This window comes from Telmatherina bonti, assembly GCF_933228915.1.
Source record: "Telmatherina bonti genome assembly, chromosome: 12".
Taxonomy (NCBI): domain Eukaryota; kingdom Metazoa; phylum Chordata; class Actinopteri; order Atheriniformes; family Telmatherinidae; genus Telmatherina; species Telmatherina bonti.
The window spans coordinates 14920308-15063621 of NC_136610.1; the positions used below are offsets into that span (position 1 = coordinate 14920308).

The 143314-nt window shown below is 37.2% G+C and overlaps 3 protein-coding genes across 3 annotated transcripts in view; all 3 read right to left on the reverse strand.

Moving 5' to 3' along the window:
* prom1a (prominin 1a) overlaps positions 1-2977 on the reverse strand; it is a gene marked incomplete at both ends in the record, with an annotated part of 72362 nt that extends 69385 nt beyond the window's left edge. Inside the window, one exon of the mRNA XM_079250618.1 lies at positions 2749-2977. Within this exon, the coding sequence (XP_079106744.1) occupies positions 2749-2977 (229 nt within the window). The remainder of the gene's footprint in view (positions 1-2748) is intronic.
* A 2762-nt stretch (positions 2978-5739) lies between these two features.
* Positions 5740-28834, reverse strand: tapt1a (transmembrane anterior posterior transformation 1a; the record flags this gene model as incomplete). Its single annotated transcript, XM_079249926.1, has 15 exons — positions 5740-8293; positions 11800-11969; positions 13876-13952; positions 14109-14177; positions 14282-14341; positions 14416-14525; positions 15970-16050; positions 17502-17571; positions 17918-18015; positions 18413-18548; positions 19189-19351; positions 22247-22279; positions 23523-23641; positions 27032-27162; positions 28645-28834. 15 exons carry the CDS (start codon positions 28832-28834, stop codon positions 7983-7985), a joined length of 1818 nt encoding a protein of 605 aa, XP_079106052.1. The 3' UTR covers positions 5740-7982.
* A 3746-nt stretch (positions 28835-32580) lies between these two features.
* ldb2a (LIM domain binding 2a) lies at positions 32581-121548 on the reverse strand (the record flags this gene model as incomplete). The annotated part of the gene is made up of 8 exons (XM_079250054.1): positions 32581-32811; positions 39790-39926; positions 42556-42679; positions 47618-47701; positions 51730-51852; positions 59552-59724; positions 96618-96720; positions 121417-121548. 8 exons carry the CDS (start codon positions 121546-121548, stop codon positions 32581-32583), a joined length of 1107 nt encoding a protein of 368 aa, XP_079106180.1.
* Positions 121549-143314: the final 21766 nt, after the last annotated feature.

Sequence of the window (143314 nt, forward strand, 5' to 3'; positions counted from 1 at the left end):
CTGTGACCTAGTCTGTTGTCGGTTCCACGTTGGTCTTTTTATATCCAAACCACATCAATCCACAGAAATTTCCCTCTTTTAGGAACAAGCTCATCAGTTTTGGTTGGCTGGTCATCTTTAAGTGAATTATCCTGCTCTGAAACACGTCTTCTATAGTCTTTCTCAATGTTTGTTTATATATTACAGTGTGCATGCCGTAAAGCGCATCTTGAGATAAAATACTGCAGTAAAGCACCTTATTGTGGCATAAACGATAGAGCCTCATATGAAACTACATTTTCAATCGTCCAAACGATATATACCGTTATATCGCCCGGCCCTACTAGAGAATAACATTTATTTAAAATGAAGAGCTTATCCTTTTAGAAAAAGTTCTCAAATGAGCTAAGAAATTAAGATTTCTTTTTTTTTTAAATCAAAAATTAAACATGTATAACTTTCAGTGTTCCATAGTTCCTGGCAATCCGTCTAGGCTCATTTCACTCAGTACTTACAAGTATTTTACTTATTGAGTGTCTCTCATTTTCTGACCTGGAGTTTTTACTTCTTAACTGCTGTATATGACTTCTCAGTGTTTTCTATATGAAGATGGGAGAAAGATGCTTTAATTTACATTAAAATTTAAAGATATTACCTCTTTAATTACTTTTGTATTATATGGATAGGTATTTCAGACTAACAAGGCTGAATGCGGTCTTCTATGTTCCAGTTCCTCAGAAAATCATCAAGTTTTAGGACTTCTTTGAACACATTTTAATATCTGCTTTAACTAAAAAGGCATCTTGTTTCAAAATTATTTGAATTATCAGTCAGTATTTTTGTTGCTAAATTGTTTGGTTTTCTTGTATAAAATATTCTCAGCGTGCTCGAATGGCAGCTACTGATCAACAGATGGAGGGTGATAAAATGTTTCAGCTTGGCCCCACTTATCTCCTACATCCAAACATGCTGTTATGGTTCCACTTTTATATAGACTTATAATCAACTCAAACTCATAAGCATTGGTTTCTAGTCATTTGTTTAATGAAACTGAACAAACCATCTTGGAAAAACTGTTGGAGTAAACTTCAGGAGAGCTCATCATGTTAGTGGGCAGCAATCAGATCGTGACTGCACTAAACCAGCTTAATTATATTTTCACACACTCTCTCTGGCAGAACACAACAAATGGACCAAACCAAGGGAAATCCATATTTTTGTTTTTGCATTTAATGGACGGCAGCAAACTACAACAAGTACTCACAGGACTGCAAATCTCTGAGCAAGAGACGCAATTTAAAGCCAGACAAAAACATGAGCATATCTTATTAGGCCGTTCTTTTAGTGAATCATTTGTTTAACGTCTTCTTGGAGAGGGCAAATGCTGTTTCCTAGCAAGGGCTGATGGGACCGAACACCCACATCCAGCTAGGCTAAAAAGAGCTGTACTGTGACATCTGTATCACCTCCAGTCACAAACAAAAACCGCTAGAGTGGAAACGACAGCATGTGCAGATCTTCTTCCGGTCAAGTCTTATGCAGCAGTATCTGACTCTCAGTAAAGTGCTCAGACAAATCCCATCGACAGACATGCTTTAAAAATGACAAGATGTTAGTATCCAGCAAGCCAAACAAAGATCCAAACAGCCCTAACAGATTCTGGATTAAAGTGGCCATGCTGCTTAAACCCCTGCTTCTCCTGGTTCAACCCCCCCACATTTATCTTTATTTATTTTGACTTTTTCATTTTAAAAGCTCTTTTATCTGATAAACTGGAACAAACAACAACAACAAAAAAGAACAAACAAGCTTCCACGTGAAGTCCAGTCTTGCAAAGTATCATTTAATAGCTTCACCCATGAATGAAATAAACTTCATTAAGTAGTGATATGTCTGCTCCTGGGTATTAGACAAGGAACCCCCAAATGCTGGTGACAAACTGGAAACTAAAGGGCCAACAACATATGGCGCAGGGGCTTATGGGATTACTCAATTAACAAGGTGACTCCAAGAACTACTAATCTCCAAAACGTTCCGATGGAGTAGCTGGACACAGACCGACCCTGGGAGGAGAGTTCAATCTTATGAAGATCTACAACCCAATTAAACACACTCCTGCATGTGTGTGTGTGTGTGTGTGTGTGTGTGTGTTCAAACATTTCTCAAAGAAGAGCCACTATAAAGGTTTCTGAAAGTGGGTTCAACAAGAAACAGTGACATGTGGTGCATTTTGAGCAAACCAGCAACTGACAGACAGCTAGTATCAGCAAGAGGTGCGTAAATGTGTAATCATGCCAACACAAAGTGCGGTGCAGGTGTGGACGCCACCTCACGGCTCTGATCAGAGAGGCGCGCGGCGTGGATGAACGTGACGCACAAATCCGCAGGAGAACGGGTTACTTTCCACGAAGTGAGACAAGACATCTGGTCAAACAAACGCCATTCGTTCCGAATTATTCACAAAACTAATGTTATGGGTTGTACATAACTGCAAATTATGTTTCCTGCCATGAAAAGCAACATTTTAACGTAAAAGCTTAGGTTGTTTGATCAATTCCACAAAGCAAGCTGAGTGCTTCTTATGCCAAATCAATCACTAAAATAGAAGGAAAAAAGGTTTTAGAAAATATGACACGCAGATGATTTCTGTAAAAACCATCTCCCACTGGACTGGGTTAAATGTTCCGTTGTGATGTCTGTTCCTGCCACATTCTGCAGGGATTTCATGCCGTCTATCTGATAAGCTCTACAGAGAGGACGCTGCCTTACCGTGGGGGAAAGCGTTGGGCTGCACCGCGTGTAGAAAAGCGTGCACCAGGTGAAACAGAATCCCTATGGGTCCAGGTTCGTAATGGGCCAGTGTCTCGTAAACTCCCGCAGGCACATAGCCGAAATCCAACTTTCCCGGGGGTGGGAGTCTCCGCGGCTCGGTCTCTTGCTGGAGTTCGCCAGACGTCGATAGCACCGTCAGCAGCAGCAGGATTCCAGCCTTCCACATCGTGACCAAAACCCCACACCTGTCTTCAAACTACTCGGCTACTCAAAGACCCAACAAACTAGACGCCGACCCCCCGGACTCTTATATTTTCTATAAAATGAGATGAGAGACACAGAGAGGGAAGGGCTGAGAAAGTCTTCCAGAGGATGGAGCGCAGCTTTTTAAGTGCTGCTGCCCGCGCAGCGACTCATTCTGAGCATCGTTCCCGCGGTTTGAGGCTCCTTGGCGGACGCAAACCGGTCGATCTTCTCCAACGTCTTCCTGTCTTGGATGCGTTCAGTCCCACCGAGATGATGAGCGTGCCTGTCGGTTCCACTCTACTCCGTGCGTACGGCGATGCGATGCGCTGCGCTGCGTCACGGGAGCGGGCAAAGGTGCGCGCCGCCGACAGCTCTGTACAGCGTCCTGGGAGAAGCGCGCCTCCTGCTGGCGAGAAGAGGAAGGACCGCAGCAACATCTTTTTATACTGATCCAGGTTTATGATGCAACAATTTAAAACCATTTTTTGTAACTTTAAATAAGCTCCAACAGACTTTTCAAGTGTATGTTTACTTTTTTCTCTCAATAGTTTCAGTTTAATAAGTAATTTGCTTCTGAATTAATGTCTAAGTGGATATGGATCAAACTTACACGTTGACAAAAGGAGGGTTTTGGACATTTCTTTATATCTCATATCTCCATTTTCAATATGTTTTGTGTCTCCAAAACCACCCAACCTTTAAACCTACGTTCCACCCAGCAGAGACAAAGGACATTTGCAGTGCAGCCTAGGTAGGTGGTGTGATTGGCGAAGCAGCGATCAGGTGGGCCCTGCTCATGTCTTTTAGCACAATAACATCCTTGTCCTTTCTGTGGAGCACATGGGGCCCTGGCTCCTGGGAAAAGCAAAGACTTCTGTTTAGAAACCTTTGATCGTTGATGTTGAGCACCTCTCCAACATTCATATGCAGTCATTTAACCGAAAGAGGAGCAGACAGGGTTTAGTATTTATAAATATATTCCTGGCTGGGCTGAAATCTTCCCTGAACTTTCTTCCATCACACCATGCTGATGTGCTGGCCAATTATTACTACACCAGTTGTCCTTTCTTCAGACAACATACTGGTAGCTGTGACAAGGGTGAAGCTCGTCTCGGATCTCGTATAAGGAGCTTCTCCCTCTCAGAATGTCTGCTGTAGATTTATTCTGCATGACCTCCGCTCCCAGATACTATGCAGCTTGGCATCAGGACAGATGAGGTCGCAGGTAATGTAAACCTCTACTTGCAAGAAGTAGTCATTTAACAATAACAGAAAAAGAGACATGACCTTCCCATTAGTCAGTGAGAGCAGTCATTTTTTTCATGAGCAGAAATTTCATGCAGTAATTTATTAAAAGTTTTGGCACCACAGCTAAATTTCAGGATCTGATCATTTTGAATAATTTTTAACTGTATGAATTAAATAGCAAGAAAAAGATATTTTTTTGTCATTTCTTTGTTTTGAAATGAAAATAACTTGAAATAAAATAATTTTTTTGTGAAAGTACTACAACAGTCAAATGAAATTCTGTCTACTATACAGAGCTTTCATTTCTGTGTGTGTTTTCCTCAGCAAATAGTTTGGGATGTTCAGTGGTGTTCCAGCTGAACCCAACTCAAGGTTTACTTTCTCTTTTAATCCACTCTTAATGAATCATCCAGCCTGAAGTTAAAAAACGATCATGCCATCAACGGGTCAAACAAATGAATTTTGATGTTTCCTTCATATGTAGACAATGAGATATTTTTTTAAAGTACTTTTGAATATTTATCAAAAATTAATTAATTAAAAAAAATTATCAAAATATTACCTGGAAAAGACTGAAATGTGGGATTTTGATTTTTTTTTTTCCCCACTTGGAGTGTGAACTATTTTTTACCTATAAAAGGTAAAAGACATTTTGTCTATGCAAATAGACTTAGTTTTGTAATTTCACATTTCCAGTGATTTAAAACATAAAATTGCTATTTGGACTAAATTGAAATATTTAGTCCATGTAATACATGTAATACCTTAATAAAATATGTTATCAAAGGAAAACAAAGGAATTAACTTAAAGGTTTGATAAATACAAAATAGGACATTATTCGAGGCTCCTAATTTATGTTTTCATATAAAATCAGCTTTAAAACTGAGAAAATACAGCATTATAACATTATGAAAGACTTTTTAAATCCTAAATTTAAAAGAGCCCTTAGTGATGTTTGTTCATATGATAAATTTTACATCTTTTTTTTGGCCAATTTGGTCCAGACTCAGACACTCAAACTGTCCCTCATGTGACTGTGTTTTTACTTTACATGGGGCCATTTACTATGGAAAACACTTTTTTCCTCTAGAAATATTTTGTTTTTAATTTTAGCAACCAGATTTAAATTATTAGACAAGTTTTTAGTAAACCCAGTGTTACAGAAATCCTGTCTTCACAAGTTTTTCTTGGTCACCCTTGTTTAAGCCGACTGAAGTGATCTGATTGAGGTTTTTCCTCTGATAAACTCCGACAGTCTGAAATCGGACACAATCTCAGGTCAACCAGTTCGGATCACAGCACCAAATTGTTCAAAAGAATGAGGCTGTAGATAATTTTACCACTGAGAGTTACCATGAACAATGTGACACATTTACAAAACAAATTTTTATTATTCCAAAGGTGCAATTTCATACAATATCAAGGTAGCAATTAAACATGGATTAAACTGATGAAACAAAGCAGACAGTGTACTTAAATATCATCATCTCTGCTATCTCTGTTTAACTTAGCTAGACCATGTACTGGTTTGGCTGCTCTCCACTGCAGACTCGTGTACAGCGGAGACTTTGAACCAGAAAAAAACCTCAAAAGTCCCACCAGCAGAGTGGAGGCATGAGATAGAACCAAACAACAGACTGAGGAGTCTGATTTTATGGGGAAAAATATTATACAACTTTAAGCTCCAAAAATAGAACCATCTTCTTTATCACAATTGAGGACAATTGAAATAATATAAAGAACCCTGCTCTCCAAAACAGAATCAGACAGAAGCTGATGTGTAAACACTCAAATTAAAACTTTTCAAAGCAAAATTAAATAGATTACTATATAAAATACCTTCTTTTATCATATACTGACTGATGCAGACTGAAATGACAGAACTTGTTTCAGTTTTATGAGCATTTCGTTCTTGCGAAGCTCATCGTGAGGAATATAATTTTCAACAAATTCACTTTGTAAAGAGTGCAGAAACCAAAAAATTTATTTCACATAAATAGATTGATTTCAGACCAACAAAATGAGTTCCGATTCAAATACAAGATATGGCAAGGCTGTCACTCATAAACCTATGATGACGTTAAAACTACGATATCCTTACAGTCAGTTACATACAAACGGAAGCTAAATGACACAACTACTGTTATAGGTTAAAGTTTCTCACCTTTGTAAAAGTAAACTTTTTTCCACATAAGTTCATAAGGTAGGTCAACAATGTAAGTCTTAAAACAGACATGCAGAGAAGACATTTTGTTGTAAAAGTATTGCTTCTGTCACCCTAAGATGTAAACATAAGAGCATTGGTTGAGTTGAATAGGAACATGACCGTACTTCAAGACATCCTGGTCCATTTGTGCAAACATTCCAAACCAAAAGTAATGAAGTATGAATTACCATTACTCTGATAAAATGAGACTTCTTATATCCCCAAGGAATACTTTCAGTCATTTCAGAGATTAAAACACAAGAAACGCTCTTTGACATTATTTGTTTAAAAAAAAAAAACAAACGTACCGAAAGCAAAAAGGGAAATTTAGATGATTTGCAGACTAAATCAACTTCTTTTCTCTTCTTCATGTCTGGCTGTGGAAGCAGGTAGCAGAAGCAGCTGATTTAGTGTCGGCAGGACTCAGCCTCCTAATGAGGGGTCAGCATGCTGCTGAAGGTGCATCCTGCATCTAATGACTATCTTTTAGCTGCTTACACATAAAGCTCTTCTTAAGGCTAGAAGTTAAAAGTAGTTTTTAAGTCATGTTTATAAAACCTCCATTATAATGGAGCACAAAACGACTTCAAAGCTCAAGCTAGTTCCGCTGAGGTATAGACTGTAGTCACAAGAACTGATGCGACGTCCAGCAACTCGAATGCTAAGTGTGTATAGATATTTGATTTAATACCCCATAAAATTAACCAGCATCTGATTGAAACTCTAAAAAATGATTTTTTTCTTGTAGTGTTACTCAGTTTAGTTCTATCTCCCAAGTGTAAATTATTCACACCAATGAAATAATATCAATTAAAAACAAATCTGCTTTTAAAACACATCATATTTGACAAATGAGGCCCTGACTGTGATGTTAGAAAGCACCTCTCTCTCAGTTCTTTTAAACAAAATCAGTGTTTGAACTGGTTAGTTTTGGAAACGGGATTTGACAATTATCAATCTTTAAAATGAGGTGCGAACACTTGTTTTACTGAAGGAAAATGAAAAGAATTTCAGCGTTCAGTTTGTTTTTCTGACTGCAGGATGTTAATTCTCTTTCTGGTCCCATTGTTGCTCGTATAGGAAGTGCTTCCGTGCTGTCACACTTAGACACACACAAGAATTCTCACCCCTTATTAACAAAGTCTTAAACACACACACACACACACACACACACACACACACACACACACACACACACACACACACACACACACACACACACACACACACACACACACACACACACACACTCTGCAGTTCATCCCAAGAACTTGACTGCCACACACACACTTTCAGCCTCCTGCTGTTAATCAAGGAGCTGAAGCCTTTGTTAAACTTCTGGACCAGGTGTCAGCCTCAGCAGGACAGTCTGACACCGTGTCCTCCTAGACAATAATTTACTGTGTATCTCCACTGACTTTAATAAATACTCAGCTTTGTGTTGCTGTTGGCTGAAAGGGCCCGGTCAGGGAGCCTGGGTTCGTCATCTTTCCTGAGTGGTTACCTGTTAAGATCGGCGCCTGCTGCTGGTCAATCGATTCTGTTTCCACAGATCGTGAAGCGGTCAATCTCCAGCAGGTCTTTTTTAGGAGTTCTGTGCTTCGTTTCTGAGTCCTCATTGGCTTCTTCCTCCTCTTCTTTTGAGACAGATGGTGCAGGTGGGTCCAGCTCAACTGCAGGAGGTTGAGTAGGAGGACAGCTGGTTGGTATAGCAGGGGGGGCATCAGTTAGTGGCAGAGGAAACAAATTAGTCCTGGGTGTTGGTTGAGTGGTCACAGAGGATGAAAAGGAGGGCGGATGCTTGGAGGGAGCGGCAGGAGTGTGCTCCATCTTGGATTCACCTGTGAAGAACAAGGGAAACCCATTTATTGACAAAACATGCTGATGAATGTACTTTCCAGCTCTCTCCTTTCAAGAATATTGTTAATGTACTTAAATGTTCTCCTTGCTGCAGCAGCCTCACTCCTTCATCTGGGTCAAGTTGGGATGAAAAAACATTTTTCAGCTATACTGTGAGAGTTTCTTTATGTCTGTGGCACTATAGCCAAAAGATGAGTAGCGTAGCATAAAGACCAGCAGCAGTGAAAACAGCTAGCAAATAGTTAATACATGGTTCTTGTTACCAGGAAACCAATGATAATTCCTAAAAATTTCTGCACTTGGTCACAAAACAATGAAAAGTGTATAGTTAAGATGAATAAGCAGCAGCATGCTGAGCAGTGAGTTTCAGAGGTGTGTGTACATGTTTTGTTAATTCATTTATTTATTTACTGACCGCAAACTGCTACCTGGCTAATTGTGTAACTACATATTTATTATTCAGTTATATTAGGCTTCTTCAAAAATCTAATCATGGCTTTAATGTAAACAGGGTTGTGTGTACAATGCAGTGAGACCTAGTGACTGGTTACAATCTCGCACCAAAAACCTCCAAACAGAAACTAAATATTCCACCTTTCTGTCTTTCTTATTTTTAAATGAACAGCAGATGTTCACATGCAGAGTTATTGGATTTGTCTCTGGGGGAAGGTGAGGAGGGCAGCCTGCAATATTTTACATATAAATTGTTCAGTATAAGGTAATTAAAATACAGTCTTTGAAGAGAAAATAACAACATAATGACAAGCTTTCATAGCTGAAGCTGTTCCTTATATTTCACAAGCTGGAGCCAACAAATATGACACATTTTTAATTATTTATAATATGTAACAGAACTTATCTTTATCTCCATCTCTTCTAAAAGGTATATTTCATATCCTTGGACTTCTTACAAACTCAAGATAGAAGATCCTGTTTGGAAAACCATGATAACCAAGCAATTACCCTTGGGTCACAAGGCTTCCACTTGCCAATATTCAGCCATGTAATATGTGTTTCAGTACAAAACTTGAAGCGAAAGTTCACCTTTACTTTCTGGTGCAGATTTGCTCGCACTGGTCATTCTAAGTCATTAGGAAAGCACAAGAGAAGACCGAAGGTTGGAATATTGTATGAAAAATATTAAACAATTAAAATGTAGTGTGGGAGGAATGTTAATGATAACGCATCAGTGAAAATTAGAAGTGAAACTGTTCTGACTTGAATGAAAGGAGTGAATCAACCTGTCAGGTCCATAAGTAGGCTGACCAACATGAGCTTCCATGTAGCATAGAAGAAAAGTAATGAAACCCATCTAGAAAGTGGGGAACCAACATAAACTACACAACAGTGCAAACACAAACCACTGTGTTATGTTACAATACTGCAAAGAAGACAGTAACATTGGAAGACTGACGCAAACAGAATAATTCATCTTATAAGGCGGAACTGGGCAAATCAGCATTGGAAAATAAAGCATTGACCACTGCCTTCACCCCAGGAGGTCTGACTACTGCAAAAGTCCAGCTTTTACTGTAGACAGTGCTCAACACACTGTACAATCCATCAGCATGTAGTTTGTGTCAAGATTGTTGTATGTGTTGGAATTACAAATTGCAAATCACTTTAAATGAAATCAACAATACTTTGAAAGCATAGACACAATGCAGAACTTCTATCTGAATAATTTCATGTTGAATCAGAATGACCTACACATCAGTGCTCAGGTCACTAATGAATGGATGAGTTGCACAACATATGAAAACAAGGTGAATTAACGGTTGAGGGACTAGCAGAAGGAGATGCAGAACTCAAGTAGTGTTCATAAAGTAAAAAGAGCCACTGCTGAACTCACAGAAACTCAGCTGCATATTTCTTTTCTGAATTTAGAACACGCTTTGATTTCAGTTTAACTTATAAAAGAAAAATATTTCACTCCGTCTCAGCATCCAACAGCAGCTAGACAAAGAAAAGTGAAAAATATATAGTAAAACTGTAAAGCAGATACTTTACATTTTTGTAAAGTAATGAAAAGTACACAGTGAGTTTGAAGCTTGTCAGTACTGCTGCCTTCATAAAACTATGTCTGGGTTTTACCATTTACATAAGAGGAAATACTCTTACTATCCCATTATCAGTCAATCAATCCCTCATGACAGTTCCCTAAAGTCAGAAAAAATGCTGGTAAATATCTTGTTTATTCAAAGTCGTCAAATCAAATGATTCATTGATTATCTGGCTGTTGCTAAATGTTGCAGCTACATTCGCAGCAGTTATTTTATAGAGGGTTTTATGCAACAGAAAATGTTTAGGTGCTGTTATTTGACTTGCATATGTGACTGCGGACCCACGTTCTCCTTCTCAGGAGATCTGCAAGCTTAAAGAAAAGTTAACCACCATATGGCTTGACGTGGCTGATGTCGAACTGTTCATTCTCCATCTCTGCCTTCTGGACAAAACACGGCGTGTAAACAGATGGCAGGACTCGATGTTATGTGAGTCCAGGCTATTGTAAATACAAGCACGTGCAAATGAACATAAATGTTTAGTGAATTCCGTAGATCAGCGTGTAAAAGAAGGTGCAGAAGACTATGAGGGACGCACCAGGTTAGCTATCATAAAATCTATATGCGGATACACCAGGGCTTCAGCCATGATGTTTCATGAAACATAAATACTGGATTGAACTTGATGTTTGAAGAAACAGCCAAGCATCAGGATTTTGTCACTTTAAAGCTGCTCACTTCGAGCAGCAGATGGTTCTGCAGAACATGAGAAAATGTCTACGGGGATTAGTTACCGATGACACAAACATAATTCTGCCTTTCAGATCTGACTTGTGTGTTACTGCAGGTACAAACTTTCTGTTCCAACTTTACAAGACACGAATGCTAATGAGGAAATTCATGTGTAAATACTGCATGTGAAGACTGACTCATAAGTCTTGTAGATTATATTCAATATTTATGGTCAAAATTCACAACAGAAGCCAGTGACCCACTTTTTACTCAAAGATTAATATGAACAGCTTTGCAAACCATGTCCATCAAAATATCTCTAAGAAAAGGGATTTGTTTAAAACTTTGTAAGAGGTGAAGGATCAAATTAGATGCAGTCTTGATCTTTGGAAGAAAGATGAATGCATGTTAACATTTTATGCTAGAAGCAAAACTCCAACCTGCTGACATACTTTTCTGGATGGAAGACGGAGCTACGTGCTTAAAATGTAATTTCAGCTGTAAGATAAATTGGTAAAAAATGTTTTTAACAGAAACATAAGACTCGTATTTTTTGGGGGGGGAGGGGGGGGGGGGTGAACAGTGAATCAAGTTTAAGCATCATTTGATGCTTCTGCACAAAATGTCCCAATTTTTTTTAATACAAAGTATTTAAACTAAAAGCAACACTCATTCTGGAAAAATCCAACAAAAACAAACTTGGCTTTAATCATAAGTACACTCGCCGAGCAAAACAACTGGGTCTGGATTACCTGATGGTGTGGTACATCTTGCTGGTTCAGGTTTGCTGGGGCTCTTTGCAGCGGACGATGCAGCAGTTGAGGGTTTCTCAAACAGTTTGTCCTCCATGTTTGCTCTTTTGACGTAAACACACGACTTCCCCAGCAGCACAATACTGTTCAACACTTTCAGTGTTACAAGCCTACAAAAAAAAAGTGCAGTAGTGAAGGAAAGAAAGACCAATATCTTTCTTTTGTCATGTACAAACTGTGGCAGAATTAGAAGCAATTTCTTTGAATCAAAAATTGCTTTTTTTTTTTTTTTTTTTTTTTTAATCTTTAGTTAGATAAAAATTATTTGTGCAAAACAATTAAAATTAGCTAAAACTGTTACTGTCTCACAGTAGCACATGAAACAAATGCTGAATCCTTCCGATGAGACTTAAGAATCCAGCATGCATGAGTGAAAAGCAAACAGTTTGAACCAGAAGGAGACTGAGATTCAAATCAGTGTCAATCATGGGCACTTTGAGAGTTGCTATGGTTACCAGCATCCCTTGCACTGAGACAAAGCAGAAGTAGCTTGTACCACACACTGACTGTAGGCATTTAACATTTTGAGGGACCATTTCTTACTTTTGAATAAAATGTTTCATTCTTATCTTGCAGGTTAAAATTTAATATATGCTGTTCAACAACGAAACGCTTTTACATTTTTTTTTACCACCTGCCTATAGTGAAAAAGGCCCTCCTATGCTACCAGGAGTTCTGGGCAGTCAAAGGTCCTGCACAAAGGTCATCTGAGGGTGTCTTTAGAGTGTCAAGACTTAGGGACAGTGTGGACTGTGGTAAAATTTGTCTATGGGATTGGGGTTGTGTCTGACAGAGGCCACCATATGCCAGATTGGTATCAGGAGAGTTTGGGGCCACGTGACAATAATCATCATGTTTATTGAGCAGTTGTTAAAGTTTTTGCAGGGCCCAATACGGTCCTGCAGGCAATGGCTGCTATTGTAGTGCTATGTGAATGGATGAAGGGTAACTGGTTAGGTCTGGTGCTACATAACCTTTATGTGGATTCTAGGAACCAAATTTTAACAACAGGATAATAATATTAGGAGTGTTACACAATAAACAGTTGTAATGTTTTGGATGTTCATTATTAGAATAAAAGAGCTTTAAAAAAAAAAAAAAAAAAAAAAAAAACCCTAACAATTTCCTCTGCATTTTATTATTATGTGCTGTGATGTAATGAAGATAATGCTGTTCTCGCTTAAGGTGGGCCAAGGTGCTAATGAATTCCTTGTTCCACCTGTTTTCAGTCGCCTGTATTTCAACACCCATCACTCACATGAGGATGTTGATGCGCACTGTCCTTCTGTGTTTGTGGGCATTTCTGTAATGGCAACATACTGACAGTGTGACGAGTGGGAAATGGACACATTTGGGTCTGTGGACCACAGCTCACTGTGACAGGGAGTTCAGAACTGGGACTGTGTCAGCTGAATTTTTGCCAAGGCATAGTGGTATGTTCAAGCCAGGGCTATTTTTAAATCAGGGGATAGGGAAGGGCAGAGATGGCACTAGTGATGACAACACTGTATTCTTCACCCTGAAGGGAATTCTTCAATGGTACAAGCCCAGTGGGATCTGGAAAAATAGACTGAACGTAGCTATCGGCAGCACAACACAAGGAGAATAGGAGGACACAGTGTTAATGCTTATGTAAGTGTGTCTTGATTTGAATGTGCATTTAAGACACTGCCTGCACGCATTAGCTTGATTTCATGGGACTAAGAGAGCATGACTTCATCTTAAATGTAGGTGAAAATTTATCCACTATAACTGGAAGAACATGCAGAAAAAGAGATATCTCTCCATTCATCAAAGTAAAAGAAATTAAATTTCAATTGAAAAGCCTTTCAGCTACTTTCACAGTGAGATTAAAATAACTGCAACATTTATATAATAAATATTAATAATAAAAAAAATACTTTTAAAGTAATGGAATAGATCTGTGAAGTTTAGGAGGTGTCAGCATGGATGGTGGAAAGGCCATCTGATGTAAAATTCAACTAAAATATAAATCATACAAAGCAACAGGCTTACCCAAGGTAAAAGACGAACACACACATGTATGACAGGGCTCCCTGCACCTTCACCGAGCTCATTACCACCCGGATTAGCTGTCAAATTAAAAAATGGAAAATGAACAGTTATTCATTTTCCAATAAACATATTGCATTACTGTTTTATAGGTATGGATTTTAAAAATCATTTGGATATTTCTGGTCAGTCTCCTTGCATTTAGTTACTGGACAGCAACAACTGCAATATCTTACCAGAACAGCTAACGGCAGAGGGATGAAGCCCATCCTCCGGGCTACGGAGTCACTGTAGTCTGTGTAAGCCTACACAACGACACACAACCTAAACTTGCAGCTAAAACTGAATATATAAACCGCTACAAGTTTGTGAATGGTGTTTAACAAAAACAAAAGTGATAATTGCTTACATTTTTCTGTCGACTGCTGACAAGATCAAAAGCCAGACTGGCTCTGTATTCACTATACACCTAGAAGACAGAATTATAATTAGTGTGTGCTAACGGTAGATGGAGACTTCAGCAGCAGCATGTCTGACTCTTACATCTGCAGGGATGTCATTGAACTTAGTAATGAAAGCATGTTTAATGATATCAACCGCTACTTCAGAGGTGACAACCATGAAAACGTCGGGGAACAACACCCACAGGTGGTCTGAAAGGGGAAAAGACATCATGTGTTATGGTACAATTTGCTGAAAGAACTTATAACAAACGTACCGCACCACACACACAAGTTATCATTGTCACTAGGGCTGCCAACATTAGCTGATTAGTCACTATTTCTCTCAAAACTGCTGCTCTACTATTTGCTGCCTTGTCTGCCTTTCTGTTCTTGAGGCACACGCGCAGCTGGGGATCAGCTGTGATGTCACAGGAAAAAATAAGCCTAAATCACAGCCAGCAACGGACCTCAAGAGTTGGAGAGCATATCATGAAATCATCAGGAGAAGCATGCACAATGCAAAATCTGCAAAGTAGAGCGTAGCTTCCGTGGCTTTCTGACAGTGATGCAGAAGCATGTTAGAAGGATGCATGTGGTTACTGATTAAATATTCTGGTGAAGTGGAACAGTCGCCTCTGTAAGCTAATTGGCTAACAGTAGCTAGCTGCGCTAATATTTTCAACAGAGAGCTACTTGTCAGCTAACATTTGTGATGGCAATTTCATTGCCCTTGGCACACAGATGCAATGTGTTTGCTGCTATGCTATAAACAATGTCATGTTTAAATAGGAAATGTGATTATGCTAATGTCACAGTGTTAAAAAAATATGTTACTTTGCAATAGACAACTTTGTTACTAAGCCAACAACAAGTATACTTTGAAAAAACAAATATTTTGACTGAATCCATCCTGATCAAGGTTTCAAAGAGAAATTTACATGTGATCTAATTTGTCAACTAATCTCAAAAATAATCATTTGTTGCAGCTCTACTTGCCACAAAAATTTCATTTAAATTTGAGCTTCAGCTAAACAGTATCGACTACTCTAGTGATTATGATTTCAACAGACTGGAATAATTGTGCAGCTTATCAAATATCTTATAATGGTGGGGGAAGAAAGCCTGTTGATAAGTCCAATCATATGCATAAAATTTATTGAATAAAATGTGTTTAGTAGTGTAAACAGGTTTCTTTCTACTCCAGTGTTCCAACATGGTTGTTAAGTAAACTATTTGTAAAGGAAGGCAACAGCTGTGCTGATACACACCAGAGTTAAGATTGTAGCTGACAGGCCACATCTGTTGTCAACTGTCTTTAAGGCTGGCAGAAGAAGCTGACTGTTTTCAGAGGGCTGTCATACAAAAACACCCAACTCTGCTGTCAGACTGACTGAGATTTACATAGGGGGGGGGGAAATCCCTAAGGCGTTGCACTGGGTCAACTGGAGCAGTAAGAAAGGAACTGATCAGCATATCTGGTAGAATATTTTTCTTAAAAGCACTGCAGGCACTGAACATTGTGCTGATTTTGAAAAATAGTTTTAATTTTCATTATAATTCATGATCAACAAACATGGAAAAGCACACTGTCAATATTTACTTGAATTTTGAAATGTGCCTTTCATGCGAGTCTGAAGGAAATACAGATGATTACCTGGGTTCCACGAGAACTGCTCCATATTCCTGAGACAAACAATGAGCAGGAGAACATAGCTGGTGAACCGTTCTTTGATATCTGCAGGATTATATGGACAAACAAATACACCATGACATGGTCTGCAAATGAACCATGCTGCAAGTCCTGCATAAATAACAATAGGTGCATTTCTTTCCTCATAAAATGTATTATCTGAAGCATGTCTCTTTCAAATTTTAAAAGAAGTAAAATGACATTCAAGCTGTTAAGAAACCTGGAAGAGAAAATGTAATCAATAAAGCAGCTCAACTTATAATCAAACTGAATTCATGGTGATGTTTGTTTAGTGATGTAGTGTATTTGTTGGCTACAATACCTATTAAAGGTATGTCATGAGTCATGTCTGTTGATTTTATCACAGATATGTTTTTGGAAAAGTATTATAAATAGATGAAAACTATTTTGTTATAATACATGTGTTATAGTAATCAATTGGGCTGTAAGACTGGCAAGCCCATTGAGATGTTTGAGTGTCTGAAGGCAGCTCTACGGGAACCTAGAGCTGTAGCAGTAGTCTTCCTTTCTTACTTTTGCTCACTGATATTGTGAAAGACAATGTTCTCTTAGCTATGATCTGTGAAGTGTACTTCTTCAGCTCAGTGATTGTTCTTTCAGACTGTTTCGCCAAAGGGAAACTTCCATGTCTCATAGTCTCGATAGGTGTCCAAATACAACCCTCACTGGGACCCATTTTCCACTCAAATGACTTCACTACTTTACAGATGATACCCAACTGCACACTTTATCCTGCTTGATAACCATATGCTCTCAGCACCAATCTCAGCCTTTTTTTTTTTTTTTTTTTTTTTTAATCTATATGAATCCAATTTTTGGGAAAACTATGACACTCAATTTACTGCAGTGTTTCCATCACTTCTATACAAATATAATATATTGCAACTTGTTTTTCAGTTTCTACCTTTTGTTTTGTTTTCTTACAACCAGAGCTTATAGGTGGATGCAGGTGGGAATGGGCTAAAAACAAAAGCAGGCAATATGCATTGATCATGAAAGCAGTAGCAGCAGTAGTGGCGGTTTAAATAGACTAACTGGATTGGATGGGTGTGATTGATATGTAGCATGAATGTTTAAGGCAGATCACATGGGATCCAGCACATCAGCTCAGGTTGTCTGCTTGAACTAGCTCACAGATGCTGCTTCACTGATGCTTAAAGGTTTTCCTGTTACACTCCACTGCCACTCAGAGTACAAAGTACTCTTATTTGTCCATCCAACTAACCAGAGTAGTTGTTCCAGAGATTTCATACAGCACACCAGAAAAACAAACAACCAACGTGGAACAATAAGGGTATATTCAAACTTTACAAAAAAATTTAGTATTTTCTCTGTTGTCACTTTTGTTAATCTTTGTGTAATATTTTTTATAAATGACTATGCTATGATATTCAGGAAGACTGAAAAAAAGAACATTAATTTACTGTAGTAACATATTAAAAATGGCTTTTTGAAGGGGAGTTAAACGACCTTACCACTGTTGGACATCTGGAATAAGTTGTTCTTCTCAAATTTCTTGAACACGCTTCCTTTGATCTCCACAAACTGTATTTTACAGAATTAGAGGGAAAAAGGCAGTTGTAATTCCTGAAACATTTTATTTATATACATATATACATATATATATATATATATATATATATATATATATATATATATATATATATACATATATACATATATATATATACATATATATATATATATATATATGTGTGTGTGTGTGTGTGTATAAAGTAAGTGCCAAGGGAATGTTGTATGTCAATGGACAATTCCGGGGGACATAAAAACAAGTGTGTGCGTGTTTGAGTGTGTGAGAGTGTGTGTGTGTGTGTGTGTGTGTGTGTGTGTGTGTGTGTGTGTGTGTGTGTGTGTGTGTGTGTATACTGACATTATTCGACATCATGATGGTAAGCAGAGACTTGTTGTGTGAGTTGAAGGCAACATTAAGAGTTGAGGCTTGGACCATGATGAGGATGCTGTGAAGGACTGAGGAACAAATTACTCAGGAAAACTGCTTTAAAAAACAACTTAATCCCTGAACTTAATTCCCATCTTAATTTAAAATATCAAAGAAACATATTACCTCTGAAAAAGTCAGGGATGAACACATTTGATATAATAATTTCAAGATATTCTAATTGTTTGCAATGTACGGTGGACTCATTTAAAATGGTAAATCTCAGCAGTGTTTCTAAATACCATCACTGGACTCCAGACATTTGAATATGAAATTGGTACATTCATGAAATACCAGTTTTTAAATTTTACTCTTTTTCAGTACACTTGCCTTAGCCAAAAGCAAAAAGCAGAAAAGCTTATTTCCAAATGTTGTTTAACTTTATAAAACATTAATGCTTATATAAAGTTTGACTAAGAAGGATACAGACATAAAAGACTGCCATGAAAAAGTGAGGAATGACTCCTATATTGTCTCTTTTGCGTTCCTTTGGTTCTGTGGCTGTCCAATACAGAGCATCAAGGATGTCTTGACCAAAGGACGAGAAGAGGCGATCTGCAACCTTACAGACAAAAGGGGGATGACAAGTTAATGATGACCTTTTCAGACATGCGGTATGTCAAATTAATTATTTAAAACCTGGAATATATGTTGAAGCAATACCATTCAACCATTCATATATCATAAACAACTACAGTGTGTCTACAATACAACAACTAAACATTTTTACACCTATCCTTTCCCCAAGATTTACACCATTTCATTCTGTTAATATTTCAGAACTAAAGGAGAAAAATGCAGAATAAGGTTTCTCCATTAAATCAATCAAAAAGGTATCCTTAGTTTTTCAGGCTCAACTAGAACTTACATGTTTTTTTTTAAAACATGCACTACACAACTCACCCCTAAAGTAGCATTATATCTTAACTAGAATGAACAAACACAACTCTTCATATAAATCACGGGCATCACAAAATGTGTTGTAATGAAATGGTCTGTTAACCCAAAGAAGGAAACCAGGTGTTTTATGTATCCTTTGGTGCAAGTGTGTGTTTGTATTAGTATAAACTACAATATCACAATATAATAGAATAACAATTGTTAAGTAATAAAATTGTAAAAATGTACAACTCCATCAAATGTACATTTGGATTTGGTGTGTGAAGGCTTGAGGACAAGTTTATCAGATTAGTCTAGAATACCTCCAACATGTTGTAGATGATGTACAGTTTGATGACGGACTGTCCTCTGATCAGATGATACATCATGGAGTAATCCACATAATGCATCATGGAGAAGCACAACACCAGGATAAGGCCCTTCAGCATGTCACATACCTGCGCTGGCTGCAGCAGCCGCGACCCACTGGCACACACATACAAAGAAACAGATCAACCTATAATATCTGTACTAATGATTGATGAGACAAACGATTATTGCATTTCTAAATGCTTGAATACATGCTGAGACACGCTGAGACACAGGGTGCTATCTTGAAGTACTCAACATGCACATGGGTAAACAACAATATGTGACTTACACAAAGACATGTCCCACCAAAAAAATAAATAAATAAATAAAACCTTTTTGGCTTAGTATGAGCATGAATGCATTAACAAGCATTTGCAGCATCATCACATCCACACATTATCCTCCATGCTTGACATTATTAATGCTGTGTTTCTCTGGTAGACAGTACAGCCAGAGAAGCAGGATGAGTCAAGTCACAAAAATAGCAGATTTCTACCAGACCAGCATCAAATATTACTGCTTGTTGTTCGAGCTACAGAAGATCTGATATTCATCCCATGAGAGAAAAAGCAAGAGAAAACACGTGGCAAGAAAAAAATTATTTCAGTTAAAAATCAAAAATAATAGAAAAGGGTATCAAGAGGAGATAACACAAAAGTAGGCTACACCATGAAATATTAAAGATATTATCTACTTTATGCCACGTTTATCTTTAAGATTTTTCTTATAAATATATGCCCCTTTTTCCCCCAGATGTACTGCTCTGCATGAACATCAATGATGTTCCCACTTATCCAAGTAGACAACAGTGTACCAACAACAGTAATGGAAATGTTTTAGCTATCAAATTTGTTTAAAATGTGTTCAGTATCTAAAATAGAAAACACCCAGGCATCATATGTGATGAACTATAGCAACAGCACAGCATTTATTTTAAAGGGAACTAAGGAGGGTCAAACATGTGAAGCTTTCATGATTAATAGCTGTGGTTAGAAGTGGCAGCTTTGGGCCACGTTATGAGAAGAGCTGACAAATCCATAGGACTGGTTATTTAGTTCATAATATGACACACACAAGTTGGGAGAGCTGAAGAGAGCTTAATTCTAACACTTCCTGCATATTTTCCATGTCGAATGTGTGACTACTTGAAATGAGTGCAAGCATGCTCAATGACTGCAGTAAAATGAATTTCTCCCTTCGAATCACACAGGCTGCTTCTGAAACAAACCTAAACGGAAAATAATGCATTTCCCAAGGAAAGAGCAGATTCTTATCAAGTCTAGCAACTGGCTACTACAAAAGACTATTTTCAGTCACAAAACTTGCACTTTATAGTGCATAGGTTGAACATCATTTTGCAAACACCATCCTACAACTTTTCACTAAAATGAATATACAGTAGATCACAAAACTTGACAGTTTCACCATTAAACAGCTATGAACCACTACAGTCAAAATAATTACCTTCGTCAACTTGAGAGGCAGTTGATTAATTTGAAAGAAAGAAATAGGGAAAAAGTTTCAGATTGGTGAGACTGAGGATGTTAAGTGATCATCATAAGAGCCATCTCCAGGCTGTGGGAAGAAAAAGGGCCAATATATGCACCAGTATCCTCTGAATCAATGCACAACTGAGCAGTAAGCAGTGAATGGAAGGCATTGAATGAACATCTGGCCTTTTTCTTTCATGATATAAAAGACTGAAATTCAAACCTAACTTCCATAAAGGCAATTAACTTAATGTTTTCTTTCATTGCTATTCAAATCAGTCGGATTAAATTGTGCAAAACAGCAAACGTATTTCTGTTGTGATGGCAATTTGTCATGGTTTGGTTTTCTGAGGCTATGGCTCCATCCAGTGGTCATATGTGGATTCATAAGCCACATGAAAATTTGTTACAAAATGAACAAGGCTTCAAAACTGGTATGCAGTCCTTGTTTCGAAAAATAATTTTCCTTCCATTTTATGCAGGTTTTTTAATTAACTAATTTATTTTTCATAATTATTAATTTAATTTAAAAAAAGTACTTCAGCTCATTTTTTTTGTTTGATTTTCCATTAAAAAAAAGTTTAAATTAAGTTTATACATAAAATACTGTACAACAGGGCACATGTATCATGGTCATGACTTATAATTTTTTTTTATGTTTTATTAATTCTTTTGTTCATGTACCTGAGCATTTAGACCACAAAAGACAGAAAACACTTGTGTATCTTCCTAAAGCACAGAGGAATGCCATACTCAAGTTTGAATAAAAAAAATACGCCTCTCCCATATACTTTCATGCATGTAGGTATATTTTTGTATGATATATAGTATCCACACAGAGAAACTGTCCCATTTTACTATGAATACATAACCTGCTAAAGCTGCTATGACTGGTGGGGAAATCAACACAAAGCAGTTCTATCTTTCTCCATGACACACACAAATATTCTGTGTGAGTGCAGTCAGCTGTGGTGCATTCCAAATAGCAATCACTGTGTCCAATTCACACCTTATCAGGATCAAACACCCATCTCAAAAGCCAGAGCTAGAAAAAAAATGAAAAAGGGAGCAAAATTCAAAGCCTTATTAGAGAAGCTGGCTTGTCGGTAGCAAACAAGTACTTTGCCTCTGTAGAGCAGTTGGGGATGCATTAACAGGAAAGGTGTACTAAATACATTTTTTTTTAAACTTCCACAGACTGCTCCACAAAGCAATGCAGTAGCCAGCCTCCCATCTTAAGGCTGTGCAGCTATATCACTGACAAACTAAATGGCAATAGGAATGACAAAGCATGATCAGCATATCTTGACTGGAGTGGTTTGAAAAATGAAATTCCTGTGGGAACAAGATGACGGTTTTGCCTTGGAGACTGGAACATGATGTGTGGCACCAAGCTGCACATTAACAGACAAGATGGAAATGAATGGAGACTGGTGAAATAGTTGGGGTGGGATTGGGGGGAGGCACTTTGAGATAGTGGTAATATTTACAAATCTCTGATGGGCCCATGAGAGCATACCTGCTTCTTCTGCAGTATGGACATGTGCGCGTTCTGCAAGGGGGGAGGAAGGTAAGGGAAAAGTCAGGGCATGTGGGAAGAGAGGAGACTGAGCAACCTTTAGGGAATATTATGGTTCACAAAACACACCTCTGTATTATTTGTTGGAATATTTATTATAAAAATCACCAACAAAATTTTCTTTAAGATTGGTTTGTTTGACTTTGAACTTTTAAAATGAAATATAATTACTAATAAACTGTGTTTTGTTTTTTGTTTTTTTTTTAATCTCCTTGATTTCAGAAAGAATAAGAAATCTGGAATCAGTTTCAAATTCACATTGAGATATAAATAAATAAATATTTTTCCCATGTCTATAAGTTTTCACAATGCAGATAGAAAGACAATTGCATTAGGAGGTCAATCTCGACTAAACAAACCCTTACAGTTAAATACAAATACTTTTGCTTTTTATATGTCCCCCACACAACAAGCACAAAAACCAGTAATGTTTTTTTTTTTGAGTGTGGAGGTGGGGGGTGGGGTTAAAATAAGTGACAATGCTTTAGGAAAGGAAGCAGTGACATTTGTCAAGATGTTTTCACACAAGGTACAGTTCATTATTGCACCTGCAGTTTTTAATCGAGCTGAGTAAAAGAAAAAAATTAATAACCAAAGTTGGAGTCACTGAACTTAAAAACAAGTCTGCAAAGTGGGATGGCAGGCCTTTGTTAAAAGAAATTAATGCCCAACTAATGTAGAACAAAACAATGACACTTCTATTCTATTTTATTTATATATATATATATATATATATATATATATATATATATATATATATATATATATATATATATATATATATATATATATATATATATGTGTGTATGTATGTATATATATATATATATGTATTCACACACACACATAAAATCACATATGTACTTATTTAAACTTTAGTTAGATGCACAAAATCCGGTACATTCAGCCAAGCAATCATTAATTAATCAACTAGTTCATTAATCTTGCTCTTAATCATTTGAATATATCTTTTGATTTTATTGCGACTGCCATTTGCGTTGACCTTTATACTTTTTTTTTTTTTTTTTACACCATCTGTAATGTTTTTTCCATGTTTCATGTAAAGTACTTTGAATAGTTTTGTACATGAAAGGTGCTATACAAATAAACTTGCATTACATTGTATTTCTATTCAACTTTGTATTGTCATTTAACAGACCCTAAAAATATCATTTAACAGAAAATCCATTATGAGAATGTCTGTTTAAGCTCTGACCTGAAGCCACAGCATGGCAGAGTGAGGAGGCGGAGAAGGGCCAGGAGCACCCTGAGGGGCAGCAGAGTGAACACATAGAGGAAGGCATCCGCACACAGGAAGAAGCCAAAGATCATCAGCTAGAACAAACGACAAAAAAAAACAAAAAACTCAATTGCCACTGTGAACATACACTCCGTTTGGGTTCAGGGTAGCAGCCGCAGACACACTGTCCATCTTTAAGATTAGTTAGGGGCGGTCTAGCCATCTTTTATATTGCCATAAGCTTAGCCTGCTGAAGGACGTCCCATGATGCACTGACCACTTTCTTTTCATCTCTCTGCTCCTTATCATTCATGTATTTGACAGTATTACCATCATTAACTTATTTCTCCTCTTTCTGTAGGTCTTTGTGGATAAAGCTGCAGTGCAGGTTGGTTTCTCTTTCCTGTCCTCTCCAACCCAACCAGTCCAGGGAGATGACCGCCCTCCCCAAGCCGGGCTCTGCCAGAGGTTTTTCCTTCCTGTTAAAAAGGAATTTCTTCCTTTTACACTGTCGCCTCATGCATGATCAGGATGGGGGATTGTGACTTTGGGGGGAAAAGTCAAAATTCGATGCAACCCGTTGGTTTTCCTTAAGTGGGCCATTTATTATGAATTGACTCAAACTGATGTGTCTGTAAAGTGGCCTGAGATGACATTGTTGTGAAGTGGCGCTATACAAGTAAAGATGAAATTAATTAAAATCTGGTTCATGAGTATTTTAATGTTCTGTACATTTGTTTCTTGAAGTGCAAAATACTTTAAAAATGTGTTTTATGTGTGACGGCCCCACGACTTTGTCTTGAGTGTTTGTAGATACTTTCTAATAAGTGACATGATCCACACTGCGGTCCAGTTTTCCCTTCCACCCTTTAAGAGGTTTCACCAGCCTGAGCTCTGTGTGTCTCCCAGGCTTGTGCTGAGCAATCACCTGGGTTCTGTACAAGCATGGCACCTTGTTTTGTTCTGGTTTGGTATACATTCCCACACATGCATGCACCACCTACATTACCAACATAGCCTTTGGCACATTTTACTTACAGTTCCTGAATAAAGTCTATTTTTGTATTAAACCTCTTTGTGCCTGCCTCCATTTTCGTAGCAGTCTTTAAGCTGGGCTGTAACATATTAAATAAACATTTGTTTTCAAACTTTAAATGCATTTCTGTAATATAATTCTGTTTTCAAATTTGTTCATGTGTTTTTAAATATGTAAATGTGTTTGGAACTTTTCAGTCACTGTAATAAAGGGCTCAAGATAAACAGTGAGAGGAAAGATAGAGACAGGAAAACATGCCAATGTGAGGTTTTTTTTTTGTTTTTTTTTTAAAACTGAACAGAAAAAATAAACCTAATAGAGGGGTGGCCAACTCTGGTCCTCAAGAGATGCAATCCTCTAAGTATTAGGGGTTTCCCAGTTGCAACACACCTGACATACATCAGACCTTATTAACAGACTGGCGCAGAGCTTGACATCAAACTCTGCACAAGTCCGCTAATTAATCACAGATTTAAATCAGGTGTGTTGTAGCAGGGAAACTCCCAACACTTGCAGGGCTGCAGCTTGCCAACCGTGAGCTAGTATTTTGGTTTTTTTAATAAAATATTTTTTTTATTGAGGGATATCGCAAAATCCAACAATTACAGAAAAAGGCACCCATTGCATTAGTTTTATGTGTCAACGGTGCCATCTGATGGCTAACATAAAAGATTCATAAAAGCACTTTAGATCTAAAATAAAACTACTAAATATAAACAAAGAAGAGTGAAATCACTTTTAAATGAGGGTGGAGTGGGTAATTTGAAATAACAAAAATTAATTTTCATGATAGATTAATCTTTCCATTTTTTTTATTGCTAAATAATTATTTTGTGATTATAATGTTTATACATTTGTTATATCAAGTCTGACAATCTGTTCAGACTGCATGGTTATTTCCTATAATTGCAATTATATTATCAGGAGTTAAAGCAAAGTATTTTCCCCTATACCTGAACTTTTGTACAGGATTTCAACACAAAACTTATTCAAAACTATTTGTCTTTTTTAAATTAAAAGTCACTGTTTTAGAGCAAATGATATGCCTTAGTGGTACCTGTCAGTCAGAAGAAATAAGCAAAGCTATCTAAAACCGTAATACAAAGAAATGCCAGTAGGTGGCTAAATTACTTTATCTGTGTGTAATAATCTTAAACATAATAGGTTTAAAATAAACCAGCATAAAGTAAGAATTATATGCATTTTCAGAAATGAAATATAGGTTTCACAAATTAGAAAATGTACCTTAACAAATCTACATGCTCTTTAGAATAATTCAGTCCTTTTTTGAACATATAAAGTTGTCCAGTTTTTGAGCAAGACCTGGTCTAATCTGGTCAATCTCCGCCAAAAAGCAGTGGTCTATCGCAAATATGAAGCTAACTTCAGTGACACCAGGCTGAGGTCTCTGAGCATTTATTCCATCTACACTCAAAACCTCATTAAAAGGTTAATTAATTTTCTCAGAACTAAAAAAAAAAAAAAAGAACTCATGATTCGCTATAACTCAGTTGTAAATGAGTTTTAAAATTTACTAAAATGATTTTAAACTATAATTAAAGATATTAATACATTAATTTTTTCTTATTTATTGTATTATTAGTAACTCTTATTAGGATTTTACGTATAAAATACAGAACAATCAAATATACATCTAAATAATCCCTGGCTACCTTTATAAGTGTTTTCCCCTTAGTCTGTATATATAAGATGGGAGGAGCCTCTGTGACGTCACCCTTAGGTTTCTGAAGAGCTGAATTGAAGATCTTTGGGTGGTTCCTACCATCGCCATCTTGGCAGCGTCCGCCCAGGGCAGACAGAGCGCCCCCCCCCCCACGTACACACCCAAAAGCATGCCCCCCCCAATACATGCTCCCACTCAATACACCCTCACACTCCTCATCACGCACCCCCAACTCAGTCTCCATTCACACACTCCCCCTTTACACACACCCCACTTCCACTCATCCACTCCTCCCTATACCCCCACACCCCAACCCACTCCTTCACCTCCACTCATACACTGCCTTTTATACATGCCCACACCTCCCATTCCATCCCTCCACCTCTACACACACACACACACACACATTCCCCATCAGACACCCCCTACCCTACCCCCACTTACATAACCCCCTTTTATTTACACAAACACCCCATCACATACTCCACTCTAAACACATACACACCCCTAGCCTCCCTTCCACACGGCCTCACACTCCTCCTTACACACAAATACATTCCATCACACTCCCCTTGAGGTGTTCTTCTCATTCCAGTGGAAGATAAGTCAATGTGATGATCAGTTTAGTGAGATCATGAGATTTTTGTGAGTTTCCCTTTGGATCAGTTCCAGGCTAACTATAGGGGTACAGGAAGATTGAAGAAAAAAAAAAAAAAAAAAGGAAAAAACATGAGGAAAGAGTTCAGCACAACTACACTACGTTACCTTCTCCAGCTCCTTGGGAATACGCATGCATGTGTAAACTCTCTCCCTGCGCTCAGTGTACTTTGCTTCATTGTGTTCCAGGAAGTAACCTCTGGTGAGTTCTGTACAGATGAAGCGTGCCAGTGATGGATCTGGAACAATAGAAGAGTCACAGTGTTAGCACAAAGCCATTATCTGAAACAACTGTTGCTGTCAAAACAAGGAGAATACAATATTATGAGTTTTACAGTGGCGTGAAAGAGGAGGAACATTCTGGGTTATAAAACTAAATAGTAATCCTTTAAAAGCCAAACGTGCTTATTCAAGTTCTCTGAGATATTTTGTCTGGGAACATCATTATGTTCATGGTTAGAAGAGTACAGTCTGTTCTAAAAACCTGTTGAGCATAGTAACTCTAGAGTTGCAACAATTTTTTTAAAATTGCAAATGGTCATAATATAATATAGGGCTGTAAATAAATAACAAAAAAGAAAAACAGAATGAAAGAGTTTACTTTGAATGCCAGTGTAAGGAAAGATTTGTTCACCTCATGCTTCACAAACCGAGGAGAAATGATTGTCTTGTGACCCACATTGTGACATTGCCTTTACTTGGCAAGGCTTTGCTTTTTATGTCTTGAATACATACACAACTGAATCACATCATCAGAATCTGGAGGGTAACAATGGTATGTAACATCAGACTTGCACAGCATATTGTTTAAGTATCGTGACTGCAGTGTGTCTGTGTGTATGTGCATAGTCACACCGCAGGTCCTGCAATGTAGGACGCAAAATAACTCATGTTCTCATTAATTTCAAGGTTACCTGACACACTGGTTTGTTTATTACCAATGACAATATACAAACATTTACAATAAAATCATATTCACGTTTGCACATAGCAGAAACCAAACACTTACTCAGAACCTAGCACAATAGAAGCAAGCTGAAAGGATAATAAGAATAACTCAAATACGGACAACAACCAGACTTGTGGCAGTCACAAAAACGTAAGATCAGTTCAGGCTCATTGACAACAAGATAGCAGGAGTGTAGCATAACTTAACCTGCTATTTAAGTCATCAGTTTGAAATTCTTACATTTTTTTTTTCCATATCACAGGGTTAGAATAGATCACAAAATTCCTTTTTTTTACCATACTGATCGTCCCTACCATGGGCTGATTAATGGACAACCGGCTAAACTGTGTGGCTGAATGTTGTATCACTAAACTTGAAGCACACATAGAAGCCAGTGTAAGGCTAAATGTGAACTAAAGTTTGACATGATCACATTGATAACATGGGAATCTCTCAGCTTGAAACGATGAAAAGCTCAGCTGTGTCAGCCTTTTATTAACGTGGTAATTAGCATCGCTCAGTTAATTCATAGCTACTTCACAAAGCTAACGCTGACTGTAAACAAGATCAGCACAGCTGTAAAGATACACAGACGGAACTCATTTTAGCGGATAATTTAACTTGAAGACAACTTATCTTGATATAGAAATAAATATAAAGTCTACAAAGCGACTAAGTCAAGGACAGAGGTCAAGATAAATAGTTTAAAGCCATGAAGACGTCTAAGGTTGTAGCTGTAGGTTAACGTCAGTTGGGGAGACCCAACGGTTACCTGCAGACAGATCCCGCTGCTCTCTCCTGACAGCAGTTATATCGTAAAACCCCAGTGTCTCTGGCGACTCCGGAGTTATTCCGAGCTTATGCGACCGGTGCAAATCACCCCAAGGTGTTTTAAATCTTTTCTTTAGCACGATTTCAGCTTCTTTCTCTTCTGAGAGGTTGCTCCCCGACAAGTCCGCCATCTTTACTGTGGTCAGCGCTTGCGTCGCGCCGTCGCCCTGTGTTACGTCATCGCAGCGCAGAAACAAATATTCAGTGGCCAATGAGGCACGTCCATAGACCATGTTTCAAAAGAAAAAAATAAAGAAAAAAATAAAACAAAAACGGGACAATGCTATTATCATACTGAATATCTGATGATTCTGATATATAAAATAGTTTAAATTGAATAAATTTAAAATGTAAAAGGACATTTAGAGTTGTCCTTTAAGAAAACCACAAATGTAAAACATATTTCTCAACTACACTATTTTATTTATTCTATTAGAAAGTATGATAATGCCAATAAATTAACTAAAGTATATTTAAGCGTTAAAACAATGGGGTTTTTCCCCCCCCACGCTGATATATATGATTGCAGTAACAACAATTTCCCACGTGATGTCGCCAGAGTTCCATCAAATAATCCTGTATTTAAAATCTACCCAACAACAGTGCTGGGGCCTCTTCCCACTTCCCATGTGTATAGATACAGTACAGTCTACAGTCAATGTTTAACAGTGTATAGATTTTATTTATCTCAATTATTCACGCCACTCAGGTACTGCTTGAAACGTTGTTTTTTTTTTTTTTTTTTTTTAACACAAGCTACCCACAGACAATTGATCTTAGAATCTACTAAATCTAACTTAAATGTTTAATGTTCAAATGAATAAAGATTCACCTGTAAAGAACCAATCCATGAAAACTTGCTCTGACATTTGGCTGCTTTTCCAGTTGGTATCAATTACACTAACCTTATTCAGACAACATTCTGTAATACAGTGTATGTAGAAAATGATTTATAAAAAAATGAGAAAATGATTAGGATATGATACATTTTGATCAAGCATCTGTTTCTAAAGATATATCTTAATGCAGAAACATAATCCATTTTCCAAAATGATTCTGATCTATAAAAGTTGGTTGAAATTTTTGGGGGGATTTTAACTTGGTGTGAATGTAAGTGCACAAAAAGTACTAAACTTCACTGATTTCCATATAAGACAAAAACTATCTCTTCATTTTCAGCACATTTTTTTCTGGCATGATCATTAAGTGTTATAGAAAAAAAAAACAGCAGTTATTGTAAAGCATTATGAAAAAAAGATGACCTATTTTCTGACATTAAATCCTATTACATGCAAAAGGAATGTGAACAAATATATATAGATTTCCTCTTTTATTGACACAAATCAAAAAGAGAGATGGGTGAAAACGTAAAAATCCAGAAGCACAGTTTCTCTCAGAATTAATAAAGGTTATTTCAATCTACATTAGCAACTGGGAGCATAACAAATATTTCTGAAATTTGCTACTAAAGACAAGATTTTTCACCTCAGGGATGGAAAAAGTCTCATACGGTTAAAAAAAAAAAGAGATCTTCACTTTGCACAACATTATCTGGTCAACTTCATCAACTGCCAAATGAAACACTGTAAAACTGGTCAAAATATAAGCTCCCTAACGGGAGAGACACTGACTGTATGTTATTATAATTTAGATAATTAGGGGCAGCTGTAGCTCAGGAGGAAGACCAGTTGTCCTTCAACTGGTAAGTTGGGGGATCAATTCCAGGATTCCCCTGAAATGCTGAAGTGTCCTAGGGCAAGACACTGAACCCCAAACTGCCCCCCGATGTGCCTATCAGGGTATGAGTGTGTTGAGTGAGTGTGTGTGTGAATGGGTGAATGTGACAAGTAGTGTAAAGCGCTTTGAGTGGTCTGTATGACTAGAAAAGCACTATAGAAGTACAAGTCCATTTAGATATTTTTCTGTTTAATAGTTAGAGTTGATGTATTAATAAAAGTAAATGTAGCCAAAAATCAAACAAACAAAAAAAAAGATGCTGACTACACACACACACACATACACATCATATGCGTAATCAAGTCAAATGCAGCTCATTTGTAAGCACGGTTTATTGGCACACATAATGGTAAAGCATACATACCAGACATCAGATATGACACTGAACACCTTTTCTATATAATGTACAAATGGTGTCTAATAATACTAAGCTCAAACATATTTAAAAATGTGTTAGCTTCCTTACAAATGCACAAATAAATAACCATTAGTTCCAATTGTATAAAGATATCTGTCATTGTCTTCTTGCTCATTTTTAAACAAAAGTTCAACAAAACAGATCAGGGATATACTGGAGTATCAGGTCAATTAAAGATTAAAGAACATTTGCGAACACAAACACTGGGAACTTAAAACATTTCTGTGGGGTGGATAGGATTTTTCTTTTCATTTGTAAAATTTAAATTTGGTCTATGCCCACAATTTATCACAGAATACACAGTAAAAATGATCATTGGATCATGTGGCTGTTTATTACGTCTGTGGCTTTGGTTCTGCATTCGCTAGAGTGGACCGGAAACATTAAAAGGTTGGTTTTAAAAGAAGCTAACCAGTTTCCATCCAAACCACCCAACAGAAATCTGAACCTCTGGTACAAAACAAAACAGCTGCCATATCCAAACTGCTTTCAGTGGCTGATTTACAGTGGACAAAATAGATTCCACTTCTATTTACAGAGCTACAAACCTTGTTACAGTGTTCCCAAACTGATGAACACAAGAAAGAGAATCTGATTGATGTGTTTTAAAAAAGCACATATATCAAACAAAATAAAATTCCTATAAAATCATGCAGGAAACAGCTTTAGTATCAGTTTGGGAGTAGGTCGTTAAAGGGAAAGAAGTCCAGGAGGAGTAAAGAAAGAAAAAAAAAAGTAATAACGAGCATCAACGCATGTCGGCAAAGTTCACATACTGATCGGCAAAATTACAATGTGACTGCAAAAGACGAACACAATCGAACTGGTTTGCATGAAATCACAATCTGTGACGACCACAGTAATGTGGAAAAACAATCCTAAGACACAATTTTCCTTCATTCAAAAAGCATCCATATCGGTAGAGAAATTTTTATTTCCTTTTAATTGGAAATTGATAATAAACAGCGAGAGCAAAAATAAAACCCAACAGCTGACTGAATTTGTAATAAAAATGCAATTGCCTCGATGTTTCATTTGTCTCCAATGTGGTAGGATGCTTCCATGGACTCTGCTGGCTGTTAAAAACCCCCTTTCTCTTCATGAGCTTTCTATTTCAGAGACATTTGCTTGTTGTTTTTACTCTTCTTCTTTCCTTCCCACCGTCTACTGTCAGCGAGATGACTTGTGACCCGCAGGTCAACTAATCACAGCTGTGGTATCCCACCAGAAGAGCTGTTTGTTTCTGAAGGTCCAAAGAGAAGAATTTGATCAGAAAATTTCCCATTGCATTCTTGGAAAGGAAAGAAAAAAAAGGACCAAAAAAAAAAACCAAAAAACAAAAGACCCCAAAACAAAGCCAAAAAGCTCCCGCCCGCATTGTTATTTTTACATTACAGCTGCACACGCGTCGTATGCATTTCTTGTCTGTGGATATTGCTGAACAGTGCAGCCCATTCTCAGTGTTCTCTTAGGTGTCACAATGATTCAGAGAAGAAGAAAATATCCCAGTCAGACGCAGTTTGGCTGGACATGCCGATGGTGAGTTTGCAGACGAGGATTCTGATTCAGTACATTATGAGGTGTAGAAGCACTGTCCTCAGGGAAATGGTGGTTATGGTTGGGGGGGGGGGGGGGGGGGGGGTTTAAAAGTCCAGTCCACATGGAGCTGAGTATCTGTTGTTTTCTTCTTCTTTTAATTTATTTATTCATTTATTTTTTGTTCTACTGAGAGGGTTGAGGTGCTGTGCTCTCCGGCTTGGTATCCTGGGCAGCGGGGGGTTTGCTGCTCCAGGGGGTGTTGTTTCCCAGAGCCGGGGAGCTGTTGAAGTCATCCTCGTCATCCAGACCGTTAGTGGCATCATACTGCGTGTTCTCCAGACGGGTGATGAGACGCTCATCCTCATCCCCAAACTCACCGCCCATTAAGGTCGGCTCACCCACGACCATCACGTCCTGCAGGAGAAGAGAGACAGAGAGTAAAAGCACTGAAAACAACCAAATAAAATGTTTCAAACTGTTCTCAGAGCTGCATTACTTGGTATTTTTTTATTCACATAAATCTCGTGCCATCTGAATCTTTACTGTCTTTTAGTCCCATATTATCTTCTTGTAATGTGTGTGTTTTTTTATCACTGTGCCATGTTTGATTTCTTTAAAACTGCTTATGTAATCTCATTCAGAAATTTTACACAAGCAACTATCACATGTTTGATTTTGTACAGGACCGGCTGTATGCAGCCTTGGGGTGATTCAACGTTTTTATGCCAGAAGAAGGGTGGAATCACCCAGAATAAATAAATGCATACCCTTTTCAACTAATCCTTAGACCAAGCCACCATCTGAATATTAAATAACCAAGGATTCAACCGACATAACCCCATCGTAACATTTGCATTACATCAAATAAATCATCATGTATGTTGTCTGCTTCTCTTGATAAGAATTTAATCAGCCACTTTTTAAACTACGACACTATGAGGTCATAAAGACAAACATTTACAGAGACTCTTCACAGGTCATATGGTGAGTCATATCATGTTTTCCATCTGGAGGAGGAGCACCCATTTGACTCTCTAATGGGAGGTTTGTATTTTCCTGCCTCTATGCAGACCCCCTGCTTGCAATGGAATGACAGCATGTGTGTGTGTGTATGTGTTTCAGTGTGGATAGGACAAATGCGGCTCTTTCTGGTGAACTCAAACGCATGGTCAACCCCTCCTTGAATCTCTCTGTGCAAATGAAAGCTTCCCGTACCAAGTGGATTCCCCCAGTGCTCTGTAGCCTTCTCACCCCAATCAATAGTCATCATGTAAGACATATTTCACAGAGATGGCCCTCTCACAGCAGGTCATGGACGGGAAGGAGAGAGATTTATCCATTATCTACTGATATCTGTGACTTGTGCGATGTGAAGAAATCATGATAGAGACGGATACCCCTTTAAAAGTGTATGGCGTTTAGTCACTTTTTTTTTATATTTCTACACGGAAATGATCACTGGAGTATTATTTGTAGATTCCAACTCCAATCAATAACCTCTGAATCATTGCTATGTTTCTTTGTGGATCTTTACTATCTCATTCTTCGTTCCCGGCGAGCATCAGCGCCACCCATCGTAACCTAGGAAGAAGCCGTTCAGTTAAATGGAGCGCACGCTTCACTGGTCATGTGTGTCAACGCTGCCTGGCTCGGGAGATCTCGCCCTCCTCAGCCATCTCCTCTTAAATGAACACACAAAAACAGGCACATGCAACCGGCACACAAGCCCAGATAAGCCTACAGTACAATCACACCCTCACACACGATCACAAAAAAACCTGAAAACAAACACAAGACAAAAGAACTTGAATGCAGATAAACCCTGCAAGCCTCACAACAAACTCGTGCTGCAGTGATGTAATAAACCAACATCACACAACATACAAACAAAACTATGCAACTGGGCACAATCCAAACTCTCCAGTGCACACGTTTTGATGGGAATCACCAATAAGAAGTAGTTCAAACCTTCTTCCACCCCCCCCCCCACACCACTTCTGCGCCCCACTACGCCTTAATCAGGCTAATTAATTTAGGTGAGCTTTCCCACTAAATGACAATGTTGCCACTGATTTGTCAATTTGCATAGCTAATTAAGTCATTAGCTAAAAATGTAGTGATTGCCAACAAAGCTTGCATTCACCATCTGTTCCTGCGAGGAGGCCTGTCAACCTACCTCTGGCCAATTTTAGGTACCCCCCCCGTTTCTTCCCACCTGAAGAAAACCCCTCCAATGATAACAGCTGGTGGCTAGTCTGAGACTGGGGGAGTGCTAATTGTGAGCTAATTAATACTGGCTACTTGTCTACTCATCTCGTTAAGAGTTAGCTTTTGCACTACCTGAGTGAGGATTTGAATGGACCAACGCAACGCTGAATGCCTCCCTGCTCCCTTGATTCACTGAGTGGTGTCATTAACATATTTTCACAGAGATTAGCAGAGAGGATCGTGGGGGGACATATTTGCTCCGCAGGGCTCCAAAACAACAAGTGGCGTTTTAGTGGGATGGGGAGATGACACAGGTGTCTCACAATGCAGGTGAAAACAGACGAGTACAACAGTTTTATTAATGTCTATGTGAGCTTGTTTAATAACTGAATGTCCATTTCCCAGTCGTGACACATTCACCACTGACATTAATCTGGTATAACTAGAAATAAAATGGATGCAGAATCTTTTATTCTTTGTTTTTCATGAAACAAATTTGGTACCTGACAATTTTTAAAATAGTTTAAAAAAAAAACATCACTATCATTGCAATGCTGTCATGAAGCTGCTATTTTAATTTTATTTTTCACAACTATCAGTTTTTATGCTCATTTAAAGATAGTATAACGAAGGGCTGAAACACTTAGCTTTCCAGTATATTCAGATGAGGACACAGAAATCCCTACAAAGGCTAACATAATTATATTGGGTCACTAGCGGTAGATAGCAATGTTTATGCAACAATTACTAACTGAAAACACTGTGACTCAAAGCGAAGCTAGCATAGCATAAAGAAAGTGGTGTGCAGGCAGTAGTGTTGTGGTTTCTGGCACATGCTCTTACATTAAGTAAAAGTGGGCAGGCACAAAGAAAGCTATGATGCTATCGTTCCTGCAAAACCTACCTGCAGTTTGAACACATAAATACATCAACTTCACATGAGATAAAGTTAAAAAAAAACTCTCATTTTTTCTGACTAAATACACTAATTGCATTGTATGACAGATCCAAGACAGAGTAATAAATTTGTTCAGCCAGTTGTTTGTTTTATGGCACAGGACTTTTAGGTGTTTCAAAATTCTTCAGACTTTTACAGAAGCTAAGATGGTTGAATTTGGTCCTAGAGTTGTGGAGTTTTTGCTGACTAAATTTCACATTTTTCAATGGCAGATTGAAAAGACCAAAACCAACAACGTGCTGTTCCATTTCTCAGTAATTCTCAGAGTAAACAGAGCGTTTGCTGGGAGTTATTTTCTGTAACAGATTGATACACACTTGGTGTTCTTGAGAGAAAATATTGACATCTGTGAGTTAACTGAACTGAAAGAATCATTTAACAGGTTGTGGCTTTGGACCAATACTTGTCATTTGTTCTAACTTAGAGCTGTGATTATCATTCGTGAAACATGCTATTTTCTGCCACAAGGCATTCACGCCTGAGTCACAACTGCAGATTTGAGCAACATTTATTTAGTAAGTTTTGCTTCAGACTATGACCTTATAAACTGTCAGCCTGTTTGTATGCAGTGAAGGTTTTTATGATTCAACACATGATAGTTTGCATTCCAATCTTGTACTCTGGAGATTAAACAAACAAAAAAAAAACCTAAAGTCTGACCTGCTTGAAGAGGCAAATGTTGACCACTAGAGGTCACTGTTGCTCATTATATAAACTCCCACACAACCATCTTCCTTCCCCCATGCCTCCTCTTTTCCAGCCGTTGGTAACCCCCCCTTCCCGTTGCGAGGGTCCACTCCTTATTGTTATTGGGCTCACGTAGGCTTGTGTTCAGCCACAAACGAACAACTTCTCAGACAAAGACAGCAGGCGTGCAACATATGTAACCAGCCACGCTGCCTGTCTTTAAGAGACGTGTGAATGCACGACATGAGTGGTATGGCTGATGCATGTGTTTGTGTGTGTGGGTGGGAAGGTGGTGGCTGGGAGGAAAGAAAGGAGTGTGTGGTGGTGGGGGGGGTTAGATGGAGGCAGAGAGTGTGCATCTGAAGGAGGAAGAAGCTGGGGTGGGTGGGGGGGTATACAGATATCGGTGATAATGAGAGCTGGCACAGAGCCACGCTGGCTTCTAGAGAGAAAACAATTTGTGCGTACTGTGTGTATATGTGTGTAAGACGTACATTATGTATGTGTGATATGTGTGAGATGGAGAGAAAGTGGTAAAAGAACACAACCAGGGCAAAAAGAAAATAAAAAAGATGAGAAGACGGCTAACTGGCTGACAGAATATAGAGGGTCAGACCAGAATGGGCAGGCACTTTTGTATGTTCCCTATAAAAAAAACACAATTAGAAAAATGAGGAAGTAAGGAAAGCAGCAGATGGAAAACCATGTAGTTAAACAGGAAGAAAACAAGATTACAGTTCTAAAATTTTTCTGCCAAATCAAATGTGGAGTTCATGTGTCCCTAAAACAAATTAGTTTTCAAATAGATAGATAGATCAATAGATAAATACTTAATCTATCTATCTATTTGAAAACTAATTACAAATAAATAAATGCAAAATTCCGATTGTTACTCTGACAATACACACTTCCAAAGTAGTAAACAGACAACCACACACAAATGAGCCTTTTTGTTATGACGTTTCGACATCTTAACTGAAGTCAGAATGATGCTGCTCTCGGTGAAATATTTCAAACAAGATTAAAGTAATCACAATTCTCGTCCACCTCTGTGTGAGGTTGTTGCGGCACCTCCTACATTACAAAAGTCATTTCCAAAACAAACAATCAAAGCAGACATTAAGTCTTCTTTTAAAACAAACGATCATTGCATGAGCATGACTTCTAGGCAGCTCCACTATACCAAATGTATAGAAATGTATTAGCACCCTTCCCATTAGGCGGCATTAATCCCGTGTACTAGATGAACAGACTTTAATGCCATCCAGCAAAACGTTTTGTTTGGTATCACTGCAGTTGTTTTATTTATTTATCTTTTTGCAGTGCTGAAATGATCTGTGCTCAAGAAAGGCCAAGTGCTCCACCGGCACAGCTACGGAACAGTAAATTGGATGCTGTGGAGTAAATGTAATACAGCATGTGTATAATGAGCAGTCTATGGAATAAAAGTAGAGCCTCTGCAGACAACACACTCACAACAGCGTTGAATCCTTGAGGGGGATGTCGGCCATGTGGTGTTATACTCAGCTGTTTAAGAGGTTGTTTAACCTTTAAGTATGTCAAGTGGTCTTTTATAGAGACATGTCACCAAATCAGGCATCTCAACTATTAAGCAGTGTGTGTAGAGCCATGAGATAAAGTGTTTGTAGAACTTGTTTAAACCTAATTACATTTGTTAGTTAAGTAATGAAAAAAGAAAAATCTTAAAATGTTAAAACAAAAAGCGTAAACATGCATGAAATAAATGGAGAACGTACTAAATGGTACTTTCGGGAATTACTACTGGCACTATTGTCTACAGCAATTTAATGAAAAATAAATAAAATGAGGCTCTTAGATACTTCAGACAAAGGCAGCTTTTTTATGTTTTGTTAAAGAAGTAAAATTTAAAAAGTAAATATGCTGTGTGTATGCTATTGTGTTATAAAAACAACTCAAATTTGCAACAATTAAAATATTCTGACAGTTTCATCACTTTTATTATTATTTTAATTTTTCTTGGGAGATTAATGAAGTATCTATCTAGCCATCTATACATCTATACATCTATTTATATATCTGTCTAAACATCTTGGTATCTATCCATCTATAGCCAAGCAATTTTTCTGAATTGTTTGCCCATTATATTAATAATGGCGCTGATGGTTGGTAAGGAGCCAACTGTTTTGCTTTGTTTTTGTTTGTTGTTTGCATTAATGTATTAAACATAACATCCACAGCAACTGCAAAAAGAAAGAATGCTATCAAGTAAAGGAAGCAAATAAGAATGTAAATGAAAAAGGAAGTTACATGTTTGGGAAGTTTGAGAGGGAATTTACTGTGTGGTCATCATTATTTTTGACGATATTTACAATCTGTGTTGTTTTGATCACATCACGATCCTGCGAAACATTATTTTTGGATTCACAGTGCCATGGCTGGTATGTCATCGCAGCACAGAAAAGACTGGGAAAGCATGCTGTAGTAACTTGTATTGTAATGCACATTTGTGAAGCCTAACCGTAATAACGGTACTGTTTAATGTGCAGTAGCTCAGTAGTAAACAGAGGAAGTCTAAACAATGACTCATACTTGGGAGTCAGATGTTATCTTATTCAAACTCATTGAATCCTCTTAAAAAAACAGTTTTACTTGCTGAATATTGATCTATACAGAATTAAACATTTCTATAGTTGTATTGTTAACAGTATTAATAGTGCATCCAAACCTCACAAGATTATCTGGCAATATGCAGGTGTAAAGTGGTGCAAAGGGCTTTTAAAGAGTGTCTGTATGTAATGATTGGATGTTATCATGTACTAATAATAATGATGGCACATATGTCAGTTTAAGAGATATTGGTGTAAAAGAACATGCCAAGGACCTTTATTTGTTTGTTTTCTTTTTGTTTTCACTGTGGCATCCTGCCTCACATCTAGTTTTCTAGCAGACTTCTATTATCACAAAATATTCAGGATTGTGGTTGTGAGACAACGGTGCATCACTTCCCCCACCTACATTTCCCCGCCGTTGCTACTGGGATTCGAAACTTCTTCTTTTCTTCCCCTTAAACCCCCAAGAAAAAGCCATTTGATTGATCATTGGGGTAAACTGGGTCTTTTTTAAAAAAAAATATTTAGTATATATTCTGAGAAGCTTGATTATTTTTCCAAGGAAGAACAGGGCGAAGATTGCGAAGGCAGCTACAATAATTACTTACAATATAACCCGCAACCCAGCAGCAAAAAACACAGTTCTGTTCACTTCCTGCTTTGATAATTTCTAATGTCGCTTGTGTCACTCTTTGTGATATTTGACATATTTTCTCTTGCTTTCATTTAAGTCCCTCGAGCCTTCTTTGTCTCACCACACGGGCTTGAGTTGCTTTTCGACTCCCTCCTCCAGGAGCCTTTTTCTTTCATTTGTGCAAATAAATTAAACCTAATAGCTGCAATACCATTAGGAATTTCTCTTGCTTGTTTTGTAACCCTGTGAACATGCAGTCTGAGATAAAGGAAACAATAAAATGAGAAGGCAAACCGAGTGGAGCTGATGCTTACAGGTACCTGACTGGAGAGGCTGAAGTTGGTGGCTGGACTGCGCTTCTTGCCGCCGGTGGTGCCTACGCTGCTGTTGGCGCTGCTGGCTGAGTTCTTCCGTTTCCTCCTCTTCGGGGTGGTCTGTCGGGCAGGCTCAGCTTTGGCACGACCAGCAAAGAGAAACAGAGGCCATGCCAACAACATAATGCATACAGACGGAGACAAGGTGTAGGGTGTATGTGTTGTGTGCTTGTAAGTGCGTGTTGGAGATCCACGCAGTAAAAGAAGCACTTGTGCAGACTTAAAACATGCAGAAACAGCTGTTCAAAATTCCTGTGCATACATTCATGCACAAAACACACACACACACTTAGAGACGTTAAACAGACAAGAGCTACTATGGTGCAACGATCCATGCTTTGTTATCCACAAAGGTGAAACCACAACAGCGTTAACATCTCCCAAGACATGCACTAGTAAGAAAGAACCCCTTTTTTTTATTTGCATAAATGCTCAACAGTGGACCCTCATGTTCAACGTAATGCAAAGTAGTTAATGTTACTCAAAAGCACGAGTCAGATTAAAGCTGTTCTCCAGAAGCAGAAAACACTTTGTGTTGGTGAATGCCATGACGTGTTTTTATTTCCCCATTCTACCACATTTAGTTTACTTCCATTACTTAAAAAAATGCTGAGCATGAGTGAGTTATAGCTTTAATCATTTAATCAATGCTTTAGCCAGGCCTTTACATGCATTATAAGTTCGTAACTTAATTTATGAGCATGCAGTTGAGCATCCATGAAAAGCTTGCACATGAAAACGTATTTCAGTCCATTCCAGCCACAACCAGAATGCTGCTTCCTTGTAGGATGACAGAGAGAAGATACCTTTTTTGTGATTTGTGGGAAATATTTCCGTTTTGAAGTTCTGCGGATGTCCAGCTGAAACCGGAGCCAAAATCAAGTTTTATTTTTAATTTTAAAACAGTTTAAGACAGAAGAAGATCAGAGACCACAACAGAGAAATGGGAAGGAAATAACTGAACATTCAATGCTCTGCAGATGCTACTAAACATCACTACGTAGCTTGTGCTTTATATGAATCCTGAAGGTGTAATTAAATCACAAGTGAAATCATTATTATGAAAGATATAAATTACTGACACAGGTTAAATAGAGAGCTCAACGTTTTGAGTTTTTACTAAAGAATTTATGTAGTGCATAATTCATGGATACAAGATTTTACAAATCCTGCTGACATTGTTAGAAAACATTATTCCTTTTAATCTCAAGAGAGGCAGAAAACACTGCTGTGATCTTCAAACAGATGTCTGAAAATGAAATACATATTTTGAGGTTCTTTCTAATCACACCAAGGGAGATGCTCTCATATTCAGTTATAACAATCAGAGACTGGTGATATAAACAAAACTGAAACTATAAGTCAGACCACAGAACAATAAAGGGAATTTTTATCACTATCCGTCCTTGTTTGATTCCCTGACTTTGACAGACGTGTGTTAAAAACAAAAAAACAAAAAAAAAAAAGCAAGCCTATTGTGAGAGACAATCATTTCTGTTATCCCACTGGTTTCCTCCGATGCCGAGCCGGTGACGCACTAAAATCACTTCCATTTCCACCGAAAGGACTTATCAGAGCATAAATGCACCCGTGGCTTCCTTCCTGGCTAAATCCCAACCAGTTTCCAAGCTGCAGAAGAATTGCAGGAAAAGGGGAATAACACGCCACCAATAAGGAAAACCTCAATTTCTGCTGAACTGCAACGATCAGGCAACTATTGTGTCAAAACAGAGAGAGATCACCTTTTTCCAAAAGGGTCACACGCTGACACTTCAAGAAGGACTCATTATATTTAACATTTAAAAAGCTTCAACAAAAGGAGGATTTCATAAACCTATATGATACATATATGACAGTATTCATGTTATCACACATTATTTTTATAGTCTATGGGAATAAATAACTACAGTACAGGAGTCTTTATATTCCCATAGCACTCTGTTTTTGCTCTCTCTGTTTTTTTCTTTTCTTTGAAGAGCGTCGCTGACGCTGGGGAGCCGCTGGCCGGGGAGCTGGATCTACCAGTTTGATTACACCCCGCACTCTTAATTAAAGTTACACAGGTCTGAGTCAAAGGCTTTTTGACTGGTGTTGGTTTTTAAAGACATCTCGTCACGCCTCGCTAAGCACTGTTGTAATTTGCAGCCACTCCGATGTGTCCAAAAGAAGAAGAAGATGAAGAAGAAAAAAAAAAAAGAAGCTTGGCTTACTCTCTCTCTGACTTAAGACTGCACAGCCAATTTAAGCCGGGTACTTTTCAGAAACCACCCAACAAACATCAATCACAGTCGGCTAAGAGGCCCGTTAAGACTGCCAGGGTTGAGATTCAAGAGGCAACCCTGAATTCTGATTATTTCTTCTACCTGACAGGCAAAACATATCTGAGAGATTAAGATGTATAATGGCTGATTTGGGACCATAAATGATGCAATGGAAGTACATTATCGGTGGAAAATATTCATATTCCTTCACAGTCACAGATGGAATTAAAAGCTGTTTAAAATGCAGCTTAAATGCTCAGCCGAGGAAATGTTAAACTCTTATTACTGATTCCTTATGCTTACAAAAAGCTTATATTTTTCTGTTAGTTGTTATTATATAAAATGTAATTCCTTCAGAAATCAGACACAGCTCTTTCAGACCTCATTAACTGGAAGTGTGCTGAATTTTACTGGGATACATTTCAAGTTAGTGATGGGTAGTTACCTGGTGGAGCTACCATTCTCTGCCATTTTTGGAATAGACATGTCTTGAGACAGTCCCGGGGGCTGAGGTTGTAGGTTTTGTGTCTTGACATGAGCTCCTGCATGGGCTCCAGGATGACACACAACTGCAAACACATCAAGGCACACCACAAGTTCAGGTAAAAAACGAAGCAAGTTTATTGTTAAGGAAACAGCATCCACCTTTGTGTTGCTGCACTGACTACAGAATGCTGCACAGCAAATCACCAACAGACTGACTTTAAGACATAAATTGGAAAATAAATGTATTTTTTATAGACATTTTGATAAAATTCCTTTAAAAAATCTGGGAGAAACAGAAGCAAACAGAAAAAGAAAGATGAGCAGAATGATAGATTTCTTTTTTTTTTTTTTAGTGAAAGCAACCATTTGATCCTAAAATGAGTTAACTACAAGTACATATGCACACACACTTAGGTCTGGGTATTTAGTCTTAAGCGGCCGCTAGCAGTGTGAACAACTCATTCCCACAGTGCTCAAACAATGTTCTCTTAAAAGACCTTAAGTACAATCTTCAGTCCAGAGAAATGAAATCTCTGCTGATCTGCGGTGAGAGGAACCAGGGGTCAGCCTGTCATCTTAAATACATCAGGATTGGCTTATTCAGATAACATCTGGAAGACATTACAAGTTGGTCAGCCCGCCCTGTTGGGCAGAATCCAGATGCCTCTTGGAGCCATTGGCCATGCACAGGCCTGGCTACGTTAAACCAATAATGGGGCAACACCATGATCAAACTCCAGGCAACACGCCCAGTTTAATTTCACAGTTTTTCAACCTCAGGTTTCTTTTGTTATGGAAGAAATTCACCGTTAAAGTTTGTCCTGTTTTAAAAAAAAAATGATTAAAAAAAAAAAAAAAAAATCTCTGGCAAACTCCAATATAAAAGTTACACCAGAGGAAACAAGGTAAAATAACCCACCATTCATTCTGATTATCATCTAATTTTTTTTTTTTTTTTAACTTGGCATTCGCCCATTTTCTGCCTCCTCTTTACTACCAGCTTACAGGTTAAAGCAAAGCAAAGGGAGCATCAGGGTAATCAGTATTATGATAACTTTGAACAAACATAATAATGTTCTGTTGCAAAGCCGGAGGATGCAGAATGACTGTAGAAGGGAGGTCTTTGTGGACTGGCATGCTTGGCCAGAGTCTAACTCCATCTACAGGCTTCAAGTCTGTCTCCTATTAGGTGCAAATGTTGCAGAATTTTTCCATTACTATGACCGACAACAAGTGCTTTAAGTTCTCCTGGTGTTTCTCTGTCCCTCCTCAATGGGGTGTAAGATCTATAAAATACCTCAGATGGGTAAATATATCAAGAACACATTTGTTTAATGATCAGGACTTCATGATTTTAGAAGTAACTCCGTGTCACAAATGTACCTGTCATGTGGAACAGATTTCCTCCTTGATTTTGCTTGTAAGAATCTGAACTTGTTCCACAAATCGAAACAGATGTTTCCTTGAAACGGACTACAGTTAAGATTGGGAATCTTGATTATAATCTGACCTGAAACATCCAAACTCAGTTAGTTATCATTTCCTGATATCAAGTCTAAATCTGCACTATGGCATTAATCTTTCATCAGCTGCGTTGGAAAGAAAAAAGAAATGAGCTATTTCCCTTTTTCACATTTGTAAACACTTTTTGACAAGACTTAGCCGATGTTTGCTGCGATGGCCTTTATGATATTTCTCTGCATTGTTTAAAAACAGTTCAGAAAGCAGCAACTCCTCATTAACAGACCTGCTTTGTGAACACAGAACTCAAGTCATTGGATTATTTTACTGGTTCCCAGTCTGTATCTGGTTTTATGACTTACTTTTTTTCATCTAAACCTCTGTGAAAGCACTGCTTGAGCCAGATAGCTGCAGTCCAAGCTAAACCCAGTAGAGTCCACGTAAATCTTTGCTTTATTTATCAGGTTTTTATATGTATTTCCTATCATTGCTTTGTTTAAGTTATACACTTTATTTGACTTTAATGCACTTTGGTCAACTTCAGCTTCCAATTCACCCAGAGCCAGGCTGTGGATTGTTTAGTTAAACTCAAAACAAGAAGATGGAAAGAAAAAGTTCAATTTACAGCAATCTGAGGAGCAACATCATATGTAAAAGCTTTTTCTTTTAAGATAATACACAGGTTCTGTGTTTCTAAAATCAGTTAATCTTCATGTTCAATTACAGTAATGCCATTTTATAAACAAAGAACCACTTTGGCTACGATATCTACCGACCATAAGTGCCAGAAAGACACAAGCATGGAACAGTTCTGCTCATTATGAGCTTTTCATCAACCTCTTTACACTGCTGGGTATGCCTCGTGGAGAACTTTGTCACTTCAACTAGAATTTTGCTATTGAATATTTGCTGCAACAAGAAGGACTGACTTAAACCAGCACCGTGACGTAACTATCAGAATTCCCCAAAAGTTGCGATCTCCTAATCAGATTAGGATGTAAGATCAAAGCTGCTGCCGTGACAGTAGGCATGGGTTTACTAGGTTGATCAAGGACACTCTCAAAATGATTACTGAGAGAAAGGAGACTGTTAATCATTCACTGCATGCTCAAATGATCTCATCTGACCTTCAGCTTCTCACCACTCCTACTTTTCTGATGTCGGCTTTAATCAACGTGTTCTTCCCATCTCCAGTTGATCTGTACAATAGAAACTGAACAAAAAAAACTACAGAAAACCTTTAGAGGAGATACCTACTTGTATTTGTACAGCAGCTTTAGAAGCTTTTTAACAACCTGTTTGACAACATCAGGAGTCCTTGCAGAAATGATGGACGTTGAGCAGGTTTTAAAAACTGCTTATCGTTACAATGCCAAATCACCCTTCGTAAACGTAGCGGTGTGTGCGTTGCTTTTGTCTCAGTGAGGATGGCGGTATTTTGATGCTATACTGCTGGAGGTAACGTGAACATCCCCGTAGCAGACTAATCCAGTCTTCCCTTCTGATAGTTCCCTCCTGACATAGTAATATCCCTCCCCAGCTCAGCCAACAAGACCTGGCTCTCTGCCTGAAAACAAGGGCTATTTTCAGGCTGAATAGTAGGAAGCCGGCAGCTCCAATACATGGAAAGGCTTACACACTACAAATGAAAAAGAAAGAAAAAAAAAAACATAAAGACAGAGAGTGTGTGTTTGAGTGTAAAAGAAAGGCCAGCTGTATCCCTCAGCCAGGAAACTGTCAGTTTCTTTTGGAAGGACTGATAAACGTTGGGAAAGACCTGTTCCACAGACATATTATTTGCAGTTTAATGCGAGGAAAGGGTATATTTTTACTTGTCAAACCTCAGATAAGAGCAGGAGAAAATATCATTTGCAAAATGTGCAAATTGTTGAATAACAGTGACTAGACATCAGCAGTTCCCAGCCTGAAAACCTGGACGTCAAGACGGAGGTTGCGAGATAAATCTGAAGGATGACTAGAAGGTTTTTTTTTTCCAACTTCACCGTTCTCACTGCCTTTTTTCATTCAGAAACTAGTCTGAAAATTAAAACTTAAACATCTGAACTGAACTGTGCAATGAAATCCAAACTTCTGCATTGTGTCCAGCTTCATAAATGAACAAAGAGTTGGAACCAGTCTATCACTGAGTCAGCCATCATTTTCCTCTTGTCCCCTAAAATTTGCCAATTCAATGAAATATTCAAATATCCTTTAAAGTCTAAAAAGTAAGAAAAACTGAAAAGGCATAAAACCTCATAATATCATGTTTCTGCGAAATATTTCAGGTTTAAAAGTTAAATGAGTGATGCTCAGACTGTTTAGACATGAACAACTTAATTTCTTACATAAAAAGCACGTCAGTAAACAAAGCATAAACACACATTGTTACGTGAGCCCTGACCATCACCAAAATAAAGAGTAAACAGAAAGGGAGCCTTCAGTGTGTAATTACAGATACTTGAATTATGTGTTTTCTCTTTCAGGCACATTAGAGTTGCTTTCTGTATAGAAAAACATTGTTATAGAAAAACAAAAACAGCCACCCTGCGCCTTCTCCGTGAGCCGTTCTTCACTTGGCTATAATAAGGAGTGGAGGTGCCGTTCTCTGATTCGCGCCGTTTCACAATTATGAGTCTCAACAGGGAGCTTTCATTAATGTTATGCTAATTTTCTGTATCCAATTAATTCTTCCCTCTCCCCGTTCCTCTTCTGTTCGCTCTTGTTCTCCCATTTGGAAATCGTAGCTGTCGGTCATTCGTGCGTTGAAAAACACAAACAGAACCCTGTGAAATAATCACTAATAAATTCGGTCAACTTTCTGTTTCTGTTCATTTTATTGCTTGAGTTAGGTTATAAAAACGAAAAAAAAAAAAAAAAAAAAAAAAAAAAAAAAAAAAAAATATATATATATATATATATATATATATATATATATATATATATATATATATATATATATATATATATATATATATACATATATATATATATATACATATACATATATATATACATATACATATATATATATATACATATACATATATACATATATATATATATATATATATATATATATATATATATATATATATATATATATATATATATATATATATATACATATAAAAATTGAAAACAATTGATTCCCTTGAAAATGAAAATAAATAAAGTTACTCCAACACTGTGGTTGATGACTCAATATGGGAAAGGAGAAAAAAGTGTCTTGAAATCAAACTTAGACATTCAGACACCTGCAAAAGCTAACCTGTGAATAAAATATGACATTTTTTTATTGCGGAGCATGAAATGTTACAAACCATGGACAGTAAACATGCAAAAATAGTCTACATAATAAAAACAGCATCATGTCTAGACAAACAAGTTAGAAATGATGAGTAACATAAATTACTGTGGTGTATTTAGAAAAGGGCAAGAATTGCTCCTCCATGTGCGTCAGTTGTGAGATGGAAAAAAAAATAAAGCAAAAGCAGAATGACAGTCACAGACTTTGTCAGCCAGCACACACACACACATACATTCATACACACATCTCTTACCCTGAGGTAGTTGAGGGTGAAGTTGGTCAAGCCCATGCGAGTGATGTTTTTGGACAGTTGTTCCAGCACCTGAGGGTCTTGTGCCTGGAGACAGCAGAAGAGGAATGAAAATAAGGATGTCTGCCTATCTATCTATCTATCTATCTATCTATCTATCTATCTATCTATCTATCTATCTATCTATCTATCTATCTATCTATCTATCTATCTATCTCTCTAGCCATACATCTATCTATCTAACTATCTATACATCTAACTATGTGTGTGTGTGTGTGTGTGTGTGTATGGATTTATCGCTGCAAAGAATGTTGAATAAATTATTATATATGAAATAAGAGCCAAAAAGACTAAATAAATCTGCTATTTTATTTAGCGGGCATTGTCCAACTGACGTCAAACATAAGATAAAAATTTGTTTGCATGATGCATACTAAAGATTAGAAGCTATCTACATCTATTTAAAAAAAATGAAACTGCAACTCTGAGATTATGCAGTATTATAAAAATAAGTGTGGGTGTGAAGGATATAGCTTCAATAATAGCAAAGTAAAAAAAAAAAAAAAAAAAAAAAAGAAAAAACAAAAGAACCAAGCTGGCAATTATAGAGCTGCATCTGAAGACACATGATTATTCACTGAGCTTGTTTGCCACTCCACAAATAAGCATTCACATCATAAAAAGCTGTAGGTATTGACAGAGCAAAACATAGCCAAGACTGAGCAGAAGCAGCAAGCACACTCGCGTTCACAGCCTCATGAAAAATGCATAATTCTATCTCAGGCAGCATCTCAGTGTGGAGAAAGTCAAGAAGGAAGAGAGGGAGTCCTTTTGTACCGTCAGCAGACCAACAAGAGTGACGGGAGAATTGAACTAGTCTGCATTATTTGGCAGGTTATTGAACACGGTCTGAATTACTTTACTCATCAAGCAGAATTAGAATGAATGTACTTTACAGACATTTTTCATGCCACCACTCGAGCAGTGATGGATCAACAATTTGTGTAGCAAGCTGCAAAAATACTGACATATAAGGAGGTAAGACGATAGGGGAAGTCCATCCCAGAGGCCTCACAAACAAGAGAATACAAAAACATTCAAAATTTTAGATGGAGGGCAGAAGTTCAAATAGGAATCTTAAACAATGAAAAACAATGCCAGCGAGTAGGTACGACACATACATCAAATTTAATGTGAGCGGAGTCAAGCTGTTGCTCAGCAGTGGTGCAAGGTGATCTATTCATATATGTAACTGTTTACTGTAAAATAATGTGCTTTTAAATGCATCACATTCTTCAGCTTCAGCTTTCATTTCGCATTTAAATTAAGACAAATTTTACAAATGATTACGTGAGGTTGCAGGTTAGATCAACCACCCATATGAAATAACTCATCTCAGTTTGAGTTAACATTCACAGTAAAAGCAGGATAACTGCATCAGTAAATAAAAAAAAAATATATATATAACGTGTGTGTCTAAAGTCGGTCCTGGAGGACCGCTGTCCTGCAAGTTTTCCTTGTAGTCCAGCTCCAACACAGCTGTCTTACAATAAATGGATCCAAAAGCCAATGATGTTCGGCAATATAACTTAAATGAGTCAGGTGTGTTGGAGCAGGGATGCATGGAAAACATGCAGGATTTTGACCCTCGAGGACTGGAGGTGGACACCCCAGCTATAGAACAATCTCATCAACACTACTGCGTATTTTCTTTGTTGTGTGGCTGTTGTGTTACTTCTCCAGTGCAGGAACACATTTCTAGCTGCACTCCTGATCAGTACCATTAATATCTCTACTGCACATTTACCCGTTTGAGTATAAAAAAAACAAACAAAATGCAGCAAAACATGCAGTACAAGCTATGTTTATGAGAAGTTTTCTGTACTGACTGTTAGTATGAAAGTAACATAATATACATACACACATATATATATATATATATATATATATATATATATATATATATATATATATATATATATATATATATATATATATATATATATATATATGTATATGTATGTATATATATATATATATATATATATATATATATATATATACATAGATATATAGATATAGATATAGATATATATATATATATAGATAGATAGATATTTTTATTTTTTATTTTTTTTAAGAGTGACTTTAAGATTCAGCTTTCATTAAATAATAATAAAACATTTAGAAAGTTTTGCTGCTGACAGTTGAACTCTGCAGTCAGTATGTAGAAGATGTTGTCAGAACAGCAACACTTAACTAAATCATTATAGAGTTTGAGACTCTTGGAAATCAAAGCTGATCAAACATCTAAACCTGTCTAATCAATGCACTTATCATCTGTCTTTGTAACGCATGTGTGCAAAGTCTGTAGTGTGACATTAAGGTTTCTTAGGACAATAACAAGGATTTTTACACCATGCTGCTGCGGAGTATTTTCATCTTGTGTTTGTGCTCCAACAAAATATTGGTTTATACTTATTCCATCTCTGATTTGATGAATCGCTCAGTAATGGATCAAAGCAGTGACAGAAAAATTCCAACTTCAACAAACGATGTCAAGAACAAACTTTAATTTTTTTTTTTTTTTCAAACAGCCTCTTGTGAAGCTTGATGAAAAAAAAAAAAAGTGCAGCAGAACTCACTTCAAAAAGTTTGAAGACATAGCTGCTTTCCAAAGCAGCTACATCTGTACGAGAAACTGCAGTTTCAACTTTCTTATTCTGACTCCCATGTGACTATCTGCTTTCATTAGCCCAGACAGCGATCAAAAGGAGGAACTCGCACTCAAACACAAATCACTGAAGAGCTGGCCAGGACCCACAATACCCCACAATATCCCACTCTTCTGGAATTAAGGTGAATGCCCTGAGGGGCCAATTTATTGCTGAGGGGAAATTCATATGAAGATCTGGCCAAAAAGAAAAGCTGTGTTCTTACACCTTTAGGTCCACCAGAGTAAGACAAGGAATTAATCCTACTTAAATTATCAAGCAAACAGCAGGAGCTGCATTTACATGAGTGCGATACATGTCTGTTTTGGAAGAAATTTAGCAAAATTAAGAAATTGTTTCTATAAAATGCTAAATCTAAAAAAGGAAAAAAAAAAACTTTCTTAAAAGGAAGAAAAAAATAACTTTGTGTAAAATGTGACTTGGTTTTTTCCTGCTGTGTAACATGCCGGGTGGCAGTGGGTGACAGGTTGAAGGACTGCAGGTAACTGAGTGATGCTGTGCAGGATCCTGCAGAATATGGTCTTGCTGAAATCGCCAAAAACTTCCCTATATAACAAAAAACATTAAAAACATTGTGTTTTAATTCAAACTTTACACAGGACCAAAACCATTTCTTTAGACATTTAGTTTCAAGTGTACAAAAATATGAGTGAGACCGCTACAGTATAATTATCACTAGATTATATTTACATTACTATTTATAAAGGAAAAAAAAACATTTGCTCTAGAATGAAAAAGATTACTTGGGAAAATTACAACAATGACCTTTGATTTCTCTGTCTCTATTAAATATTATGATGCTAAAACACAGTTTACCATCTTCTAATCAGACCTATTCTGTTAACCCTTTATATTACCTTGCAAGATTTTTATATATAACTTGACATAAAGTTATGACAAATCCCCAAAACAGAGCTTCGCTATTTCAAGTACTTGAAACAAATAAAAGCATTTGCACTGCACATGATTTCAGTCATGTGAATATATGTAAAATTCTGGTATTGTTTTCTGTAACAACGGGACCGCACTTTGCACTCTCAGGTTGAATTCAGCTGAAAACAGAGACATGGTGTTATTGCTCGCTTCATAGCTCTGGTGGTACATTTAGTAGAATTAAGCAGATTATTCATTCGACTTTGTTTTTTTTTTCTTTTTCTCTCCCCTCTCTTTTTTGTTAGACAAGGGCTGTTTTTATCCTTTGCTGTCTTTGATGTCTGCAAATAAATAGATTTGCAAAAATCCCATCAAACAGCTTTATTGGTGTTTAAATTTTATATGCTCATGAAAATCTTCTAAACATGTTTTAACTCGCTCATATTTAAAAAAAAAGCTATCGCCCAGAGCAGCAGGCAGGTGTGTGTTTGGTGATGCTGCACTTACATGCATGGCTAGGATACTGCGAGGGATGAGCTCCCGGTACTGCCGGATGGTAAAGTGCCATGTCTTGATCCTCATCAGGTCGTCAAAGGCAAACTCCAATATCAAACGACCCTCTGTACAAACCTGCAAAAAGATAATATATTTAGTGTAACTTCACAGCTCTCTTCAGTGATCTTAACGCGCTGGCAGGCAGCTGATGAAATAAGTTGAACAAGAAAAAAAAAATATATTCATTGTTTGTTGGTCAGGTGTGATTTTAATAAAAAAAAAAAAAATGCTGAAAGGGTTTTGTCTGCTTTCTGGAATTAGCTCAAGGACTTTGTAGCATAAAGCTATTATGCTCTCAATATTTACTCTGTCCCAGGGCCTCGCAACCATTTAGCTATTTCTAGAATGCAAAAATAAATGTAATCTGGAGAGGGGTGTGTTTACGCCAGAGACAAAAGAACTTTAGGTCAGAGAGAGTTACCAATTAGGAAGAGAAAGAGAGAGACAGTGAGGGGGAAGAAAAAAAAACATTTTTTTTTCCACTCCTCTGGCTGAATACAGCGATGCTGGGACTCTTTCGTTTCTCCTGTATTTCGTTGCTGTGACAACGAGGAGAGAGAGAAATGGTGAGACAGACAGAGAGAGAGGGAGAGAGAGAGGGAGAAAAAAATCAGCTGATTAGTTGGCATGGCAACAGCAAAGATGTAATCCCACCAGACACACTCTAATCAATGCCCCCAGCGCAGATGGTCTCCTGAGGATCAACAAGAAAGAGGCCAGCGGCCATACTGCAGCCCCTATCCTTCATCCCTCCCCCACAGTAGTCCCCCTCCTCACCCATATCGCCCCAATTCCCACCCATCTACCTTTGCTGGTCACGTGCCAAAACACTCAGTTTAAATGAGAAGGAAAAAAAAAGAAGCTTTACTTCTAAAAAACAACTTCTCTGTAGTCTTGGCTGGAAATGTGAATACTGTACAGCGCTCCCAGCCAAGTGTTGATTTCAACTGAGATTAAAATAGAAATTGCTAAAAAAAATTGTTGTACATTCACATATCTTACATTGGTAAATAATATGCTACTTACACTTTTGCAGGGCATTTTTTTCTTTTTCTCATTTTATTTTCACTGCAGTGTAATTACTATACATGTACATGAGTAAATAATGTATTCTTTTTAAATTAATTTTTACTTTACCAGAGAAGCACCAGTGAAATAACTAGATCTATTTTTCCAAGGAGCCCTGTCCAAAATGGCAATAGTCCAAGCTCCAAATATAAGCAATTCTAATGCATTATTGATAATTTCCAGTAGGAAAAATAAGTATATTATATACAGCACTTATCTATCTATCTATCTATCTATCTATCTATCTATCTATCTATCTATCTATCTATCTATATATATATATATATATATATAAATAAATATAAATTTGTATGTGAAACCTATTAAACAACCAAATATTAAGGCATGAAAGAAGCAAGTAAAGGTGTGTGTGCATGTTTTTTTGTTGTTGTTTTTTTTTTTGTTTTGTTTTGTTTGTTTATTTTTGTAGATTTATGTTATTTACCCACCAGCTATGAAATAACTTCAATTGTGTTACTAGCGAGCCAGTGTGTTATGATGTTTTCCAGGTCTACTGCCTACTGTGAAACAACAACACACTATTGATTCCTTCTTCCATAGAGCCAACTGCGTCCTCAGCAATGCATCTACTCATGCTTCTGTTTCTCTCTGCAAGCCCTCTGCTTCTCAGTAACCGATGAAGAAATGGGTAAATCGCCTAAATCAGAACCAGACTAAAAATATCACTTTAATTGCCGAGTGCAATAACTGTGCAAGAATTTGTCTTCGTGGCACTGGTGCAGAGACACAACCGCAGCCAAAGCTGCCTTTTTGTCTCCACAGATTCCACAGTAGATTCAATCATACAAGCTATTTGTTTCTCCACAGTGAAAGTCAGTTGGTTAAACCTAATATTTCTCACAATGGCCGTGACCATTATTTTTGGTTAAATAGCATTCCTTCATGAAAACTAAAAGGAAGAAAATCCCGTTGAATTAAAAAGTGTTCCATTAAATGGTACAGCCCCTCACAGAGAGTCCCCATTGATTTAAGAGCAGGGTCATAAATCTTCCACACAACGGGTCTGAGATCAGAGGATCTCCAGCTCAAAAGAGCGAGAAAGAATAACAGTGTCCTGCTGCTGAGACGCTGCTCAATACTGTAGCCCAACCTGACAATCAGTTAACAGTGGAGCTGAAGGTCATTAAACAGATTATTATGAGCATTCATCAGTATTTCTAGTGAGAAAAAAAAACAGGATCAGAGTTGACATAAGATTCTTAATTACAGCAACAAAGTGCTTACAAATCATATATTACTGCAGCTCAGCAGTCTGTGTCAGTGAACACAAAGATGCTTGGCTGTACTTTACAACAAACTGCTCATGCTCCTTATGTGTTCAGTTTGTGGCTGAAATTATTCATCCACTTTTAGAAAAAATAAATAAATAAGCAAATAATGCCAGTTGCATTTCATCACAGATTTATGAGTTGTCTTCTTTTGGTTACTTGAATAGTTTTGGGGTTTTTGGATCAGTATTTTATAGAACTTATGATTGATTATACAATCAGCTCATGATGAAAATCATAATCAGCTACAGCCTTAAAGCAAATATATTATAATGAGTGTTGTGACAAGATAATTGAACATGCTCCCCAAACACAGCAATCCTTGTACAACAGTGGATCTTGTTAACAGCTCAAATTAACTTTTGGATCAATGAAAATGTTTATATAGAAGAAATATGATGTGACTCTGTGCTGAAGAGTGAGCAGCACATCGCTGGGAACCTTTAGTCTCCTTGCTCTAAGAAAGGCAGTGCAGTCTCCATCTCTCTCCCCACGTTTTTGTGACTGCACCCACTGTCTTCTGCTAAAAAAGGTCAGCATGTATTTAATCGCTAGAAGGCATTTCAGAAATGTACACAGACTACTGAAATCAGATGAAAGAGATAAATCTGCACAAGGGGGCTGAAAATTCAGATAACAGAAAGCCGTTATAGGACAACAAAAAAAAAAACAACAACAGAAAAATAAGGGAAAAGTGTTGGCATTCTGTAAAAATCCCATCATAATCGGAACATTACACACTAGCGATATTAAGGGGATGTTAAATCGTGTCAAACTCAACACTAGTCATTGATACACAGATGTAACGTTAAAATGAATGACAACAGCTGCAGTTCTCTCAAAGCAAACCTGATTCTAGGTAATGTACAGTCATGGAAGCCATACATCACCCAATAATCACCGACCATTAACTCTTCACTCTGTTAGACATGACGGGCACGCAGAGCAATTAGGGGCCGTCAAGTCGGACTTCAAAAGGGACTATTAATAAAAGAAACTCGGTGAACAACCAAGATAGATAAAATGAAAAACTTTCAATCATGATAAAAGATCAGCAAAAACAGGTGAGTAGTATGAAACTCACTTCTCATTTTCCCACAGAATTAAATTCACTCACTGTCTGAAAAACTTGCCTTTTGCTCACTTCCCAGCATGTCGAAAAGCCAGCTGGGCACCGGTAACGAGGACCAAACACTCGCAGCTAACACACACTGGTCAGGGAAATCAAGGACTGCGGGGAACTGAATAAAGGTGTTGGGATACTTGGAGGAGGGGGCTGGGAGGATGGGAAGTTTTGCTCAAATTGGCACCCTGTGTCACCTTGTCAACACCTCTCAGCCTTGCTAGCTGTGCACCTTGAAGAGCAACACCTACTATAAGTAGTCAGTGTCTGGCTCCGCCCACTCATTAGACACTCATGCATACTCAGTCGTATCAGAAATAAACCTGAATACGAAGGAAGAAAGAGCACAAACTGTATTAAACCCCTGAAACCTTGATTTTCTTTCTTTTTTTTAACCATTTCAATAATATCTGGTTATAAAATGCAGTTTTCTGGTAGCAGTTAGGATGCAGGGACTAGAGCCAAACCCAAAATGAGTCTGCCATTACTTATCGCTCATCCCTCAGTATTGTCTATGTTTTACTTGATATTTTATATCATAAATTCTTAGATTTTACCACAAAATAATGGAGATGGAGATAAAAGTGTTGATCTTCAGTTGGGGTTTCCAGATGACTGTGGTTAACCAGGGAGTTTGGTTGATACCTGTTGGATTCATTGTGGCACATCTGTGGACTGGGGAGGAGGGACAACACTAAACCCCTGTGCCAACAGGTATAGTCTGCAGCCAAACGCATTCATTGCATTACTATTCATTTTTATTATGTTTTTTTTAAAAAATATATTTAAAGTAAAAGGTTTAAGATGCTCCTTTTCTGTCTGAGCTAATTTCATCACTCCCAGATTTCACCAGTTCACCGGGTGACCACTGTGTTGTTACTTCTGAAAGATGTTAAAAACTGCAAATGTAACACAACCTTTAATAAACCAGAATAATTATTTAAATATGCGGTAGATTTAGACACATTGAAAGACAGAGAGGGGAGCAGAAAGAGACAAGCAGAGAGAGAGAGAGAGAGGGAGAGAGAAAGAGAGAGCGAGGGAGAGAGAGAGAGAGACGGGCAGAGCAAGAGCAAGTTGGGAGCTGGGGATGATTTCTCTAGGGATGAAGGATGCGGGTGTGTGCGTGTGTGCCTGTGTGTGTGTCGAGGGTGTGGGGGGAGGTGGAGGGGGGCGGCGGAGTAGAGAGAGCGAGGGAAAAATGAGCGAGCGAGTCAGGGAAGAGGATGAGCGAGGGGGGATGAAGGGTGGTGGTGGTGGTGGTTGAGGAAAGCGAGGCGAGGCAGAGCTGATTGAGATTCGGGCCTCCAGAGCTGCAGGCTCGCTGCTGCTGCTGCTGCTGGGAGCTCAGACAGAACACGCTCAGTTATTGGAATTTTTTTTTTTCTTTCTAATGAATTAATTCTTCTCATCCAATTTAGGTGAAGATGAAAAGAGAGCAGGGCTGCAAGCATCAAATTTAGCTTTTGTTGACCAGGCCTGGCCCGCTCTGTTCTATTCTGCACGGTTAATATCTGACACTTGTTATATATTATGCCTTTTTTTTTTTTTTTTTTTTTTTGGTCTGCTGCTTTTGAAAAGCCTTGTTTACTAAAACCAAATAACAGCAACATGGAAAACAAAACAAAACAAAAACATCTGCTGTTGTGTATTATCAGAGATATTTCATACTCATTTACTGAAGCAATAACAAAAAGGAGCTCCCATCTATACATGTGCCAAACAATAGCCACCTCAAACGAGTCTGCCTCCAATCACCTTCCTAATATGGAGGCGTATTCTAACATAAAATATATATTTGCACACAGTAAATGTCTGCAATATCCAAACTAACAATAGACTCTGAAACAAACATCCTTTGTTACATAATTAAAAAGAAAAACTTTCCTGAAAGTTAAATGAAAATGTCAGGGTGTTACAGCAGGATTGGTGGAGTAATGTGTCAAAACTGATGCAGAGATACAAAAAAGTCACAATTTAGTCACAAATAATAAAAAGATTATAAAATATGCAATTTGGGTTTGTGTAATTAAAAAAATGCTGTAAATTAGATGAAATAAAAAAAAATCTTAGTTATGATTAGGTATAATTGTGATAATTGTCTGATTATTTCCTTTTTCTTTTGTTTTTCTTTTCTCTTGTAAAGCTATAAGTCAGTTTTATTGGAGGGGGGCACTAGAGCTCCATATTACTCCGACAGCTTCTGCTCTTGTGTCAAGCCGCCAAATCAAATCTAAAGACTGATTTAAAAACACTCCAGTATTAGCTGTACCTGCCCCACATATTTGGTTTTGATTGGAAATGTGTCACATTTGGTTGATAAAGGAGCTCCAATGACTCATTAACTGTAACTTTGTCACTTTGGGCTTTAAGTAGAGCCCGATGGATATAAAGTATCTGTCAACATTAGCTTGATATAGTAGAGAAGCTGTATCAGTGATTTCAGAGCCATCCAGCTCTGTGCACATCAAACCGCAAATGTTTATAATAACTAATGCTTATGAAATGCAGTCATGAATTTTGTTTAGTTTCTATTTTTGTGAGCAACAAGTATAGAAACCAAAGATATGTAGAGTTTTTATAAGCTCGCAATAGTGTTTGACATCACGTTGCTCTAAACCAGCAAACAAATACAAATACTTAGGAATAAAGCTACATCACACATGGAAATATGTTACTTGATTACATTTTAATGTAGTGAATTTTCCCTATTTAAATGTATGAAAAAATTAAATAAATAAAGAATTCTCTGGGATAAATTGCAATTTATTTATTTACAACATGTCATGAAAAGAGCTTTGTTAATATAAATACAGTTCACTCTGAGGCTCAAACACTGCTGACTATCTCAACAAATGCAACTGCTGATTACATTAATAGATTTTTACTTTAAAAAAAAAAAAAAAAAAAAAAGCCATTAACAAAGTTTTGGCTAGTACAGCTTTTCTATAATTTAATTTCCTAAAAAAAGGCAAATCATTGCCATATTAGACATATGGGAAGTCTACAGCTATATCATTTGTACTGAAAGCTAAAAAAAAATGGCATCAGCTTGCTGGCTCTGGTAGTTGATTTCAATTTAAAGATACTACATTAAACCTCAATAAAAGTTGAAGGATATAATGGCTTGTAGTATCACTGCCCCTTAAACGGTCTGCCAAAAAGTTAATTTTGAAGTTTGCTCACAAACGCTCACATCCAAGAGCGCATACTGTCAAGTCCTGAAAACAAGAGGGTGTTGCTGTTTAATGTCAGAACAATATGGTCCAGTGCTTCAGCTCGGGGTTTATGGTACAGGGAACATGGAATCCCTTTAGCTCGGCTGCTCAGCGCTGACAAGGTATCTGGCCTCAGACTCATTTAGACAGTCAGCAGAAGAACGCTATAAGTCAGCGAGCCATCTGGATCAGACTGTGGTGAAGCAGACATTCACTGCAGCTCACTGGGGAATACTCTCCCCAAGGACAAAAGCAGATGAGCTCAGCTTTACTGCGTTTAGAGGACCTTTGTTTCAGGTCTGGATTATTTCACCTGCACAATTAGTGCGTCCGCTGCTTTGTTTGCATCAGTTATTCATCAAACATCTCATTCCTGGTTTGGAAGATTTGCATTGGGGGTTTCTGTGGGTTTAATAATCTGTCAAGCTCTTTAACATGAAAAATGACAGTGAATTTTGAATTTTGATGTCTATGAAAAGGCCAAAATCTGAAGTGAAGAGGGTAAAATATTAATCAGCGTGACATTTCCCTGCACAAACTTTAACATTCAAAAAAATTGTGTCAAACAGAAATTTTATAAAATGACCAAGATGCAAGGTGTATGGTTAAATTATAACTAAATAATCTCCATATTTTAAATTGATTTATTAATGCTTCACTGCCTTAAACAGCAGTTTAACTCTGAGCTTAATATTTAAAAAAAAAAAAAAAAAAAAAATACTAATAATTCTTCATGGGAAATTCCAAAGTAAGACTAATTATTATAAAATCATGCTTAAACGGTGTTTAAAATCTCCACTCACCCAGTGAATAACCATAGATGTTTAACAAGTATTCTAACTAAACAGATCCCATGTAGTCTAATAATTTATGCATAGACATAACTTCCCGTGTATATCAGCAAAACCATCAAGTCTGACTTCAAAAACCAGAGAGTCCGTGAAAGAAAGAGGAAAAGGAGAATCAAAGGGTGGAAATGGATTTAATCTTCAACCAGTTTAACATGTCGTCTGGCCCATTATCATAGCCTGTGATCAATTATTCATGGTGGGAGAAGCTCAGGGGTCATGTGTTACCTTTGTAAACATTGGCTTCCCATGCTGGGTGACCATGGTGCACTGATCACAGTCCAGGGTGATGCAGGAGTTGTGGAAAGACTCCTTGGAGTGTTTGAGGATGTAGTGGAGCTCAGTGACGCCCCCTTCAAATACGGTACTGAAATAGCGGGGGATCAACGTTCGGCCAATCGCTGCAGGGAGACAGAAGAGAGGACACAGCTGCTAAATATAGAAGAAGTACAAACATGAAATAATGTGGAGGGAAGAGGGAAAAGGTAGAAAAAGTACATACAGGCTTCATTGTTGTATCACAGGTTACAGTATTGATACTACTATAAGCTCTGTACCCAATACTACATATGCAGTTTCCATTACTACTGTATATATGTATATATATATATATATATATATATATATATATATATATATATATATATATATATATATATATATATATATATATATATATATATATATATTCTTTTTAATTTTTCATTTACACATTGGATTTTTCTTTTTTTTTTTTCTAATGTAATGTATTTGCATTGGTAAGAACCACACTACCTCTAAATCTAAAAGCAATAATTTAGTTTGTTTATATCATTCTCATGAAGTAGATGAGATTTTCGGTGCCTGTCTTGAAGTACTGAGCTGGAGTGGAAAGACAATTAGCTTAACAGCATCCAGACTGGAACAGCAGGAGGCAGCTGGCCTGGCTGTGTACCAGTACGGCAGCTCCACAAATTAGCCTGCTATTTTGCTGCACCTCTGTTTTGTAAACATGTTAAACAAATGAGGTAAAGTGAGTTAACCAAACAACTTTAGACAGGCTGTTTGACATACTTTTGAACTTTGGACAGAGCTTGACTTTCATCCAAGACTTTCTACCCAGCTGAGCTAATCCTCTCCTGACTAATCACAAACAAATAAATAGAGTTTCAAGTTTCATTAGTAATGTTAAAAATGCATTTTGAGAAGGATGAACTTCATCCTTCATTAAAGCACAGAATACATGACACATTGTTAATATGAAATATTGTCACGGATGGAGCACTCACACACTCACATACACATCCACATACAAGTCAGAAATAACAAATTTCAACCTTTTTTAATTTACACACTGTTACATGAAAGTAGTGTTTTCTCATCAGTATTAGTGCTATGTAAGTAATTCATTAGTTTGAAAAAAGACAGAAACTCCACAGTGCTCTACAACAGCAACACATTATCACATTGTACAGCAGATGTAATAATGTGCTGCTTTTTAATGCATAGTCACCGCAGTGGACACCTATTTCAAAGCTATTTGCTAGTGTTTATCTAGGTGAGGACGGTTTATTTGCAAATGAATTAATAATCCAATATGTTAAATCTGAAAAATTAACTATATCTTAATATATACATGTGTATACATATGTATATAAATTGTAATCACCAAGTTTGGCTCTGTGATGGACAGGAAAATGAATTTATATTGCTATCTCTACAGATATTTGATAGAAATGAGATATAATTTCATTACAAAGCCCTCTGATGGAGTGGTGACATGTTCATGGTGTACCCCTCTCACTTCATAGCTGCATGCGATAAGCTCCAGTCTCAATGAGACCCTGCGTTGGAACACGCAAATGAAGAAAAATGGATGGGTAGATTATTTTATAATTTTTTTTTTAAACAAAAAATCTAAATAAAATAAAGGAACAGTCAAATAGGTGTAATAAATAATAAAAGCAGCATTGTACACATCTGTAGCAGTAAAGCACTGCAGTGAAAAAATGTGGTGGTGCTTCTGAAATTCATGCATCAAAATGTAAACATATGTAAGCTTTAAATTCAAGCCTAATTGAACAAAACGACTGAAAATACATGCCAAATGGAAAATGTTATTGTCTATGTGATAGCATAATACCATACTAAATTACTAATACTTCAAATTCCCTTTTTTTGTTAAAGTAAGCTGCTATGAATAGGCTCTGGAACTGATTCGGTTTTCCATTGACCAACATCAATCCAGTACTTGAAAGGTTGTCTGTGTATAAATATACATATAAAGCTTTTCATTGACATTGAACTACAAGTCAAATTATTACAATAATTTTACATGAAAATTAACAGCAGTTGTCATGTTAAGGTCAACTGATGAATCTATATCTAGATATATATTGGCTTTGCCTGAAATCTATCACTGCACTGTATCCTGAATGTGGAGCTGGCTGCAGGACAGCTTTTCACTATTCAGATTGGCTCTGATCTTTCCTTTAAACACGTGTCAAATAAATCTTCTGTGCACAGAGGCAGGTTCAAATCTTCCAACACATCTGAAAATTAAAGGTTTTCTTGAAACAACAGACAATATCATAAATTTTGGCCTCTCTGTGCCCTTCTGCCAAGATATGGCAATTTGTATAATAAGCACGCTGAGCCTTGACTATTTCTCAAATGAACAAGACTGCAGGAAAGTGAAAGAACGAGTATTTTCCCAGATTTTTCAGAATAATAAGATTGTATGACATACCGCAGAATACAAGTGACTTATTGAGATGGACAAGTTCTGTAGTGCAAACTTTCTGCAGAAGTCTAAAGAGACAATGAGAAAGCTGCATGATGAAAACTGGAGGAGGAGGAGTCAGGGAGGGAGAGCGTGTCTTCAGTGTTTTATAGCCCTCAGGCTTTGTCTGGTTTCTATCTCCTCTGAGTTAGCTGGCTTCAAGCAGAAGTACGGATGATACACTGTGTGAGGCTTACATTTCCCATTACATTACGGATGCACATTGAAAGCATGTAATAAAACCGATTCATGAATACTGGGGTGTATTTTATAGAATACAGTGGTGTCCTGAAATGTTTTCTTTCTTAGTTTTTAGTTTGACTATAATAAAAGAAATTTAAAAAATGCATCTGAACTAATGTTAGTTTAAAATAAAAAAATTCACAGTTTCCTCTTTATGGATTTTTAAACTATCTTTTACTTAACTTTAGCTCTACACCCCGAGGGTTCTTTTTGTCTCTGAGCTTCTCAGCTTCTGTACCACCAGTAAAAATCTCAATGTACCTCCAAAATAACAATCTGAAACCATGCTACATGTTCTCTTCCTAATTGGGTGAAAGTGAGTGAGTCCTAATACATAGGATTTACACAGAATGTATGCAGCACTGCATTAAACAGTAAACATGTTTAGCTGCCCAACCTCATATGTTGATCAGACATCTGCAGACCACCAGTAGAAAGCAGCTGCATCAATCAGCTTTCACATGAGACAAAAAGCCTCATCTGGTTCCTGCAGAGCTCACAAATGCAGCTTCAGTTACTTGCTGTAGATGTGCAAACCCAATCTGCAGAGCAACCCAGAATCAGACCATGGCAACATATTCCTAAAAAGCCTGCTTCTTTTGCTTCTCAATTCTCTAGCTTTACGATTTCTGCTGAACTTGGTACATATTTTCAGCCATGCAGCTTCACACTCCTGTACACATACCCGCCTGAGAGCTGGGCTGCGAATACAGGCTTCATCCAGACATCACTGGGCTGTTCCACTTGGGCAAACTCACTTGCTCAAGGGCAGCTACTCAACAAATGCACACGAAGTCTGAACCAGCATCTTCGCCCTGAACAGACATTATTACTCTGTGCTGCAAACTTTTACATAGGTCCCCTCTTGTAAAGGATTGACAGAATTTTTTTTAAATTTGACTTTGAATGTAATTTATATGATGATTCCATTATTTACTGAAAAAAGGGCACAATATCACAAATTTGGGACTAACATAAATAATATCATAGTTATAAGCATTTTTTTCTATTCTTTAAGATAATTGTGAGCAGCACTGAGTTTAGTTTGAATAAATAAATGCAGTCATAATGATTTACAGCATCACATAATGGATTTTATCCTTCTGATAAATAATCATATACATTTTTTATGTTTAGTAGAATAAATCTCAATGTGAAAAAAACAGACAAAGACCATTCATACAAAGAATGTGCTGCTAGCGGAGCATCTTCCAGAGCATTACCTCATTTCATCCTAGCAAAACATCATGTATGTTCATGTATGTTCTTTATAACATGAAAGCTGTGAATCTGTTGTTTACCTGGGGTCCCACTTCACCATTTCAATGACCTTCTACTGATTTATTGGTATGTTGGATGTTGGTCTGAATGCAGTGTAAAACAAAGATTTGTAAGAAAGGGAACAGTTCTCCATCGGCAATATGGAACAGAAAAACACTAATTGTTTAAAATAAGTCTGATTTTGTAAAAAAAAAAAAAAAAAAACCCAAAACAAATAAAATACACCAAAATACTCATGTTTAGAAGAACTGGGTAATTGAGTACAGCTGACATTTTGTAAATTTACTTAAGTAATCAAAAAATAAGTTACCAGCTGTATTTTTTAACTTTCTATTAACAGTGGAAATTTTATTTGTGTAACTTGACGTGATGAAAAAAAACCCTTCATCTGTTGCAGATGTAAGTTCAGCTCCACTAGCTGAACATCATGTCAGGATTTTGGTAATGGAAAAAAAACAACTTATCTGTAATATAAACAAAGCTTGAGAAATGATACTAGCCATAAAAGAACCTTCCTAGAAACTTGCTTTCATGCTTTTTTTCCCTTCACATCATTGGTTTTAACTGGTAATAAACCCCTTAATCCAAGCAAGTGGTAGTGACAAGCTCCACCAACTGAGCTACAACAGACTCTTAAATAACAGCAAAAACAAAATGTCTATAAATCCTGACTTTGGGATTATGAAGGCAAGCATGTTGGGATTTCCTTCAGTCTCTCGTCCGTCGCCTCGTGAACAAGTCTCTGTTTCTCTGCATTTCCCTGCCCGTCAAATCTCCATCATTAGAACGCTGGTGGGGAAAAAGAAAAAAAAAAAAAAAATCGGGAAAGCCACATTATCCAGCAGCACATGGCCTCTGATTTCAAGCAGAAATAATCCATCTTAGAGTCAACACTCTGCTGGGTAGAATTATGCTCTTTCTCTTGTTCCCCCAGGGCCGGTGGGTGGTCAGGAGGAGGTGGAAAGGGGAATCAGGCTTGGGAATAAAACTTAATTTAGAAGTGAAATGTCCCCAAAGACAGTGGCTCGAGAGGCTCTGGAGGTCAGACCTGGATGGTTAAAGTCTAAGATGAGGATGTTGTTGGTGGTTTGGTGTGGTGGGGCCGAAGGGGGGAGAAGACGGGGAGGGTGGACCCATGACTGGCATGTTTTTCAAATTTGATAAAGTCAGGCATGACTAAATAACATATAAAATGTTTGGCATCGTGAGCAGCAGCGGAGGGGGGTGGAAGGAGGGGTGGAAGGGGAGCTGCGGGGGCTGCTCGGCGTGGATGACTGTGTAAATGATGCTCTCTCGCTCTCTTCACTCTCCCTGTATCTCGCTGCCTCCCTCACTCGGTCTCCACCACGGTTGAAAAACAAAGTACGTCTAGGAGTGGAGCTGACTGCTAATGCGGAGGAGCTCTGAGGAAATGAAGGGGGGGGGGGGGGGGGGGGGGGGGGGTAGATGAGGAGGATGAGGTTGGGGGAGTGGGGGTTGGAGGGATTGGGTTGGGACAGAAAAAAAATGAGCAAATGATGAAAGAGAGAAACAGTGAGAGGGAGAAGAAACTCGGAGGGAAGATAAAAAAATAAGTGTTTGTCAATGAGGGAAAGACAACTCGCAGAAGGAGGGAGAAACAGGGGTGAGAAGGAGTGGTGGGGGATGGGGGGGGGGGGGGGGGGGGGTGCTCAGGTGATTCACAGATCTGCTTCTCGCCCTTCTCACCAAACCATGCAGGAGTTTTGGTTGCGTCTTCTCAACCAAAACTGTCCTAATAAAACCTAGTGTGTGTAGCTCAGGGTGACAGAGTGATAGATAAGCATGTAATGGTAGCCATGCTAGCAAGTCTTGGATCATTTCAAGCATGGTAGTCTGGTGTTTCCCTTCAAATAGCTTATGGGCTGAGGATTTAAATTGTTTCCAGGCTCCCCGAATTGATATTTACAATGCAGCCAAATGCTTAAGCGAGTTAAGAGTTACTGCAAGTCAACAGATATCTTTGTCTCCCCAAAAGATTATTTAAAAGGACATTTGACTGTATGTGCATTTTTTTTTCTTTTCTTTTACAGATAATACATCTTAAACTACTCTGTTAATGTGTATTTTCACAGAAAATAAAAGCTCGGCAATGAGGACTAAAGAACTTGTTTTGTTTAGTTTGAGAGGCTTTATTAAATGTGAATGAAGTTTTTGGGGGCTTTGTGTTTGGCTAATTTTTTAAATCTTTATTTGCGTAATTTAACTGCAAAAACAAAGGACAAAACATTGATTAATTAACTGGGTAATCATTAATTTTTCATTCATTAATTTTCTTTTCCTTTTTACTGATCCACCAGTAATAGTGTTAATATTGTTATGGTGAATATGTTTGCCATGGTTTTTATGAAAATCAGAAATTTTTGTCAGCATAACTTATATAAGAGCTGTCAGGCAAACAATGATATAAAGGCTTGTTATTATTGAAAAGAAGCTTTTTCCCTGACCCTTTTTAGTTTGACTTTTGAATTGTCAGTGACATGCTCCATATTAGAATTCATGTGGATTACGTTATCAGTAAATGGCATATAAATATACAATTATATTACAAAAAAAAAAAAAAAAACTTGGCAAAACATCCATTAAATATTACTTCCTTGAAATAATGAAATTGTGTCTGATAGTTGGACAATAAAAGTTCCTAATGCTGTAATATATGACTTAAAGAATCTACTGTATGCCATTTTAGAGCAAAATAATCTCAGTAATTAAAATTGATAATTGTGCCAGCTTTGATTTTCACTTTTTTGAATAAAGTTTTTGACCTTAAAACTCTGAAAAAAACACTGACATTCATTATGTACATACCAGGAGCTGTTGCCCTGCAGCATCCTGAAGTTGAGAAACCAGACTTCACAAGGCTTTTCTTTTAGCCATGGGCATCATTTTACAACTGTGTTTTGCTTTGCGTTTCACATGCCAGCAACTGCATATAAACACAATAACTGTTTTGAACAGGGACCATGGCTAATTCATCAAAAAAAAAAAGAAGAAAAAGATATAGAAAACTGAGCTAGAGGTAAGACAAGACTCATCGTCGGACTGTCTTTTCCTGGCTGGAAAAAGCAGAAAAGGAACGGAATGCAAGACTGATCCTAAAATAGCTCTACCATAGTTCATCAGCATTGCTTTAAAAAAGAATTTTATAACTTTCTGACCTTGAAAATATGTATTTCTGACCCATTTTGATAGCATACTGGCATTAATTATGTACATTACTGGAGTAGTCACTGTCTTGCAGTCTGCAGAGGCTTAGAAACTGCAACTACAACCTTTTGTCCAGCATGCTGTGGCGCCATACAGATGTCTGCAACTGGATATCCACTCTGACCATGAAAAAAGACAAAATGGACAAAGGAAAAAATACGACAAGACTCAACATCAGACGTTTACAGGCAGGAGAGAGCTCAGAGAACAAGCAGGATGCAAGACTGATGCTGTAGTTCAGGAACACCTCTCCAAAATGTTTTGGTCCTTTCTAGTTATCATTAGTTGCAATCTGGTCCAATCTAGTCGGCTCTGATTGCGTGTTTTGTCAAAGATACAAAAGAAATTAAAAAATCTACTGAATGCAATTTAAAAAACATGTAAAACTTATTTCTATTCTATTCTACAGTCATTTAGCAAAAGCTTTTCTCCAAAGCGACTTGGAGAACAACACCAGCAAGAAATCAAATGGTATGGGGCATCATAGATAAGCGCACAAACCTAAGCCTTCTAAAATGTAACTGTACAGAAACAACATAAATGAATAAATAAATCAACCTAAATGGAGCCCAGACAATTAAAGATTTAGTTGTCTTCCTTACTGTCCCTTCCACTTCACCTCACCTAACTTCTTTCGGTCTCTCATGTGTTTGCCTTCCTGCACTGTGCTGATTGGCCCGTCTTCAGTCGGGACACTCCAGAGATGCAGATTAACTGGCACTTGTTTGGGCAAACACGACAAGCAGCATATGTCTCTCAAGTAATGTGTACCCAAACATGCAATTTACAAATAATTAACGTGGTGTTAATTAGTCACATTAATTCATGCCACTTTGTTAGGATTGTTTCCCCCCGTTGGTTCCCAGGACTCCTGCCAGCAGCATCAGCCAGTGAGACAGCGACAGTGATTTTTCTGCTCCAAAGCCAGAGTGGGGCATCATAAATGACACTGGCAAACACACACACACACACACACACTTACACACACGGCCCATAAAGACATCTTTATTAATTTAAAACACAAATAATTGCAAACAGTACACAAAATATCAGAATAGTCATCATCCTTTCATAAACATGCAGATGTGCATATTTGCATTGCCATAAAAGTCTCAAAGCAAAAAATTAAGAAAATGTTACCCTAATAATATTTACCTTCATAATATTCCAAGATCAGGTCCAAGCAATATTTTCTCATTTCTAAAAACAGTCATTAGAGCCATTGGCTGGAAATATGTAATAAAGATTTAAAATGGGATAATATTGTTTGCTGCCAGGCTAAATGGGTATTTCATAATATAGCCAAGATTTACAATGTTGATGAAGATATTCAGAGTTTTTACAACATATTCTATTAATATCTTTTGTTTTGGTTAAAGTTAAAAGACTTGAACGTGTTTAGGAGTCTGATCACAGGTCAGCATCTGGAATATGTGAACATCTGGTACATTTTGTTCACTCTCTCTCTCTCTCTCTCTCTCACTATATATATATATATATATACATATATATATATATATATATATATATATATATATATATATATATATATATATATATATGTGTGTGTGTGTGTGTGTGTGTGTGTGATTGTATTTGGTGTCCTTGTGTATAATTCTGTGGTGTGAATAAGTGTGAGACCGACTGTGTGTAAGCGTTTAGTATTGATCGAATGTTGGGCTGCAGATCTACAGAATATACTGAAGCTGTTGTTGAGTGTGGCACACACACATGTACACTCGTACAGGCTATACATGTACAGTAATGATGTGCCTAGAGAGACCAAAGGAAGCTTGGTCAACAAGATGCACACCCACATGTATGGACAAAAATAAATGTATGTAAACAAGAGGAGGCGTGCAAACATATTGTAAGTTCTGGCCTTATTTCTTGGATTCCTCAACCAAAAGTCTACTGTTATTCAATTCAAATCCAAATCAATGTTTTGCACTACATAGATTGTCTTTATAAGTCTTTATGTTTTTTGAGTTACTTATTAAAAATAAAATAGTCATTATACATATTAATACTTATTAAAAGTAAAATAGTTTAATAACAGAAGCTGCAAAACAGGACGTATGGACTGGAGTGATGAATCCTCCTCAGACCTGAACAGTATTCAACCCCTGCGGGATTATTTTCACAAAGAACAAAACAAAACGCAGCCAAAATCCAAACTAAAGCTCTGGAAAGTCCTCCAAGAAGCCAAAAGAACTGTTCATGAACACTATATAAAGAAATTACAAGAAAGCTCTTATAAGTGGATTAAGAATATTGAAGAACGAAGGTATTTTTTTTGTTTGTTTTTTTCTTGCTACAACATTTTGCTACAACAGCTTTTGTTCAAGGTACTCAGTTGTTTCTGCTGAAAATCACTCAAGGCAAAAGTTTCATGTTAATTGACAAAGATATTCATTTAAAAATACTTCAGCAAGTCAACAGTTTCTTTGTGAGACAAGAAAGCGTAAAAATAATGAATTCATCGAGTCCAAGCAGCCCCAGAATTTCATGCTGAATCGATTGCATCCCATCTTTAGATTGAGCTGAGAGTTATAGGCTGGAACCATGATGGGCTGGGTGGTGACAGTGAAAGATACAAAAGGGAAGTGGCAGGATGTCCCTTTCCATGTGGCATTAAAAAAGTCATTACACCAAAACATTACTTAAAGTTCAGTGCCCATATACTCGGTATATTTAGACACTATTATCTCACAGTACAATAATTTGTGAGCTTCCTAAACTTCAAAAAATACAACCATCAGTAAATGTTTGTGTTTTCAATCATATTTATCAGTAATGATTTGTTTTATACGCATGCTGGTTTTTTTTTTATGTCATTATCCACATTTAGAAAAAAAAAAAACCTCAAACTCGATGTTACGAACACCGTGGTATCTCGGGAAAATGAGGGTTGCAACACAAAAGAAAAATGGCAACTAAAACTTCCAACAAAAGATGGGATTTTATTGACAATGGGATTCAAACCAAAGAAACAATACGGGACAACTTAAAACATCCTGTGACAGGAGCAAAATCCACTATTTAACAAAATTCCAAAAGCCAACCAAAAGTTCTGCAACCACAGACCAAACAACTCAAGACTCAACAACCAAACCACAAAGAAAAAAAAAAAACAAAGACGAATTCCAGTAAATCCGCAGCTCTTTGGAAGTCGACACCAAGCAGAAAGTGGCAAACTGAGTCACAGTCAGACACAGTTGCTGTGAATTCTGGTGATGACAATCCTTAAGTATGCAGGTGTCTGGAAAATGGGCAAAAAGAAATTATGTCTACCAGTCCTGAGCCATGATGGTACGGATGGAACGGAGGGATGCCAGCCAATCATCGGTGGGCTCCAGTGTCTCTCCATTTGCATACAGCTTTGCAAACCAGCAGACTCAGGGCTGTAACACTCAAGGCATCCAGACTTGTCTGCAGCAACTTCTCCAATGCTTTTGGCTAGTTGACAATGAAACCGCGTTCAAGTGGAGCACAGCTCACTCATAGAATGAAGCCAAACTGTATGTGTGTGTGAAACTCAGAAGTATTCAGTGGGCTATTATGCAGCAAAAACAGTTCTCTGCACTGCAGAAGAAAAGAGAATGGAAATAAGAACGAGGATGCAAGGAGAGATTGTGATGATCCATAATGTTTGCATCCTGAACTTATTCATCAGACAACAGCCTCCTTGTTTTAACTGAGGTCAGTATAGTAAATCGGAGCAGAGCACTTTACAGACAGAGAGGTTAGAGGTTGAATTTCCTGTGTGGCTCAAAGTAAAGTGATTGATTTGAAAACTTGCAGGATGAGCATACGAGCATAAGTGCGGGAGCCATGGGGAAGACTTTAAGAACTTAAAGACGCATTTGTTTCCACTACAATTGGGTGTTATAAGAAAAATACACAAGTGTAAAAATGAGCAGCAGTTCTATTTAGTTTCTGTTATGGTACAATCATTAGAAGCTGCTTCTAGAAAATAGTACATATTTATTCATTATATTATCAACCATGCCCTGCAATGGTTTGGTGGCCTGTCCAGGGTGTTCCCTGCCTCTCTGCTAATTGCCGGGATAGGCTCCAGCCCCTGTGAAAATGAACTGGATTAAGTTGTATAGAAAATGAATGAATGAATGTCCACCATCACTCTGCTCACCCGAAACATCAGGAAACTTAGTTTAAAATTCCTTTTGTATACTGTTAAATTTGTCCATTCAGTTTGATCATTTTTTTGTTAACTGTCCCAGGACTGTCAAATTGTCTCGCTTTCTTTTGTTTTGGGTTGATTTTTAAAAATTGTTTGTTCTCTTATATCTTAGTCAGGTTCATGTTCACTTCTAAAGTTGTTTTAATATTTGCTCCTGGTCGTCCTTGCTGTGTTTCCCAAACACCTGTTCTGAGTTCTGCTGATGCTTTCATCGTACATACTGGCTTTTAACAAGTCATCACTCACCTAGTCAATGTACTCCCTGGTTTCGGTTGTCCCTTACCAGACTGTCTCTGGTCCTTGTGGTCCAGTTTGAATTTTACAGATTATCCTTCCTAAATGTATGATCTCTACTGTTTTTGTCTATTTAATTAATGTTTACTGTTTTTTGGTCATTGCTTCTGCTTTTGCCATTTCTTTGTAAAGTTTTTGTAACTAGCTTGTCTGATTCTGCTGTGCGCTTTGACAATAACTTTGCTTCTTATCTGTAGCTTGAGTGTTATCTTTCAGGCATCTTCCATTTGGATGCTTGATCCATCAATCATCATTGATGCTCATGGACCAACTCTTGGACCAATTTAATGAAGACCAAAGTATTGTCTCAAATATCAAGCATCATCAGTTAAACTAATATAAATCCTAAAAAGAAGGTGAGTAATAAAAAAAAAAAAAGCACAATGATTATGTAGAGCAAATATGAGTAGACATAGGTGATGAGGAGCTGAAGTAAATCTGCTGAGCATGCTGTACTGTTTGAAGCATATGTTTTCCCAGTGGATTATCGTCACCATTCAGCTACATTTTTTTTTTTTTTGCTTTTTTCACATATTAAGACATTCTGTTCTCCTCCATTTGATTCCCAAGCCATAAAAACATTTCAGCAGTGATTTAATGTCTCCTGGGAATAGTCTTTCACTTTTACCTTAGTGTAAGATGTCTCGTGATCTGAAAGACACCACCTCATAACCTACCCAAGAAGTTTTGTTAAAGTTAACACATTACAAGACTTGAAAATAAAAAGTATCTTGTCAGACTCCGAAGGAGTATTGACTCCCCCCCCCCCCTTTCTGCCTGCGATGTGTGTATAAACCAATATTTGCTTAGACCTCTAGTGTGTGCTGTAATCAATAAACTAAGCTAAAAATATGATTAAAATGGATTATTGCCTCCTGGTGTAAACTCCTGTTGTTGATCAGCGAGGGGAAAGATACAGGGTTGAAAATCAAGCTGACATATTGATCTTTGAACTTAATCAATGGTTGAGGAGAACCTACACTGCTTTGCAAACACACGTCTGTCCTCATCGACTAATATCTCTGTCTAAATGCCCATCATGAGCTGCCATTACTGAGTCAACAGGGAGGAGTATTGGATCATTGGCAAACTGATTAAGTCAGGTCAAGTTAACCGTATGTCAAGCTTCTGACAAACAAGGTGCTTCACAAAGGACATGACAGACAGGAGAGAGAGTGACAACATCCACATGATGTTTAAGAATAATGACATGCCAAAATGAAAGATAACAGGCAGGGATCATTCATTAATTCAGATGATAATAACAGTTTTTCAACTTTAATTATCTCAATCCTTGGAAAATTGAAAAAGATGTAGCCCTAATGGCATGTTGAGACCAAATGTAAAGCAAGTGTAAGTACCACTGCAGCCAGTTCCAACAATCTTTCCTGGGAGAGAGGTAGCAGAGGTTACCTTCACTACCACCATCACCTTAGCAGCAATTATTTCTGCTATTGCCCGGGAGTCACATAACCTCTAATGCCTCATCTCCTACCAGAAAGCACCACAAATGTTGCGCATCATTGATTTTGATCCATAAGTTGGGCCTGGTGATAGTTGAAACTTAGCAGATACATATTAACATGGTATTATCAATGGAGTAAGACGAAGAACCAACAGCTTCATTTCATCTGCAAGCTCTTACATTTTAAGAGGTAAAACACTCTCATTGGTTTTTCACCGACTTGTGAAAGTATTTCTATAATGTCAATAGAAGCTAATATACAATCCTTTAAATATATTGAGAAGATGCAGCTGCAAAGATAGATTTACATTTAACAGGAATTCAATCTTTGAAAAAAAAACAACAACTATGAATAAGAAGCAGTTTCTGTGTATTAAACCTCAAGGTAGCTCTTGAGAAATGCGAAGTTGCATAACCCCCAAAGCAACTACACTTTGGGTAACAATGTACCTCTTTAACATCATAGCAGTTCTGATCAGAATGGGATGTTTGGAAGTTTTCAAACTATTTGGACAATGGATGCAATGTTAAACAAGTTGCAGAAATGTTGAACTTGTCTTTAATTTATCACAAAATCAAAACTTTAAGCGAGCTTTTCAAAACTAAATAAAAAAAAATATTAAAAACTGAACAAACTTAAGAATTTGGAATATAGTTTTTAAAAAAAAAAGAAGTTTCTGTCATTTTTGAGAGAAATACTTCAGTTTACCTTTTAGGCTCAAATCTAAAAAAAAAAAAAAAAGATTTAATTTAAAAAATCATAAAGCTGAACTTTAAATCAAAATCCATTATCTGCAAATTTACATGTTAAATCAAGCATGAAACTCATTTATGCCCAGAAAATGGGGCATTCTGCAATATGTTGGTTTACGTTTTCCTCTTTGACGTCCCCGATCATCTCTTCCAGCATGTGCCACAACATCTTTATACATCTTGTCCGTTTCATATATTGAGACTAGTACCAGAGTTAATTATACAATTACAGTTTATACAAACACAAACAAATGTATTCTGAAGGGTTGCATGGTGAAAAATTATATTAATTTTCAATAAGGAAAAAGAAGGAATATGGCACAATATACTACTAGACTATTTACATTCAGGCAGCTTAGGATTCTCAAGCATAAAGACTTTACCTTCAACAAAGGCCTTACAAAGAAGAATTAGCTGGCTTTTAGGGGTATCTTTAAATTCAGCTCTGGAACATAAGTGTAAGTAATCTGGTTCACTTACTGAGGTGTATCACCCCATTCTTGGTTTAAAAAACTAATAAAAAGAAGCCCAGGTGCTGTTATTCAAGCTCTTTGCATCACCTTGACCTAGAAGACTATGAATCTGTGGCAACATGCAACCATGACTGTATTAAAAACACCAAAGCACAACAGATTTTCTTGCCATTTGAACATAAAACTAATTCAAATTACTTCACTAAAAGTCTTTTTATTTAGCCATTTAGGGACAGAATAATAACTTTGGACATATGCAATGAATGGTTATATAACTGGTTAGAGTTTCATTTTTCTTTGAGTTCATTTGGTGAAAAAAATATCTGACAGAGTGAGATGTAAATATCTTTCTTTTCTTAAGATTCCATAATACACATGTAGCACTCATTTGTTAGAATACACAATCTTCAGTTAAAAAATCTGCTTGTGCCCTAATGACTATCATATTGCTTAACTCACTGATTCATATAGTCACCTAGCTTGTGTGCTTTATTCTTTTGTAAGCTTTCCTTCTTGCTTGAAGCAGTTGTGTCGCCTGCTAGCCCATGATTGTGATGGAGTTGGAGAACCTGGGTAGATAACTAGTGTGCCATAGAGCCACTCAGAGAGATATGCTGTTAAGATTGCTCACCAAAAAATCGCCTGGATAAGTTATACCTGCTGTGCAGTACATGCCCCAGGCCCTTTGGGTCCAGAAGACAGCAGGAACCAGATACTTTTCATCCTGGTGACCAGGATGTAATTTTAGAATTGACTGAATTTTGAATCCAACTTTGCGAATAATAAAAAGTTTGTCCCCCATCTTTTGGGAATGGAAAGTACTTCAACGTGGCATGCAAGCGCTGCATTTTTGTCCCAACTTGAAGAACTCCTTCCAGTCAGTGTGATGTTGCATGCTGGTTAGAAAACAAAATACTCAACATAGTCATCGCAATGTCCTAATGCAGTCTGGAGGGGGTTAAAACATGCAGTATATTTAAGAGGAACACTTTCACACACACATGCTGAGGACTGTACACATGACTGCACACACACACTTGCACAAACACACACCAGAATGTGGGAATCACTGCCCAGAACATGAAATATTCATCAGTCATAAAACTTTAATTCAATCTCTCTCCCTCTCGCTGTATTTCCTGTCATTTTGGGGCTGCTGTATTCTATTTTGTGAGGTAAACATTTCTCCCACTGCACCTGCAATGAAAAACAATAATAGATTTCATTAAAAACCCCTTTTTGTACAATTGTCCATATGCAGGAGCCACAACCCATCATTTGGATGCATTTCAAATGAGGAAAACCAATGTTTACGCAGTTCAAAATGATATTTCAAAAACAAAAGTTGCTTGGTGGCAGAGCAAGAACCGGTCCATTTCCATACATCAAAGCTGAGATTTAAAAGTCCCCTTACTGATTTTAAGTTATTATACTAAAACACATACATGAAAAGCATTTAATCATAATACTTTAACATAGCTCCGGAAAAGAAAATAGGCAGCAAATATGCTCCTGCACTGTATTTTAATAATATAATATTGCAATTAATTATAAATAACAGCTACAATCATAAACTTATAATCACCAAAGCCAGCATATCTGTTATAATCTATATTCTATCTCTTTCTCTTCTGTTTTCTGTTTGGTGATGTCAGGTCCCAATAAATATCTAACTTCATCTTTAAAACTATGGAACCAGTTTAAGATTAAAACAAGAATCTCAATGTGGTCTAGATTTTCCCAGAAGTTACAAGGACAGACATATATTTTTCTGACATTGAGTGTTTTGCAAAATTGAAGAGCTGTTAGCACTTTATCAACTAACTATGTCTTTTAAAAACGTTAACACGCATCTGTGTTAATCTTTTTTTCATACAATCAATTACTGCACTGTACATGCTTCCAGTCATGGTTTGGTTTTAAATCTTTAAACTTGACCACTTTTCTGAATGAGATATGATAAAGTATAATTGATAAAGTAATCAAATGCAGATTAAAAAGAAGGAGACATACATTATATTCCATGTTAACGTGTTCATAAGGTTTTTCTTTCAAAGAGAGGAGATCCTGACAAAGCACATCTGTTGTTTCCAGCCGGTATGAGCCCGATGTTTGGAGAAGAGCCGTTCTCACATTGTTTTCATGCTTCTAAAAAAAATTTGAACAGAATGAGCAAGGAAACAACAGCATTATTGTGCTACTAAGAAATACTCATCTGCGGTGATTGTCTATCAGTTTCTGAGACTATACAACCCTGTGATTTCTGCAGTTTAAAATGAGATGGACCACACTTTTCTGCTTGGTTTTTATAACAGTCAACAGTCAGTTGCAGGCTTGTTGACTGTTAAATGTTTTTTTTAGTACAGCTAAAAAAAAAAAAAAAGAAAAAAATTAACAACAACCAGCGGTCTTTGTGTATCTTAGCCAGAAAATGACTCATAAGTTATTATGTAAATCCAATGCCATGATTTAAGTATAAAAAAATATACTGAAAAGACTCACATTGTTTGAGTTCCCTGGTTAATTTTTAGTTAAAAATGGTGGCATCAAATATCTGTGAAAATGTATGAGAAACATAAGCAACAGAGATTACATTGTGGACTATTTTAAAATGATTTGATATAAAATGTTAAAAAAAAAAAACAAACAAACATTCATTGCGGGTTGTATTATACAAATCAATAATCAAAACTGACATAACATAATTAAAGGTCTTACAAGAAAAAAGAATTAAACATCTATACACGTAGCTTCTTATACATCTATAAGAAGTGGTATCTTTACAAGATGTACACTGTAATTAACTGACACTGAAAGCAAATCAAGATGCTTGTAAAGCTTCGTTTTGCTAACGAAGGTTTCAAACTAAGTGAAATGGCAGATATGTTCTTACAGAAAGGAGCTAATACCACACAGTTTCTCATTCAGTATAGGAAATACTGGATCATCGTCAATGAAAGGAATGAGGATAATTCCTTCCCATAATTCCATATAGCTGACAAAATGCAGTGCAAAACTTGATTGTATTCATACAAACTATGATCCTTGTAGATAGATGTGATGAGAGGAGATTGAGCTGTATTATTCACACTGGATTTTTCTTTCAGGAATAACTAACAAGTAGTTCTCCAGTAATAGAGAGATATAATTTTATCAAAACTGGTCTGTTTATTGAATAGCTTACATGAAATGTCAGGCAAATTGTGTATATGACCAAATATTTCCTTTTTAACATCTGTACTTTCAGTTCTGCCATCTGACATCAGAGCTTACTGTGTGTGTGGTAAGTTTCTTGTTGCTTGGTTGCTTTTACCCGAGTCCAAACAAATCTTTTTACCTTACCACTTTACCTTAACCTCATGATGTATTGCAATAAAAGAAACAAGAGAAGGTGAAAAAAAAAGACAACAGGAGGGCTATTTTTTTTTAACTATTCAACCGTACCCAAAGTCTTTACGTCATTTTCAACATCTGCAGACTCTTTGTTGGCTGAATGAGCCGCTACCATTTTGACTTTCCTGAGTAAAATCTGGGCAAAAGAAAGGAGAAGGTGATATGGTCTTAAGTGTAACAAGACAGAAAGAAAGACCGCAAAGCAGAAAGACAGAAAAAGAGAGCTGCGTCTCCAGTCACCCCCATCCAACCTCACACCACGCCTGGATGGGGACTGTTTGGGTAGAGAGGGGAGCAGAGAAGCAGGGGAGGGGTGGGTGAAAATCGGAAGTGGTGGTGGGGTGGGGGGTATGCCCCCCCCTCTCTCAAGGCTAACCCCTCATCCCTTTTTCACCTCCATCCATAATTCAACAGCACCCCCCCCCCCCCCCCACAGCTGCTTCGACCCCCAGGGCACACAGCTCCGCAGGGAGCACATAACACGCAGAGGAGGAAGAAACAAAGACACCCCGCCACCACCAGCAGCACCACCCAAGACCCTGCACACACTGCTAACAGTGGGACAAATACTGTAACACTGCAAAAATGTCAGAACAGTGTTGAGTTGCATCACCCGCTCCCTCCCCCCCAACCCCAAGAAGTCCGATATCACACTCGCATATTCTGAAGCATAACAGCACAAACCAGCATTTGAGTATTTAGCCGAGCACTTGATCATACTCTTAACTGTCACTGTGAATTAGCAGCTAATATAAAAAGTCATATGCACACACAGCCAGTGTGACTGAGACTCCCCGGTGAACCCGAATCAATGATAATGACTGTCGCTTTGCACTGTTTGGCCTCGGATAATCGAGCACTGATCTAACGGACGCAGCAGTACCTGCTAGGCTCACAGCAGATCACCTAGAGGTGGGCGGGTGTGTGTGTGTGTGTGTGTATGTGTGTGTAAATCCTGATTAACCCCCCTGATTAACCCAATGTTTTACTTTTAGCATGTAAAATGTTATTTTCAGGTGACACACAGTAGATCCAAAGCAGTTAAAATAATTAAAACCTAAAAAGAAGTGAACTGAAGAAGTTTTACTTTGTGACTGCATAATATCTTTACCGACCCCCCCACCCCCCCAAATTCTACCAGTGCCATCCCTGTGGTGTAGTGTTGCCATGTTCGCTAGTGGCGGTGCCTTCGATTGAGGAACGCTGCCATGAGTTCACCTTGTAACAAAAACAGTTGCGTTTACATCTCAGTATGCTAAAAGGAAGAAGGGACCAAAACACCACTGCTGCAACAAGCCAGCAACTCGGTCAACTTGCTGAGACACAGTCACAATGGTTCCATGAGGTTTTTTTCATTCAGTATGAATAATTCTGAAATAAATCATTCTGAATTAAAGTATTCTCCTTTGAGTTTACATGGATATGCTGCAGTAATTGTAGTAAACTGAATCGAGGTTTCCATGGTAGACAAGTTTTGTTTGGTCTTTTTTTCCGGTTATACAATGGAAGACCACATAATAAATACCATTTTTGCTTTGATTTTTATAATAATTTTGATGCACCAGCTCGACACGAGTATGCTTCTTCACCTATTCAGCAGCTGAGGAGGAGAAGAAGGATAAAATACTGAAAACAAGAGCCAGAAGACCATACAGGATAGATGCGTCATGGCAACCGGACAAGGTAACAAATATGTGTGAAATGACCGGATTCAATTTGGTTTAAACTGGGAATAAACCACATTCTTACTTTGGAATTAAGATTAATTCGGAATTGTCATTTTCATTTAGAATTAGGTGTTCACGTTGTCATTTTTCATCTCTTTAAAGCAGCTTTAACTTTCTATTCAGAATTAGAGGAATAAAAACGCTCATGTCAACGTGGTCCCTGTCAGATGCCTACAAACAGAGTTAGTTGTTACGATTCCTCCAGTTAAAACATCAGCTGGGTAACTGCGAACACGAGCAAACTTTTTGTCATTCTTTTGCCACTTATTGTCAAAAAGATGCTCACAAAAGAATAAGCAAGAGATTAAAAAGTTTTTGTGAAATCCTTATCTGACTTGAGAAGTTGTTACTATCATTTTGAGTGTGTGTGTGCACATGTGTGTGTGGAAAGAAAGGTTACTCAGGGATGAAGAAGCTCCACATAAACATTTAATACCCTAAGTAAAGCGGTGCAGGCCTTTCATACACTATGGAGACTGATGGGTCTCCAGCACACTGTATTATATATAAATATGGATTTCTCCATATGTCAATAACTTTGGACTGTGAAAGCGCACATGCAGAAGTGTGTGTTTAGAAGTGTGTGTTTTTGGGGATATGCCAACATTTGTTCCACTGCCTCTGAGTCTGAGACTCAATCTACCCTCTCTCTGAGAGTGTGTATTAGTGTGTGTTGGCAGTTTTTTGCAGAAATGTGTTTGTTTAGTATCAGCACGAGCTTACTCCTGCTTCTACAGTCTATTGCTATGAGCGTGTAAGTGTGTGTGTCTGTGTGTGTGTCTTTATGCATACGCTGCATGTTTTCCAGCTGGAGTTCTTCTTCTTCTTCTACTGTCCTGCACTGAGATGAAAATTCTATTCATTATTGATATACCTTCTCTTTCTTTTTGCTATCAGAATTCCCCTTTTTGACCTTTAGGAATATTCCTCTGTTAAAAGCTCATGTTGCCTTTTACTCTTCATTTTTTCATGAACTGCCTGTTTGTAAGACTAGCTTGTAACATTCACAAATTCAGTTTTAGCAAAACAAATCACAGAGGTTTGCACAGGGAGAACTCATGGGAACCGTTTCAGTGATACTTTTGATGTAATTTTACATTTGTTTAATTTATGACTACATAAACTCTCATAATGATTTGTAAACTATACTAAACGATACTAGAGATGGTGAATGGTGCAACTGTCTAATCTATAGGCTGCTGAAGTACTTTTCATCCATTCATTTTCCTAACCGATTAATCAGATGAAGGGTCGCTGGGAAGCTGGAGCCTATCCCAGCAGTATTTGGGTGAAAAGCGGGGTACACCCTGGACAGCTCGCCAGTCCATCGCAGAGACAAACCACTTACGCTCACACATCTTCCTAGGGGCAATTTAGTGTACCCAATGAACCTAACATGCATGTCTTTGGAAGGTGGGAGGAAGCAGGAGAACCCGGAGAGAACCCATACATACATGGGAGAACATGCAACCTCCTGAAGTACTTTTGTCTCTTTAAATAAAACTATCACATTTTGCTAAAAAAAAAAAAAAAAAAAAAGCACAAAAGAATATGTATATATTAATGTAAATCAAAATTTTACAATTTAATTCTTTTCATCAATAAAATCACTACCTATCAAATATTTACTGACTGCAGAGGGTAACAAACAAGTGTATAGTCGACTATTAAACTGTTTAAAAATAGCCGCAATAGAAACCAAGTTAATTAAAAAGAGAATTGGAATTGAGAAAGAAAGAGGAAGGTAAAGAGCTGAGGAAAGAAAGACTGAAAGATGAGAATGAGACAAAAGGAGGAACGGTGAGAAGAAACAGAAGATAATAAAAAGAAAAGGGGTAATGTAGCAGAGAAACAGAGATAAAGCTGCAGAAAATGAGAGGAAGGAGGTAACGAGCGAGCGAGGAGGATGGAAGCGGAGGAGGGCTGTTTGCGACATGTATTGTTTCTCCAACTGGAAGGGGAAGCTGGTTTTGTTTTGCTCTGGGTCGCGCAGAGTGTTGAGAAACAGGAAGCAAGAGGACCTGCCCATCCTCATGGACAGCTGGTGCCCTTCGATAGCTGTTCCCCTTTCCTGTTAGCTACGCACAATGGTTCCCACCCTAAACCGGGCCACCTGGAAACCAGCACAACTGACTTCTATCTGTGTTGTATCTAAGCACGCTTTGAAAATGCATGTGGAAAAGCGGAGTTAGCACCATACTGTATCGCCTGTAATCATTAGCTGCATCTGCATTGTGCACTTCTGATCCAATCAAATGTCCAATCAGAATAAAAATGCATCATGTAAACATTCCAGCTCATCTGATCAGCCTCAACTGGAAAGAAATAAAGATGGATTCACTCATTCTGATGGTTTCTGTGGTTGATGCTGTTTCTGCGCATGCTTGAACTGCGGAGGTTACGTGATGTAATGAGTTTCAAGGAATACTTATAAATTGGCAGCTGCAAAAAGATCGTGACTGTAGAGGGATGCTTTCGTCAGAAACTGATAAAATTAAAGATTAATTACAACAGTTTTTACTTGATAACCCCAATTGGGAAACTCAGCTCTGCATTTAAGCCGTCTTTAGATGTTCTAGAGAGCAATGGGTTTGCCATGTTTTAGTGCCCGGGGAGCATTTTCAATATAATTCAACATCAAATGAAAGAAATAACAAAAAAAAAAAAAAAAAAAAAAGAAAAAAAGAAAAATCCAATCATCTATGTAAACATGTCATCTGGAATCTTTGACTGATCAGATTTATTTCAGTTGGATAGATGACGTATTGGTCCATGTAAACATAGATATTGATTCTGAGAAAACAGTTCATTGTGCAAGAGGTCATGTAGGGGCAAGTTTTTTAAGTCATCAATGATTTATCCTTTGGTAGGAAAGTTTTTGACTTACAAAACCCTGCTGAAGAAATGTTCACATTTTGCAGTATTTCTTGATGCTCTGCAAAGTGAGACACGGTAAGACTATGATGTTCTGCTTACCGATGCAATCAGCTGGAGTTGTCATGTCTTATAACCACCTAAGCAATGTTCTGCATTAATCTTAAAGTCGGCTTGGAGCCAACTCACTTTCAGTTTTAGTTCTACGATGACCCTGTCAGAAAGTATTCCTTACTTCATGTAAATGATTGTGGTGCGATGGGTTTTTAGAAATGCCGGCGCTTATTAGTTTCATCTGTATTTTGCTCTTACTTTGGCAAAAGATGTTAAGAGTCTCATAATGTAAGAAAACAAATGTTCATTCATTTATTTTTCATACAATTAAGGGTCGTGGGGAAGCTGGAGCCTATCCCAGAAAGTGACACAGCCAAAAACAAAAAAGACAAAAAGCACAAAACATAGTTCACAACACCTGAGAGACGATTATTATGGTGATTGTTAAAGTCTCCTGCAAGTGGCGAAACAGATCACTGCTTCACTGTCATGTTCATAATACGGTAGAGGAATTCCTCTCAAAATGTTAGAATAAACAGTTGGTGTTCGACTCTTTTCAGATAAAGTTAGATCTTAAAAAAATGCTTCATACACTTCACAGAGGCTTTAGTCACTAATCAGTCAACTGATTAAGCACAAATCAGGTAATTGTCTTTGGCCACTGATTTAATGAAATATGTAGTTGATTATTTCAGAAATAATTTGCATGTTCCACATGCCTGCAGCAAAAAAATTGCAGATGTAGAGGCATCACTGGAAGCACGACTACAGTGGAGAATTGTTTTTGTTTACCTGTTAGAATTTATTTAGATAAATTCCTTTGTTTATCTCACAAACTCCACTGCAGACTTACCTGCAGTGCAGAACAGATCCGCTAAAGCAAAGACATTGCAGGCAACAACGTCTTTAAATGTGACTTAAACGTGACTTATTTTGTGTCATTGTTTCTAAACTGTATTCTGTAACAAGAAAAAAAACTAAACATTATACTGCATGCAATCAGATATGCAGTATAATTGTATTAAAAATGCAAAAATCATTAAAAAGCAATAAAAACAGTTTTTATTTGTTCTCCCAAGTTTTATTGTTCATAATCTGTCAACAAACAAAACTGACCTAAAGCGCATACATGAGAATGAAGTATCTGGATACTGTTAGATTTTTTTGACTGAGATGGGTGTGTTGAGAATGAATTTCCGGTATCTGCAACAGCGCTCTGCTTCAAGCCAGGAGGCTTTTTCTGCAATAGCAGGGATCAATTATTTTTGATATTGGATAATGTTTTAGAATGAAAAGGCTACAACTCCCCACAGCCTCAATAGAACTGCTTTATGTCTTTAAAACACACTTTTCTTTCTCATCCGGGCAAACAGGTAAATGCATACTGTGCACACATACTGCACTTGCTATCATCTGTCAGACCAGTATCAACCTAAGCTTTCACTGGCAGGCGTTGCTGTAACAGACTGAAAGATTGTTTTCATGATGATTATTGTTCTGTTTTTGACTCCATCAATACTTTAGTTAGAATGACAATTTAAAGTTAAAACATAAAATGAAAATCACTTATACAGCAGATAACATTAAAAATGTGCCATTTTTGAAAGGTCAGTCTGTTATCATCAGACATCCATTGCACATATTTCAAATTTAACTCCAGCTGATCTTCTTAATCATTAATTCAGAACATTAATGTTTCAATGGCTACTTTAATAAAATGTGTAGCGCACAATATGCAGGATGGTAACATTATAATGTGCCAGGCATTGTAACTATAAGTTGAGTAGGCTACATAACAGCACAGGATTAAATGCTTTTAAGGCCTGAAACAAGTACTTCCTGGTATTCTGAGCCCTTTAGTGCTTGTTGATTCAAATAAAACATCAGCACACTAATAAAAAAATTAAAATGAATTAATTTACTGTATGTGGCCAGCTGTTTATTTTGTCCAATAAAATTAACTTTCAATATCAACATTAAACACAGAAATACTTCTTCAAGTACATAAATGTGTCATAGGAGAAAAAAGGGAATAAAAAAAGCTACTTTAACAATATCTCCAAACGCTGCTTTAAGAGCCTTTTTCCACCGCTGCAGTCTAATTATTTATAGTTGCGTCCAGCTGTTGAGACAGTCATTTAAAATCATGGCATTGATATATAGCTTTATAGCTTCAGTACTTAATTCATTACTAGAATATGGAAAAGTGACTGGTCGGATTCTAGTCTATAACCTTTTAAACTTGTATATTAAAAATGAGTTTGACAACCATTTTCATGTCTAAATTTTTAATCATGTATTACTGATCATCTGCTTGTTATCATATCTGGGGCTGGAGTCCTAAAAAAATTACAAATACAGATTTGCTATCTTAAGATGTTACTTAAACATTACGTATAAAACTGAGTAGGTTTTTGCATTATTTTAACTACATTAAAACAGAAAAATGATTTATGTTGCTTCAGTGGCTAAAATGTGAAAGATTTAGAGAGTTGATTCAGTGTATGACAGGATAACAACACACCTTGACAGGATTGGACATCTAATTACATGAGGACACCACTGTTTGTGTCTTACAGAGGGCTCTTTGAACAGCCCACGAGAGAAGAAGTCCTAACCTCAACTTACAAAAGGCCATTTTAAAATTCATAGGAATACTTGACTTTTGCTACAAGATAGATGGGACTCAAAGTGTCTTTTACACACATGTAAATGCACTGTCTAATAAAAACTGTGATCTTTTTTTCTTTCTTTTTCCTTTTTTTTTTTACAATTTTCTGTGGTGTCATTGGTCATGCTCAAGTGTTTCGACATCTCCTATTTAAGGTAAAGCTATAGCCTTACAATAGTCACTCAAAGAAATGAAAAAGGTGATAATAAATTAAAATTTGCTTAATTATAATTTGGTGAAAAGAGACACTGCTTTTCAACAGTGGTTGAAAAGAAAAATAATTACAAAAAGCCCCCCAAACAACTGCCCCAAACCACTTGCAGCCCACTGCAGGAGTCTAAAGAGTAACAGAAAACATCTAACTGCCTTTACAAAATACTAGTTTTGAGGTCCCATCATGATAATAATAATCATAATACTGATATTTATTTTGGACCACAATTCAAACTAATGTTAAGTTTTTAATATTGAGTTTTCAACTCTTTTCACTGACACCTTTATTTTTTTCCTTATTTTATGGCAGAATGACAATAAATTTTAGCACAGTAGGTGAGATCATTACAGTAGACTAAAACCATAACAAGATTTAAAAAAGAAGAAATGTTACTTCCTTACAGATGCAGATCCAAAAAAGTGTGAAGACACAAAATATTTCAGCATAATTATTAGTTGAATTTCCTCATGTTTATGAAGAAATTCAGAATATCTCTATCTTATGAGTGACAGAAAAAGAAGAAAATGTGAATGCATTTCTGACGGTAAGCTATGGGTTGAAGCTTGGTTTTCTTTTTTGTCTCAATAAATCATCTGATCATTTGACTCATAAGTTATGCTTACTTCAACATCTTACTTAATATTTTCATTCCAAATCTGACCTGTGAATTAGTAACACTGATGACTGTGGTCAAACAAAGGACTTACTTTGTCCATCTCCTCACAATAAAAACAATGTTTATTTTAATTTTCTAAAGATAGGCTTTCTGCAACTGAGCAACACTATAGCATTTCTTTATTTGTTTAAAATGTGCTGCATGCATCTTATTCTCCCTACAGCAGAGGGCAGAAGGGCTTTCAGGAGAAAGCTTTGTCCCTAGCAGGAGATGTAGCTGTCAGGAGTGGGACTGAAGAACTGCAGAAGAACGACGAAATAGTTAGAGATCATGCTTCAGCTGTATTTAAAAAAAACAAAGAAAAAAAAAAAAAAACGTTCATTGACCTGTAAGCCAAAATTTGCTGGAGGAAACAGACATGTTTTATGTATGTGTGTGTTTTAAGTGAATACAGTGAACATTTCATACCATCTCACAGCTGGTGGTCACAATCCAGCTGTTATACAGTAACTGCCCACAGACACACAACATAGATCAACACAAGAAGAATATGAAATTAAACTTATTAAAAAGCAGCTCCATAAAATGACAGCCAACATATTGTGTGGTAGAATTACCACATAATATAACTTCTTTCCTTAAAGAAAGATAAGGAATTATTACTGTACCTGTTTATCTGATTAAATGGAAAGGAGTGACATAAAATAATATTTATATTTCCCTAATTTTTTTTAACGAATTTCTTAAACAGATCACGGCTTTTTATGGTATCTATACTTCTCATGACATGCCAGTACAGCGGTTCTTACTGGTATCTGTAAACTGTGCGCTGGTCTGTAGCTGCTGGTTTCTCAAAAAAATGTATTCCCCCCACTTTATCAACAAAAAACAATCAATAAACTCCAGATTACATTTTTGTCATTTGTACTGAAAGATTTCTTCACCTAACATTGCTTTTCTTATGACTCATGGCTTGTTTCTGTGCCGCTCCAGACACAATGTCACCAACTTCTCTGACTTTCCGCATTGCTAACTTTTCCCAGTGCAGCTAAAAACACACAAGCTTATTCGATACAAGGACAGCTGTCAGAAATATCTTAAACATATGACCAGCCTGTTTTACAATAGATGGCAGTGTTGAACTATGCAGGAGCAGAACGCGAGCCTAAAAGTTCCAGCTATGTATTTTTGTTAAAAATCTACCATTTCTTTCTCTTCTCTCCTGCACTTTCTCCCTCTGTCTTTCTTTGTGGCCAATCCAGCGCCGAGGTTCCCAGGCTGAGCTCAACTGTCAATCAGCAGCAGCCTACATCTCAGTGCTGCAGCTGAGCCAGGGCCACATCATCCCACCTGCCAATCATGGCGCTACACCTTCAATCCTTTCCATCTCTCTAAAGCAGATCCGAACACCGTCCCCCCCCCCCCCCCCCCCCCCCTCCTCCTTTGAAAACAGCCACCACCACAGAAGCACTGAGATCCCTTTAACTCTCCAACCAACGCTTACACACATTCACTAAGACATGCACACTCAGACAAAAGCATTTGTTGTCGCTCCAGCTGAGAAAACACTCCTTAAAAAAAAAAGGATACATGCATGGAGGCACACGCAGTCACAGAGATGAGCCAACATTATCACAAAGCGATTTAAGCAAACTAAATGTGTACTGAGCCAACTAGTACACAATAACTATCTGAAAACATTGCTATTAATATACAGAAAACGACACTTCTTGACTCAGACTTGTCATTAAAACACTATACATGCTTCATATCAATATTATTATGGGGCTTTCTGGAAGCTGGAAACAAACTTAACACTTGCTGCCATCATTTCGTTTTTTTATTGTATTTTTTTTTTTATCAATATGAAGACAAACAGCGGTAGGTTTTGATGATAAAGTCATAGAGAACTTTTATTTACCCCTTCAGGACTATCAGCTTTTACTTGCTTTCATTATTTTCATTCAACTGCACATTTATTGTACACTTCACTCTATCCTGTTTCCTGCCGTAGCAGGATGCCGTTTTAACCTAACAAGTTCCAATATACTCACTACCCGCCCAGAAGCAAACAGCAAGCAAGCAAGCAAAGTCAGCAACCAGTGGTGAACAGTGAAGCTTATAGCTGCTAAATGACCACAACGACTTCTCTGAGCATTTGGTGGAAGCCAAAATCAGGCTACAAAGGAGTTAAATGTTCGCCTCATCAACCCTTGCAGTGAGGGAAAACACAGCAATGGGATGTGCAAAGTTACAATTTCTATATGCTATCCTTGGTATTGCTAAAATACCTGATTTTATTCATGTTGCATGTGTCAAACACTAATTTGATCATATTAAGAGATTGGGAATAGGTTCCACGACCCTTAACCGGACTAAGCGGGTCGGACAATGACTGACTGAATATTCAGACGTTGCAACCCTAAAATTGAACAGCTGCTTGATGTTCTCTTTTACTTTGGATTTTAATTGACACTTACTGATCATTGGTGCTCATGAGCGAGAGATCTAAAGTTACAAGTGCCTGCTTTTCTGTTCATAACCTTTTTACTTTGATGCTGCCATGGACCATATGCATCTTGGCCACACTGAAACCACAGACAGGTGAAGTGAATAACAATGATCTCATTACAATGCAGTGTTCTGGTGGGAAAGCTTGCATCCTGGCTTTCATGTGGCTGGTACTTTGACACATACTATCCACATAATCATTGTTTCAACTTCACACTCAAATGACAACAGCACTCCCTGATGTCTGCTGCCTCCCCCGGCTGGACAATGTGAACAACTAAAAGGCAGAAATTGCTCAGAAACAACTCAAGGAACACAACAAAGAGCCCAAAAGTGTCAACCAGCTTGGCTAACCATTTCCAAGACATGTCAGAACAAGTCTGATCCCACAGAGGACAGAGAAGTGTCTGAGCATCAGACGAAAAGGGTTTGTCTATGAATGAGCATCCACTGCCTTTCTATTATTCATCTATGATCAACAGACTATTTTAATGCAAAGTTGCATCTATAAAGTATATATAATGTCCCCTTCTATAGGAGCTGTAAAATAATAGTAGCTTTCCAGTAGGAGAAACTGCAACATTTTAGTGCTGTTTTACACAGTATTTACTATGATTTCTCTTAATGCTATGAAACATTAGTTTAAATAGAGAATATTACAAAAACAAACAAAGAAAACAAAAAATTGTTTTAGTACAATTATACAGGTGATATTACTACATAACAAATTGTTTACAAAGAAAACCCAAACTTGCAACTTTTAGATTTATAACTACAATACATAGAGAAGTAATGAGTAATCTAATGCATACATTTACTGTTATTATTACAAAACTTTATGCAAAGGTGTATAATCCAGGTGCCAGAGTGTAGAAGTGCTGACCGGCAGCTGTACCAACCTGTCACTAAACCAGCTGGATTAAAGTAGCTTCACTGCAAGGTAAATGAGCCTGTTGGTGAAAACACCTGTTCTAAATGCACAGGTAGATCCAAAAACATGGCAGGACTTTATTCTTATTTCCACTTCTACTTTATACACCTCTGCGTTAATGCATTATCATTACTCTTTATCATACAACACTTTGAATCCATTGTGGTAGTCAATAAGCCTCCCAAATATGTCTCTTTCTCTGCAGCAAGGATTGACCTTAATTACAAAAAAACTACAATCATGCTGTCTTTCAGTGTATGCTGATATGACCTCCTTGATGAAAAAACCTTTTTCATGCACATAAATTACTTCTGTCACACTGCTTCCAGATGATTTAACCCAGTAAAGGCAAATGTATCGTATTTGACATGTAGTTTCTGAGACATTATGCATCATTTTTTGTTAAAAACTTTGCTCAAAATTCTGTTAAACACAATCTGATACTCGTCTCCTGCCTCCTAATAGATACTAGGAATCAGAAGATCAGAAGAACAATTTTGACCTATTACATGGTGATAAAATCTAAAAATACAACAAAGAAATCAAATTTTGTTATTGGAGCAAAAGAAAAAACTTCATATTTATAAAAATGGGCATCTCTGCACAGTTTTTTTTAGGCTTTAAAGGGTTAAATTTAATTGCAGCTTACAATTATGATGAAAATGTGACATTTCTAAACAAATACATTAATCCTGAACTATTCTTAAAACCACCCATTATGATGTTGCTGCATGACTCAAGTACTATTTTTAAATAAAAGATATTATAATTACAGCAATAGACTTCAAAGCGGTCATGTTTATTGATTACGAATTTCTACTTGTAATTCCAACGAGTGAGATCCTTGTTAAACTGACTTCACGGCAGATCCAGTTTGGCTCATTCCTTCACGCGCATTAAAATGGTTTCCTTGTTTTTTTTCCTTCCTCCTCATTATGTCCTCCTGCTTGCTTAAAGATTATTAGCTGTGGTCATTTCATCGCTGCAATTATTGCGCGCCGCAATGCAAGAATAACCTGATGAATTGTAAATGTGTTGCAAATCATTTTTACGCAGTTTGCCCTGAACCAGCCCACAGAACATGCAGAAATTTTTCCTCTCTTTTTTGAACCACTTCTAAAATGAGCCTTGCTCTTTGATTGCATCATGGAGTGCAGCTTTCATCAGATGCCTCATAGATTGCAGAGCCAGACAAGGTACTGGGGCAAATGTTAAGGCCACGGCAAATGAGGGCATAATTAGATAGAGTTTCTGAATATTCAGTGGACTGTAGAAAACAATAATTGGCCTTCACTGACAGAGAATTGTGAAACAATTCTCCAGGGGTGTGAAAAAGTGAACCAAAACACTATTGGTTCAAAAATATAAAGCGATGCCAACATGTGCACATCAAAAATACGACATTTTTACCAAAGCACTATGACAATACCAGTCTTTATTAGGTTTTATTCTCCATGGTACTACAAAGAATAGTGTCATATCTTAGTGAGTAAAAGCACCAAAAGAAACTCAAGTCTTCTGCATAAACTGCTTATGTTATCTTTCCTGTCATGGTTACTGTTACTAATAAATTGCAATTAAAGGCAACAAACGATCTGTTTAAATTAGCTTTTCTTAATGACATAAGGTGGGAAATAATTCTGGTTCTTAAGAGCTCATTCACCTCATCACCAAGAAACAAATAGGCATATAAAGGTTTTCTTGGTCAGTCTCAAGAAATTTGTTGACAACTCCAACTGTAAAGTTCATTTTGCCATCTGGAAACCAGCTGAGTTTGATGTTTGAAATTTTAAGATGGGGAAAATTTCTCATCAACGATCAGATTTTATTGTAGGCTAAGCTTCTTTTTTTAGATTGAGCGTCTGAAATTTTTTAAATAAAGACTGAATGACCCAAACATTCATTCATTCATTCATTTTCTAAACCGCTTAATCCAATTCAGGGTCGCGGGGAAGCTGGAGCCTATCCCAGCTGGCTTTGGGCAACAGGCAGGGTACACCCTGGACAGCTTGCCAGTCCATCGCAGGACCCAAACATCTCATAAGGAAAGCAAAATTGTGGTGTAAATTTCAATCTATAGTACAATCTAAGTGGGTAAAGTTATATTTCACATTATGTGAAATAACAGAAAAATGTCTGCTATTATCTCCAGTTACGATGCAGTCAAGATTTCTGATAGAAAAAAATTCTAAAATGATCAGTTTCCCAAGAAAAAAATGACAGAAACTGTTTTGTCCTGTTAAACATTACAAAAAGCTGTATTTGCATTGTATGAAGAGAAAAAATATTACTGATAATTATATTCACAATAATTAATTGTCAAAACTGACAAGATAAACAGCTCATACACTGCAGGCTTGCTAGGGAAACAGTAACTTAGACCTGAGAGGTCAGAGCTGACTTGAGAGCAAAGGACCAAACGATAGAAAAGAGACTCTGTCAGGGCTTGTGGAAGACACACATGTATTAAAAAGCATCTTCCAACATTTCACACACAGATATTTCTCACACATGAGCTCCTTCCTGAGAAAAACCACAATGAACAGCAGCTGGAGACAAGTTGCAAAACACCTAAACACAGGTCCGTGCCAATGAAGACGCAGATTAGGTAAATTAGCTTTTCTAATTTTTCCACTGCTGAACATTTCAGAATTAGAGCACCGCAGACTGGTGTGAAATTATTGTTTTCTTGTAATTATCATATAAGCCACTCAAACAAATATGATTCAATTTCAGTAAGGACTTGAGTTCTTATACTTGTCCCCTACAAATATAATTCTCTGTGGAATTACAAACACTAGGATAGTTTTAATGGAAAAAATGAACAAACATCTTAATGAAAATGGCCACAAATAAAAGCACATAAGCTTTACAAGCTGGTGATGTCGGATAAAATGTAAACATTTACGGTTGACCTTTTCATTTGCTTTATATGTTTGATCTTTAAAGATAAAAATATTGTCTCTGCAATACCGTAAAATGATACAATGGAGCTGAAACAAGCTTTAATATAATGAACACAAATCTGTTGATCCCATTCTACTTTAACCCGAGGATTCGCATGAAGAATCCATACTGCTCTTTGCAGCAAAACGTTGCAGCCTCGTGTTTTGCTGCAACTGACAACGTTTTTGCATGGCCGCCTGTGTACCAGCACTCAACGCTTCCAACCCCCTCACATCTCAGCTGGTCAGTGCTGTTCTGACCTGCGTGACAGTAACTACATGTATAACCGCTTTACACAGAGCTGGAAGCTGTAGGATTATTTCAGCGTGAGGTCACTGGCAGTCACATTTACATTTTTTCTGTTAGGGAGTAAGCCGACGTTCTTAAGCATGGTGACTAACAATGAGCATGACAGCTGAATGAGCTTATATTTCTGAGCTGCCGAAAGTCAAATAAAGAGAAAAAAAAAAGGATGCCAAGAAAAGATGTTCCTTTACCCTATAGGTCATCCTGTAGAACAGTAAAGGTGAAGACTTTTAACTTCCTGGCAGATCGGAAAAGTACATTCCTTGAAGTTTCACGTCAAATTCAGTTAAATATTGCTGTCATAGTTCTTCCCAAACTTAGTTGAACACATTATCTTCTTCAGTGCTAAGGTCATGGTTGCAACATGTTTTTGTATTTTTGTTTGTTTATTTTAAGTTTTCTGTGTATTCATCAATATGCTCCTTGAACAGCTAGCTTTACTACAGTCACTGTAAGTCATGATGTTACTTTTGCTTATGAACTTTGAAATAATCACTGATAATAAACAAAAAAGGATCTGAATCTGAATTGCGAAGCTATTGCGAAGCTAAACTGGTACTGCAGGTGCCACAGTGTTGCAAGCTAATGTCCACAACCATGAACCATGAAAGAGACATTTCTGTTTGTTAGTAAGTTCATGCGAAAACTGCTGTAGAAGATTTCCTGAAACCTTGTGGACAGTTGGAGCTTGGACTATGGAGGGAAACATTTAAGTTTATTTTCCATCTGTTGGTTAGATTTTGCATCCAATTTGCTTGGTTGCCTAGGTGATGAGGTACAAATGGGCTGATGTGAAAGATGTCCTCCAGCATGTCAGAGGAGAGAATATTGTTTATTTTTATCTTTTAAATATTTCTGTAATATTCTTTTAAATCTGCTAATATATGAAAATTAATTGTGATGTGAAAATAAAGAAACTAAATGTAGAAACAAAATTATCATATTAATTCATATAACCACATAAACAATTACCTGCTGCCGACTTTTGTATAGTTTTAATGTTTTTGCTGTCATTTCTTACTGATTTATTTTTTCTAAATCATATCTCTGCATGAAAAGTTTAATTTTAGATTAGGCTACACACCTTCCTTTCTTCTCCTTCTGATTCAGGTTTTTCAGGAGATGTAGTTAAAAACTGTGCTACCAAGCAGAACAGCTAGAATGCATTGTAGATGTGGCCAGAAGTATATAACTCTCTGTATAAATGCACAGAGCTGCAGCCGACAGACAACTTCACTTCTCAATTTTTAAGTTTTTCTTCAAAATGGAAACTATTGCAGGTATTTATGAGGGTGGTGGATTTTTCAGCGACAGTGTGTTCATGTGTGTTCACATGTGTGCAACTTAGCACACCTGAATGTGAATCTAGGAAAGCTTGCAACTGACGGTGAGTCATCATTGCCATGGTGTTAAGCCTCCCGTTCCCGGGGGAACAGGGTTACCGTCTCTACACCACTGGGGATTTTTATTTTTACATTTGAAAAGCAAAGCGGGGCCCGGCTCACAACAATCCTCCACTGCCTGTTTCTTTTCTTGCTCTCTCTTCCTCCTCCACGACTGAGCTGCATCGCACTAACACACACAAACACAGCCGACACGACTCACACGTCTGCTCATTTCAGAACAGCACATCCTTATCTATGTCCATGAGATATTCAATATGTCTCAGACACCAAAACACAAACCTATGCAGATGAGATGGAAGGGACAATATGACAAACTCAGTAACGGCCTCCGCTTTGTCACTTACTGATGCAACCACATGGCTAAAGGGTTGATCCGGCTTGTGTCGAAAGTCTGTATAATTAAATGCCGAGATGCTAAAGCGTGGCAGTCACTTAATATCAGTCAATAAAAAAAACAAGAGATAGAAGCCTCTTAATGTTTTGTATGGATATATACATACATAAATATACACACGTAATATATATATATATATATATATATATATATATATATATATATATATATATATATATATATATATATAAACGTCCATCAATGATGATTCTTTCTTGAGTATTTAGTGAAAACAAAAGAAAAAAGAGAAGGGAAAGAGGGAGAGAGCTTAGTCATAAACCAGCTGTCCTTTTTGCAGTGGCTATTTCTGGATGTACAGCACTCATAACTAATAATTACCACAAAACTAGATATTACAATTTTGTTCTGTGCTTGGATGAACCAAACTAGATACAACATGTTATTAAGTGTGCGTTGAGGGTTTCTGAAAATAATTTTTTTTCATTTCTCACAGACAAGGTGACTTTTTATTTTTTTATTTTGCCTTCAGTCTTTACATCAAGGTGAGTTATTGTCGCTCCAGCATCATACTAAATACACAGACATGTGATGTATAATAATCTTTTTGTCAAGCTGCCCGCATGAGATTCTTAAAAAATCTTCTTTAAATGTTTCAGCTGTCAAAAATAACAACTTTTTTAGTTTGGCATAGTAGTTTAGCATAATTAGTGAAGAAGAGCTTCACCGTTCTTCACAGTTCTTCATATCATAGCATCATCAGCAGTTGTCAATTAAAAACATTCAGACTTAACTATTTTTAGTACAGCTACATTACAGTTAGAAAAATTCAGAAGTTGTGGTTCGCAAGTAAAAACTTAGAAATTCCTTTTCTTTTGTGAAATGATGAAACGTTTAAGGTGAATCAAAGTGTTATTGGTTTGCACTGATTAGATAAACTGTCAAAGGTTTTCATCATGAGACAATATTTGAACTCAGTCAGACTGAAAATTCAGCCAGATTTTGTGCCAGATTTCTGACATTGAGGAAATGAATTGTAACTTTGACTGATCCAGATATGTTACTGTACACCTCTCACACTTGAGTGACATTTGTTTTTTTTTGGTTTACAAAGTGTGGACATAAGGGGGACTTAAAACCTCTAGTTTTTACTGAAAATCTGTCTCATTTTGTATTGAAGTCGGTGGTACAGTTGGGTGTTTTGCAGATATTGGGAGAGGTCTAGAGTTTGTTTGACCCAGTTGATGAAGTGTTGACCAGGAAATTAACATAATGTGAGAGAAAAAGTTTCATTATCTTTAATAGAGAGCTGATTTAGCCAGATTAACAGGATACCGCTCTATGTAAAAGATAATGCAATTGGAATTTTTAATTTTTATAATGTCTTACAGCAGGACTCTGCGTTATAGCAATGTTATTAATGAACAGATTTCCATGTTTTACATATATTACAGGTTTTGCTCCTCCTTTTTTTTTAAATTTTAACCTTACAAAAGGATCCATTATCATTTAGCATTACTACTATGTGCTTGCCCAAAAGTAGCAGTTTTGTTTGACTCTAACAACACTCAGTAATTTTCCTATTTTTACGAGTGTGGCTTGTACATGCATTTTTATTTTAAAAAGGTGAAACCCACTAAAGAAAGCTATGATGAAATTTTCAGAAAGTGGTTGCCTGTGGTTGAGGGTGATGTTGCATCAATGTTCAGCAATCACATGCAGAGAAAACCCTATTGTTAGAAGAAAGAGACACACCAATTTTCTCTGTGACACAGCTCAGGAGCAGCAGAATGCAGAAATCGTTGACTCAGTGGTACAAATCTTTATAGGAAAAGTCTCACTATCTTACTCAACAAGTTCATGCTTTTTTTTCTGATTTCAGTGAGGTGTTATGAAAACATTTTGGGAAATGCAGGAAATCAATAACTCGACTAAAAGAAGTCATAGCAGGTTAAAGCAATGCGGAAATACCTCAGAACTTTGTCTCTTCTTTTTTCCCCAGCAGAAAATCGTTCCTGGGATGATGAACAGAGCAGTCTGAAGGTGTGAGTTTTTCTCTAAAATATGATGTAAGGTTTTCCTGCACAGCCATCAATAGACTTGTTTTAAGTCGTACTCTGGTTCCAGCATCTGTATTAATGGACATTCATGTCACCTACAGATCGGGTTCCTCTAAAGTACAATGAATGGAGTAGCCGTTGCACACGCGATGGTTAGTTCCACAAGAAATATAAGATAAAATGATCATATATGCTCCAAGTTTGGGCACATCAATTCACATAAAATTACCTTTATAATTTTTTCCTGTTTAATTCACCATTTTTTGTTTTTAGTTTTTTGGGGGTTTTTTTGCGCAAAATCTTAGTGCACTGCTTGTGAGAGTGAAAAATTGAGCTTTTGTAGGATTTTGGACATCGCGGCACTCAATAGCTTAAATAAAATGTTTAAAATACAATCAGCATTATATGTAAAATATTGCAAAAATTACAGTCTGACTGAAATTTACTTATTTAAAGAATGTTTGGCTTCACCTGATAAAATATAGAGAGATTCACAGTTCAACAAGTGAGTTGACTGTGTCGTCCCTGACTTACTGTATCTCTTTGGTCCATCTTCCAGGCAGAAGGAGAGCGTGAGAGTGGCATCCTCCTCAAAAAACTCTGTAGTGAAGGCATCCCACCACAAACTGTCACTTTCCTGTTGGACAAGAAACAGAGTAAAAGGTTAACCAGACTTACATGTTACCTCTGTTTTATAATTGATCTAGTTTATGTGTTTTTATTAGAATGGTAAGAGTTAATTCATCAGAATCTGATGCACCACATATAAGAACGGTGTTTTACCATGGCATGGATTGTCTCTGTTGGATATGAAACTTTTCATTTTCTCTTATATTATCTAAGAACCCAGTGAATATCCTGTACCCAGTTTGTTGCTCTTGTGATATTGTATTTATTTACATAAATTCAATACAGATGTGTCTGATAATACTAAGATGGTGAGAATGTGCAAGCTTTTCCATATACAACAAGACAGAAATTACCTTTTTTTTTTTTTTTTTTACATTTGAATGCTGAAGTGTACCCTTTGTTGTGGTCATGAAAATCAACTAAATAGGATTTATCTAAATCACAGTTTTTGGTTATAAAGTGATTTAGAGATCAAGTAGAAATGTTAAAAAAGAAAAAAATGATATTATAATCCAACATCCCTGAGAATGCAATGCAGGTTGATATAAAGCCAAAGTTGTACCACAACCTTCACTTCTCTTAAGCCTGGGCTCGAGGAGAGCCCTGCCTCCGGCTCCTACAAGTCTAAAGTACAAGCCCAGGTCCAACCGCTTTATAATTTCTGCAAGTCAGAGAATACCTCAATGTTAGCTGGAATAACAATAACTTCTGGGGGATTTCATTTATTTTTTTATTTCATCTTTTTAATGTAAAACAAACAAAAATGTATGTTTGAAACCTTTAATGTTCACATTGAGAATAAAAAAAACAAGAACAGTTCATTGCAGTTTTTCTTTTCTTTTGACAATACCTGTAAAAACCAAATGACAATTAAATGATAAAACTTTTTGCATTGCATACCCAAACTATTTGGTAGAGATACATGCAGCTCGGTAGAAGTGATGCTTTCTGTCATGCTAAGAGTAATATTGGAAAAGTAGTATTAAGTGTGGTAGAATATAAAATTAGAGAAATGCTGGCAGTTTTAGTAGCATCTACAATGTCAGTAACAACAGTAAAATTAGCAACATTCGCAGAACTGAAGGAGATAAACATCAGTTGCACCATTAATTCTTGTAAGCGTAGCAAGCAACAGACGAAGTATCCATCTTCATTCAGCTAGGATAGTGACTTCTCAGCCTTTTCCCCTCCTCCTTTGAAAAACCTCTGATAATATTGGTCGGACATTCCCCTCTCCCCTTTTCCTCCCCCCTCTCCCCTACCGACGTTCAGCTGATGTTAATTTCCTCTGACACGTTATGACAGATCACCACGTTTCCGTCTGTGCTGAGGCTGAGGGATCGCAAGCACTTCCCAGATGTTGACAATTAGCGTTGTCACCATCAAGCAGTGTCAAGCCCAATGAGCAGTGACCGGCGCGCCCCGCAGGTCAGAGTGTCTCATACATGATGAGTCTGATGCAAAGAGGAACACGTGGTGTGGAGAAGCAGAATATAACCCTCATCCAGCTCGTTAATCAACAGATGATCATGAACCAGTGAGGAGGTCTTTCAAATGGCAAACCAATCAAATGGACAGTCGCCAACACAGCGAAGAGAGACTTCAGAAAGAAGTTCTTATTATTTAAGCCTGTTTGATGTTTAGTTCAATTGTTCAGTTTTGAAATAAATGTAAAACTCTTTTGTTATAACATTTGTATTCTATTATTACATCTAGAAAAACTGATTCCCAGTAACTATGTACTAATACACGCGGAAAATATGAGCATAATCCAAACCACTCAATATCCCAATAAGATAATGTTAGCAACTCAAATGCTTCTGCCCGTAATTAATATATCTGTTGACTGATTGTTTAATAATTTGCTTAAAAAAAAACAAAAATATGTTGTAGTGCTCATCAAACTAACTGTTTTTTTCTTAGCAACAGCCCAGTATCCAAACACATTACTAGGTATGTACATTAACTGAGAACAGCAGCAAACGATTGCATCTGTAAGGCTTAAAATAACATTTTTCACTTTGTGCTATTAATTAATTATGAAAACTGTTGATGATTTAATGAAACAGAAAATGAACATTTTAATTAAGTTTTGTAAAAACTGGCTTGGCAAAAAAAATATATAAATCCTCCAAAAGTTTTCCCAAGCAGCTACATTTTGAGCATTAATGAACCAAATTGTCCAGTTTCACCAGCAGTGGCTGCACCAGAATCACCTCTGAAAGGAACTACTGACCTGTAATTGTGGCACTCTCATGAGGTCAGTCGGGGTAATTGTGCAACCCAACCACAGTGCAACAAAACATCACCTACCCTCACTGTAACACTATTATTATTATTATAGAAATTTAGATCTTTGTGTGTATGTTTTAGTCATGTGAATCTTAAAGATGTATTTTATAATCTTTGTCAAGAATGAGATGCCAGCATGGTGCTTCTCATCAGCAGCAAACCATCACCTTAAAATTGCCTGAAAATTAATTGAATTGGAAAATATGGTGCTGAAACACAGCACAGGGCGGCAGTCCACTGGGAATAAATTGCATGAGCTGCTGTGTGTGCCTGTGTGTGTGTGTGTGTGTGTGTGTGTGTGTGTTTGACTGTCTCGCTCTGTGCGAATCAGCAGGTGTGAACAGCCAGCATGTGTGTGGTGTCATGTGAATACATCTTTTTCAGAAAGACAGATAGAGAAGAGTGACACACCAGGACAAAAGAGACAGGGAGGGAAGGAGGCTGACTTTGGTGCTACTCAGCATTCAGACTGAGTTCAACTCATAATCCAGCAGCAGGAGGAGGTGGGCACTCCAGGGATTGACAGTCAAGTGAAGGGAGAAGAACAGGCTCACTACACTCACATAGCTCTTAACAAGCCCATACTCTGCACTCAAGATTAACAGTAGACATATTTTCATTAAGATAAAAATATGCAAATGACAAATCTCACCAGCAAAACAAGTCTGGAACAAAAAAAAAGACACAAATAAAGGGCTGTGTCGATGAAAATTGGTTAAACTGGAAATGTTGCGTAGGTGTTGTGTTAGCTGGTTTTGTGAAGGTTAAAATATGATGCATGTATCCTTCAGCATATTTAAGTGTATAAGTTGAGAGAGAGCAATGGATCTACTGTTTATAAGTATCAGATGATAGGAATCATGATCGTGGTAATTAAAATGTTTCTGGACAACCTTAATTTTATTATAGTGTTGTTCCAAACTTTGATGAGTGTTGAGTAAGAGCGAAAAAGAAAAGTAATCCATCCCAAATAGGAGGACAAGTGGAAAAGTGACGAGACTGTGGAGTATCTTGTTCAGGATCATACTCCAACTACGGATAAGCTGGGTGGAAGTCAGAATTACTGCCACGCAACAAACCATACTGAGGTGGATAATTCTGCATTATTGTGAAACATGTCAGAAAAATGTAGCTTTTGTAAATAATTTGAGTCTTTGTTTGCTGTGAATCGTAAACACTTTGCAGATTGGACCAATGTAGATATTACAGGTCATTTGTGAGATTGTGCTGCTAGATTGCATGAATAATAAAACTGCTGATATTGTAATCAACACATAAAATCTAAATGATGGCTTTGGTTTTTAAACATCCACAATCTTCTCTGGTCAGCAAGGAACTTGTGGTTTGGAGCACAACTAATTCATTTTATTTGGATTAAGACAAGAACCTACGGAGTTTGGTGTTCATAAATATAAGTAATAATAATAAAACAAACAAATCACTTTTGGCTGAGGTGTGGGTTATTAACATTACAGCTTCCTGGTGGTGTAAATCTTTTGCGTTTATAATTTGTAAACATTAATGATCACTTGGAGTCTGCCTCTTGGGCCAGTGTTCTGCAGGTTTTATATTCTGCAACACATGATTTAAATTAAATAGTTCTCCAAACAGGTTGTTAAGTTCTGCTAAATCCTCTTGATGACCAGGTAAATTGAATCGAGGGTGCTACAACAAGGAAGTATATAAAACCTGCAGAATACTGACTCAAGAGAGCAAGACTTGGTATACCGCCCCAGTCCATTTTATAAAAATTTGAATGAATCTTTGTTGCAGCGGGTAGACATGAAAAACCTTCATTCTTTGTTATTTTAAAACACATTTGAATGTGTTCATCTTATTCTCAAAGGAGATCAACAAAAATTAGAGTTACATGTTTTGTAACGATTAAAACCATGTGTACTGTTCCTACAAATGTTATACTCAATCAAATACCCATAATGCAACAGTTTATAATGTGCACAGCAAACCTTTACTTACAGACCCTTCGTCATACCATTGAATTGGCTAAACTATATTCAGATAGTGGAAACACTTATTAAAATAGTTTTATAAAAACCAACACACAGCTCATGTGATGCTTTTGTTGTTTTAAATTAAACAAGTTAAACAGCTCACAAAGCACATTGTTAGCTAATTCCCAAAGGTTTTCCTGACACTCATTTATATTATTCTTGTTTTGATGTTTGTTTCAAAAATGACTCAAATTCTGTTATTTCAGCTTCTTTGGGACCAATACTTTTTCATTTCATTTTTAATTAATTGTCATTGATTTTTTATTTTAAAAAAGAAACATATATTATGATGGAGTAATTCTTGCTATTTTCTGAAACGTTGGAAATTAGAGAATCAATTGTTAAACATAATCAACATGAAAAAAAATAGTTTTTATAGTCTCATAGCCAGTTATTACCTATGAATTAACTCCAACCAACTCCATCAACTTGATTACAGTAAATTGCTTTAACGATATATCAGCTAATTTTGTCTAGAATTAATAAGAGCAACTTTACTCATTTGAACTCCTCATATTTCAGTGTTTTATATGTCCTTCATTAATGTCAATACCATGATAGTATGTTTGTGTTTTACTGTGTGAAAACAGGAATTTTATTTTGGCTGAGTAAAGAATCTTAATTTGAGATGTTTGATATTAAGAAAAATGTAATGTCACTCTCAAATGATGCAATGACAACTTTACTTGCAGTGTTTAAAGAAATACTTCAGCATATGTGTTAAGTTTAAGTGTATTTGTCAAAGCTGCACTTCTGCACCTGTGCATCCCAGCTAGTTGTAGTGCTAGCACAAGTTGCTTTCCTAACTGGAAAACAACTGTTTTAGAAAAAATTATCCTTTTTTTCTTGTGCGAAATCAATGACTTTAATCTAAATTAGTGCATTTTGAATAAAAGTTTAGTTTGATACAAATAGCCCAGGTTTGGTATGAAAATGATTTCCCCTGTTTTGCCACCTGTATCTCACAAATGCTGGAGTTCATTTAGCTTTTCCTTACTGTGCAGAAAATGGTAACCTCTTATCATCCTGGGTTAAACATTGTTTCACTTTTGCATTTCACAAAGACATCTTCAAATAACTTCACTGTTTTTCCTACCGTGCTGTCAACAGACTAAAACCTTTCTAGAAAATAATATCCTCTTCTCTTGCACAATACAGTTCATTTTGGCAGTCAGCTTATATTTAAGTCAGACCTCAAAACTAAATAAAAACAAAAAAATTTAAAAAGGGGCATTTCACAAGGATCATACACAGCAGTGTCTATTGTCTTGTCTCTATTAGCCCTGCTTGGCCCAGCAGGGCTCAACAAGAAATATGTTTTAGTTTGAGGCTCTGTTAAAAAGCCTCCCGCCCAGAAAACAATGTAATCTGAAAATAATCACACATTTCATGCTCGTGAACATTTAGTTTTAGAAATCACAACAATAAAACAAATGGGACTTGATGCTTTTATTCATTTGGTAAATTAAAAATGCATTTAGTAGCACAAGCTAATAAAGCTAAACGTTGTTCTGACTATTTTCATTATATCCACGTAAAGTTACCATTAATTCTCCAGACTGGAAGTTTAAGCCCACTTTTGGCTGGTTTGTCACTAAATTGTGAAACACAGCTGGCTGAGCCTCGGACCTGCCAGTTTTGGGTCTGGATCTAAGGAACAAAGAGAAGCTGGATCAGGTCCACGCCTGGACAACAGTGTTGTCAAGCAGGAAATGTCAGGAGTCTTTGCTTTCATTGTGCTATTGCCAGTAGATGTTATTGCCTATATATATATATATATATATATATATATATATATATATATATATATATATATATATATATATATATATATATATATATATATATACAAATATAAATATATATATGTAGGTACGTATTGCAAAAAACACGTTTACATAAAAAAAAACTGAACCATGACTGCTCTGCCTCGCAATATTTTATCAGCCTTTTTCTTTTTTTTTTATTCTTTCTGCCTCTCTTCATGTCCACCTCCCCCTCACTGCCTGTCTCCCATCCTCCCTGCCACTACCCACTGACAGACAACATCCTGCCTTCATTTACGCCCGTAGACTCTCTGACGAACCACGTGGCATGACGATGTTTGTTGTCAAATGCTACAAATCAGACTGACTCCAAGGGACCCAAAGTGAACTGACATGGTCGCAGCCGTGACGGCCGTCAGCTGATAAGGCTCTATTGATTCAAATGAATCGCGCCCCATCTGAGAGGGATTTATCAATGTGTCAATTGCCCGCTAGCCAACCACAAATCACCGCTGCTGGCCAGACCCAGGGGATTTGCAGGAAATCCAGTGGATTGGAGGGACAGCATGGGGAGGATCCCCCAGTAAACAGCAAAAGAGCTGAGGGTTAAGTTCTCGCTTGAAGAAATATCCATATAGGACCGAGATAGAGTTTCATGAAAACATTTAACAACACCCTTGAGAGTTGCGAGCCCTTATTCTTATATTGCTTAATATACGAACTCTTGCTCATGAATTAGAGGCAAAAAAGCAGATTTCTTTTTCTCTGCATGTCTTTATATCAGCCCAACGTCTATGTTTAACACAAACCATTTCCCAGGAAGCTTTTGTCAGTCAGTATTTTTTTGTTGTTTCCACCAACCCCTTATGGCAGAAAAGCCTCCAAGAGTGTAGGCGTGTCTGGGGCTTGACCTTGGAGAATTACCAATGTCTGAAACCCCATTCAGCTCCTGAATAGTATGCAGTGCAGCTGACTGGTGGGCTAAGAAAGTGTTACTGTTGTAAAGGATTCAAACAGCTTCAGGTTACTGAAGAACCTAACAACTTAACAAAGGCAAAGATTCACTGGATGTGTGGAAATGATCTTTGGAAAGGTAGCATTTATTTTCATTGTATGGTGAAGGCCACTGACAAGCAACACATTTCAAACAGGTTTATGCTTTTTTCTTTCTCTTTTATCCTTTTGGTTGGTAGGCTGGTTTCAAGTGCCTGATTGTGATTTTCTTCATTCTGCAGCTTCTGTAAACACATCACCGGCTAAAGTTATGAATGCACTCACAATCAGAACATGAATTTTAAAAGCGAATGTACGTCCTGTCAGCAATAACCCTAATTTTTTTCTCAGAAAAGGATGATATTAAACACAAATTTTGCTTAGTGATCCAAGAAAAGTTCGATCTCCGAGTGAACCCCTTTAAAGTGTTGAATCTAAGATCAAGAAAAGGAACTCGCCTTGCATAAATAACATCAGTTTAACATTTTAAGATCAAAAACACACTGCTGTTTTGATATTAACACAGCTTTACCCTTTTGGTTCTCGGGTGTGTTGATATAATGCATACATGTTGCTGCATTTAGCCGCCATACAGCCACCTGCCAAGCATTATGCAAATGAAGAGAAATGAATGCAGTGGGAGAAAAGTCATTGCCCTTGAACAGCCACTGCACATTTCACAGCACTGAATGAAGTCAGCGAGCAAATTCTCATGTTTAATTTCATATCAGCCAATTTACTTAGAAATCTTTCCCATTGTCCCTCTCAGTCTTAATGTCAGACACCACGAGCAGGAATCAGAGAACTGATTCAAAGACGTCTTATTGTGTTACAATGTAGGTTCAAGGTCAGGGTTAATATACACAAGTGGCTTGTCTGCTGCTTTGATGCAGGAAATATGAACGAGGAGCCACTTGGACAATGACAACAGATTACATTCAACACTGGTGTCTTTCACCCAGAAGGCTGCAGGGCTGACCCTCAGAGCAGCAATAATATTACTGCTGGAGGAGCACAATGCCGACTTACTAACAGGTTAGATTTTCTGAAGACATCAGCTCAAATTGTAAAAATGAATTACAGCAATGACCAAAACAGATCAGAGCAAAACATAAAACGCAACTTTGTACTTCACAGGTTCCAGTCGCGATTAGCACAATTTGAGAAGACTGTTATTTATTTAGCTTCTTTCCTCTAATTTAGAAACTTTCAGGGGCCAAAAGAACTTAAATTATCCAGTGCTTAACAAGAGACCTAAAATGTTCTCAGTAGTTTTGTGTCTTGTGAATTATCTGGTGCTGGATCACAATTATCTTGCTAAACCTTTTTGTGAATTCCAACCCCTAACTTTGTTTTCCATTGCACAGTTATAAAATGAACAATGCTCTGATGTTGCACATTAGACAAATAAATAAATACATAAATAGATATATAGATATATATATATATAGATAGATAGATAGATACATACATACATACATACATACATAAATGAATAAATAGATAAATAAATAAATAAATTGATAGATAAATAAATACATACATAATTAATTGAATAAATAAATTGATAGATAAATAAATACATACATAATTAATTGAATAAATAAATGAATGAATAAATAAATAAATAAATCTAATTTCTGGTTCACACATAAATGTATGAAGTTTACTGAAACAAAGCAGCTGTGAAATGGTCTCGCCTCAATAGAGACTAGCAAAAATCAGTCAATACTGCCAGAGCACACACAAAACAGTGAACAACTGCAGCAAATATCAATACATATGAAAAACGCTCAAGCAAGAAGATGCATGAATGACAAAGCAGGCAAACAAAATTACACACCGTACTCTTGAGAAATCTGAATCAAAAGGGAAGTGAGGATGCAGGCTCTGCCTTTGACCCACCGACACTTTTCCACCATCTCGCTGGTGATTTTTTTCTGCTGCACTAATTAGACCAGTAAACAATCAACTCAGCACAGTTCCTCCCGCTGCCGAGCAGAGGCTTCATCAATACTGGATTTCATCAGATATTGTTCAGTTACTGAATGCTCTCTCTGACGCTGACTGTTTTTTTTTTTTTTTTGTTGTTGTTGTTGTTGCATTTTCTTCAAACACATCTTCACCTGTTGCTTGTTAAGTTGATGAAACAAATCCCACTGAGATGCTGCACTTTAAAGAAGCACTTCAGGGGGACCAGTGATTAGACCACTTGCTGAGTGACTAAATGGGCAAACATAAAGTTGTTTCAGTTTTGTTTTGTGCCTCAAAAACTGTTGCTGAATAGTTTTATACATAAATATTGATTCGTTGTGTGATAAGAATCACACAACATGAATAAGAAGAGGACAGCAGACAGTGGACTTATTTTCATTTTAATTTATGTCGCCACAAATTGGAGGTTTAAGAGAAAGGGTTTCATGTCTGCTTCAGTGTTTCCTTGTTCCTTCCAGACTGTATTATTTAATTATGTAACACAATAACTTTTGTTTTGCATCTTAGTCTTTCATAGTAATTTGATAGTTTCAAATGTCCCCCCTTTTACAAACTGGCAAACATCTTACAAATGGATTATTATTATTATTTTGCAGTGTGATAGTGTAGAACCCCCCTTCTAATAAGCCATTGGTGTAAATACATCCATTACTTATTTAAGAAAAAGAAAACTATGGTCATATAACCTTGTCAGAGGTCAAAATGTTTTGTTTGAGGATCAGTGTTCAGAATTGGGGATCAGAGATTTGTTTTACTCTCTTACTTAGTGAAACTTCAGCAATGAAGACACTGTGTTATGCACACAGATATGCAGTATAATAAACAAAGTAAATGGAAACCAGTCAGCAGTTAATTATTATTCAGAATAAGTGAGTTCAGTTCATCTAGCAGAAAGACTAGACTGAGTCAAACAGCTGATCAGCAAAATGATGAAACACCCAGAAAGCAGCACAAAGCCGAGTCTGACTGTGTGCAATCCACCTCAGAAACAGTCCTCCTCTCTCTGTTCACTGTATCTGCTGCTGAAAGCACAGCAGGAATTTTTATAAGCTACCCAACATGCAACAATGAAAATCAACCTTAAGAGACTGAAGTAAATCCCTTTTGGAAAGGCAGTTGTTAGGCTGCATGGAAACAAAGAGTAACGTCTTCATCAGATTTAATGAAGGTGCCAAAGATATGTGCAGTGAACAGGGAGCATAAGCGAAACATGCATGTTTCACCTCTTTGGAAAGGAGTCCCATTCGCCAGTAGTTAGGTTTACGTCAGTTTTTCATGAAATTTCATAAGGTATTCTTTCCCAATTTTGGATAAATGGTTATACTATTATAGACTTTTATTCATTTACTCTTTGGGTTAAAATCTTGTTCTATCCATTATTTATAACATTTATACTAGTACAATAAAAAGGCATTCCCATCAACCTATACAATTACTTTAAGTGAATATAGTGATCATTAGCAGGTTAGCAGTCCCCTAGATAACGTGATGGTGCTATTTACCTATAAGTTGCCCAAAGAGCTGCTGCTGATGTCTCATACAAAGCAGTTTTTAAACAAAGTTAATAAAAATATAAGTTTAAGACACAGATAAATTGACACAGACGAACATTGAAATGTCAAGCTTTGTGCTTCAGAATATGAAATAAATTAAATGAAGCACACTTTAATATTCCCAGAGGGAAACTGTAAATTTAGCAAATTGCAATATTCAACTTTCAAAGTGCAAGTTTTCAGTGTGTCACTCAAAGATCGTCAACAGAACACAAAGTGGTTCGGATCCAGGACTTCAGCCTGTGACCTCTTGGATTCAGGACAGGCCCCTTAGAACATGTGGGACAGGGGGAACAACAGGACATAAACTGACTACAGGCGCATTTGTCTTCTATGTTATCTGAGCGACAGTGCAGCCTGGAAGGAACCACGGGAAAAGGCCAGGAAAAAGGTGGGTCTATTGTCCGAGCATCCTGCTGGATGTTACTGACGCTCGTTATTTGACCAGAGATCTTTCTTTTTATTTTGCTCTTAATAAGATTTTCTGGGAACATCCTCTGAGAGCATCTCATACAGTAGAAGATTAATGGAGATTGCTGTGTGAATCAGTAAAACACACACTGAAACAAATCAATTTCAAGTTTGCATAGACTTGATTTAGAATATTATATAATTTAATGGATTTTTTTTTACAGCTTAAATCTTTTTGAAGAATGATAATCTAATTATGAATCTTAGTTGTTATCAAAACTGTCAACCTGATGTACCTTGTCTCTCACCTACTAATGCTTCAATCCTCTAATAGAACAAGTGAGTGAAACAGATGAGTGGATAGTGTTATCATTAGCGTATTATGAATACTTCACATGTAAAGTGGCACATGGAAAACCAGAATAAGCAACAATAATGCAAACTGACTTCTATAATAACAGAGATATTCATTTTTCTTTGGCAATGAAACTGGGTTACTGCGGTTATATCAATGTTGGTTGTCAGAATTTCAATAAATATTTGATTTTTAAAAACTTCAACCAAGGTTTCTGAGGAGAAGGTGAAGTCAATACGTTGTTCCATGTTTTAGGTTTTCCAAGAAGTGAGCAGAAGGATCGGTTCAATAAAGAAATCCAAAATATTATAGATGCTTCAGAGGGCTGTCTAGTTTATAAAGTACATCAAATATGTGTTTGCTTTTTTACGATATTTGAAGGATTTGTTTTCACATTTTGTTTCTAAAATCTGTACTTTTTCGGATTTCGTTCATCATTTAATGCCCGTTTACTGGGTGTGTTTACAGGTTTATCAGGAACAATCATCTTTTCCACTGATTTAAGCTTTGTTTTTAGGCCAATTACATCTTTCCTTTTGTTTGTTTTGCTTTCTTCTGAAGGGAGGTTTGTTAAGTACATGAGGGTACTTAGCGTTGTTCTTGCAGGAGACAGGTACGACATTTGACGGCAGTCAAAGCACTCTCAGTTGGTAAAATCAGAGGGAATTCTAATGAGGGAGGGAATCTAACAGCAGGCTTTTTCACATATTCTTTTTCAAGCTGGGACTGACGCTCCATGTGTGAAAGTACCGACGCTGCATGGGGGAGGTCGAAGCTGATCCACCTCTGAGCTAGCGGGAGAGGCAGACACGGAGACGACACAGGCCCACCTTCTGTATCCTTACACACATCTATCCAGCAAAACAAAGAGGTTGTCACTCAACAGATTCTGTGATGCTGACGCCATGTGTGTGTGGACACGCTCATGCAGGGCAGAGCCACTTCTGTTGCGCTTATGTGAGTCACAAAAGGAACAACACAACATAAAAGACACCATATGACACAACTCACACCTTAAAATCTCAAAGCAAACACTATATTTTCCATGGAGCAACAAGTTATTCATTTGCAGTCAGAATGTAAATAAACTGTAAAACTTAATCATTTTTCTGCTCTGGACAATGTTTATTTGAGGAGGTTTTATCTGTTTTGAAGATTTAATGGCAGAATTAAAAGGAACAAAAACAACTTTGTGAATTTCATCTGACCTTTTAAAGGTTAAGATGTCGTGCTCGCCACCTATTTCACAAACCTGACCTCCCTTAAAAAAAGCCCTATCCGTTTTCCTTTACTTGATGATCCCTGCAGCTGCTTTTATTTTCCTCCTGGAGGGTTTTTCTAGTTAAGTCTGTTACATTTACTGCAAAAAGAGAAATTTATTCATTTTCTTGAGGGGGGAAGAACAAGAACATTCTGGCCCGATTTTTTCATATTTCACTGGGATTTGCGTGGGATAGTGTCTGGGTCTTTATGTGCCTTTGCACGACTTGTACAGATTTCATACTTCCTCCCTAACTCGTCCAGCTATCTTCAAAACTATCCATTCAACCTTATTAAAACTTATTCCCATCATTGCTTCCGCATTCATCTCGTTCCTTTGCATTTCCTACCAATTAAAAAATTGTTCATAGACCCCCCCACACACACATACACATAAAAACTGCCCAGGTTATGTCTTGAACAATCTGCAAGAACTCCCACATCCAGGCAGTGGGAATGAACTGATGTCATTTTGATCTTACCACCTCGAGAACTAGAACACATTTTTTTGTTCTTCCAGACGACGTAACGGCCTTGCAGTTAATTTGTTCTGCTGAGTTACAACAATTATTCAGCCTCTACTGCCGAGCCAACCAGTAATAACTGGTTCCATTATTATTTTTATAATATAACCGCTTGTTCCACTTGAGGTTCGCTGGGAGGCTGGAGCCTATCCCAGCAATCACTGGGCGAGAGGCAGCGTACACCGTGGACAGGTCACCAGTTATCATAATCTATAATAATTATTATAGATTTGCTTCTGCTAATTTTCTAGATAACAAAAGTCCAAATGAACTGCTGCTTTAGCTGCGTTCACCATTATGCCGTTTCACACCCTGGTTACAGTAAATTCTTGGTTAAATCTCTGGATCTACGTCACACAGCATCGTCCCCGTGTGCCTTTTAATTTCATGCAGCATTTAATTTGAGAGACAAAAAGGCATAAACATTGAATTTGAACATCCAGATGTGACAGGCGCTTTGCTCAATTTAATTTGACAAATGTTTGTAAAACCACTAACAAATAAAATGTCTGATCACTGGCTCTAATTTGAAGAAAAAGTAATATGGATGTAAAAAAGGGGGACCTTCGAAAAGCACTGCTCCGTGACCTAAACATACCTGAATATCTCTCACTGTAGTGACTACACAATAATTACTCTGATAGTAACAGACAGTAAATTGAATTTTCAGTCCTCCTTTCTCTATTCAGTGATTTCACACCAAAGAGCAGCTTTCTGAGGAGCAAAATGATAAACAGGCCCAAGGTATTCAGCTCTGACCGAAGCTTTCTGCTGATGAGGTTACTTTGTCCCTCCAAAAACTATCAGCCTGTCTGCTCACCTTTTAGAGGTATTATTCTTTAATTTAGCGAGGCGGACGCTGGCGGGGACTTAATGAAGGAGAGCAGGAGTTAATATGATTCAGTCCTTTCACTGACTGGCAGAATTATGAAAAATATAAAATGTCTTTGTTTTTAATGTGAAAGCTCTCAGCAACGTCTACAAACCCACGAGAGCACATGTCTGTTCCTTGTCAATAAGCCTTGAATCACAACAGCAGCGCACATTCGAGGTTTAAAAAAAAAAGAATACTAATTCTGTTCAGTCAAGCCAAGTAGACAACAAAGTTGTGGACATATTTAGATTCTGTAGTTTGTTTGTTTTTTTTGTATTTTTTCTATATGGTGTTTGGAACAAAACATAAATGCAGAGTAATGTATGTGCAGTATATGTAACTAAAATATAAATCATCTTATTATTAGCTGATTATAATAAATGTTTTGTATGCATCCATAAGCCTAGTTTAAACTGGGATTAACTTTAAAAAAAAAAAAAAAATCAATCTCTAAATGCTGACAACATAAAAAGACATTTCCTATTCAGCAAGCCTGCAGTAATTACATTTAAAGGTTTTCCTCCAATTAAAAAAAAAATTAAAATAAAATAAAAAATAAAAGTCAGTTGTGACACATGGGAAGCTTTGGAGTGATCTCCGCGGTGGCTTGTTTTCCCCGATGGTAGCTAAATCCAGCTGTAATGGTTCAGATAAGGGCAACAAGACGTGTAACACCTTTCTGGTAATTACTCTCAGCCAGTTTTACACACATACACAGCAAAAAGGTGTCTGAGTGGCAAAGCTCTTCTACATTTTAGTGCGTTCTGATGTTCTTGAAACAAGCTGATTTTGAGCGATGCTGTGAGGCTGTTGCAAGAGACAATATGTTATACTAAAAGTGATGCAACCGCTAAACCTGTTGGATGGAAAAAAACATGTCATAGGATCACAGGAAGGAAAAAAAAAAACAGAATTTGTGTTCATATGCACCAATATTTCTGTTTCATGACTACTTCTCCTTTTGCTCTAAGACTAATGGGAACAGATGAAACAATTTGAAGACATTTCGTCGACCAAATAACAGTCAGAATAATCATTAAATGCACTTTGTACTGTTCACAAGTTTCTTGAAGTATTTTCTCACTAATATAAATTTTCTTCTGTGTTCTTGGATTGTTTTTTATCTTTAATCCCGCTATGGGAACCTTGCAGCTCAGCGCCAACTTGACCTCTACACCATAAGCCTATTCATGTCAATCTGGCACGTCGTGCTGATGGGAACAGATCCACTTTGCTACTGACAGAAACAAGGGATTTTTTTCCATAATGAACACTCCAGTTCTTCCAGTTCCACAGTGAAGCCAATGAGTCAGGTCTGCAGGCCCATTTGAATAATGAGAAGGAGACTAACTATGTGCAATAGACACAAGAATCCAATGAAAGGCCTGCCAATCATTGTTACTGATTGCATGTCTATCCGTGGAGGACAAGTGTGACCATCACACCCGCTGTCAGCGGCTGCAGCAGCAGAGAGGCTTCTGAATGCAGCCTTATGGGTATTGTTACACCACCTCCATTAAAATGCTTTTGTTTTCTTCCTGTTTCACCCTCTGTGTTGTAGTTTTACTTACAGTGTTATTCTGTGTCCCCTGCTCTCTGCCGCTGAATATTAATGTCCTCTATGCTAATAGCCCCGCACCAGCTGAGGTCGACCAAGCTCCTCCTCTGAATGTTAATCTGCTACCTCATTTGCATACACTTAAGTGTCAAATTCCCCCACAAATCATCGCCGCTGCCTCCAAATGCTGAGGTCTGCGCCCCTGAAGCAACAGCACAGAAACAATGTGGTCACAGCGTATACATGGCATCAAATCCACACCAAAGCCTGTTTAGATTGCCAGGTCAGAGCAGGTTCACGTTCACCAAAATGAAGGTAATGGGATAGCAGTCAGTCTGCCGCAGAAATACGGCCAGGTAGGTAATAAGTATGAATGGAGAAGGTAATAAGGTTGGGATGGAAGCAGGCCCCGAGTCATCGCAGGAGCATGAACTGCTTTAGCTGCAGCACTGTTATCAGTTCAAAGGTGAGGGCTGATCCTGGACAACACACAGGAACAGTAAAGTTGTTGCTCTTTATTTCTCCTTTTTTCCATGAGAGTGCAGGCAGGTGAAAAGGTTGTTACTAACAAGTCACTGAATAACCAAAACAGAAGTTAAAACAGCTGTTTTAGCATTTATCTCTTATAGAAGATATAATCGTCTGAATGACAATAATTCTGTTATTAAAATAAAAGCGTACAAAAAAAAATGAGGATATATTTTTTTCATTATTAGTTAAGACTTTTTGAATCGTGTAGATGTGTCCTTTTATTTCATTTTATATAATGGCTTATTTTTCAATTGCTGGATCATCTTGAGCACAAAAACCTGATTACTGCTAAAAAGTTGCTCATTCTTGGTCATTCGTAGTTTTCTGCCATCCCAAAATTTATTTCAATCAAATAAATAGTTTTAAGATCGATAAAGCAGGAAAATAAATTTAAACAAAATGTGCAAACAATATTTTATAAAGTTATTAAAGGATTCAGTAAAAAGTGACAAATATATAGCATAAAATGTGGGGAAACAGTTGGCAACGAAATGACATGATTACAAAAGTGCCAGAAAGATTCTAATAAAAGAAAGTGTGAATGAGTTGTCAGGAAGCTAACAGAACTCACTGAGGATAGAGAACTAGTATTTTAAAGTTTTCCTTGTATCTTCTGGCAGGAATAGCATCTAATTTCTCTAAATCATCATCATCATCGATCATATCTACTTTTACTGATACATAGATAGATAGATAGATAGATAGATAGATAGATAGATAGATAGATAGATAGATAGATAGATAGATAGATAGATAGATAGATAGATAGATAGATAGATAGATAGATGACAGCCTCAACTGTTGATCATTTAGTTAGTTGTTAGTTAAGCATAAGTATGATTGCCTTCAACCCATGTGAGAATGAAAACAATTCATCGCTGAGAAAGATATTTACCAGCTATTTTGATTAGAAGTTATTCAACTCCAACAACTGTGGTTGTAGTTTCTCCGTTACATTAATTCGCCTTTCTATTTCAGCTGACTACAAGCAGACAAACATATACAGAGGAACAGAAGTTTACATGTTCACAACCTTTTTCTTGTAAGAGTGTTACTACAGCTGGATAATGTAAGCCAGTTGTTAACTACACATCTACATTACACATTAACCCTCAACAAGACATGATACCCTAAGAAACTTGTTTTGTCTTAAATATATATTTATAGGGTAAGAAATAAACTTACTAATGTAAAACACATTATAAAGTAAACAGTGTAATGCACTTAAGATCGCTAAAACTGCCTCTAATGGCTCCCAAGCAACTAAGGGTGCATTTCTCTGGTTAAGTTCGCTTCCTTCACTTTTAAAATGATTCACACAATAATAAAATCCCCCAAACACTGTCTCCTTACAGCAACACAGAATATAAAGCAGCAAAGCAAAATGTATCTGTCTTTTGCTATTCATTTTTCAGACAGAAGATGATTTAGTTTTTTTTTTGTTTTTGTTTTGTTTTTTGTTTTTTTTTAACCTGTCCTGTCCAGCATCTCAGCATACAGAACAGCAATCTGCGTGCCATATTTTTGCCAGACAGATTTGCTCTGTCAAGGGAGACATCTCATGTATATAGCTGCCCTTGATAATCTGAATATTTTTATTATTATGATAATTATTTTATTTTTTTTGTCCTTTTTTCATTTTGCAATAATCGTCAGTCTTGATATTGCCGAGCTGGACCTGGCAGGGAAAGAGGAAAAAAAGAGGAAATGAAAGGAGGAAAAAGAGAGAGAGAAAAGAAAGGCGTGTCTAAGCGTCTGAATGACAATAATTCTGTTATTAAAATAAAAGCGTACAAAAAAAAATGAGGATATATTTTTTTCATTATTAGTTAAGACTTTTTGAATCGTGTAGATGTGTCCTTTTATTTCATTTTATATAATGGCTTATTTTTCAATTGCTGGATCATCTTGAGCACAAAAACCTGATTACTGCTAAAAAGTTGCTCATTCTTGGTCATTCGTAGTTTTCTGCCATCCCAAAATTTATTTCAATCAAATAAATAGTTTTAAGATCGATAAAGCAGGAAAATAAATTTAAACAAAATGTGCAAACAATATTTTATAAAGTTATTAAAGGATTCAGTAAAAAGTGACAAATATATAGCATAAAATGTGGGGAAACAGTTGGCAACGAAATGACATGATTACAAAAGTGCCAGAAAGATTCTAATAAAAGAAAGTGTGAATGAGTTGTCAGGAAGCTAACAGAACTCACTGAGGATAGAGAACTAGTATTTTAAAGTTTTCCTTGTATCTTCTGGCAGGAATAGCATCTAATTTCTCTAAATCATCATCATCATCGATCATATCTACTTTTACTGATACATAGATAGATAGATAGATAGATAGATAGATAGATAGATAGATAGATAGATAGATAGATAGATAGATGACAGCCTCAACTGTTGATCATTTAGTTAGTTGTTAGTTAAGCATAAGTATGATTGCCTTCAACCCATGTGAGAATGAAAACAATTCATCGCTGAGAAAGATATTTACCAGCTATTTTGATTAGAAGTTATTCAACTCCAACAACTGTGGTTGTAGTTTCTCCGTTACATTAATTCGCCTTTCTATTTCAGCTGACTACAAGCAGACAAACATATACAGAGGAACAGAAGTTTACATGTTCACAACCTTTTTCTTGTAAGAGTGTTACTACAGCTGGATAATGTAAGCCAGTTGTTAACTACACATCTACATTACACATTAACCCTCAACAAGACATGATACCCTAAGAAACTTGTTTTGTCTTAAATATATATTTATAGGGTAAGAAATAAACTTACTAATGTAAAACACATTATAAAGTAAACAGTGTAATGCACTTAAGATCGCTAAAACTGCCTCTAATGGCTCCCAAGCAACTAAGGGTACATTTCTCTGGTTAAGTTCACTTCCTTCACTTTTAAAATGATTCACACAATAATAAAATCCCCCAAACACTGTCTCCTTACAGCAACACAGAATATAAAGCAGCAAAGCAAAATGTATCTGTCTTTTGCTATTCATTTTTCAGACAGAAGATGATTTAGTTTTTTTTTTGTTTTTGTTTTGTTTTTTGTTTTTTTTTAACCTGTCCTGTCCAGCATCTCAGCATACAGAACAGCAATCTGCGTGCCATATTTTTGCCAGACAGATTTGCTCTGTCAAGGGAGACATCTCATGTATATAGCTGCCCTTGATAATCTGAATATTTTTATTATTATGATAATTATTTTATTTTTTTTGTCCTTTTTTCATTTTGCAATAATCGTCAGTCTTGATATTGCCGAGCTGGACCTGGCAGGGAAAGAGGAAAAAAAGAGGAAATGAAAGGAGGAAAAAGAGAGAGAGAAAAGAAAGGCGTGTCTAAGCGTCTGAATGACAATAATTCTGTTATTAAAATAAAAGCGTACAAAAAAAAATGAGGATATATTTTTTTCATTATTAGTTAAGACTTTTTGAATCGTGTAGATGTGTCCTTTTATTTCATTTTATATAATGGCTTATTTTTCAATTGCTGGATCATCTTGAGCACAAAAACCTGATTACTGCTAAAAAGTTGCTCATTCTTGGTCATTCGTAGTTTTCTGCCATCCCAAAATTTATTTCAATCAAATAAATAGTTTTAAGATCGATAAAGCAGGAAAATAAATTTAAACAAAATGTGCAAACAATATTTTATAAAGTTATAAGTAAGCAGCAGTAAGCTGCTAAAGTTACAGTATTTGCAAAACAATATAAAGTACTGAAAAAATACAACAAGACATAAGTAGGATAGTGACAATATTCAAAAACAGACAAAATAAAATGAAAAATAAAAGTAAAAAAAGTAAATGAATTAATAAAATAACAATTACAATACCAACCGTGATCAAACATACCTACAGAGAGTCATCAGCAACATTTAGTAGGAAGCAGATGGGAAGATGAGTGCTTTGTGGGCGTGCACGTGTGAGTGTTCAACCTGTGATTATGCAATCAAAAATCAGCTGAGTGCTTGTAGGGGAGCACGACCACGACCCGAGGCGTAGGGGAGGAAGCCAAGGCCCCCTAGGGCCCAGCAAGCCCACCGCGCACAGAGCCCGGGCAGTCAAAGCAGAGAGAGCCTCCGTCCCCCGAGCCCAGAGCAGTGGAAGCCCCCAGGCAGGTGCCACCCGGCGCCACGAGGCAGGGGCACCGGGTAGCACAGGGCGACGGCAAGCCGGCCCGGTGGGCGCCGGGTGCTGAAGCATGGGCCGCACAGAGAGTCGGCAGTCCACAGGCCCCAGGACCACCCGTTCCCCCCGGCAGAGCCTCGGCCAAGACCCAGCGGGCCCCGCCCACCCAGAGCAAAACCATCGCGAGCCGGCGCCACCACGATACCAGGGGCGGGATCCCCAAGGACAAGGACACGTCCGTAGACCATCCCCCCAACAACCCCTCCCCACAACCCTCCCGCTGCTTCCTATCCCCCCTCCCTCCCTCACCAGCACCTCCCCATCCCTCTCCCTCCCAAGCCCTACCGTCCCCAACACTCCCCCCCCCACCCCACCGCTCTCTTCCATTCCACACACCCCCCTCCCTATGATGTCGGGTGGTGGAAGAGGAGGGGTGCATGGGGAGGGGCACAACCAGGGGAGAAGAACTCCTCCCCTGGGCGACCAACTCCTCAGCTGGCCGCAGTAGGTGCCCCCACCTCACCGGGACAGCCCCAGGGCAGAAAGGCAAGTCCCAGCCCGCCAGACATTGCAGGAGGCACTCCAGGGGCCGAAGAGTCCCCGGCTCCCACCCAGACATCCATCCAGGTCCGGGGCCCGGTGCCACCAGCAACGCCAAGACTGCCGCCGACAGGAGGAGACAGAGCCAGAGGGAGGATCCCCTCCGCCATGGACCCTATTCCTACCCCACCCATTCCCAACCATCCCCCCCGTCCACCCCCTCCTCTGCTGCCGGGGGCCCCGGGCCCCCACGGGTTTCGGGGATGATTTAGTTTTGCCATGCAGTATGGGATTGGGGGGTGTGTTCAGTATGTATGTGTGAATGATTATGTATGTCCGTATATCTGTATTCTTTGTTGTTTTAATATATGTAAATCACTTTGTGTTGCTTCATGTATGGAAGGTGCTGTATAAATAAACTTTGATTTGATTTAATTCACAATGTGGTTTCCTGTTAGTCTCTCTTTAACTTTCCTGGTACAAGAAGCAGTTGTTCCATTAGCCAAGATAATTCAGTCAAGAATCACACAAAAGGAGGATTTTCAGAAGGCTAACGTCAGTCGACTCCTTCAGAACTTTAGAAAAAGTCCCCAACCCTGTAGAAAATAACCGATGCAAAACAAACACATCATGCAGAGTCATCAGCATTCTGCCAGCAAGCCTGATGTAAAGGATGCTCGTACCTATTCTTACACTCATCAACAGCAGACTTATCACCATATTAAATATCTTTAGTTGGATGATCATTCTGACAAGGTTTAAATCCTTTTGACTGGATCGATAAAATATAGCTGCTTCCATCACAAGATGTTGCTTCAGACTAAAAATCCCGCACAAGCCCCAAGTACGATATGACTTTTCCTAATTTCATAATATTTGCTGTGAAGATCGAGTTCAAACTGGCGACATGTCGCAAAAAATTTGCTTCAGCCTCAAAACTTGGTTGAGAAAAGAGATTTTTATACTTAATAAATCTATTATTATTTAACTTTTATGATAGCTTATACACAGGAAATAGAAACACAAACTCCGAAGGAGAAACATGGCATACTGAGTACTTCCTGCATTTCTTGCAGTAACTTTTTGGAAAGAAAAATAATAGTATCTTCAAATATCAATACTTTAACTGGTGCTATTAAATGGCTTTGAGAGACTTTGTGACAAAATGAATGATTTAACACTTTATTGATTTTCCATGTTGATTTTGATCAAAAGAGAAAAAACGGAACAAAATGTGTAGTTTTGTCTTTGCACACAACAGTGGGGTTGAAGGCAAGAACATAAAGATGAAATTAAAACATTTTCTACAACCACTGGTTCAGCTTACTCCAAAAGGTTTATAAATCTTTAAAAAAAAAAAAAACAAACAAAAAAAAAAACCTGATGATATTTTATTCCCAAGAGAGAAAAATCCCAAAAGTCCTGTTTTATATTACCTTGTCTGATTCTGACTTGTAAAGCTGTGAAGAGATGGGCTGCGCTACAGAATGACCCATCACATCATCATTAAGGGACCTGCGGCTCACCAGTACTTCCAGGAGGTAAACAACTCCAGTAAGGCTGCTCAGTGATGAAAATATAATACTTCTGCACTTTCCTTTCTCTGTCTTAGTTAAGGTAAAAGAAAATAAAGACATTAGCTTTACTGTAAGAGCCTCTGAAATTTCACTTCTTTTCCCTCATGCAGCACTTTTTTTTTTGTAAAATAATGGCTGCAGTTTTGCTTTCATGAGGATAATTCAATATAATTTTGTTACCAGCACAAAAAGAGCTATATGGCACATCTGAATGCAAACAAGCTGCAAACTTGAAGTATATATTTTCCAGCTATAAGCAACAACTTCTTCCTCATTATGCTTACCACTTACATTCTAATTACACAATAACTACATTGCTAAGGAGAACGCATATCGTACAGTCACTGCGGATGGAAAAAAAGGAAACGATAAAAACAAAAATGAAGACGCTACACCAACAGGAGCAGAAATAACATATTATAGTATTATACAATTATATAATTTAGTCTTTAAAGGTAAAGGTATTGGATCAGATAGCAAAGTCTGTGCGCATGCACATGTAGATATGGGAACATTTATGTGAGATTGTGTGTGCTCGTGTATGTGCGCAGTGATGGCACTTGGTGTCTGGGTGTGTGTGCTACAGGAGTTGAGGTCCACTGGGGCTCCATATGAATAATGCATCAGACTGAGGCCACTGCATCTCAGCAACATTGCCTTGGCCGGTCTGCTTAAAGTTGCAAGTTCCTCTTTGGGAAAGTCAGCATCATTCTGCAAGCAGCTGCAGTGATGCAGCTGGAGTCTGGCTTTAAAAGATTTCTAATATTGCAGCAAGCACATTCATATTAGATTATTTAATAGACATGTTCGTCAAGTTTGAAGTGTCTCAAAGGAACTGACTTTAGGCTAATTCAAACAGCAACAAGAAAACAATATTTTGGGAATTTTTTTTGAGGATTAATGAGATAACCAGATAAAAAAAATATCATTAAGGGAAATAGAAGTTTATTTAAACATGAATAAGATCAAATTCAATAGTTAAAGTTTCTCAAATGTGGTATTTTTATGTTCTCTCTGTAAAAATTTTAATAATTTCTTTTGGTTTTGGACTGCAGCTCATACAATAATGGACATTACTAAGAAATTGAATAAGATCCCTGGGCTTGCTAAGAGCAATCTGCTATTTGCTGATATTCTATAGACATAATTAAAAAGAAAACTAATTAATGTTAATATTTGATTATAAAAACAATGTATAAGGCAAATTCCAGATTTACAACAAAAAAGTGCTTTTCTTGCATTTTACCTCATTCTGAAATCCTTTGAGGGTTTTTCTTGACATGTCAGATGAACTTTTATCTGCAGATGTACACATTTGTGATCACGGAACAGCTGCTGAAGACAGATGCTCGCTATGCAACTCACAGTGGGATCACCAAAGGTTCAGTCTGGATGACACTGAACGCCACGCTTAGCGCCCAGTGAGTTGAAGCGTCACACTGACATGAAATTAAATCATCACCATGCAATCATAAATGCACAATCAAGGCCACTTGCACTCAGAAATGTGCAGATATTGGTAATGAACTTCAGCTTTTATAGAAATTCTCAACCACTATGACAAAAACTCTGGTTTTGTTTGAGCTGTTGCAGCTTTTTTTTTTTTTTTTTTTTTTTTAAATGGATCAAACGCAGCAAGCAAATATGTAAAAATCCAGGCAATATGTAAATATATGCAAATTAATTGCATGCAGTGAAAAGGCTACCTTGCCTGAGTCCCTACAACCTACTTGAAAAGTCTTTTAGACTTCTTTCTTGCATTTTTAAATCCCACTCTTTGTTGGGATTATAGGCTTTAACTTGGGTCTCATAAACAAATTGCACATTTTAAAACATGTTATTCCTCTGCATTGTGGTTTGCAGTAACTAAGATGTTTAATCAATATCATTAAAGTAGTGGCATGGGAGTCTTTTCTACTTTTCTCTTTCAGAGTAGAATTTCCCCCTCCAGGTGGCTCACCGGTGACACACACACCACGCATTTCCACCAGGTTAATTGGCCACATGAAAGCACCTTCCTCATAATTCAACATTTTTTGACTCAAAAGATGAATTCTGAGAGTCATCGCTGCAACAAATGAGTCCAGAGGAGGATGTTCCAGGCAGCGACACACCGGAGTATGTTTACTTTCACCTCAGGAATGTTTGGCACTTTGGCATCTCATCATATCTCCTGACTGACGGACCTTTGAAGTTCATTTTCACCCCCATAACCTCTCCATCCTCCTCCCTCCTTCCAGCACCGGACCTCCGCAGCCCGAGACTGTCCGAACCGGTTCTTCCTCCACCTAAACCGGACCGTGTGGCGTAAACAGCTCACCTCCGTGCGCGCCTGCAGCCGCTTGTTCATCTCGTAGATCCGATACTCGGGCTGGACCATGTAGGGCGAGTGTCTCCTGTAGAAGGGTCCGAACGGAGAGGAGTAGAACGGGTCGTGGGTTGGGTTGGACATGGTGGCTCCTGGCGATGCGCACGGCGCGATTTCAACATCCAGCGGGCACAGCAGCGCACATGGGAGTGCGATGCTCTCCGAAGACCCCCAGTTGGTAGCAGCCGCTGTCGAGGCTGAGCTGCACTCTGCAAGTTGGCCTGCCTAGTTCGCTGCTATAGCGTGGTGCTGGAGGAGGAGGAGGAGGAGGAGGAGGAGGAGGAGGAGGAGGAAGAGGGAGGGAGGGGGAGAAAGAGCGGTGGGGTAGGAGGGGGAGAATTGAAGGGGGGAGGAGGGAAGTCGTTTCCTGTTCCCTGAAGACCTACACACAGTTTTGCACTCTTGCAAAGTTCAGTGTGCGTTGCATGCTTCTGTGCTTGGGTGTTTTTCTTTCTCCCCAAAGCAATATATAGTTTACGTGCATTATGTATGTATATATATATATATATATATATATATATATATATATATATATATATATATATATATATATATAAACGTACATATATATATATATATATATATATATATATATATATATATATATATATATATATATATATATATATATATATAAATATATATATAAATGTACATATATGTTAGATGTACATATATGTTAGACGTTTATTTTATGGAATACCCCTTGAGATGTGCCATCTCATTTTCGAGGGGGTCCAAAAACATAAAGCAATACATTATAATCAACAATTCAACGAATTATATGCAAAACAATATTTAAGATACAGACAAAACAAGACAAGACAAACTTGCTCGCTCCTACACCTCTCCACACTCCTGCCCATGTACAGATGTAAGAGACAAAATTTACACAGCTAGAGATGTCAGAATCAGTGATGATTGAACATGTCACAGAATTGCTTTAAAAAAAAGGGCAATAATGTAAAGAGCAATATGAGAATAAACTATATATATAAACATGTGTCATATGTAATTATCTTGTATCTCGTTAGTGTCATGGCTTAATGGCTTGCTGCCTTGTACAAACAGTTGTCAGCTATGAGCTTGTTTAAGTAGTTGCCAAATACTATAAAAATGAAAATGATTGATATCCACAATCCCGAAGAAAGCCATAAGGAGATACAGAGGTAGCCTGTTCTGATTGTAATTTATAAAGTAAACAGGTATGATCGAGGTCACGTTGAAGTTTGAAAAAGTAAGGATATTATGTGAAGATTTGTCTAAAGAAAGGCTGAAGAAAGACAAGTCAAAGCTGTAAAAGACATTCAGGAATGTTTAGCTTACTGTGATGCACTGTTCTCAGTGACTGGCATGAATATGATCTTTATGGACAACTCTTTAGAGAGAAGCTTTTATATATTCTCACCACAGGTTGCATCAAGTAGCAGAAGGAACAGTTCTTCAGATGGAAGAATGGATCCAATTAAGTACCAACTAAATCTGAAAGCAAAAATCAGAATGCATGGAAATAATATCTATATAAGATGCCTTTCAATCCTAAAAACATCTCCAAATCAACAATGAATGACAAAAAACCCCAAGTATTCTTAGAAAAAAAAACATAAATAACAAAGTTCATGGACAGGTCTCAGTGAGGCAAAGACAGATGTAAACATGTTCACTGTACGGATACAGACCACACAGGTGTCCAGACTTAATGTAGTGTTGTAACATTGTTTTCATTTGACTAAAAAATTTTGAAGCTTCTTTAACAATGTCCTCCTTAAATACACACTTACTCATACATGATCACTAAGATGCTGAAATGTTTGCTTGTCTATTTAGATGAAAGGCCAGTTTCAGAATTTCAATATCATTGCAATATCAAACGCGAATGTTGCTTTTAGCCATATTTTTTTGTATGAAAGAAGAAGTGATGTCATAACTGATTAAGGTCAAACGTTTTTACTGTTAACAATGATGTCAGATATTATCAACACCATTTTGGCAAGCTGACTGGTGTGTTAAAAACATAAAATCTGCATCAGATTCTTACATAAAGATGTTATCTTAGGAATTGTATTTTAAAAGATTGAGAGAATCACTGCCATCTCATGACTGGATTTGCACAGTTAAACTACATGGTTAATTATAAACTACTTGATTTAGAAAAAAAAAAACATCTTAGGTAGAGTTAAAGTAAATCATTACTATCAAGGACTAAACTTTATATGCAGCTCCTATCACATTGTATTTTAAGGAAATTTTGGATTTAGTGACATCTAGTGGTGAAGCTGTAAAAAGTAACCAACTGAACAGCCCATACATAACATGCCTCTTCCAAATAATCTACAAGAGCCACAAACTTGAAATGACATGTGTGGACCTAAATATTTAGTCTGTCCACTTTAGGATTTTTGCAGAAAATATGCAATGTACAGGTGAATGACCAATAGAGCTACTCTATAAACTAGTGCCACTACAACTAGCAGGAAGTATTGCACAGCTTAAAACTAGAAAAATAAAACAAACAAACAAAAAGAAATAAGGATATTTGTTGCTCCATCCAAAAGCGTTCATGTAAGTATGTTCATATTATGTAAATGTCATTGTACGAACAACAAAAAAATGAGGAGGGGGGAATGTCATTCAATGGGTCACCAGTATAAGACCAAGATATAATACCTGCCTTATTTACTACATCTAAATAAGAACACAACACCATTTTATATGATGTATACAAGTCAAAGCACTTGGTCAGGTTTAAAAGACGCTATGATCTCGACTTTTCCTCGTTGAGGTCAGGCAAATTCTTGAAAGCATATTGTAGGCCATTATTTCTTGCATGATAAGACAATGAAGGTGTTTAAATGAGAACAGTCTTGTCTGCAGACAGAATGACTCATTTTAAGGTATATAAAAGGAACCATTTTCATTTTCATGTTCTACATTAATAAAACATACCTCTGTTATGGAAGCAATACCTTTTTAAATACATACACATTTTTAAAATATTTTTTATTGATGGAATCCATCTGGATTTGTACAACGATCTGGTCTTCAAGAAAAAAACAAAACAAAACACTGAGCCATACCGTGAACCCTAATGTGTGAGGTTTGACAGTAACTGATGACAACACCCAGATGCAGCACAATACAGCTAACAAGACTGTATACATGAACGGAGTTTATGTGCAAAATGACTTCATAATATTATATTGATTGTGTTGCCTCTGGTCAATGCTGCTAATGACAGAATCTTAGTACCTGGCTGGTTATGTGCCATAATTTGTGATTAAAGAAGGGTAGGGGTGATATTGATGTTTTGTCTGATGCAGTGGGAGTACAGATTCCACAGTACCATTCTGAATGTTTACAACCCAGTGTGTATTTCTTCATGTCAGATTTTTTAAAATCTAATTTAACCATTACTGTAAATGGGCAGCAGTAAGCTGATGCAGCATCTTACAGCCACAGTATTTTAAAGGTACAGTGTGTAACTTGGCTCTTTATGAGCAAAAATAATGTTTCGCTTTCATAAATACATATTTCACCAACGTCTAATCGCAATTACATCCAAATTAAAGTGTTCTCGTAGCTTAGAATAAGTTATTTATAGATACATAGGTGGCGGCACATACAACCAAGGGCTGTCATGTTACATTGCCATCTTTGACTAGGGTGGCTGAAAGGGGACAAACATGTTAGCCTAACGTGTTTTAGCTGTTAATGCCCATGTTTTGTCAGGGTAGGAGGAGAAACAAGCAAACACAACTGTGGATTATCTAATTTGGTGTTTTCCATTGAAATGGAGATCCATCCATACTCTTTGCCCATCAAGAGGGAGGGAAAAAAGGCCCATAAAAAGAAGAGAAAGAATTATGAGAAAATGAGTCTACATTAATGTAGCATTTAGCAGATGGAGACAATTCATGAGTGAGAGGGACTTCAGAACTGATGCAGAGGTTGGCGCTTTCTGCTGGACAGGTAAGTTAATTTACCAGTGAAGATTATTTTGGTGTTAGAAACATGGCAGGTAGTCCAGCAGCTACTTCATCCTCCCATTTAAGTCTGATAATTTACTGTTACTTGTTATATGAAACGGCAGAAATGGCTAATTTGTTATTTAGGAAAAAGTGGAAAAAACAACATTACAGCACAGGCTCTTCCTCTTAAACCGCCGACAGGTCCGTTGCACCTGCTCTGACTTAACTTGATTTACTTCATCAGATGATCTCCGAGTCTGCAGGTTACGAATAATGATTTTACACAATGACATTAACTACTAGCAGTAGATTGGTACAAAATATATGAAGTTCCTGCTTGTGACTAATTGTCATCAATAGAAAAACAAAATTATGTATCATTCTGTACTTCATCACCTGACAGGGCAGCAAGATGTTGACATTTCCACATCTGTGACTCTCCGCAGCTTCTGCTGTGGAAATAACACAATTAAAAGTTAAAGTGCCCGAAAACACTACTCTGTTGTTTGTATCAATTAGCACACTACTAAATGAAAGTAATTCTCAAAACTGGGGTTTCATGTATATGGTTCCCCTTTAAATAAGCTTACCTGGAAAACTTATCAGTGATTTAAAAAGAGAGAAGAAACAATACAAGCAAAATATTTCTTCAGAAAACATAAAACCCAAATGTTTAAAGTGACTGTTGTTATTCATGTAAAATATTTTGGAACATGATAACCAACCTAACGCATTTTATGTCAAACTGTGATATGAACGATGTTATTAGTTACAGATTTAAAGAACTGTTGAAACCTGGTGTTAGTGTGATCGGCTAAATGCTCTTCAAAAAATTATTTGTAATCAAGCAGAAGGGACAGATTTATGAAACAGTTTCAATAAATACGGTCAAGGCTATTTTGGCTTCATTGTGCTGGGATGACATGCTGTAATGATACATGCTCCATTTTATCCTTGTACATTGTACACACACACCTGGCAAGTATATTCCACATATAGGTACACAAGTAAGGAATCAGTCACATTATTTTATCTTTTGAGTTTAATATAATGGATGAGCAAGGACTAACCACATGTTGTAAAAATAAACTGGCATCCAAATTCATTTGTATAAAAAAACCATATATTATATGTTAACAAATATTTTACTTTTACAGTCTATCATAAAATAAATAAATGAAAAGAAATAAAATATACTTAAAAAATATTTATCCTAACAGGGAAAAATTTCAAGGGTATTGTAGGGCAGGGTTGGCAGGGCATAGGTGACTTAGGAGGCTGCCTGGGACGCCAACTGCTGGAAATTATTACTGTTTATAAGCAGCATAATGAACTATGGGGCCATTTCCAACAGCAAACACAATCATTGATTAATAAGTATTACGAAGCACAAGTATTTCACTTACTTTTTTAAACTTCTGGTGGCCTTTGTGTCCATCAAGATCCAAATGCTACTAACTTTGGTTGCATGTAATGTGTTTCGTTGAACTGAACATTTGTTGGGTGAGTAAAACGAGCGCACCCAAAATAAAACCGTCAAACCCCATTAGCCAATATTAAATTTACCTTTTATTATTTTGGAGACTTTTGGCAGGATCATCTCGCCATGATCCTAACGCTTAGAAAAAAATCCATCCATCTGTCCATCCATCCATGCATCCATCCATCCATCCATTCATCCATTTAACCCATTTTCATTTTTATAACTATTTTAAGTTACATGTAAACATACATCCTGCCTAAATATATGGAACGTTATCATGTTCACTCCCAGTATTCAGATCCTCTAACTATGAATCCCTAAATGCTGTACTCACTTGGAGGAAATGAGGTTTAAATGCTGCTCCTTATACCAAGCCTCAGTCACAAAACCAGTTCATTTGGAGAGAACTAAAGTAATTTCAGTTTGATTTTAAAGAAGCTAGAGAAAAGTACACACCAGATATTTTTACTTTTTAATTTTAAATTAGATATAAAGCTATTAAAACACACAACAGTAGTGCTGATGAAGATTAATATATGGTTAAAACACATTTATATACATATGCATATACATGTACATATACATATGCATATACATGTACATATACATATACATATACATATACATATACATTTACATATACATATACATATGCTTTTATGGATTTTTGAGAGACATCTGGAATCAGCGCTCTTGTCACTTTGTCATTACAGACCTGATTGATCTGCTGTACATCAAGCTATTACAGAAGCCAACAGCCTGTGTAGGCTGTGTTTGCGATCGTCTGTACAATGCAACCAAGTTAATACTGAAATCTGGTAAATGAGCTGTTCACTTCAATGTACTGTATTGCAGCCACACTTGAGTGGTAAGCGCTTTAGGCGAGCAACCAAATCCTGTTAGAAATGTCAATTGAAAAGGTCTTGAGATATTAAAAATGTAGTTTTTAATTAAAGGTTTATTAATAGATTTTTCAAACTTTTTTTTTTTTTTTTTTTTTAATTACCCGACCGGATGCCTGAGGCATTTGGATTACAACTTTTATCTCGCACGATTCAGACTGCCTCTCCCCATTCAGCCATTTTGGATTAAAAGTCAGACTTCATAAATGCTGTTCATTAATTCCCAGTGTGGGCAGTTAATGTGAGATTCAGTTGCAATGTTACAGCTGGTCTGAGTGTCTGTTTATTTTTAGATTCTTCTGGCTACTTTGCAGCCCCAGCCTAATGTGTCACGGAGGAGGGTATGGTGAAAATCTTAATCAGCGTGCTATAGAACGATTTTTAATGCACTTTGCTGTGTCTGGTTTGGAAATCCAACATGTGAGTAACACAAACTGTCACAGTAAATTATGATACTGACATGTGTTACACAGATTATAATAGCAGAGTGATGCTAGAACAAATCAATGTAAATATAGTCTTGGAAAGCAATGCAAATCTGCAAAATCCCTGTATAAATATACTATGAGGTAAATAATACAAAGTTAGCACATTTAAAGAAGGGAGTGTTCAAAAATATTCAGTAAGCTATTAGATTTTTTTTTTTGTATTAATGACTTAAAATGTATTTGTGTTTATCTACAAATTAATGTACAAGCAAGACAATTAAATCTTAAATCATGACAAAAGAGTTTGATGAGATGTAATCTAGATTAAACAGTTTTACACTAATTAATAACACACAAGTGCACACATGAAACTACATGCATACCCCAACAGCACCATGACATTTCTGGTTATTTTTTCTTCTTCTTTTTTTTGTTCAATAATACGGAGGATTTTTCTTATATAAATACTAAATAAAAAGAAGAAAAAACAAACTAATTCCATTGTGGTTTCTTTATTTAAGAAGGCTATTCCTCTATAAGTGACCATAAGTCATTTAGCAACACCACTGAACCTGCAGATTTCTGCATATTAATGCAATATTAATGCATATTAATGCAATCAGCATCTGCAAGACAGATGCTGATTCAGCATCTGTCTTGCATCCTATCTCTTGTTTCAGCTCTCTTCAGCCAGTAAAAGTCAGTCCAATATTCAATCTTGTTACCTCCTACACTGTCACTTACCCTCTTTTTTTTCTTTGCTTTATCAGATAATATTCCCTTATGTATTGTTGCTGAATCCATTATTGCGCAAGTTCGAAATGGCCAGTGTGTTGATATCCAGTTGATGGGATGTGCAACAGCGCTATAATAGAAAAAGCAGTTGCCACCCGATGCCATCAGCTGAAAAAATATGATGTGAAGTGCAGTTTCTCAGTTTTAGGGTGCTGCAGGGGCAATTATGACTACAAGAATATGTATAATGAATGTTAGTGTGCCATTAAAACCAAATACCTTGTAACCTTGATAAACCTTGTAACGAAGACAGCAGTGTGGTTTAAGTCAACTTTTGCAGGCATTATAGAAAGTAGCCTCAACAATAATTGGTTTCTACCTTTAAGGAACTAGTTTAGACTTCTGACATCTGGTGTTATCCTGTCACAACCTGAAGATATCCCTGGAAAAAAAACGAGAACAAAAAGAAAAGTTTGCAAACAGTGTTTTTTGCTTTTTTGTCACATATGACCTGTTTTTCCTCCTGCTGCTTGTTGGAGCTGAAGGAACACCAGACAGGCCAGTTGAGGTTTTGTAAACCATACGAGGAGATGCATGCAACATGTCCGAACAAACAGACTTTGGAAGGATATGTTTCTTTTTTTTAAATTATTCTTTTAGATTAATATTATGATTATCTCAAGTGATTAAAATTTGAAATAAAAGAGGAGAGAAGCATCTTTACACTTAAATGAGAAGCAATAAAACTGTGCTTTCCAGCTAGTTTTCTATTCTCTCATGTCTTGTTGAACGATAGAGAATAATGCTGTCTCTGCTAAGTATTTGACTCGGTGGTATATACAGCCCAGCAATACCAGCTAGTTGTGTATTTGCTGAAACGAAAAAGCCAGTAATTTTCTGAATTCCTTCCACATATTCCCTGTCTTGTCAAAGGATGAAATGAAAAACACAGTAAAGATACACAGACACACAGCGGTTTCACTGCTATCAAGTTGTAATTATTCACAGGTTCTTGGTAAATGCATTTAGAAGATTAATGACTAGATCTGCCCAAACCTTCTTTAGTTAAACAAAAACACAACTGAGGTGAATGTTTTTGGAACCTGAGTGAAATGATTTAAGGTCACCAAAGAGCTTAATTTTATACACCTAAAAACCAACAAACTTTCCAGAAATCTGAGTGCAGTGATGGACTGAGAGTACAACAAAGTCAGCTTACTGTCAACATAAGAATATATCAAGGGTAAAAAAATCAGATGTCACAGCAGGACATGGAAAAACTAGTTCACACTTTCATCTTTATTTGGCTTAATTATTGTAACAGTTGTGTCAGGCTAAAAAATCTATTAGACAAATGCATCTCATTCAGAACTCTGCTGCTCAAGTGAAGCTCTGAATGGTTTAGGACCACAATACATCAGTTACACAGAATCTACTCAACCCCCTCGGGTCATCTGGATCCAGTCTTTATTCCGTTCTCAGAGTTAGAACCAGACACAGACAAGATGCATTCAGCTTCTATTTTCCATTTATCTGAAAAGAACTCTCCAAAAGCCTTGGATCAGCTGAAACACCTGACAGACCCTTGTGTTCTCAGCTGCATTACAAAAGTTTTTATGTAAAAGTCCAAATCTGCACTGTTTTTTTTTAAGCTGGAATTTTTAAAACTTGAACGTGTTTTTAACACTGCTTTTATTAAAACCATAATACGTTGTGTTCTTTTTTCATTTTTCATTTATTATCAAATGTTTTAATGTCTCTATAAAGCATGTTGAATCACCGGTAAAAAGCACTAAAGTGAAATGGAGTTTGGTTCGAACAATGATGTCCAGAACACACATAAACAGGGTGCTAGTCCAAAAGTCCTCCTAAACACATATCTGTGACATTAGTTGGACTCCGGATTCCACCGGACTCTCCTTCACCATGCTCTTTACCATCTAAATTCATTCACTTATTAAAGCTTTGACTTTAATTCTGTAATCTTGTTTCACCCCACTCTAACAGTCTGGCAAGATAATTAGCTTAAGTAACCCTTTATACCAATGAACTAACCCTTAATAACCCAAAAATAGTATAGAAACATATGTTGTCTACTTTTTTAATGCAAATCTGGTGAAAACGCGTCCCTCATCTCAATCTAAAGAAGGATGTTGACTCCTTTCCATCCAAAATTTTTTATTTCCAGTGTATTTTATATGACACTGACGTTCGTTCCACAAAGATTTTTTTTTTTCACTGAGGTAACCTTTCTTTGATATTTATTCATTTTCTTCAGTTTCTGTGGTTGCCATTACTCAAGCTGTGGAACTGTGAAGGCTCACGCTTACTGACATCTCCAAGGAAACCCGTCACTACACGATAACTAGGTATGATTTACTATTTTGTAACTACAGTGTACTTTTGGCGCTGGTGTTTTTAGTAACAGCAAACAGAGCAGATGAAATTGTATCTAACTATTATGATTTACTCATTTCAGTTCACTGAAAAACAAATGCTTTAGGAAAATGGATTTGATTTATCAACCAATCCTTTCTGGTCATATAATAGCTACATTTTGTTTGATGGTAGATTTGCTTTAAATTTACTTTATGCTTAAAAACACAAAATTCACATTTTGAGTGCAGAAATGGGTATTTTTATGATAAAAAGCAAATACTGGAACCAGTAGACAAAAATGCATTTGCAGCAAGAGAGTATATCACAAAATGGAAAGGCTGAATAATCAGCTAATATTGCGGATCTGTGAACATTTATTTCTCCTCTGTTTATAAGGTGGTGTTTATTTGTTTATGTGTTTGTCTGGAAACAGAATTTTGCAAAAATCTACACATAACTGGAAGATGACATGAAACATGGCCAAAGGAAGAACCCATTTATATTTCAGTGTGGTTCCAGTACAACTTCTTCAAAACTGTAAAAATCAGCATTGACCTTGGCAGAATTTCCCAGTACCCATGTGGTTACTTGCACTCAAATAAGACCACTGGTGATACAGGAAAGTGGATACAGAATGGATGAATGGGGGTTGTAGGACCAAATAGCAGGTCCTCTTAACAATTTAATCTGGCCATCAACCAGCATTCTGCATGTGAACACGCATGACTTACATCAGCACACAGCACTGTGATCACAGCTTCCAGGATTATCTTTTGACACCGCAGAGTGGCTCTATATTTAAATGACATGGTTAATGACATTGTTTTATTTAGCATCTTATGAGTCAATGATTAGTCAATTACAAGGTTAAATAAATGACAAAATGAAAGATTTAACCACTGCCTTTTAGATCTTTCTTTCAAAGCTCAGTATCACTCAAAATCATGTTAGAGGTGTGTGTGTGTGTGTTCAAAATGCAGCAGTGTCACTATGCAGCAGTGTCACTATCCAGGGGAAGAAATGGTTGGATTTTAACTATTACTGTTGCATGTTGCTTTGCATAGCAAACCCATAACCTTGCATTTATTCATATCTAGACCAAATTATGTACTTTCCATGCTTATCCATTATCAAATATGACTGAACAGCAAAGTGGAAAAGTGCGAAGCCAATGAACAATTTTGAATTGGACTTAATTAAACCTCAGTTCTTTGGTGAGAAAATTCACACTATAACATCACCTTCCATCTCATCTTACTTTCTTAGAAGCATATTTGAATGATATAACTGTGCAACATCACTTCTTACTGTCCATCCCCACCTCTTTAAAAAAAAGAGAGTGCTCCTACCTATATTTTACAAGTTAGAAAGAGGCATATGAAGAAGTTAGAGGCTAGAAAGTGAAGGGATTTTGAGCTTTATTGAAGTTGGGCTGTGTTTTGCCTTGTAGACCATCTTAGCTTACAAATTCTGAGACTAGGTGTTTCTGGAAGCTGGATAGATGGTGAGTTTGATTTGAGTTCTTGGTTATGTATTTATTTCTTGATTTTCCTTAAAATCATATATATATATATATATATATATATATATATATATATATATATATATATATATATATATATATATATATATATTTTATTTTTTTTTATTTTTTTTTATTTTTATTTTTTTTTTTAAATCAAAGAAATTGTTGGTACAAAACAAATAGAAATTATTGTTTTATTGCACCTGGTTAACCTCTAATTTATTTATTTTTTCCTGCAGCATGACAGCCATCTCAAATGAATAGACTCATGAAGAGTACTGTTCAGGCACAGAAAGAAGTCCTGCAATAATGAAGAGTCAAGCTGAGGTAGAAGACAGTGAGATAAACTTGAGTTAGGAAGTGCATTGTTTTAATACCATTGTCCCATTCCAGTAAAAAAAAAAAAAAAAAAAAAAAAAAAGACACTGGATATCAATTTGATATATATCTACTGTACTTGGGTTATTCATAAATAAAAACTCTGAAAGAATTTTTATAATTTTTGTGTCAATCAGTGATTAAAACCAATTTAGCTTTAAAATAAAAATCTGTATTTCAATGCATACCATGTAACTTTTGGCCAAGGACACTGTTGCAAAATTTACAGTTTCCATCTGTAATACAAACAACGAAACAAAACACAAAACAAAAACTGCCCCAAAACATTTCCACAAATAGTCATTTTGACTATCATATGAAGCAGTAACCTCGGGCCAACTCATGTCAATGACTTATTGTTATTAAGATATCGGTATTAGCCCTTAGCTTATGCGTTATTACAGTAGTACAGATTCCTATTGAAGAGGTTATAAAAACCATAAAACTAAATCAGACCAGCTGGTAATTGTTCTGTTATTCTTTGATATTTACATGAAATGCATATTCCATGCAGACCAGCCCAAATTGCACAAAATGTTTAGGGAGTTGCGTTAGCTTTGGTCTGTAGCCAATGTGCTCCAACTAGCTGCATTGAGCTTCTGCTGAACAGCGAAAAAAAAAAAAAAAGACAGAGACATATACTGCAATGTTCTGCAGCTCATCAGGCACTTACCGCCATGGTTTTGAATAAATGCTGGCTGAAAGATGTGAAAAGTACATCACATTTTGGTACATTAGCACAACATATAAAGAGCTAACTTACCAGTCTAATTATAAAGCGGCAAACAGAGGGTTTTGCAAGCACACTGTTCTATCATCAGACTACAACAAGCAAATTCGTTGCCAAGGCCTACTTGTGTCTTTCCTCTTGAGCGATTCCTTTTTCTGTTTTCTCTTTCTGGCCTCCTTAGACACTGTTTTCACCTTCATACTTAGTTCATCCATGACAAACTTCGAAGAGAAGGAAAAAGTAGCACAAAGCAGAGCCTTCTGTTGTTAGAAGGGGAGCCGTATAGCAAAGCGCTCCAGGTCACATGATGCCATGAGAGACACACCACTTCTGCAAAGTTATGTGTGGTTTCTAAAGAGAGGAGCCCTTTTGGAGTACCAACACAAGTCAAGCACTGTAAATCGACCCCAGAATTCATCCGCTGTTACTCACATAAGGCTAATGTTTGGGTGAAAAGTTACACAGCATCCATTTAACTGATGAATGCTAAACTCAGTAGTCCAGATGGATTTTTTAATCTGAAGTCTTTATTTGGCATTTTAACAATATGAAAAAAAATATATAATTTTGGTATATTTACCATTTATTGCTGTGTCATACATACAAATGACTGTAGAAAAGCAGTGGAAAAGCAGATTAAAGACAATAACAGCTTGTTTCAGCAGAGTTTGAGTAAACTTTTGCAAAACTGTAAATAAGGTGACACTTTTTCACACATGTGACATTAAAGGGTTAAAAAGAAAATCTATGCACAAATGATTTTTGATTTGTTTTTAGAGAATTATAAAGTGGAAAAATATAACATGTCTATATTTTTAGTTGTTTCCAACAGATGTTTTTAAACTCATAATAATTTGTTACTCTGTATTTTCGTTGAGCTGTAAATGTCATTAATAACTGTAATTTCTCTTCAATAAAGTCCAGATTATTATACATCCTAATATAGTTTTTGATAATTAAAAACATACATTCACAATCATTCACATTCACTAATTTCAGAGAGATAAAGAAAGTATGCACAGTAATTTGGACAACGATAGTTAATGCTCTTTTACATATTTCTAATGAACTTTTACTGAACTGACCAGAAAGATCATGAATAAACTGACCTGAATTACCACTTTCTTCCTCCTTTCAACAGAAGTTGTAGTTCACTGGCAAAAATTAAGTGGGAAGAACTCTTTTATTAGTGTGTTCTCTTTGTTACGGAGGGTATTTCATTCTGTTCAACGGAGAAAAAAAATATTCCTAATTCATGCATTCTCTGTCTCTTACTTTGTTCACATACTTTTATGTGTTTATGCTTTATTCCTGTCAGCTTATTTTACCCTTAGGGACAGTGAAGCTGAATAGAATTAAATAGAAGTAAAACTTAATAGAAAGCCAAATCCGTCTTGAGGTTGATATGTTGTGTTCTGCACGTTTGTTGCAGGTTTCACACCTCAACATTTGTTAAATTCATTAAATGCATCACATCTGAGAAAGGAGAGGTGCTTTTAGTTGTGAAACGGTAAGGTGAGGGAGACAAAACACTTGTGGATGAGAATGGAAATGGGTCAGGACACATATAGACACTGCTTTTGCTGGGTTCCCTCTGGTGTTACTATGGTAACATACCCTATCTCCCTACTTACCTATCTACCTGCCTTTAACGCACAAGCTACACACCCTCACAACTGTGCTACAGGTTTTGCACCTGAACGCATCAATGCTGCTCCTGTTTAGAAGAACATATCTTATCCTGTTTCACAGCAGAGGGTGAGAAAGTAAAGTTACTGCAGCGCTTGATAGATCTGCTACTGGTGTAAACAATCAACACTGCTTATATGTTAATGTATTTATCAATATGTGGAAGGAAGTGTGCCAACATGCAGGATGTTTGAAAGTAAGAAATCAAGAAGGAACAATGTGATTGTGACTTTAATAAAAGCAGCTCACTGATGAATACTATGCAACAATGAGAAAAAAATCAAGGCTAAAGATAAAGCAGAAGTTCATGGAGAAACAAAGTAGAAAGGCTGGAAATAACCCACTGTAACCTGCTAAACAATCCTACCTGAAAAACATCAAATTCTGAGCAGATTCATGCTGCTTGTGGACAACAAAAGTAAACACTTGCAATATTCACAAAACTGGGAAGTGTGTCCCTCTATTTTGAGCACACAACTGTTTTCCAAATATGGATGAAATATATCCCGGATGCCAGAGCAGCAACTTCTATGGTGGAATCTCATTAGCATCGTAATAGCTTCCAGGCTCATTTGCATTTTGCCGTGAGTGATTTTTCTCTCACTCTCTTTCCTCTTTGCTGCTGTATGGAATAATAATAAAAAAAAAAAAAAAAAAAAAAAAAGTTAAACTTTAAAGCAGAATATTTTATTTAATTATTTAAGTTAAACAAATTGTAATTGAAAAGCACTTTTCAATTATGCCATTTCCTCATACTGGAGACAAATGAGTCTTTCAGTTGCGTTAGCAATTACACAAAGACAGAAAAATACAAACTACTATTTACACACAGGGATGACAAATTAGAGTAAATAGATTAATGGTAGAAGTAGATGCTTTTACTTCAATTTCAGAAATAGCCTAAGTGTGCTTAGCAGAAAGCAAAATCACACTGCATTAATATTCTGACCTCAGGTGTTTAAATGATACAACTTGATACCATGACGCCTCTAAAAACAAAAGAAAATGGTGGCTGCAATACACATGACTAACAAAACTATTTAGTTTCAAGTTCAGAAAATGTTAAACGACGTATTTAAAGTGATGAACCAGACTTTTTTGTGACGCATCCTGGCCCGTTTATAACAAGGTGGAACCATGTCCCAGTGTGGCAGACAAGGACACAAACATCCAGCAGCTTGTTAGACTTCCACACTCTTCTTTTCTTATGCTGAATTTTTGCAGCAAAGCAGCTCAGCAACCGAAGAGTTAATATTTTCAACCAGTTCTGCCTCTGACACACACACGCACACACACACACACACGCTCACCCGTATCCCCACAACCCATCACCCCTGATCACACTCAGACACACGCACAATCCCACGCACTCCCACATACACACAAACCCATAATCCCCCCACCCACCGCCTCCTCCTGCCTCCCTGGGCTCAGCCCCCCCCCCCACACACACACACAAACACACCCACCCACTCACACACATACACACACACACACCCTCCTCCTCCATTCTCCATCTCTGCTCCCCCCCTTTACCTCCCTCCTCTCCTCCACCACCACCACCCCCCTCAGGTCAGTTAATAAGCGAGCCTGAGCCTGTGCCTCAGCTTGGCTGTCTGGAGGACATGCAGAGCAGTGTCTCTTGGGAATTGGCTCATGCAGAATGCTGCTCCACCGAGAGAATGGAATTTTACCCTCGCTAGGGCTCCCAGCCGCACCGTGCAGCAGGAAACCTGACTGACACGCACGCACACAAGAGCATGCACGCTGTACATCAGCACACAAACACCCTCACATATACCATCACATCAGTCCCAAGAGTGTGTTTCTCGAGATGCGTCTCCATCCCTTAAAGTGACCACTACCTAACAAAAACACTTATTTTCCTCCTGAATCATCAAGAAGCCATCATTAAGTTAATGGTGACACAGTCTTTGGGGACACACTGTGATACTCTGTGATGCACAAAAGGCTCCTTTTCACTCTAACAAATGTAAACACACAGTTATGAATGCGGGGATATAAGTGCATACGGTGCTGCTAATGAGTTGCCCTGTAGATTTAGAAACAGTGGCTTTTCCACACTTCTGTTTCAACTTCTACTGTTAAGAAACTCAGCCTGCTTTCCTCCCTCTCCACTTCCACCTCCACCTCTCCTTTTGCATTCCTTCTCAAACCCACAGCTCCATCTATTGGTGTCTGTGCGTCACAAGGAAGCGTCTGCAGGCGATGGAGAGTGACACAGAAGCACTGGAACGGATTCAGCTACATAGCATCATTATTTTATCAGGCGGGGAACTACTCCATGTTTCATACAAATTAAATAGAACGGATGCAAACACGTTGAGCTGTGAATGAACAGCGGGTGAAAACAGGTTTATGGCATTAGAATATGCAGACATAATGGCACAGGAGAAAAATAAATGTATTCGTTGAGTGACCTTTAACCCTCAATTCAGTTTTATAAATGAGCTTTTTCTCATTCAGAATGCCTATAAATGTGAACCATTTGGTTTCAGAGACTGTGTTTCAGGACAAAATGATAAAGGTCTGATGAATCATGTTGCGCAGCAATGCTGAGTATGATTCATGCCTCCAACAGGGTTGTATTTACCCAGGAAAAAAAAAACAATTCTCACTCCACTAAGCCCATAATATGGTCTTATATGGGCATAATAAGAAAGATATGCCTCTATTTTTTCTTTGCAAAAGAATATATGTATCATAACAGTGTACAAAGAAGAAGAATAAATGCAGTAGAAGTAATTCTGACAATTTTCTGCTCTAGATGAGATTAAGTAGAGGAAACACGTCACATTTTCTTCACATTAAAAAGCAACGTGGACCTGATCCTAAGGACAGATCCCACCACCTTTATGTGTACATACATGTTTACATTACCTCCAACGTTCCAGTGGGATAACCAGTCAGCAGAATGTAAACTTACAGGGTTAAATTGTTAACAGAGAAGACTTGGTGGCCTTGCCTTACCGTCAAACTAAAAGTGGAGAAACTTGTCTTGTCAGGCACCTCTGACTAAGAAACTAATTCTAGGCAGTAGAGAGTAGCTTGGATCTATAACAAGTAATATAAGTAATTCCCATCTGCTATCACCGTCTGTCTTTCCTTAACTAAGAAGAATCCACAAAAAATATATTTCTAAAGGACTAAACATGACTTGGAAACACTGAAGTGTAGTTTATTTATTGTTTTTCCAAACTGTGATTGTGGTGGAAAAATTGTAAAAAAAAAAATGGTGGAGTTGTGGGTTAGACAGCCTTGTAGACACACATAAACAAACACAACTATGATTTTCAATGTGCATCTCTCCATGAAAGGCTGAAGCCAAGGCAACATTCACACCGTGAAAACGCTCCAAGTAAAGGCGCTTTGCATGTGAAATATATTCCTGCACTTTTTCCATTGTAAATATCTTCCATCGGCATCATTTGTCAGGTGTCGCATGCAGAGGTTATCATTAAAATTATTTCTTCTTTTCTCTAATGGAGCACCTCCAGTGAAAAAGCCCAGCCTTGTCTCGGCTCTGGCTGTTTGTAGTGCAGCATGCCGAGGCAGCAGCGCTCTCTTTGGGATTTAGCCTTTCAAAAGTCCTCATCAGATTTGCAGCACAGACGTACTTCTGCTGCCTGCCGCCCCCACATCTCTGCCCCCCCCTCTTCACCGCACCACATCTCCCCGTCCCTCCCTCACCCCCATCAGCCTCCTTCTCTGCTCTTCTCTCTGCTGCAGATGTTTTGGGTATGTTTTCTTACTGAAGAAGCTGCGCCAACTGCTGAGCATTGACAAAACGCCCCTCAGTCACCGGTGCGGAGGTGGAGCTGGCCAAAGGTTGGTGAAGTAGATGCTAGCACGAATGGCGGCCAACATTCCTCAGACACAAAAAGGTCGTGTGGAGGTTAGTATGAAGTGCTGCCAAAGTGCACAACGTGCAGGAACCTCCAAGCACAACTGTGTCAGAGGGGGTGCTTTGTGAGAATAAGTGAATTAAAAGAAAGAGCAAAACTATGTGTTTGGACATGCAGAGCTCTTGTAATTTGGACTGCAGGGTGTCAAACATCTGACAAAAGGTGTTTCATGTTTAATGGGGGTTACACCAGTCAGCTCATTAACTACTTTCTACAATGGTATGGAATCACAGCAGCTGAGGTGGAAAACTTTTCATTTAAAAAAGACTTTTTTTCCACACATTATAGAGGACAAACTTCCAATGCTCTGTTTCCACAAATCTCCTCATTTTAACTGGTGTTCATTGTTTAGTTATCATCCTAAGTGTTGATTATGTACTCGTAGTGGATGTGGCTTGCGGCTGTTCAAAACTATTTAAAAGTGTTAAATTTACTCGAATGGGGATGGAATTACACAAATACTGTCGCAGTGATGAGTGTTAACAAAGACAGTGCTGCAGTTTTTATTTCAAATGGATCTAAAACTGATGAGATTTTAGTCAAGTCTTTACTTGTTGGCATCGAAACAATGTTCACAGGTTGGTTGTCGGAACTACTTTAGCAATGCAACCAGTTTCATATCTGCCCTCATCACCAAACATGGTGTGATGTTTCCACATACAGCAAGTCTCATTTTCATGCCACTGAAACTGTCAGATTCAAGTCAGAGTGTGGAGAAAGAATAAAAAGTTTCTGGACTAACTTGTTTATATGAACCCATCACTTTCAAATAAAGCAAAATAAAATAAGAGGAGGAAATTCAAAAGAAGTTTGGTGCATTTCCCTTCGTAAGAGATTAACTTGCAGCTTTTCAACTTTCAAAAACGTACAGAATAAACATTTCACAGAAATATGTAAAGTAAGCACAATGCTTTAGCAACAAGTGTCAGCACATTATATACCACCACCGTGGAGTCTGTGCTAATGGAACAACCATGAAAAGATCATTGTTGAAGTAATTATTTAAATGGGACTGGACAGCCTAGTCCAATCCCATCATGGAAATGTGATCTAATTGTTGGCATATGCGGCTAATAGACCTGTTCAAATGCTATGTTTGCTTTACAAGTGTAAAAATAGGAAATATGAGGTTAGAAAAGCTAAAACAAAACATGTTGACTGTCCTATGTTGTCTTACAGATTAATAGATGGATCTTCACCTTGCATATTTCACCACGCCTTAGTTCTCTGTCTGTTCATTCACCAGCATCATTTCTGCTGTTTCTGGAGAGAGCATCACATCTGTCGTACTTGAAGATCCAGTACTTTTAATTATTTTTTTTTAAAAAGAGCAATTTAAGGATCTCTGGAATTCATTGAAGGTTTTTTGTTCCTGTTAGAAGAAGCAGAACAAATCCTACAGCTGAGCTGTAAACAGGCTTACATTTTCTGCCTCTTAGTTTCTACATACAGCTGAGAGGTTTATGAACACATCCTTTTCTGACACGCACAAGGTGGGGGGGGCGCTTAGCGGCAGCACATTTGGTGGACTTTTCATTTTGCCAAGAAACCTATTGCCATGTTCTATAGTGTTTTAAGCTAACAACGCTCTGATTCACTTCCCGCTACTGTTCGCCACTGTTTGGTTAGCTTTAGGAGCAAAACATCTTTCATAGGGACCTGAGGCAGGAAAACATGATATGAGCACAACTTTTAAACATAGTACAGTATGTAGAGGAGAACAGACATGCTGTTAGCTCATAATGTAAGGTCGTGCTAACTTATTTCTTACATGCCAATTCTTACCGAAAGACTGTATTTAGAAAGTTTGACATCATTAAACATCTATATTCTGCTTTTTAGGAACATGAATCGCAGCAGGATTATCTTTCATATTTTACTCAGCTAACATTCAGCTGTGTTGTAGTTGGATAATCCAGAGCCGCACACCATTCCTACTTAAATCCGCACTAAAGCTACTAGGTTCTGCAGACACTTAAATGCTCTATGCTTTGGTCAGTCACCATGTTTTATGCTGTATTTTCATCGATCAATAAACATCTATACCATACTGTGTTAATCAATAATCATGTGGATAATATCCTTTGGCTTATCAATTCATGTCTGCACCAAATCTTTTACCAATAACATTTTCTGTAGAGGGTGAGGCTGATGGGAGACCAAACTTGATGTTCAGGAGAGAAAGAAAGAAAAATAGCTGGCTGTGCTGCTACCATCCCCCATCTCGTAGGCATGGCAGCAGCCTCACACACATGCGCCTGCACACACACACACCCACAGTAGCTCATGGACACACATACACAGAAATACACATGCATACAAAGCACACATACATAACCACACACATACACACGCAGCCCATCTCTCTTTTCTACCTGATGTGAAGCACAGAGAATATTCCAGAAACCAAACACAATGAATGTTCTTCTGCTTTTCGCACGAAACAGAAAATCACACTGCAATGGTCCTAATTCTAATCAAATCCTTGTGTGTCCCATATTTTAAAAAAAAGCTGCTCTATTTAGTGTTGGGGATAAACATTAAGCTACTGAAGGGAAAGAAGAAAAAGTTCACGGTAAAGCTTTGGTACTTGATAAATAAAGTGTTTCAGGAGTAAGTGTTTGAAGTCAGAGAGCAGCCGTGATGATCTGTGGAGACCCCGCTGCTCTCTCTGCATTGACACACTCAGCAGCTCAGGGCTGATTCATTTCAGCCGTCCAAGGTTACTCCTTGGAAATTTGATGAGATTTCTTTTTTTCTTTTTTACTTTTAACTTTAAACATGCAGAAAAAAATGTGAAAACTAATTCATACCAATTTAGTTATTTTCACTGGTATTGTGAGGTTCTAATGAAGGGAGACAGATGCTGATGTTGTTCCAACATCCTCTTTTAGGTGTGGCTTGGTTTGCTCAGAAAAAGGATTTTGTGTTAGGTTTCTACTTGCAGAATTCAAACCTCAAACTTCACTGGGGTACATAATTATTAATATTCTAAAGTCTTACATTCCCTATCCAATTATAGTATATTGTCATTCTAGACGGCATTATCTCTGCTCCCAGTACTGTGCAGAGTCTGCATGTGATTTTTTTTTTAAATTTTTTTTATCAGGATTTTTCTTTTTAAATCATATTTGATTCTCTATAGCAGCTTAATTACATCTACAGTATGTTACCAAAATTAAACGCTTCTAAAACTGAAAAACTGGTGAAAAATTTAACACATCTTGGCTCAACTACAGCATTATAATTGAACTTTCATCGCCTTTGCTACTGGGGTGATTTTAATCCAGTCTTAAATCAGCTGTAAAATACACCACAAAACATTTATTTATCATCCTATTTATTTTCATCTCTGCGTTACCTTGATATGTTACCTTTTATAAAATATTGGTTTGAATGTTTTAGTGTGGGCACCTGGAAAACTTTTTTTCGATAAACACCTTGCTTTTAAAAATAAATATATAAGTATATAAAAATAAGGTAAAATGAACCTCAAGTGAATCTTATAAGTAAACTAAAGGTCATTGTGTTACCAGACTATTATTATAAAGAAAATCTGTTTTTTTCCTTTTAATATTATTAACTTGAAACATTTATGGTGTTAAGGATCAGTTTTGACCCATCTATCCTTGCTTCAAGAAGTCTTTTTTTTTTTTTTTTTTTTTTTTTAATCTCAGGACTTTGTATTTCCTTGAAAGTTTTTCAGC